This window comes from Candoia aspera, chromosome 1 (assembly GCF_035149785.1).
Source record: "Candoia aspera isolate rCanAsp1 chromosome 1, rCanAsp1.hap2, whole genome shotgun sequence".
In the NCBI taxonomy this organism is placed as follows: Eukaryota; Metazoa; Chordata; class Lepidosauria; order Squamata; family Boidae; genus Candoia; species Candoia aspera.
Window position 1 is genome coordinate 314,071,896 of NC_086153.1, and position 132,971 is coordinate 314,204,866.

Below are 132,971 nucleotides of genomic sequence, written 5' to 3' on the forward strand. Positions count from 1 at the left end.
TGTCCATCTTTCAGTTGGCACAAAACTATACTGGCATGAAATTTGCTGTCCCTGCTACTAATCCCTGTCCTACCTGTGTTGTTTTTGTTACGACTCACTGCCAAATAGTTATGTCCTGATGATGCATGTGCAGGATATATAAAGCAAAGCTGTTAGTTTAACTCACTGGTTTTGCAGTCTCACCCACTCCTGCCATCACCAGCTGGTAAGAAAACATCCAACAATCACTACAGCGATGTGGAAATAGGGTGGGGCCTGATGTCTCAGAGAAATGAAGGCTAATCCCAGGGTAGTTATCATGTTTGTGAAGGGGGCTGAGTCACATATGCATATATCTCATGAACATATCCCATGAGCTCCATATTTCAATAGCCACAGCAGCACAACCACTAAACTACTTCCTCTCTCGTGCTTCTATCATAATGCAGGAGGGGGGAAAAAATTTTTTTAGATATTAGATTGTGGCAGCAGTACAGAAAGCTCCTGATTTCTAGGATTTACTAGGAAGGGATTTTGTAGCAGGACTTGAAAATTGGGGCAGACATGGCTAAATCAGGACTGTTTGTAGGTATGTGATAAACCTACCAAGGTCTTTTTTTTTTCCATAGGACTTAAGATGTGAGCTCCCAGCAACCCTCAGCAATCTTAACTTGGGGCATTCATGTCAACGTTCTTCAAATGAATCAGACGTTCTTCTTCAAATGAATCAGGAAGTGGTGAAAAAGTTATCTACAGTAGATGGAAAACAGTGTTTTTCCAGGGGAGCTCCAGTACCACAGGGTTGGGCAATTCATGGCCTTCATGTTTCTTGCAGTCCCTAGACCATTTTTTGCAAATCCCAGAGTTCCCACCCCTGCACTGCAATACACTGATGAAATTTGTTACCAAACCACCAAATAGGAGTATGTTTCCACCAATTTTCAGTGGGAATTCAATTAAAGTAAGTCATATTGAACTTCCAGTAGGGAACCCCCCTGTAGTACCACAGCTTATATTCTTGGATTTGCTCCTTCTAACCACCAATGTGATTTTCTGGAATGGAACAGCTGGGTGTCTGTCTAAACATACATTGTCTTGTTGGCAGCTAAAAGTGCCTACGGATTTAGTGCCTCCCCATTCCATACTGTATTGCTAATCTTAACTTGGGGCATTCATGTCAACAGGTGCCTTCAAGAAAAAGAGGGATGTGGGGATATTGGTACAGCTGGAGCAAGTATTTATAGGCTTTGTGTTGTTTTTAAAGAGTAAGCTTCTAGATCATATCTCTGTTGATATATGTAACATAATCAGGGAAATCCCATTTTTTAATATATTCCATTGATACAGAATTTCCTGTGGAATCTTCTTCAAACCACAAATTTAAGACTAAAAATAAACATTATTAAAAGCTACATATGAAGTGAAACACTGCAAACATGTTGGTTTAAAAGTGTTCTCTCTTAAGCAAAATACTGATGTACTACTGGTGAATCAGCAACCACTGTGTCTGAGTATAGAGTACCCTTGATCATTTCCTGCCTTATTAGCACGCCACTGGACTTTTTGTCAAATTTATTTGCTAGCAAATGCTAAACATTTCAGAGCTGGAGCTGACTAGCACCAGCCATTTAATTTGTCTATTTGATCTTAATCAGACAAGATGAAATCCCACTGCACTGCATTATTATACAAGTCCCTGGAGATTGTTTGGCATCTACACACAGCTGTTTACAGCACCAAAATAGGTTCAGAGTTTGGTGGGCAAGTGCATCCATGTCCCATCAAGGATTTCGTTTGGATGTTGTCTAAGTTTCATTTCTTAATTAGGCTTTCTGGCTCTGTATATTCAGGAAGCAATGAGTTTGTTCTGAGCGCTGGCATGAAAGATGCTGACAAGAAGCTCAGGTTTAACAGATGCCCTCAGCAAAAGCTGCTTTTGGGGCAAAAGTACAGCAATGCCATCCAACCCAGCAGGCTGTCAAGACTGGGCTGCCCACTTTTTTTTCATAAAGTAAGTAATTGATGTTGTTTAAGCATAATGGAGATATCAGATCATTCTTACAGTTCTGGAGATTGTTTCAGCCTCCATTTCTACAGAGGCAGCCATTTTAGTCTGGGACAAGATTATATTTATGAACACAGGAAAAACAAAATAGTAGAACAAGCCAGGGAAAAGTTCTAGTATATCTTATGCCAGAGTTCCTTTTTAGGATTGCCAATATAAATGGGAGGGCAATCTTTATGATGGCTGTGAAATGCACATTTAAAAATGTATTTTTGGCCTCTAAAGGCTTAGACAGCACGGAGGTGGGGAGCCAGCCTGATTTTTTGTGTATGTGGGTGTACGTGCATGTATACATATACACAACTGCTGCTGATCTGCCACTTAATTTCAGCAATGTGATCTTGGGGAATTCCAAAGGCCTCAAAAAGGAGAAGTTGAAGGATTGCAGATTGCCTGCCCGTGATACACTGTCTGGCTGCAGGAATCAAACTTGTGCAAAAAAGTTGACTATCTTTTTCATAAATTCACTGGCTGAATCCTGTCTATTACTGTGGTAAATCTCACTGATGGCGATCATATGCAGCTTTTGTCCTAATTTCATCTCTCTCATAAGAGAAGGGAGAGAAAGGGAATGACAGAGAGAGAATTTGGAGTCCCTACCTATTTGTGGCTCTGGCTTCAGCCTCATCTACCAAATGGACCCCAGCTGGCCATACCTGAGAGAATGTGGCTCTTTAAAAAGGGGTCACATTCCTTTAAATATAAAATAAAAACCACATCCAATTCTATCCCAACAGGCCCTTAAGAATCTCTCCCCCCATCCCATCAATATGACTTCACTGTTTCACTAATTTGTCCACTGCAGCTTTTGGCCCCCTCAAAATAAAATGAAGTGTCCTCCTGGCTGCTAAAAGATATACGAAAGATACAGGAAAGTGGGGAGGAGAGCATAGAAAGGAAAATATTTACAGCAGTCATATGTGTCAGTCTTTTTGATACATTCCCTTGGTTATTCCAGGGACTGCCACCAGCTTCCCATTTCTCATGTTGGAGGTCTGTTTCTCTACATTTTTAATTGCTTTAATGTACAACTGTTGCAGTTTCTTCTTCTGAACCACCAATTACCAGATTGATCCAGACTCAACAGACACAAAGCACTGGAAACTTAGCAGTTGGTTGGGTTTTGTATCTCTTTTCAGTGGATGGATGAAGATTTTTATTTTACAAAAGGAAAGCTTACAGAGTTCAATCTGTCTTTTATCTTTTTTAGTTTCTGCTTTCTATTTCTGTCTTTACTTTTTCATAATCTTTTCTCCTTGTTTGATCCTGGCTGGGTTTCTTGATTCTTCTCTTCTTCTTCCAAATCTTTACTCCATTGGAGGGAAATGTCTTGAAGAACATTTACCTCATTCCAGTGTGAGGGAAGGAAATAAATGCCTCTCCCCCCCCCCCCCAGTTTTCCCAGCTACTGCCCCCTTTCCTGTTGCCTCTTCTCATCTCAGCAGCCAATCTTTTAATTTGCCTCTTTACTTTGACTCCTGGGCTTTGGCTTTGTTTATTCAGCCTATTCATTGTGAGGTCTGTAGCAGCAGAGCTCCTGGGCAGCCATCTTGTCTTCCCTCCTTCTCATCGCCTGGCCAAAGCTGATTTTTGATTGGCTGCTGCTGTTTGATTGGCATCTGGGTCATCCTGGGGGAGGGCCAATAGGGGACCCAAAGGAAGAAGCATTGGTGCTTTTAATGGGCTCAGCAAGTCTGTCCTTCCACAACAAAATGAGAAAGTACAGGTGGTCCTTGCTTAACAATGGTAATTGAGACCAGAATTTCCATCGCTAAGCAATGCAGTTGTAAAGTGGAATGTCACGTGATCACATCATTTAGTGACGGAAATCCCAGCAGTCCCTGTTGCCATAGTTAAGTGAGGATCATAGGTCATTAAGTGAGGCCCTCACATGACGATGACTTGTGACTTCCTGATGGCTTCCAACAACTTATGTCAATGGGGAAGCCAGCAGGAAGTTGCAAATCCGGTCACAACAAGCCTTTCCTTAGGTGGCTTGCAAGCAGGCCAGATGGCACTCACTCTGTGAGTACTACAGAGTGTGGGCAGGCGGGGGGGGGAGCAGCATGGCACAAGTGCAGCTGGGTGCTACGGCTGCCAGTTGCCATGATCACGATCACCTAACCACAGGGACACTGTGAAAGCCGCAACTTCAAGGACAATCATAAGTCCCCCTCATTCAGCACCATCATAACTTTGACTGGTTGCTGAACAAGTGGTCATAACCCGAGGGCTACCTATAAAAAGGAAACAGTAAACACATATACACACAAACAAACAGAAGAGAGAAAACACAACAGAAATGGGTTATATTACATATGAAGAATAATTCAGTCCAATTTATAAACCCATCATTAAACCCTGATCAGGCTGAATAATGTCGATTGGTCTTTCCATTATATGGATAGAGACCCACATATTAAACAGAAAGTAAATACATATCCTAAAAAACCAAAACCAAAATTTAGTACAGAGAACACAAAATTATCAATTATATATCATATATCATAGGCTTAATGTGCTAAATTCTAGCCACTGTTATATGCCAAATATCTAATAAAGCAGCACAATGGATCAAATTAAAAATGAGAGGAGATAAAGGACATTTTTGAAAATTCCAGAAGATATTTTGACAGATGAGGAAATAATACTATTTGTAATAATCCTAGGAAAGTACCACATGTTGATCCTGTACCCTATAAAAAGCCTTTTCCACATCTAATAAGAATAATCATTGCAGATTTCAATTTTTCAGAATGTATGTCAAGAATATCAATTAGTAGTGTAATATTATCTGATGCTTGGCATAGTTTTATAAAACCAGATTGTACTGGATGGATAATAAAAACAATTATCATCTATACTCTACATGCCATGGTTGCAGTCAATATTTTGACACCAACATTTTTCAGTGAAATTGGATGATAATTGTTGCACTGTCAACAGGAACCTTATCAGCTGTCAAAATCACAATTGTGCAAGCGTTATTATAGGAGGTTGGAAAAACTTTACAGTATTTAAAAAGGCATCATCTGGGACCTCCAATAATATTGGGACACAGAATTCTATAGATGTCTTTAGGACCACCACACCACTATCTCTGTTTTCATAGATTTAACTGCAGCTAAATAAGCAGTATGATCATACATAATTTTAGGAAGAGCTCGAACATATAAAAATGGATTAATTTCTTCCTCAGTTTACATTTGACTTAATTTTATAAAATAATAGACAAAACATTTAAAGGTTGATGATTTATTGAGTCAGAATTGTTATATATGCTGCCCTGTGCATTCTTAGTAGTAAAAATGACTACTACATTGTGACAAGTATTTCAGCTGAGAGGCAAGTAATTTCCCCAACTCTTTCCTTTTGTTTCCAATATCTTTGCTTATATGATTCAATGAATATTTGGTTTTATATGCATATGTGTTTTTTTAGCACATAAAAACTTAATATAACTCTCGTAAGCCATCTTGAATATTGGCTGAAAAATAAGAATTGTGGTAACATGACAAACACTCCTACCTTAGTCTGTACAGCCTTTTTTTCTATGGCTGAGCATCAAATGAGTGTCATTACTGATTCAGTCTCTAATGTGCAGGTGGCAGGGACTGTTTCCAAGAACATGCTTTAGTATTAGAGTATTCACTTTAAATATTCCTTTTTATTTCAATACGTGGCTGCATCTGGCTGATCTTGCCAGGGCTCAGAAACTAAGCAGAACCTGGTAAGTATTTGAATGGGAGATGACCAGGAAATATCAGGGACGTATCCCAGAAGACAAAAATGGCATAAATGTATAGATGTCAGAGGACTCAAGCTCAGATTAAAGGTTTTTATTTTCCTTTCTTCACTAGACTGAGCAGGTACAACAGACTGAGCAGGTACAACAGAAGTACATAATTTGAGGGCCTGTGGCTAATATTGCACCCGGAAAAGTTTTGCATGGGGCCTCCAGAAATCTTCCAAAATTTTTACTAATAATAATTTTTAATGTGAGGAGGAAACTATTAATGACATTTTCTAGAAAACAGTTGTATTTATAACACAGATGAATTTTAGGAGTGCGGCCATGGGCCACCATTCAAAGGCCAAGTTTGGCCCAGAAATAAATTGCAAAAATTATGCAATATTGGTGAATAGGATAACACAGCCATTACTTGGTTGCAGTATCTTTCCTCTCTTGACACAAAAGATGCGAGATTTCTCTAATTTGTGACAAATGAAATTCCACACCCTGATCTACCTTTTCAACATCTAGACCTGGAAACAGGCCCTAGTAGGTTCAGCCTTGAGAGTGCATTTTTAGAAATGGAAAATTTACATCACTATACTTTCAAGACTGGCTGTTTCTGTACCCACAACTCAAAAGATTTTAAAATCTTCCTTTATATTCAAGTGATGGCAAAAGAATCAAGATTGGGCTCTGACATGGTGTAGAGTATCAGGTACCGTCCACCTGCAAAGTTGTTTTAGTTTTTCTTGTCTTGAAAATTCTACATGGTATTTCAGTTTATTTTAAAAGCAACTGACCCTCCTGACTATGCATAATTCTTTAACAAATATATACTACTGTAATTGGGAAAATAGATTTGACTGAATTCTCCTATTCAGCCTGAAGATGTTATTCATGTGTTAGACTGTCTGACGTTTACACTAACTGGCTTTCAAGAGATCAAAGGAGACTCTGGAAAAGCAGCCCATCCTTCTCCCTAGACAGAGGCCAAGAGCCTGAATGTTTTTGTATTCAGGGTTTAAGTTATTATTAATCATCAGGTGGTGGCAGTGAATACCTCCAAACAGACAATAGAGTGACTTACAGCCTGTCCTATCTTGCAAGACTCAGGTTCCTGTTTGTCACAGACTCATTTATTCTAGTTGGCATTTTTAGTTGATGTGAGTTGTCTTCTTCTTCTTCTCCTCCCCCTCTTCATTATTGCTAATATTTTTATTATGAAATTTTATAACACGGACATTACTATTTATTCTCCTTAATTTCTGTGAGATTTAAAAGCTGATTTGAATTGTAGTTTAAAAAGAAAGTAACAAAATAAGAAATGAAAACACATTTTCCAACTGAAATTGAATCAAGTGCAGTAAGAAGGGTCTGACGAAACTTTTTTAATCCTAGCCAGGAAGGGGTCTTTTAAAAATCTTCACCATATTTGTAGGCAAAGAAATTGGGTAGATAATTTCTTAAAATTTTTTCAGAAGAGGCTACATCTTCCAGTTTCTCAAGGTCAGGACCCCCTGTAAGCAGTGGAAATATTTCAGCTTCTGGGGGGGAAAGGCTTCCTCATGTCTCCCCTTTATATTCAGCTGAACTGTGGGAAGATAGGGAGTCTGCTCAGTGACGTGGTATTCTCCTTCCTTGGGTGTATCGAAGCAGAGACTAAATTGCCACCTGGATGCTTTGATCTACTAGATTCCTGCACTAAGAAAGAGGTGAACTCAGTAGCCTAAATGGCCCTTTCCAACTCTGTGATTCTATGGCAGATGGAGAGGTAAGTGGACAATGTAAGAGGTAGATAGGAAGATACTTCTGTACTGGTTCTTCAAATTAGTAGTAGTAATACTAGTAGTTTTATTCATATAGTAACATAATCAATCAATGTAAAATAAGGAGCCTATAAACTAAAAAGTCCATGACATATAATTATATTAATCCCTAGACATTCAAAGTAAGAGTTAAGAATGGATGTATTGATTTAAAAGTGGTTTGTTCCTTGGGTTTCAAATCAGTGTATAAAAATACTGTAGTAGATGCTCCATATTCTACATAGCCATCTCATCTTCAATGGTCCCTCCTCTTGTCTAGGATATATGTATATAGTTTTGCCCCTTGTGATCCTTTAAACATGGAGATGTGATTGTTTATGAACAATTACAAGGAAAATAATTGGTGCAAGATAAGAGACAAAAGTCAGTATTTCTCTACCCAGGATATGGTGAGCCTACAGAAGGCCCACCACGAAACAGAACAAGGGATAGGTTGATATTTCTGCTTTGGAAGTTTGGCTGCTTATTAGGATGCCAACAATGTAATTTTAGCAGAGATGTTGTTGTTGTTTATTCGTTTAGTCGCTTCCGACTCTTCGTGACTTCATGGACCAGCAGAGATACATAATTAAAAAGTTTCATTTTCAGATTTATCTAGTATATAGGATGCTTTGGACTACATACTTGTATTAAATTATAGCTTTCGATTTCTTTCAGGAATGGTTTTTCCTCTGTTTCTCTTTTAACTGCATATATAATAATTGACTAAATCACTGCAGAAACACTTAAGGTGATATATTAAATTGTTGGCTCCACTTCTTCAATCAATCTTGCAATCTTAGGAAATACCAAATTTGTGGAAACAGGCAGTAATAGTGTCAATTTCAAGACAGGAAACAATCAGTTAAAGAATTACCATGGGATTATCTTCTTGTCAATCATGGGCAAGATATTTATGAAAGTAATCCAAAAAAGGCTTCAGAAGAGAACAGATCAAGAGTTTCTGTCAAGAGGATGCTGTGTACAAATATTTGTATTACAACAATCGCTCAAGGAACACACCAGATGTGGAAAGGAGCTCATCACTGTGTTCACTGAATTGCAGTGGCATTTGATAAGGCGCATCAGCCAACACTAAGGAAGGCACACACTGCAGAAGGTATGCCTACTAAAATAGTATGCTTCCTGCAGCAGCTATATGAGTGATCATGAAGTTCTGTTTGTGGTAATGGCAAAAAATACAAAGTTATACTGGTGTGAGGCAAAGCTGCATTGTATTTCCATTGCTGTTCAACATTGTGATTGATGCAGTCATACGGAAAATCCATGCCAGTTGGTGTGGTGTCAAATTTGGACAAGATGAATTCATCACAGATTCATGTTTGCCAATGACAGTGTGATCTTTGCAGACAGTGAAAAAAAAGCCTATGACATCCTACTCAGTATAGAAACTTCTGCTTATCCAGATGGCTTAACCATCAATACTGACAAGACCCAATTTAAGGGAGTTCAGCTTGAGCAAGTTGAATGATTTAAATATCTTGGCTCAATTGTCCAAGAACAGAAGATAGCTGCCACAGCCAATATCAGCAATTGAATCAGCCAGGCTGTCTCAGCCTGAAATGGTGCCTCTAAATATTGCTATCAAAATGTGCGTCAATCAATCATTAACACTGCTGATGCTGCTGTATAGTGCAGAATCTTGGAACCTGCTTCAGATGATTTGAAAAAGCTTGAAGTTTTCCAAATGCATTGCTTATGCCAAATATTAGGGATCTGAATCTATAACAAAATGCAAAATGAAACAAAGAATGGTGCTACAACCAATCTCTGGTAGTTAACAAAATTTAGAAGCATTGAACATATGCCTCATAAAAGTCCTGCTATTATAGCTATCATTATTAGATCTTTCAGTTTCAATCCAAAATTGAACTGTAAGCTTTTGTAAGCTCCCTAGAGACTTTTTAAAGTGTTAAATTCAAAACTGTGCAAGTGAAAGTTGGCTCATGTTTAAAACAAACAAACAAACAATGGCGTAAGAAAGGACACTTTAAAGGAATGCCCAAGAACATCAAAAGTTTTTGGAATCCTGCTTATAACATACTTTATTTATTATTGTAATTATTAATTTTGAAATCACATCATTTCAATAATACTGTTGTGTGTGTTTATATTTCCTTTTGTCAAATGTTTTAGAATAATGCAGAAGGGAAGGGAAAAAACATCCTTCCCATATTCTGCTGTCAATTCCATCAGGGGGAAAATTATATTATCAATTTCAGTTCACTATTGTGAGATTGTTCCTTATTGTTCCTCCTCTTCCTCCTTTTAGTGCAAAAAGAACTTAGGTTGCACATTTCATTGCTGCAGAAGAAGTTCCCTTCTGCTAATATGCAAGCCTATTAATTTGTACTTAAAACTCTTACACAGACTGAAATCATGTCTTTCTTCCTATCACTATGAATGGAGTCTTTGATTCCATAATTACCACACACAGGAAATACAGTGCTGGTGGAACAGTAACATGCCTGACTCAGAAGGCAGAGCATCCAAAGAGGGTGACTCGCCAAAGAGGACATGCTGTGATATGAATAGGAGACTGCTATAAAACAAGTCTGTTGTTTTTAAAACACGTTGGGCAAAATTAGTAGCATGACTTCATCACCTTCAAAAGAAAAATGCTAAGGAAAATGTAACCCGCTGCTCTTAACAGCATTTAATTTACACAGCTTGAGTATCCTGTACATAAGCTACGGGAAGTTAACAGACCAATATTAAACATCTTTAACTAAAATAATGATTTCAGTTTGAATGGAATTAGTGTATCCTAAATATTGGCAGGGCTGCTAACTAGTACTGCTATCAATAAGACACACTTTCAGCACAAACCTATATATCTATACCAAGAAATCAGACCCCCTATGAACAATCCAGGGAAATTGGATTAGTATTGCAGACAAACGGATTTACAATTTAGTCTTTTGCAGTACTTGTTTAGTTAGGAATAAGGTCCAGGTTAGCACTCATATAATTTCTATTCTTATTAATTCTTTTTCAGTACAGAAAAGGCAATTGGGACCTGTCTGATATGAACTATTTGTCTACCTTCTACAATATGATTTCTAAGGGAAGTACATGTAGTATTTCAAGAGTGCTGGTAACACAGATTTGTATGAAGCTATTCTATTTTATTTGTTATCCATTTTCCTCCACTTGGTGCTCTCCAAATGTGTAAGACCTCAGTTCCCACAATCTTCAACCAGCATAGCCTATAGCTAGGGAAGTCCCACAGATTTAGAAGGCACCAGCTTGGGGAAGGCTGTTTTATCTTTATCTTATGACTTCTAGGATGGGTTTTACCTTTTTCAGAGCAGCCACAGGTCAGTTTTAACTGTATTAGTCAGGGCAAACCCAAGGTCTGTTTCCTCTTTAGTCATTGCCTGCATTTATACATGCTTACACTGAATGGCAACTGTCATTTTAACACTTTGCATAATCAGGAACCTTGGCCATCTCACTGCCCAGCAAATCATTTTTGAACAAACTTATTTGGACTGTTTTCAATACTGATTCTTTCTATATCTCTCAAGTGGGAGAACTGTCCATTTACTCTGGTTTTCTGCTTCCTCTTCTATACACAATCACTGATCCGTATTACTCACTTATCCTGTATCTGCTGCTTGGAAGCCATTGTTGACTAATTTGTCAAATGGTTTTTCAAATGCCACACGATGTGTGCCACCTTCTGCTGTACCAATAACACCATCACAATTTTCTTTGCTGTAATTACAATGAAGGGAAGACAAAGAGATTTGTATCAGTTTATATTATGCTACATGACAACTTATATTAAGCTACATGACAGGCTCCTTAGATTTACACTTACACTGAAATAAAGGGGGGAACCAGTGAAAGAAATATTTTTAATACTACACAAATACACCAAATCAGTTATTTCATGCTACTTTGAGTACTGGAAATATAAGCATTCAGCAAATTTAACTGTATTCATTTAGGGTTTAATGTCAGGTTAACAAAAGCAAAGGTGACAGGTTATTAGTGGTCATGGTTCTTATCTTGCATACATTTAAGCTTTGCCAAAAAAAAAGTCTCAATCTTCACCTCCTACCATCTACACCACACCACTTACTATTGTCAACAATATGTATTTGCCAACTGAAGATAATTCTCCAAGCATCCGATGAAATGTGGTATCTAGTATATGAAACTTCATGTAATATAAATCAGTTAGCCTTTATGATGTATAATGGCCCCTTTTTGTTTCATTGCAACAGACAGCAATGCTTCTCTCTTCGCTTGCCTTTGTTACACACATTCTTGCTTGCACAGAACCAGCCATTGGCTGGGGTCATATTGTATTTCTCTTTGCCTCTGCAGTCATGGGCAAACTCACCACAGAGCAAGAAGGGAGAAGCAAATACCCAGCAACGGCAATATGGTAGAGATCCCTTCGGGAAAAAAACCAGAGCCCCACTCAGCAAAAGGACTAGTCGTGGCTTGACAGATTTTGAGATGAGTAAATGATTACAAATTACTTTAAGAGGACTTCCTTATAAGATAATTATCTTCTCTTGCTACTCAATTACAACTTTGAAAAGGGAAACAGAAATATTTTGTGATAAATGTTACTGAGGTAAAAGGAAGGGGGTAAACCATCCAACAATTCTTCATTTGGTTACTAAATGGACCCTCATTTCCACTTTTAGCTACAATTACAAATAAGCACATATTTGCTAAAAAAACCACAAAGTGAATGCTATATTGCTTGCTAAGACTGAATATGAATTCTTGACCTGAAATAGCTTAAGAGAAATGGAATATTGAATAGAATGGGAGAGAGAGTCGAACTCTGTGGCACTCTGCCATCAACTGGAACTGGCCCTGAAGGAACGAAAAGAACCACTGTAAAACAGTGTCCTCCATTCCCAACTCCTGGAGACGGTTTAGAAGGATACCATAGTCAACAGTACTGAAAGCTGCTGAGAGATAAGGAGCACAAGGATGGATGCACCATCTCCATCCCAGCTTCACCACAGGTTATATACAAGCACAACCATGGCTGTCTCTGTACTAAATCCCAGCCTGAAGCCTGACTGAAAGGGGTCTAGATAATCTGCTTCCTCCACATAATCCATTTCGTAATTTTTACTAACTAAGCAAACCCTATATCCATACACAAAGAGATTTTGTCAGATCTCTCATCAGACCTAAGCGTCTGGTGTTCCTTGTCTTAGAAAGTTTATTTTATTTGGTCCTGACTCTCCCAGATTTTAGGTTCTGAATTATGAAAGGGGGGGAAAAAACTCTTCATACCACACAGGATTTAATATATCTTTATCATCTTACTCCTTACCTTCCTTTGTTCCAAACTAAACTGCAGTAAGTTATGCTTTATGTTAATAATGATTTGTTGAACCAACCATAGCAGTTAAGATTGCATAGATTTCAAAGTACAGCAGCTCTGTTCATACTTCCTACAAACCTAAAATCAAGCACATAGCCTACTGCAAAGAGTTCAATTGATCTTTCACACTTCTTTTCACAGCAAGGCATTCAGGGACAGCAATTCATTCAATCAGTTTTATTAAAGGATGAAGGAACAACAGAGTTGCAATTGTGTGTGTGTGTGTTTATGTATATATGTGTATGTGTATGTATGTATATATATATATGTATATATACATACATACATACATACATACAGATACTTTACTAGATACTCTCAGACTGTGAAAACATTTGTTTCAGCTCAATCCTGCAACCTAAGCAGATGGGATATTGAGTAGTCAGCTCAATATCTCTACTAATAAGTACACATATTAAACTGGCAAACTATTAAAATGATACAAAAATGCAAACAGGGTGCTTGCTGGCACTACACAAATGACAATGCTGCAATTGCCACTATTATACAATGTAGGGGAAGAGGGGGAAAAGTGTCCTATATGCTAATTAACCTTAGTTTTAAATAGGTATTTCAGGCGCTAGAATCACCTACATATTTATACAAATGCATCCTTTGGTCCTTTTTAAAAAATTGCTGTATATGAAAGGCACAGTGAAATCAGAACCTACAACCAATAGCCAGAGAAGGCACTGTGTGAGGAATGATGTTTGGAACTGACTGCACTTCTAAAGCACATTTAATAAAGCTTTAGTGATAATTCACAATATGGGATTGAACAGAAAATTTTATATTCTATATTTTATATCACCTCTGCTTCTATTTCCCAATTTCTCAAAAGCAGTGTGAAGAGGATTTATGATCTTCAAATTTGCTGACCTCAAAACACAGAACAGTAGCTAGCAGTCACTACCTCCTGACTGCATGGACAGATGCTTGCCTTCCTAACCTGTCACTGGTATTAATTCATAGCTCCTCCAAGGACATTCCAGTATCTCTTTGATCCCATTCATCTGCTTTATCCATTCTCTTCCCATTCATCTATTTCCCTCAACCTTGACAAGCACATTAGTTTTTTCTAGACCTTTATCTGCTTCTATCACATGCCCAAGATATTTGAGTTTCTACTTGTTGAGGGGTCAATTTTTTCTAGGATAAATTAATTCCAGCCACCTTCTCTTCCAATTCTGTCATTTTATAATATAACCATTGTATAAATTAAATAAGGTATGCATCTTTGTCTCACTCCATTACCAACAGTTCTTACAGTAGCTTCTTTTTCACTGGTTTACTATATGCACATTCTCTTGAATCCCCCTTCCTTAGTACAGGTATTGTTTACCAATATTTTCCAGTCTCAAAGCCAGTCTTGTTCCCTATTTGTTGACACAGAGCTGTTAACACTTTAACTGCCTCTTCCTCCAGACCTTAGAATGGGCATTTTAGCTGTACTAGGTGTTCTCCTATTTGACAACCTTTCTATTGCTTATCATACCACACTTTCTACTAGTTTCAGTGCCTGAATATATTCTCTCTAGAAATGTTTCTGTCATTCTATAACCCTCATGGGAAAGGATGTTTCTATCTTATCAAAGAAATCTTATATTCTGATTATATGTTATCTAGGTCATATTTTAATGGCACAACCACTTCCTTATATTTTCTTAGTTTAACCCATATATTTGACATCACCCTTTAGGGTATGTTTCACAATTTGCACCTGCAAGTGTTCAAGCTGACTGAATTGCATCTTCTATTTCCTAGTCGATTCTGACAGTATCATCTAGTGATATCTGTGTAAAGAGTCTGTGTTTATGTTGCTTGAAGTGTGTTTGGCAAAAAAACAATTATCTTTACAAAACTCTATTGCTTTCTTTACATTGTTTATAGTTGATAAACTTTATAGTTACATCTATTATATAGTCTATAACTTTATAGTTACATCTCCATGGATTGTAGGCGCCTCCATTTCTCCAGTTTTTGCATTCCAATCACCAACAACTACATTATTTCCTCATGTTGCATCTAGCACTTCTTACAATATGCCGTAGAATTCCTCAGTATGCCATAGAATTCCTCATTCCACTACAGCAGGTATATACAATAGTGTATTTGTTTTCTAAATGCAATAAATGTGATCCTATTGCTTACTGCCAAACACATACTTCACAAAGTCTTTTCTGAATAACATTAATATTTCATTCTTTCATATGGGCTCATGCTTTCTGCAGATGGTAAGAACAATTACCATGATGGAAATATGCAAGAATCTGGCAAAGGGGGCTGAAACAAGATAATATTCAGAAGTGACTCAGGCAGACAACTCCCTGATTCATGCGACTATAAGAAGGGACAGAAGTACAGCACAATCAGACTTGCAAGATTCTATTATTACAGCCAGTCTCGATGAAGGTAGTTCTTCTTTTCCTATGGAGTTGATTTCTCGATGTGGGTTACCTAGTGCAGCTGCCAGTTCTGAATAGTCTACAGTATTACATAATCATTTAAGTTAAAGTGTCCTGTTTCAGTTTACCTAAATTATTTCTTCCTAAATTAACCATTTTAGCATGCTTTGCTTTTGCTTTGACTTTAATGTTTCCTTAGCTTAAAGGTAAAGGTAAAGGTTTCCCTTGACGTAAAGTCCAGTCGTGTCCGACTCTAGGGGGCGGTGCTCATCTCCGTTTCAAAGCCTTGGAGCCGGCGTTGTCCATAGGACACTTCCGGGTCATGTGGCCAGCATGACTCACGGAACGCCGTTACCTTCCCGCCGAAGCGGTACCAATTAATCTACTCACATTTGCATGTTTTCGAACTGCTTGGTGTGCAGAAGCTGGGACGAGCAACGGGAGCTCACCCTGCCGCGCGGTTTCGAACCGCCGACCTTCCGATCGACAGCTCAGCGGTTTAACCCGCAGCGCCACCGCGTCCCACTCTTCCTTAGCTTATGCTTCTCATATTCCATGTTCCTATTATGTGTCCTTGTAAAGAAAACAACTACTCTTTCAATATTGATATCCTGAGTTACCAGATTTCTTTGTGGTTCAGTATATTTTATTGCCTCCCGATCAATTTGTGGAGTTCTGTACTCTCTCCCAGCACTTAGAAGACTGCTTTCCTATTGGTAGATATGTCTCATCATCTGGCATCCAAACGCAAACCAAAAGTTACAGCCACTTTTATATAACATTCATGGCAAAGATATAGAAGTGATTTGTCATTGCCTTCTTGTGGTTTGACCTCAGACTTCCTTTTCATAGGTGGGATAGTTTCTTTCATGCTCAGGGTGTCATGCTGTATTTTTCCTCGAAAGACCAATTAAGCCAAGGAGCTGGGAAGCACAATTGATTTTCTGGGAAAGGGGAGACAGACCATTCCAGAAGCTCCAGAGAGCTACTGCATTTTAAAGAAAAGCTTCATATAACTGCAGTTTCAAATACTCTGCAATTGTGTCAGAAACAAATCAGGTCAGCTATTGAAACAGTTAAAATAGGATTGAACTGAAGTAGCTTTCAAAGTGGCAGAGGTCTTGTATGGAACTATCCTAGGAGTCATCAGAATCCACCTTTACATGAAAATATCAGAGTTAAGTTCAGAGTATACTTTATATATTTATAGGCTATTGTGAGTCTACTTTAATTTTCCTCCCAATAAATTGTCATGATTTCAAGCACTCCTGGTAAATTGCACTGAATTTCTCAGAGCTGGCGAAGCACTTCATACAATATGCAAAATACTTTTACAATAGGAAGTGAATGAGTTTATTTCTACAACTGAGAAAAACACATCTGCTATCTCCTTTGGTAGGTTCCGGAAGTCCTCAACAGTTCTCACCATAATATATCACTAGAATAATTTTTCTTTGCTGTTTTAGGGCCACAAGATATAGACTATTTTCTGATTCTATGTATGTTCTGTTGAAGAATGGGCAATTTGTGTTTTATTTGAAAATACATGCTCCCGAAGAGACAGAGCCTCTTCTAAGGGCTTGCTCCCTGAACAGTCTATATTGCTGATTGCAGACAGCTGCCTCTTAAGAGAAATAGTTGTCCAATGGCTTTCGATACCATCCACCATAGTATCCTTCTGGGGCGGCTCAGGGAGTTGGGGGTGGGTGGCATGGTTCTGCGCTGGTTCATTTCCTTCCTACAGGGCTGATCCCAATCGGTGGTGATAGGAGATATCTGACCCTTGACCCCTCTATTGGGGGGTGCCGCAGGGTTAGGTGCTTGCTCCTCTTCAACATCTACATGAAACCACTGGGTGAGATAATCCATCACCATGGGATGTGGTATCATCAATATGCTGATGGTAAAAGGTAAAGGTAAAGGTTTCCCTTGACGTAAAGTCCAGTCGAATCCGACTCTAGGGGGCGGTGCTCATCTCCGTTTCTAAGCCTTGGAGCCGGCGTTGTCCATAGGACACTTCCGGGTCATGTGGCCAGCATGACGACTCGGAACGCCGTTACCTTCCTGCCGAAGCGGTACCAATTCATCTACTCACATTTGCATGTTTTCGAACTGCTTGGTGAGCAGGAGCTGGGACGAGCAACGGGAGCTCACCCCGCCGCGCGGTTTCGAACCGCCGACCTTCCGATTGACAGCTCAGCGGTTTAACCCGCAGCGCCACCGCGTCCCTTATGCTGATGGTACCCAATTATATATCTCTGTCCTGGGTGGGGTAAGTGATGTTGTGACTGCCCTCTCTTGTTGCCTTAAGGCAGGGCCGCAACTGGGGGGGGGGCAAGCAGGGCATGTGCCCTGGGCACCGCGCTGGGGGGGGCCAAAATGGGCACATAATCCATGTTTGCCCCGGGTGACACAGAACCTAGTTGTGGCCCTTCCTGGAGGCTGTGGGGGTCTGGATGGGGAACAACAGGCTTCAACTGAACCCTGGTAAGATGGAGTGGCTGTGGGTTAATGGCTCCTCTGTATCCGGGAAATTGTCATCTTTAGTTCTGGATGGGGTTGCACTGTCCCAGACCCAGTGCGGAATCTGGGGGTCCTCCTGGACTCACAACTCCTGCTCAAAGAGCAGGTGGCAGTCGTGGCCAGGAGGGCCTTTGCGCAACTTCTTGTGCGCCAGTTATGCCCTTTTCTGGATCAGGAAGCCCTCCAGTCACTCATGCCCTGGTCATCTCCCATATTGACTATTGCAATGCTCTCTACATAGGGCTACCCTTGAAGAGTATCCAGAAGCTACAGCTGGTACAGAATGCAGCTGTGTGGGCAATTCTTGGTGCCCCAAGATCAGCACGTGGAACACCTTTGCTACGTGAGCTGCACTGGGCACCAGTTTGCTTCCAGGTCCAATTCAAGGTGTTGGTTATCACCTTTAAAGCCCTCCATGGCATGTGGCCAGGTTACCTGAGGGACCGTCTCATCCCCATTACATCAACCTGTTCCACCTGATCATGCAGAGGGCATGTTACAGACCCCATCTGTAAAAGAATTCCATCTGGCAGGGTCCAGGAGGCGGGCCTTCTCTGCAGTGGCTCCCACCCTTTGGAACATTCTGCCTATGGAGATGACGCAAGCCGCCTCTCTCCTGACCTTCCAGAAAACGTTGAAGACCTGGCTCTGCCACCCTGCTTGGGGAGGGGAGGGGAGTAGTTATTCCTGGGGATGGCTGGCGCCTTAGAGTGCCCCTCACATACATACAATGCTTTATTGCCATCTGGATTTTTATTTTATATGTTGTATTTATTTTATATATTATGTATGATGAATGTTTCTAACTTGTTTTAATTTTGTTGGTTCTATTGTAAACCCACCCCCGGAGTCCCTCTTCTGGGGGGAGATGGGCAATGGCAAAATTTGAAAAATAAATAAATAAATAAAACGTCAATTTAAATAATTCCAATGAAGTTGAATCCGCTGCTGTATTTCTGACAGCGATTTGTTAGGAAACAAAAGCTGCTGTTCTCACTCACTGCTTAGGAAAAAAATGTGCTTTTCCCACTCACGGGTACCGGGCTGCCCTTTCGAGCAGCGAAGACCAAGTTTGTTCTTATACAGATAATCTTTTCAGATACTAGAATTGCGGTACCTTTAAATCTCTCCTGAATATTCTCATATGCATGCTTAGCATGGCTAATTTTTTCACATTCGATTTGCTAAGCATTCGCAGAGCCACTTCTCTGGATACGCCCAAGTTCGGTTATAAAAGTGATCGAAACCTTAAGGGGAGCATAAATTGTGTTGGTGACTGCGGACACCTCAGGCTGCCAAAAGAGGAGCACGATCGCTTTCTTCCTCCCTCAATGTAGAAAGCTATCCTCCAACCTCCTCCCCACCCGGCCAAAACACCTTAGCAACAAGAGGCGAACCACGCACGCCTGCGCTTGCGCACTCGGCCTCCCCCTCCCCGCCGCCTGTCCCCGTGCAAGGGGTGGTCTCTTCCGGTTCATGTAGGAGCAAAGGAAGCCGGGCGGCCATCTTGGATCATCCGGGAGCAGCGGAGCTGCTGCTGCTGCTGCTGCTGCTGCTAGTTGAGGGAGCAAAGGGAACACGTTTGGGTCGGAGTGCGGGCAGAGGGTTCTCTTCTGTTCCACTCAGCGAGCTTCCAGGCTGTGGCGGAAGAGTCTTTCTCCTTGGGCCTGAGCCGGCCCCTTTGGGGTAGGGGTAGGCGGCGAAGGAGTTGGGAATTCTGCTGGAGAAGGAAGAGGAGGGGGTGCAATTAAACCATGGGAGCCGAGGCCCGGTGAAGCGATCCGCGTAGCGATAGAAACGCTGAGGGTCTCGGCCCGTGGCTCCTTGCTGCTTTCGCAGCCGACAGTGGATGCGCGGAAAGCTACTGTTGCTTACCCACTTCCTCAGCAGCTTGCTACTTGGGCTGTATTGCTGCAGCGCCCTGCACTCTCGCCTGCCGCTCCATCTCTCCCGCTCGCGAGTTTCTAGTCCGTTCCCCGCTTTCTCTTCCTCTTACGGTCCCGGACAATTTTTGGCCCATTTTTCTTTCGGTGCTCCATGAGAATCTTCTCTAATCTGACATCCCCACCTTCTAAGGACCGTAATCTGTCTATAGGATGATTCCTGAAGATTCCCAGGGGGATACGATGCTCCATTATCAGACTGGAATATAGATGAGACTGAGGGGTGGCGGTGGTGGAGGAAATAACTCAAATTTCTCTCCCCACACTCCCTTTTTCTTGATGGTGGCACTTGATAACCGCTATCATGCTGTAAAATCGCATTTTTTTGTAAATATATATATGTATTCAGAGGGAGGGAGGTGTTAGGAATTTTTTTTATATAATACATAGCTGGATTTTGCCATTGGAAACGGTGCTTCAGCTTAAGTGAATGAAAATGTCCACTAGAACTCCATTGCCCACGGTGAATGAACGGGACACTGAAAATGTGAGTGCACTTAAGGATTCTTCATTGGTGTAATGTATAGTTTCATAGTCACTGGATATCATTAATAATCGTTTAACCTCTGTCATACAGAGTGTATGTGATAATGCAGATCCTTAGGTTATTGAAAAATATATATTTTCCTTTGCTATTTTCAATGAAAACAATCAGTGTAAGCAATTGTGATAATACTGATACCATACAGAGAAATAGTTAACGTTCATTTAAAATATAGTTTGCTACTACTTGGGGAATTCTCTGCTGCAGTAACATTTGTTTTATGGAATCTGAAAATTTGATAATGGTTGTTTTTACAGGTTGTTTGTTGCAAAATGTCAACAGTAAGAAAGCTCTTATGAGGCCTGCCTGTAATAACCTTCCTTTTCTATTGTTTTTGGAATCCTGCTTTTTCTCTCATCTCTCACTCTTAAAAATACATGTTTTCAGAATACAGTGGAAAATTGAGAAATGAACATACACTTTTAGATGTAAAATATATTAATTACTAAAAAAGGGATCATGAATAAACATACTCTGAGTAAGAATGGGCCATTTGTTCTGACCAATAATGAACACTATTACCTAAATAGATATTTTTCATATCTAATTTGTATTTCCTTTAAGTAACCATTTAAGTTTGATGCTGATATTCACTTGGGTAATAAGAGAGTTAAGCTCCCCTTTTTGGGTAGTAGTTGAAGAGGAATTATCCATCCTTGAATAGTTTATTTGCTAATTTCATATATATTGAAAAAAACACTATTCTGTTCTGTTTTAGGTAAAATGTGTGATATTTTTAACAGTGCCAAACAGCTTAGATAAAGATGTCTGTGTTTTGTGGAAGTTTAAAATGAAAAGCAGACTGTGTTGAACACAAGCATTTGTCTTGGTCTGTCACTTTAAATAGATTATCAAAGAAATCATGTACTGTAGAAGAAACATATTAATAGATAGAGGTCTTAAGACATAAGAAATAAATGCTTCTTTTCTGCATTTGGTTTGATTGCAAGTTAATAGTAAACTGGAAGCTTGTTAGCTTCCAAGAAAGGAAAATGTTAAGTTCCATTAGAATTTTGAATGCAGTTAAGATAAATATAGCTGAATGTTTTGTAATGGATTCAGCTTATTAATCCAGTGTTATTAATTGAATGTGACTGATACAAGTTTAGATACAGAAGAGGAAAATACACTTAGAACAATTATTGCATTATCAAGGTTTTGTATTTATTCATTGTTGATAAAACTTCTTTGTTTACTTTAGCTCTTGAAACAACCTGCAGAATTGTATTCAGCAAAAGTTAAATGCAGTAATTCAGCTATAGAACATTTTGACTTCAGCTCAAACTCTCAAAGTTTCATTTTAGATAAAACTCTTCAGAATTGGATATTTCTGTAATTCATTGTCAGTCTGATAATTTAGTAGAATTATTCATCTATACTTTCTTTACACCATTTTATATATATTAGTGTTGTCTACATCAATCACTTAATGCATGTGTGAAGACTGACCTTATGCTCTACTCCAATATGATTATTCAAGTTCCAGACTATTTGAATTCCTAAATAGCTAATGAATGTATAATTGTTAGTCAAAAAGAACATAATTGAGTATTTATTGTCAGTCTGAAGTATGTGTGTACCTTGAGAACAAACATAGGGGTTAGCAAATTGGGGGCAAAGTTTCTGTGCTTCTTTGCTTCTGATCATTTTATCTGTAATTTTGTTATAGCCTGCATACTAAGCAATAAGCAAAACTGGCTTGTTGTATGAATCTGGTTAGTACCATTATAGCCTGTCTTTGATCAAACAGAAATAGAATACATAATTCTTCTGAACGGATTTTAAATTTCAGAATGTATATCTGTAATTTCAATTGTATTTCAATTGGCTTTTAAAAAATTCTTCATGTTGAAATGCTTCCTCATTGCAAATGTGATAATTGGTGGGGAAGTTTTAGGTGAAATAAATTTAAAATGAAGAGCACCTTATCAAATTGTTATGGATTCAGTACTTTGTTATTTAAAAGTTAGTCATTTCTGATGGTACAGAAGGTATGCAGTGGAGCCAGTGTGGCATTTTCCAAGATAGTATTCAGCAGCATCTACTAGAAAAGATAATGCTTATTACAGTTTCATTCTGGTTTCTAGAAAAATGCTGAATGAGCATTGTTCTTGCTTCTGCTTGTAGTGGGATACTGGTAAGTAATTTTTAAAGTGAAATTGTATATGTTAGTGCAGCAAATCATTTTTTCTTGCTAAAACTGCAGGCCATAATAATAATTTCGAAAAACGATGTCAGGTTTTGGAATTCTGAAATCAGATGGCTCATTCTGAATCTGTAATTTTTCACCTGACTTTCTGGAATTATTTCACTATACTTAAAAACCTAAGCTCTTGAGTATCTGTTTCTGGTTTCATTCACACATACTTTTGAGTACAGGATTTTTATTTGTGTTTTGTTGAACAAGCCTTTGTAGTCTGATTCAGAAATAACAAGCTATAATGAGTAGGTTTGCATATCATGTCAGGACTAAAATGATAACATAAGTGAATTTGGCTGTGATTGTGAGATTCTATATGTAGTACTCTAATGTAATGCTCATTCATATTCTAACAACACAGAATATGCTCATTCATATTTGCAATATTTTTTTCTACTTGCAACATCCACCGTTGGGGTGTAGAACAGTTCTCTCTGTGGCTTTCACATTTGATACTTTCCTTCCAAGCCACAGCTGTCAAACTTAGGGGGGGAAATTTATAGAGAACCTTTAATTTAATGGACAACCCCTCTCCCAGTTTAAAGCACTTTGGATGCTACTGGCAACATTTCCAACCAGACATCCTCATGAAATATTGGACATGACTGTTGTATCCAAAGTAGTCCAGACAAGGCATTCTTAAAAATGCCGAACCTCAATTAAATTTATTTAAATGTTGTTATTTGCATCATTATGACAACATACTTTAATATTTAATGGGCACTTGAGAAAGATGGAACCTCTCTACACAAATGGTCCATTAAATCAAAGTTTCGTTTTATTGGAGTGCATGGAAATAAGAATATTATGTGAAGCAAATTGAGTTTTCTTCATTAGGCAACGTTATTTTAGTTAGCAAAACATGCGTCCATATGCCCCATTGTCTTTGCACTGTTCCTAAAATAAATCTAATTTAGTTTAGGTTGAGAGCCAGCTTGGTGTGGTTAGGGCATCAGGCTAGAAACCAAGAAACTGAGTTCTATTCCTTCCTTAGGCATAAAGCCAGCTGGGTGACTTTGAGCCAGTCACACACTCTTAGGTAGAAGTAACTGGCAAACCACTTCCAAAAATGTTGCCAAGAAAACTACAGATAGTTGCCAGGAGTTGAAGGCACAAATTTCCTTTAGTTTATGTTACTGAGTTTCTTCAGGACTATATTATTGCAGTGGCTTGGGCCTGCTTTACCTAGTCTGATATTTCCAGATGTATTACACTGCAACTGCTATCAAGCCTACTTAGCACGGCTAATAGCTGTGCTGGTTGAACATAAGCAGAGTTGTAGTCGAAGACATCTAGGGAACTGCAGGTTGGGTAAAGTTGGGTTATGGTAACTTGGAAAGCATTATTCTAATAAGGCGTGCATTTGAATTACATTTTTCTAGGGACTGTGAAGTAACTACAGATCTTAATGATTAAAAGATCCATTTGTTGTGTAAAATAAAAGAAAAAATCAGAGTTTGCTATGGCCCCATAAAATTTGCCATAGATCAGTTACTGTACTTAAAGTGGATAAATCTCAAGTGATTTACCAGTATCACTTTTTTAATGTGTTTGTGCAGTATTCCAGTATGGTACATTTGCAGTGTACTCTTTCTCAGTAGTCTATGGGCTTCATAGTGAATTATGTTGTACTATTAGTTCGTAAATCAAACTGCCTGTGCTAAGTGACTTGTTTTAAATGAACCATTTATATAGCAACATATTTAGCAGTAGGGTTAGGACATTGCTATGGAATGTGAATCCAGTGTATTTGCTCATGCATCTTCATTTATGAATTTATAAACTGCTTCAATCAAGGCTACTCTATGCGTACAAAAGCAACAATCACAACCAATTCAATAATATATAATCATGTATCATTTATTTTCACAATGCAGTGTTAATGACTTTTTACTCGGAAGTAATTTCCACTGAGTTTATTAGAGATGGGAATTACTCTTACATAAGTGTGAATGTAGTTGTTGTGAGAATGAAAAACAAGAATAAGATATTTATCATCTTAAAATACTTAACAGCTGTACTCACATTATACAATATGAATATTGCAATATGCAGGTTTCACAGCATTTTGTTATCAGTGTTTTGGGTTTTTTTTTAAAGCAGTTAAATAATGGAATTCCATCATATATCTCTTTAGGCCTGACAGTTGACCTTTACATTCCTGAATTCCCAACTTAACATATCTCTAGGGAACTTTTGGGGCAAAAATTGATTTCTTAAAATAGCTTTTTATTGCATAATGAGATTAAAATCTAAAGAGGGATTTCCTAACACAAATCCCAGATCTTTCCCTGTTGGATGTTTTTCTGGTTTCATACATAATTGCTAACAATAGCTGTATAAGAATTGGCCTAGGTTGACAATTTTATTGATGAATCAGGCTTGCCTATGTCTTACTCTTAAGCTGCTATAGTTACATTTCAGTGCTGATGACAGTAAGAACTTACTTTGATCAGTGAACAAGCTTGGCATGATTGGGATAGTGTATCAGATTGTGAAACAAACAGCAATTTTGTTCTCAAAGTAAAAATGAAGCTGGAATGTTCTTCCATGCAAAATAGCTCATTTGTTTTAGTTTAATTTATTTTGTATAGGTGATCCACTTAGTTCCTAACTAACTCATTCTTTATTTTGTGATAAATCCAGTGCTACACTTTGCTTCCAAGTATACACATCATGGGAAATATGGTGCCCTTGGGTACAAGTATACCCATGGACACAATTCTTGGCATCTACCAAGTCTCATTTGTTGTTGTTTTTAATTGGAAAAATAAGATTGTGAAATTGGCATGCTGTCGAGCAGTGTGCCAGTGTTTAGTAATATTCTCATTTGGAACAGTGGCTGGCATCCTTTTCAAGCACTTGTGTCATTTTGTGAGATGGTGCAGTCATCCAAGTATGTAAAACTGAAAATAAAAATTACCAAAATTTCCCGAGATTTCAATGATGAGATCCTATAGGAGTGCTTGAGAGTTCTGCCATTTTTTATGTTACTATTGTTGTTATGGTGCAGGGCCTGCATACATGAGGAGTGTTGTAGAAATCTAGTAATTTTAAAAAGTGTGGCATCTGGCCACTGAATGTTTGCCTGCCTCCGTTTTAAAGACAAGAAATGCTTTCGAAAGGATACAGGTGGTCCTCGTTTAACAACCATTCGTTTAGTGATGGTTCAGACTTACAGTGGTGCTGAAAAAACTGACTTTATGACCAGTCCTCACACTTAGAACCATCGCAGCGTCCTCATGGTCATGTGATCATGATTTGGGCGCATGGCAACTGGTTTGCATTTATGACTGTTGCAGCATCCTGTGGTCACTTGATCACCATTTTCAACCTTCTCAGTTGGCTTCTGGCAAGCAGAATCAGTGATGAACCACATGATTCACTTAATGACCATGTGGTTCTCTTAACACCCGTGGTAATTCGCTTAGCAACCACTGCAAAAAAGGTTGTAAAATTGGGTTGGATTCACTTAATGATCGCTTCACTTAGCAACCAAAATTCTGGTCCCAATTGTAGTTGTTAAGCGAGGACTACTTCTACTGTGAGAAGACTGGTAACAGATAAAGGTTGCTGATGAATATTGGGAAAATGTGTTAAACTGTGGGTAGAAATAGAAATCATCATTCAAACTTCATGTTGTAAATAGGAATTTAGAAAACTTCGTGCTACATTCCTTAGTTTGTTATAAAAAGGATCTGTCATCCAGGAAAATTGGTTCATCACATATTTCTTACAGGTTTTCTTTTATGATTCAGAACTGGAATAATAAAAAAATAGATAAATTTTCATGAGTCATCATTGTATTTATGAAAAATGTGTTCTGTCACTTAATTTCAGTATTTAGGAGGAAAATAGATTAGAAACTGCTGCATATTCAGATAGATTCATTTTCTTTTTAAAATCTATATAATAAAACCAGGAATTATCCAAATTTTTAAAAACATTTTTGATGACCAAAGGTCAGAGTAGGAGAGTGGTAAAGTGATGGAATAAATTGGGCCAGGTTTTCCTTTGTGTTCAAAGTTACTTGGTGTCGCTAACAGACATCACTGAGTGATTATTATCTTCCTGGATATAATAAATAGCTTTTCTTTATATATAGTATAGCTAAGGAAAAATATCTAAATCAGTTTTAGTTACCTTTTCAATATTTGTGATTACAATAGAAGAGAATATCTGTAGCTCAGGGTTCAACTGTGGAGTCCTTGGTGCTCTCTGAGCTTGGTTGTTTGCTTGCAGACGTTTCGTTACCCAACTAGGTAACATCAGTGCTAGTGAGTTTGGGGTTTGCTCCCTGTTTATATACAGTAGCTTGCCCTGCAAGTGGGGGTGGGGGTGAGGTTTGCACTAGCACTGCTGATGTTACCTAGTTGGGTAATGAAATGTCTGCAGGCAAACAACCAAGCTCAGAGAGCACCAGGGACTCCACAGTACTTGTGATGCTGCAAGTTCTTTAAAAGATTCAGAAATATAGGGGGGGAACCCTATTGGACTCTCTGAGATTTACTTTTAAGTAGATTGTATACAGTTGCACTTTTAAGATAACTAGTGCAGTGAGTGATTATATGCTATTCTAAATAGTAGTAAGTTCTAAATAGCAGCTTGAGAAACTGGTAAAAATTGGTCAGCATTTGGTTTAAAGGGAGCAGTGAGAGCTGATGCAGATAACTGCAAACTTGGTGTTAATCTTACAGTTCTTTTGCAAAGAAGTTTCCCTCTTCATTTTAATTTACAGTTCTTGGGTTATGATGGTAATTGAGATTGCCATCGCTAAGCGATCCAGTCATAAAGTGCAACGTCACATGACTGCATCACTTAGCAACGGCAATCCCAGCAGTCTCCATTGCCATCGTTAACTGAATCCCACTGGTCATTAGGCAAGGACTCACCCTGATCCAGGCCATTCCTGGCTTGGTCCCTCCCAGCCTCAAGTCTCAGTAAGATAAGGGACTGCTTCCTCTTCACCTTGCCTATCTCCCCCACATCTCTGCTCTTTTGGCTGCCCTGCACAGTGACGCTCCTCGGTGGCACTGGGGCTGAAGTAGAGGCCCAGTGTCTTCAGCAGTCTCTGCCACCACCCCATGGCCTCTACTTTAGCTCCAGCACCCCCATCCCCACCAAGGAGTGCCACCTCAATCCCCATGCTGTGGCCAGCCACCCCAGCACCACAGTGCAAAGCCCCAGCCACCCCCACTGTCCTGTGCCCCATAGGCCCTGCCGCACCCAGCTGACCTCCGTCTTCCTTCCTCTGCTGACGAGGCGTGCCCAGCCTGGCCCTATGCAAGTCAACTGCTGGCCACACTAGGCCTTCTTCCTGAGGCTGCATGCGCTGTTCTCCAAATCATGTGTGCCATTCTTGCAATGCTTTGGAAGCCCTCAGAAGCTTTCCAAAGGCTTCCAATGAAGCATTGTGAGAATGGCATACACTATTTGGAGAATGGCATGTGTCCTCAAGAAGAAGGCCTGGTGTGTTTAGGCTAATATGTCATAGTGTGAATATGTGGATTTTTTTCTGTCCAGCAATTAATGATGGGTGTTTTTTTTATAACTGCTGTAAATTTGTAAAGATGGGTGAGCATTTATATATATTAATTGCTATAAAAATACAATACAGTTATGTTTTCTGCCCATTCTGTGATAAAGTATTTTTTCTTCCTTCAGCAGGTATAGAACCATAAGTGTCTAGCCTTTGATCTCTTAATATTTCTGTAGAATAGCCAGTAATTTATTGTGCCTGTTAATGAATATTGTCCTCTTTGACTTGTTGCTAATGTATCCTTATTGTAAATTCTTGAAATATGTTTAAATTGAAAGTAAAATACAAGTATCCCTTTAATAAAATTAAATTGCCCCTTTTGACAAGTTTATTTTTATTTATTTTTCTCTTTTCTTGCTTTTACCATGCCTATTTCTTAATGAAAAAGGATGCTGGAACATCTGTAGGGGAAAGCTTTTGTGAAAAGGTGGGTTATAATTTTTGTTCAAAAAGCAGGGTTATTTCTGTATTTTCCTCTGAATATATTAGTTACCAAATTTGTTTCTCTGTTCTTAGTTTGCTGATTTTATTCTAGATCTCCAGAAAATAAAACTGTATCCAGTTGCTAACGAGGAGGTAGTTTGTGAAATCACCAGTCCTTTCTATGAATACTTGGCAGACTTAGATGTTTTGAAATAGAATAGTGATATGAAATCTACAATTCTTATTTACCTAGGATTATGTAAATTTATCTAGAATTCTTTACTTAGGATTCTTACAAGGGGAGTTTGTCACCTTTTATCTGTGCTACTTACCCTTCCCCGTACATTGCTGGTTTCTCAACCTATGCTTGCTTTAAGCCAGACTCTGTATACATTTTCCTCTGAAAAAAATGAATATTAGAATATTACGTTTAACTTTAGTTTCTCTTCATATTTCCTGTCCTATGTCTTGACTTCAAAAGCCTTTGGATATGCAAAAAATATGTTGGTATGTTTGGAGAAAAATGTTGACTCACTTGAAAGTTAACATAGCATAGCGTGCTAAATTCAATATTTCTCAATTGGCTAAGAGATGAATCCTGGGCTATTTCACTGTGTTTGATATAGAGCACTGGAAGGAAAGGAGCACTGTCTTCTTTATGCAATGAAGGGTTCAAGGATAGCTTCTCCAGTAGTTTGTGATATGTTGATATTTGTAAATGGGTTTGAAAAATAAGAGAATTAAGCTTCAAGCACTGAATGAAAGTTGATTGTGTAGCAGTCATTATGTTAGGATGAGCAAATTTGAAGCTTGCAGGACCTTGTTTTTTTTAGTATAACCCTGAAGGCTGCCAGCTGGAGCCAGTTGCAGAATACGGATTCAGACATGCAACCACATAAATTAATAAATATGGTATTTTTGAGCATATATTCCAATCCAGAAATCAGAATTTAGTACCAGTATTAAGGTTGAAATAACCTTCATGAAAAAATTTACTCTTAGTTTACCCTGTCACCAGTGTTTTTCTAATCTAAAGCAATTAAATTTGGGGAGGGAGTATTCATTTAAGTATTGCTGTTATTAGATAATGAAGAGTACAGAACTTGGTCAAACTGTTGCAGAACATCCAGAGACATATCAGTAGATTTAAATCTACAATTCTTGCTTTTAGACTTATATACAGTATTGTTCATTATTTTGTAGAAAGAACAACAGCACTGAAATTGATGTTTAGATAAATTACTGGATCAAATTAGAAAATGATGGCTGAAAGAATATTGGAAAGATATTTGGGGGAAGTATAAGGACATATAGAATAGTATGAATAATTATAAAATATAGGATATTAATTGTAAAATATAAAGAAAATACAACGATGTAAATATAAGGAAGAATATGAAGAAATAATGAAACTGGAAGATGATTCTAAAGAGATGAAAACTCATATAGTACATATGGCTGTGTCACCTTATTATAATTCCAACCATAGGACCAAAAATGTAAAGTCCAGAAGTTTGCTTTGCATACTTACGGCCAGTTTATACATACAGATAAATTGTCTAATTTAGGTTCTTTAAAACGCTGGGAAAATATTTTGACCCTAAATGGATGCTTGTTATATGTCTAAAACAAATATTTCACTTGTACAATAAAAAGGTGTTCAAGACTATCAGCAGTAAAATTATAAACTATCAAATTATGATTAAAACACTAGAATAACTCCTTGAAAAAAGTAAACAGCCCCCCTTAAAATAGAACTTACTTTATCAGCTTGAAAGCAAAAAGTTATCTGAATAAATGTGCTTTATCCCGTCAACAGAAGGATAACATAAATGGAGCCTAGGCTTCCTTGGTGAGAGTAAAATAAAAATCACTTGACAAATAGTCAGCCATATAAATTTAATGAAGGAATGAATGAACAAAGCAATATTGATAAGTAATGAAAATTCCAAAATCCAACATCATACAAGACCTATATTGGGACCAGCTTAATGTACAAAACTGTGTGCAAGGTTTCAAGATTTTTAAATTTCTTCATTAGGTAAAATTTTATTTAAAAAATGGTTGCGAGGGAGAAGAGAGGACTTGACTTGCTTTTGAAAACATGAATTTTGCATAGCCAATCCTAAAAAATAGTAGAAAATGAGTCATAAATGTAATGGCTTAGTTTTGTCTGCAATTTAGTCAAACCAAAGGTTGGGCAGGTGGCTGTCATTTGGGGTTTTTTTTGGGGGGGGGAGACAGGACAGGATAGGACAAAAGTGCTACAGTTCTTACAGTCAGAGATTTTCAGTAATTATGCAGAAATGTTGGTTTAGCTTTACATCATACTATTATGTGAAATATGATGGAAACTTACAGAACCTCTCCAGGTTATTGCAGGAAATGCCTATATTTGAATTCTGATTTGAAGCATTCAGCAACAGTGTTTATTCAGTAAAAATGTCATTACATTATACAGCATTTAAAAGAAGACTTTAGAACTGTGGAGTCCTTGGTGCTCTGAGCCTTGTTGTTTTCTTGCAGACGTTTCATTGCCAGACTAGGCAACATCTTCAGTTTCACACCGAGAGAGAGAGCACCAAGGACTCCACAGTTCAACCCTGAGCTACAAATATTCTCTTCGATTGGTAAAACTTTAGAAGTCAAAGTATGGGACCATGTAATCCATCTTGTTCCTAATAGCTGCTGAAATTGTTCAATGGGCAGACTGCAAAAGTTGTGAAAGCTATGGTCAGAAATATTTTCTCCTTAAATATTGATGTTTTATTTGGCTATCATAGGTCATAGACATGAACTTCTTTATTTTAAAATCATCTAACTCATTAACTATCACCAGCTGTTAGCAAAAGCTGTGATAGTTCAACATTCTGCAAAGCAGTACTTTATCTTGTGCTTCCTAAGCCTATCAACTTAATTATGAGTTCTAGCCTATTGGACTATAGCGTATCTTAAATTTCTCTTTCTTTTATTATAGCATACCTCTCATGGTGAAGGACGACAGGAAATTTCCTCCCGAACTAGTCGGTCTGGGGCCCGCTGTAGGAATTCTATAGCTTCCTGTGCAGATGAGCAGCCTCATATTGGGAATTACAGACTCCTTAAAACAATTGGAAAGGGAAATTTTGCAAAAGTGAAACTGGCCAGACACATCCTTACTGGCAGAGAGGTAAAGTCTTATGCTAGTATTTTATTTTAGATTTTGCAGGTTGAAATTCCTAATATGATTATTTTTAGTAATTAAAATAATGTGAATTTTGCATATAATCATGTAAATTTAACAGGATGTTGTTTCTTGTCTCTGTAATCAATACTGAAAAAATATTTTAGACTAAAAAGTAGAATTAAACAGTTGATTAAATGTCGCTAAATTAAAATTCTTGTAAATTAAAGTTCTTGTAACTCCCAATAAATTGTATTTATTACAGGAAGCTAAAATATTTTTCTTTGCAGAAATAATTGGTTTGACACATAGATTTCTTTATTTCGTATATATTCTTGGCAATATTTTGGTACAACATCTTTAAATCTCCTTTCCGAATCTGCCATTAAAATGGATTTGGATTTTGTTGATCAGTTAAGAATGAAAGAGTACTTCTGCATTAGGACAAGGCCCAATAATCCAATATCCTCTTTTCTGTTTTGGCCAACTAGATGCTTTGGGAAGCCCCCCCAAAAGGATATAAAAATAGCAGCCCCCTCTGCAACTGTTTCCCAGCAGCTGTAGGATACTAGAGATTGCACATGTAGTGGACAACAAGATAGTAGCCACTATCCATTGGTAACCGTATCACCTGTGCACTTGTATAATCTTTTTGTAAAATCCTCTGTTGGTTCTATAGTCCAGCAGTAAATGGTGTAATCATTTTTCATAAACAGGTGACTCCAATTCATCATATTGGTTGCCCTTTTCAGCTTCTTTCTACAGCTGTAGAATATCTTGGTGCCCCAACCAGCTGTAATACATATACAAAGGTTGATACTTTAAGTTCATTTGTCTTCTTTCTTATCTCCACAAGACCAGTCTCTGGTGCCCAGGAATGTTTTCCTGAGCAGTCAATCTTATCTGTTCAGACTGGCTAGATACCTAAACTATATTACAGTATCCAAGCTGAGAAGGGCCTTCACTGGCTTGATTTAATGCTGTTCTTTCAGCCATTTTGGAAGGCTGATACAAAAAAATTCCATATGCTGCTCAACTATGTCCATATGATACAGCCACTGTAGAATCTATTGCCCACATTTTATTGTATTGCTTTTCTTATGCTGATATTAGAATCTGTTTTATTTCCCCTCACCTGGTAAAATTCCCAAGTCATTCTGATACTTTCTACATACAAATTCTGCTTTCCTATCAAAGGGATTATACCTCTCTGGATGTTGCCAAATTCTATTAGGCTGCCAGCAAGATAAGATTCAAGCTGACTAATCCCCATCCCTCAATATAGTGCAACTGTGGCTAACTTTTGAACAACACTGAATAAGTATACATAGATAGATGCCATTTCATTTCATTTCATTTCAACCTACCTCTGTCTTAGTTCTAGAGACACAGCTTACACTGGTTACAATACTAAAAATAATATTCTGTATTATTTCTTTAGCCTGTGTTTTATATTCAGCCCTCCTCTTTCACTGTTAACCAGTTTGTTAATTGTTTTATTCCATACTGGGTTTTGACCAAACCAAACTTTGACTGACTATCTCCACATGGAACTTGCTTTTTTCACAGCTGAATATTTCATTTTCATTAGGCTGTCTACTTCAAACTCAGGATCTTTTCCTGGTCAGTCTATACCAATAATGTCTGCTCAATATATGTGGGATTAGGATTTTTTGCCTTGACTTGAATCTCTTTGCACTTACTGATTTATTGATTGATTGATTGTTTATTAAATTTATGTCATCGCCCATCTCCCCCAGTGGGGAACTCTGGGTGGTTTACAATAAAATAACACTAAAAACATAGCCATCTATGTTTTTACCATTAAGATATAAATAAAATAAATGAAAAATCCAAGTGGAGAAGGAACACAATCACTAAGAGGTGCTATGGTGCTAGCCATCCCCAGGTAGAGCTATCGCTCTACCCTTCCTAAACAAGGTGGCAGAACTAGGTCTTCAGTTTCGTCCGGAAGTCCAAGAGCGAGGAAACCTGTCTCAACTCCAGAGGCAAGATATTCCAAAGGGTGGGCGCCACTGCAGAGAAAGCTTGCGTCCTGGACCCCGCTAGATGAAATTCCTTTACTGGTGGGGTTTGTAGCATGCCCTCCCTGCCTGACCGGATGGGGCAGGTCGATGTTATGGGGATACCCTGGTCCTATGCCATGTAGGGCTTTAAAGGTGATAACCAACACCTTGAATTGGACCCGGAAACAAATTGGTACCCAATGCAGCTCGCGTAACAGTGGTGTCACATGGGCTGATTTTACAGCACTGGTAACTGTCCGCACAGCCGCATTCTGGACCAGCTGAAGCTTCCAAATACTCTTTCAAGGGTAGCCCCATGTAGAGCACATTGCAATAGTCTATATGGGAGATGACAAGGGCATGAGTGACTGTTCAGAGGGCATCTCGGTCCAGGAATGGGCGTAGCTGGCGCACCACCCGAAGATGTGCAAAGGCCCTCCTGGCCACGACTGCCACCTTGTCTTCAAGCAGGAGTCGCGAGTCCAGGAGGACCCCCAGGTTCCACACTGGTTCTGAATGGGGCAGTGCCACCCCATCCAGAACCAAAGATGACAACTTCCTGGAATCCGAGGGGCCATCAATCCAGAGCCACTCTGTCTTACCAGGGTTCAGTTGAAGCCTGTTGTTCCCCATCCAGACCCCACAGCCCCCAGGCACTTGGAAAGGGTGGAAACCGCATCACTTACTTCACTCAGGATGGAGATATATAAACTGAGTGTCATCGGCGTATTGATGATACCTCATCCCATGGTGACGGATGATCTTACCCAGCGGTTTCATGTAGATGTTAAATAGGAGAGGAGAGAGTACCGAACCCTGCGGCACCCCACAGTGGAGGGTTCGAGGGCCAGATCTTTCCTATCACCACTGATTGGGAACGGCCCTGGAGGAAGGAGGTGAACCAGCGCAAAACTACACCGCCCACCCCCAAGCCCCTGAGCCGCCCCAAAAGGATACCATGGTCGATGGTATCGAAAGGTCTAGGAGAACCAGGATGGATGCACTCCCTCCATCCCGCTCCCACCAGAGATCATCCATAAGTGCAACCAATGCAGTCTCCGTCCCATAACCTGGCCTGAAACCTGACTGGAAGGGGTCTAGATAATCCATTTCCTCCAGAATTCTCTGGAGCTGCGACGCAACCACTTTCTCAACCACCTTTCCCAAAAAGGAGAGGTGGGAGACAGGACGAAAATTGCCCAGTATAGTAGGATCCAGGGATGGCTTCTTAAGGAGGGGGTATACCAGGGCCTCCTTAAAGGCAGCCGGAAATACCCCCTCCCTCAGAGATGCATTAACCATCACCTGGACCCAACCACAAGTCACTTCCCAGGCTGATTTTATCAGCCAGGAAGGGCATGGGTCAAGCTGACATGTGGTTGCATTCACAGTCCGGAGGATCCTGTACACTTCCTCAGGCCCAACAGGATCAAACCGTTCCCAGATAACAGGGTAAGTACATTCCCCTGGCATCTCCCCAGACTCCGCTTCATGCTTAGAGTCCAACTTAGAATGGATCTGAGCGATTTTATCCTGCAGATGCTGTGAAAACACTTCCAAATGGCCCTGTAAGTGGCTCCCTAGATCTACCTGACCCAGAAGAGATCAAGCGATCTTAAACAGGGCCATCGGGCAGCATTCTCCAGATGCAATAAGAGCAGAGAAATACTCATGTTTCGCCGCTCTTACTGCCACAAGGTAGGCCTTAATAGCGGCTCTAGCTGGTGTTTGGTCAGATTCAGTCTTCGTCTTCCTCCAACGACGCTCCAGACGTCTCAACCCTCTTCAAAACCCTCAGCTCCTCCATAAACCACAGGGAGTGACGGGTCGAACAAGGCAAGAGAGGTCGCACAGGCGCTATCCTGTCCAAGGCCCCGGCCTTATTCGAGGCTGTGGCTAGGACCTCCGCTTGACTGTGCAGCAGGCCCTCAGGAATAACCCCCAGCTCCCTCTGAAACCCTACTGGGTCCATCTTTCGCTGGGGGCAGACCAATCGAATGGGTCCTGCCTCCCTGCAGAGCGGGGTGGCACAATAGAATCTCAGGGTCACCAGGGCGTGGTCTGACCATGACAATGGGGACAGATCTAACTCTCCCCTCAGATCACATTGCCACTGCTCCGAGAAGAAAACCAGGTCTGGGGTATGACCACTGTCTCGAGTCGCGTCCCGAATAATCTGGGACAGGACCATAGTTGCCACGGTAGCCATGAACTCCCGAGCCGTCTCCAAGGCACATCCCAGGGACGGCAAATTGAAGTCCCCCAGAACCATAAGCCTGGGGAACTCCACTGCCAACCCCGAGACGGCCTCCAGCAGCTCGGGCAGGGAGGTTGCTACGCAGCAGGGAAGCTGGTACAGTAGCAACATGCCCAACTGTTCTCGGGATCCCAGCTTGAAAAACAGGGTCTCACAACCCGTCACTTGCAGAGCAGGGCCCCTGAAGGCCACTAAAGATTCTCTAATGACAACTGCCACCCCTCCTCCCCTCCCCTGGTGTCTCAGCTGGTGCCACACTTGAAACCCAGCCAGGCACATCTCGGAGAGGGCTACTCCCCCTCCTGAGCCCAGCCAGGTCTCGGTGATACACGCCAGGTCTGCCCCCTCCTCTGTGGTAATGCTGATTGATTGACTCATATCAGCAACTCAAACACAGAAGAAAAAAATGGAATTCATCATAATTTTGAGATCCACTGTGCTTTAACATTTTCTATAGTTAATTTTTTTCTATTTGTCCTGATGGATATCTAAAGAGGCTAGATCAGTGATGACTAACCTATGACACGCGTTCACCAATGCACGACAACTATTCTCCCTGTTTGAGTAACTGAAGAAATTGAACAAACAAAAGGCACTGCAACTCCCGCCACCCATCTTTTACCCCACCCATGTCTGCCTTTTTTCTGCCCAAAATTGGATTGTTTTTTTTTAAATAAATGAATATGTAAATAATTGTTTCTCTTTTGTTGGGGGGGGATATATCAGCAGAGTCAGGTTAATCATTTTCCAAATTTTTGACATACTGAGTCCAAAAGGTTTGCCATCACTGGGCTAGATGAAGGTCATGATTGCAAAGTATTCATAATGTTGAAGAAGTAGATAGATACATTTCTGCTTTCTAATTGTACCAGAACTTTAGATTCAGCAACTGTAAAGCACATAAATAACAGAAATGATGGTTGCCCTAAAATGTGGTGATTGTCAATAGCTCAGATGGTTATAAAGGTAGCATTAGAGAAATTTATGGAAAAAATTGTCATGGGTCAGTAACAACATTCCTTATTGTATTAGCTGTTTGTGAGCAATAGTAAGAAAGAGAGGTTGCATTTTAAGTCATGCTTCTGAATATTCCAAAGCTCCTGAGTAGTCACTTGGGAAAGTAGGATGCTGGACAAGGTAAACTCTTGGTCTGGTTCAGGAGATCACTTTCTGTGTACTAGGCAACACCTTGACTATTGGTACCAAACACCTGTCTGCACTGCAGAAGTTATATTGCAAATACTGATGGTGGTCTGTATTTAGGAAGGGAGTTTGAAGAAAGATTCTGTTATTGGTCATTGTCTGGTGAAAGATCAGAAAACAAGAAAAAATTGACAGTTCTTACAATAGTTGGTTTTTAATAGTAGAATCACCCAAGCAATTATAGGTTATTAGGTTGTATGTGTGTGTTTTAATTAATAAGTTGGCCAGATATCAGCCCCAAATTATTTAGAGCAACTCTCCTGTAAGTTCTTAGTTGTTTTAAAAAGGAAAGCCATTAGGAATATGATACCATAAACTGAGAAACTGAATAAAAGTTGTTATCTTTGAAAATGTTAGATGTCAGAGCCATCCAGTGAAGCTAATAGTAGGAGATTCAGAAGAGATTTTAAGAGTTGGTATTTTGCAAGGTGCGTGGTTAAACTGCAGTTTGCTCTCACAAGATTAGTGATAGCTTTTTCTTTCCCTTGGATAAATTCATGAAAGTGAAACTAAGACTATCAATAATTGCTGATCACAGTGGCTATTTATTGCAACTAGTATCATATGTCTAAATATTAGTTGTGAAAAAGTCTACTGTGCTTATGTCCTGCGTATATATTTCTTATAAGCATCTGTTTAGCCATGGTGACATTAAAATGCTAGATATGCCTTTGGTCTACTGTACTTGAGTAACAACCACTAAGTGTTCTTAGTTGAAAACATATACATACTAAGGAAAAATAATTTTGGCACATCTTATTTTATGGAGACAAAAATGATGGTAGGTACTTGTTTCGATGGCAGTCATTTTGTGAGAGTGCAAATTACATGTTTTTATAACATGTCCCCATTCCCTCCCCCCCCCCCCATTGGGGAGCTCTGCTCTAGTATATAGAACTGGCTTTGGCATCCTCTTCTGGCAAATCTTTCAGAAGAAGCTACACCGACAGAAGTAGGTAGACCCTGGGATAAAAGTGGGCAGGATCACCAAGAAGAGAGGGCTGAATTAAACTGTATTCTTGAAATTAATATCAGGGACATTAATAGTAACATCCATTCAGTGTTAGAAAATTCAGGACATAGCATCTATGTATTAATCCTCCTCTTTAGTGTAATAGAGAACAACTGTCAATTATTGCTGTTGTAGTTTTAATTGACAGTTGGCATTTATATTATTGGCTCACTTTTCTCTTCCTCTCATCCATAACAAGAAAAATATTTAGAAATGTATATAATTAACATTTAGAAGTTGGAATGCTTTTTAGTTTCACTCAGGAGATTTGGAAATTGTGTCTTGTCCCCTGTAAACTGCTTGATCCATCTTTTAACCACTGCAACCATACAGAAAACTGCCCAAACTTTTGCAACGTGTTGATCTGCTTTCCTTCACTATGGAAGGAAATAAGAAAGAGACAGAGAGAAAACTCTGTCTTTCAACCTTTTTAAATCTGCATCTGGAAAGCAGCTGGATGTGTTAGATGAACTTACGTTTGGTGCTTGTTTGTGTACATACATGCAGTGGGATCTCAGAAGTTACTTTCTCAGCCAAGCAAACACTGAGCATTTCTGAAACCAAATGGAGTAATAGTGCCTGTGTCAGGTGAATGGTACCTGTATCTGTGGGCATGTGAGTAGATCGGAAAGAAGGAGATGGGCGGTGATAAATTTGATTGATAAATAAATACCATCGACCATGGTATTCTTTTGGGATGGCTCAGGGAGTTGAGGGTGGGCGGCGTGGTTTTGCGCTGGTTCACCTCCTTCCTCCAGGGCCTATCCCAATCACTGTTGATAGGGGGTGAGAGATCCAGCCCGTGGCCCCTCTTTTGTGGGGTGCTTCAGGGTTTGGTATTCTCTCCGCTCCTTTTTAACATCTATATGAAACTGCTGGGCAAGATCATCTGCCACCATGGGGTGAGGTATCATCAATATGCGGATACTCAATTATACATACTCCATGGTATCAAAAGCCGCTGAGAGATCAAGGAGAGCCAGGGTGGATGCACTGCCTCCATCTCGCCCTCACCAGAGATCATCCATAAGCGCGACCACTGCTGTTTCCATCCGATATCTGGGCCTGAAACCTGACTGAAAACTGATTATTTGAAATTCTGCTTACATCTCCCATAAAACAGGATCTGTGATATGCATGAAAAGGGGCCTTCTCACTGGTTGCTCCCAGGCTTTAACACCATAGTTCAGGATGCTAGATCTAGTTCTCTCAGTGATGGCCCTCCACTACAAGCTAAGACTGATTTATTTCAGCGTATGTTTGGTTGATTTTACAGCAACTGGTTTTAATTTTTTTCCTGTATTTTTAAATATTTCTTATTTGGATTTTTTAAAATAATGGAATATGTTCACCACCTTCAACATTTTTTTTAATAGTAGAATATAAATATAACATATGTGTATGTATCAGTTTGTTTAGGTCCTGCTTGTAAATAATATTCAGTGTTAAACCAGAAACTCTTCAGAATTCATTTGTGGGAATTATTTTGGTGCTATGTATTATTTGTTCAGCTAATTCACATTTCCTTTTTAAGTACCAACAGTAAATACAGGATTCTAATAATCATCTGATATTAGACTTTCAAAATTTCAACTGTTGAATGAATTGATGGGATACAATCTGTGGTTTATTTTATATATGGATTCTTGATAATGAGTAATGGCTAACTTATTACAGATTCCTACTAGTTTAGCTTCACAGGTTTTAAAAACAATTTTTGAATTTTCATACAATCTCCAGATAAATTATTGCACATTCTAATACATACATTTTTTAACTGAAAACTCCCTTTAGATTGTGTGGGTTGTTTTCCTTTGTTCCCATCCAGTTTTGTCATCCTTGCCCTCTTTACTCTTCATTTTTGTCTCCTGTTATTTTCCTTGTCTCTAATGTTGTAAACAATTTATAAACTGCCCAGAATCGCTGGAAGTTGGGTGCCATATATATTTAATACATCATCATCATCACCTTTGTTTTGTGCACTGGTTGCTCAGTGGGTAATGTACTATTAACACTGAAATATTTCTGCTTTGTAGTATAGCTAAAGTTAACAAAAATCAAACATTAATTGCATTTTTTCCCTAGGTTGCAATAAAAATAATTGACAAAACTCAATTGAATCCAACTAGTCTACAAAAGGTAAGTTTATTAGATGTTCCGTCTTTTAGGTATACTACTTTGTTTAGAGTATTCTTTTCTGGCACTTTTGTCTTCCATTTTTTAAACATTGTGTATTATTTTAAGAACTGCATATTCAATAGTGATTTCATTGAATCATACTTATTTTCTCTTCCAATGGATAGAATGGAGGGGATCATATAGTTTAATAAAATTAGTCCCAATCTGACCTAGGAATTGTCACCAAAAAAATCTGAAATAAGTACTATTTCTATATTCTTATATCCATAACTGCAGCAGGAACTGAATAAGATCCCTTGAGTCTGCACTTTTGATTTATGGACAAAATTTATAAAACAACATCTTTACAGATCACTTTCTTAGGCTGGAACTACATAGATTGAAATTAGGGATCCAAATTGCTAACCAACTGGGAATTGGGGCAGTGGAGGAGACACAACCCATGCCTGTAATTTCTTATCACCCAGGAATGTTTCTTTGAGTTGTGTAGCAAATTTGTATCAGGAATCTTCTCTATAGAAAAGCAACTGGAGGAGTGGGAGATGTAGGGAGGAAGTGTAGGAAAGATTAAGCATTCAGTCTTTGCCCATTGTTTCCCAACGGAATATTCCTTGCTGCATTTTTAGGTTTCCAGCAATGAGCTGGATTTTGTGTTGAATATATATTTCCAGACTATGAATGATGCTATTATTTATTCAGTAAATTTTATAGTTGTTTGATGACTGTTTGAATGCTAATTCCTCATGGATTTTTTTTCTAAAAGCTCTGTTCTATCAGCAATGAAATGATAGTTTGGTAATGTTATCTCTGAGGCAGTGGCTGATTTAAAATAAAACCATTTGATTGCTCTGCCCCCTTTCTGTATTAAGAGTAGAATATAACAAAGGAAATGTTTGGAGTATCAACCTGAAACCTTGGTTACTTGAAACGCAGAAAGAGAAAAACATTACTGTGCAGATCATGCAGTTCTTAGGAATCAGTCTTCGCTTTTGGAATCTTCCTGACTGAAAATCCCAGCTATCAAATGAATATTTTGTTTACTTTATTAACAGCACGATGAAAATGTATTATTTTGGATTTGAAGAGATGAAAATAAATCAGCATGCAGTTCAGTTTCCCAATTAATAAATATACTGTAATGGGTATATTCAGTTTAGGACAATCTAGCTACATATTGAAATAGAATTTTATATATTACAGGAAAGAATAAAAAAGCACAATAATTTTCTTTCTTTTAACACTTAGGTTATCTTTAAAAATATCCAAATATCCAAAAATAGAGCAAGTGTTTTAACAGCAACATGCAAATAAATATGAATGCAATTTTTTTAAAAAACAACCTCTCTAACATATTCCCTATTTAATATGTGAAATCAAGTTATATCTTGGAGGGGAGACATAAGTACTGTTGAGTTATTACGAACTTTTATCTAATGGTAGTCATTTTGGTGACTAAAAATGTCTGCCAGTAGAATGGGGAGGTGATTTTTAGTGAAATTCTTATTCCTGCAGTGCAGTGCATATCTATGGAGTTGATGTGGACATGTATAATTGACTGCAGGGAGAAAAGAGAGGCCAAGAATATTCTGCATCCTTGTTTAGTTGGGGGAATTTTCCAACATTTGAGTGACTGTTATGAATATAATTTACAGTCTGTAACTCCTATAGACAGAATTCCCAATGTGGTGGCTAGGAGTACTAATATACCCAGGGGACTTGCCTTGCTGTCCACCATGCTTCTTGTCTCATCTGAATTTCTACATTTAAAAAAAAAACCTGGGAAGTTGGCATAATGGAAAGCAAATAACTATCATCCAGCATTTTTATTAGCAAGTATGCCTCATGGACTTAGGAAAGTTGAAAATAATAATAATGTGTTTTTGCTTTGTTGTAAGCATGTTCATTATTCCACAGAAAAGTTGAGGGTAAACTGCTGTAATATAGTATGTCTTGAGGGATGTGTCCTGAAGGAGTGGTAAATTTGTAAATTTGTGCTTTACTGATTTACAAAAATCACTTTACAGAATGATTTTATGTTCCTCATGGTAACCATTTTGTGAATGGCAAATTCTCTCCAGTAGCTAATTGGCACAGTATCCACAATTTATTCTCAAAATTCTAAGCATACCCTTAGCCTCCCAAAGTTGGGGACTTGGTTCTTGAAGACCTTATATATCTTAAGTATTGGCACTTAAGAAAATAATAGATTACTCTGCTAAAACCATCCAAGCTTAGCCTGAGGAATCCCTTAATTCTCGTAATAGGAGAAGAACTGTTTTAGTCTACAGTGGCAAAGAAATCAGGATTCTGATAGCATCTTTCCTGACTAACAAATTTTATTAAAAGGTGTAAGATTTCATGAGCTACAGCTCACTTCATCAAATGTGATGTAATTCTCTTTAGTCTTGGATAAAAAAGCTTTTCTAAATTAGTGTTCTTGTTGTTTAAAAGAAAAGGTATTTTGGTTAGAAGTATGTCCTAGAATTGTAGGGTATGGTACATTAAAATAAAGAACTATAAAGTTCAACCACTTTTAAACACCACTTTCACCAATTGGTGTGCTTTATTAAATAAATAAGTGGGGGAACAGAATTCAGTAGTAGGGGAGCCATGCCCTATTACTCATGGTACTGAAATATCAGTATGCTTGGGAATAATCAAATTAAAAAGTCCCTCAAATTCAATTTGACCTCTGGGGATGTCTTGTCCCAAGCCAAACATGCACAAATACATGAAAGAGGTGGTTGCAAGTTTTACTGGTAGTCTTTTAAAACAAGTGCAGGGGTAGCTTAAGCACAGACACACATGCACACACAAGTGGGAAAGAAGTTTCAGAAGTCAAGAAAGGTTGCCTTACTAGAGTCCCAAAGTTTCCATGTCCAAAGCAGCAGGCAAAAGAGTAGTCAGGGTCACAGCATCACAGAGGAGTTGTCAGCCAGTGTGGGATCCAAAGTCAGAGTCATGGGATTCAAAGTCAAGATTGAAGGAACACAGAGTCTGGATTAGTGATTGGTTTTTTCCAAAGGAGAGGCTTGGGTATGCTCCCCAACTAAGTAGAGACAGTGCTGGTGTTGCTCATTATGGGAGGGTGTGGGTCCTTTCTTGCAAGGAGCCTTGCAGAGTGCCTTTGCTCTGCTGCCTTCTCCATGCAGTGCGCCCTTGCACTGGGTGGAGGCAGCAGCTCAGACCCCTCATTTTCTGAGGCCAAAGGCAGGTGATCCTGTTGGTTACCAGATGGCCCACCTCAACTTACTGCAAGTCCTCAGGCAGCAGTATATCTGGTAACTCTGGAGTCTCCACATCTAAGTTTGCCATGATAGGGGACTAAAAATGTTCGTGTCATTTCTTTATCAACAATATGGAAGTAGTATGTCCTTCTCAGATTTTTTCTCTTCTGTCTGCTTTCTAGCCCAAGTGTTTCCTGGTGATCCCCCATCCAAGTACTAACCAGGTCTGACCCTGTTTATTTTTTTTCTGAGATCAGTCAAGATCAACTAATAAAATTTGTAGAAGTAATTAAAATTATTGCAGTTCTTCACACTCCCCTCCAAATATTTTTACTACAATTCCTGTTAAAACTACAGGTAGTCCTTGGTTAATGACTACTCGTTCAGCAACTGTTCAAAGTTATGACAACGTTGAACAAGTGGTCCTTGAAGTTCTGACAATTGCAGCATCCCCACAGTCACATGATCTTTATTTGGGCACTTGGCAACTGGCTTGCACTTACAATGATTGCAGTTTCCCACAGTCACGTGATTACCATTTGTGACCTTCCCTGTCGGCTTCCCACAAGCAAAATCAATGGCGAAGCTGGCAGGGAAGGTCACAAGTCACTCCCATAAGTTGCTCCCACCTGCAGCCCTCAACACCCCCTCACCTGCAGTCCATAGCACCTGCCCGGCTGCACTTGCAAGGCGCCACAGCACCCCCTCTCTGCCTGCCTGCACTCACACGGTGCCACAGCACTCCCTCTCCCCGCCCTCACTCCATAGCACTCGCCCACCCACCTGCCTGCTTGCGAGCCGCCCAGGACTTGCAACTTCCTGCTGACTTCTCCATTGATCTTGTTTGTTGGAAGCTGGCAGGGAGTTGCAAGTCACAGTCACATGAGGTCCTCGCTTAACAATCCACGATCCTTGCTTAACAATGGCAGTGGGGACTTCTGAGATTGCCATCACTAAGCGATACATTCACCTGACATTGTGTTTTGCGGCTTCACTTAGCGACAGCAGTTCTGGTCCCAATTGCCATCATAACCCAAGGACTACCTGTACTCAAAGAAGGCCCAAGCTTGCTTAGCAGCCATGGAATGTACAGTGGCAATGGAAAAGAAAAGATTAGCAACTGTTAGCACAGTCAATGGCCTTTGGAACAAGCACATACCTTATGATGGAAGATGTTCTTCATCTGGTTGCAGCTTATGTAGGCAGCTTGGGAAAACACATGTATGCTTCCCTGACTTCCAGGACAAAAAGAAGGTAGGATATACAGTGAGACTATTATATGGACAAAGATGGAAAACCCTGAAATACCCACAATGGAGAAGTGGATTGTGAAGATGGCAGGATTCACAAAAACGACAAAATTGACCTGTTTGATCAGGGATAACTCAATAAGTACTTTCACAAAAGACTGGAAACCTCTTAGGGACTTTTTGCTGGAAATGGAAAAAATTGAATTGGTGATTTATGGATTGCTGATTAAAAAGGGTTGAATATAGGAGGAAGGGAACCATGTAATGTGATCTTAGGAGAGAGAAGTTTGTAACTGCTGTAAAGAAAATCGAAAGTCACTTCTTTATGTATCTTTTCCTTTTTTTTCTTTATCTCTATTTCTTGCACTTTTTTTTCTTTCTCGTGATTCTTTATATATTTTCATGTTTATATTTTACATATGTAAAAATTCCTAATAAAAATTATATATATATACATATGTGTGTGTATGAAGGTAGGATATAAAGGTAAAGGTTTCCCTTGACATTAAGTCCTGTCATGTCTGACTCTAGGGGGTGGTGCTCATCTCCGTTTCAATGCCGAAGAGCCGGCGTTTGTCCGTAGACACTTCCATGGTCATGTGGCCGGCATGACTAAACGGAATGCCATTACCTGCCTGCTGAAGCAGTACCTATTGATCTACTCACATTTGCATGTTTTCGAACTGCTAGGTTGGCAGGAGCTGGGACTAGCAACGGGAGCTCACCCCATCACGTGGATTCAAACTGCTGACCGTCTGATCGGCAAGCTCAGCAGCTCAGCGGTTTAACCCGCAGCACCACCTTGTCCCTTCTAGGATATAAATATACTAAAATTAATGAATATATCCAGAATTTTATTAGGACCAGAATTTCTGGTTTTGGGGAAATAATAAATCAACTGGTTTCCTACTAGTCTTTGTTACATCATCTAAGTAAGCAGTATTGAATAAGGGAACTGTTACAGAGAGTCAGACCAGTTAGATGAGGAATGGAAGCTTTTCATTGACTGCTTCTATAATTGAATTTGATATACACAAATCTCAATGTATATTCTAAGCAAGATATGATATAATAAAAATATTGGTGAACATAGCACATTTTGTTGTTCTTCTATCTTTATGCTGCAGTATGTCTTCTTCCTTCCCAACACCTTTCCTGTTAAATATTTCTGTTAAGCTGTTGGCAAAATTACGAATGTTACTGTGTAACTGAGATAAACACTTGATTTTGACTCAGAACTGGACAGATTGCAGTCACCCATCAAACTGTAAAATTATTGTTAGAATGTTCTAGCTTTGGCACGTGGAGAACAAAAGCTATTTCTAATGTTCAGATTAAGAAAATCTGAAAGAAGCTTGAATGTTTTAGTGTTAAAAGTTTTTCTTCAAAGTATGCTTGCTTGTATTTGGAGGGAGGGAAAGCACTTATTTCTTTTACAGTTTTTTTTCTAGCATACTTGTAATTTTCCAGGCTCTTCAAATACGATTACAGCCTTAATATTCTTGCACGTGCTCTCACAGTTGCTTATTATGTAATATTAACTTTTTAATTTCCTTTTGTTCTAGCTGTTTAGGGAAGTAAGGATAATGAAGATTTTAAATCATCCCAATATAGGTAGAGTATGATTTAAATGTTCTTTCTGTATAGATCTGTTTATGCATTCAAGTATGTATTTTTAAAATATATGTGCAAATGTGTACGTATAGCATCTTGATCATTCACATCTATTTTTTTTAAGGAGCATCAGTCAGTCTCCCCTGCTGCATTCAATATCCTCCCATATTTCCAGTTTCACAAGCATGCAGCTATACTCAATTTAAAAGTCAAAAGTCCTGGTTAAACAGATTGATTACATGGTTATCTCTTGCATATGAAACATTTCTACTGTGTGGGCCTCTCCCTTACATAGTTGCTGCAAGGCAGAATTAATGGACTCATCATAATATCACCAATCATTCTACAGTATATTGTGAACAGATAGCACAAATAACATTGGCTCATTGTAACTCAAGTAGTTGCAGCATTCTGCAGGCAGTTTTCCAAGTCAGAAGCCTTCTGGGTGTGTATGAATACTTTCTATTGCCCACAATTTGTTCCCTTTCAGAGGAAGTAGTTGTACATATCCACTGCAGCTGATAATCCAGATTTCTTCTGGAGCATATTGAAGAAGAATATTAATTGCTGAGATATGGGAATGAGTGGGTTAGATACATCTTGAAAAGCTTTTCAGTTGGGCCCACCCATTTGAAGAGTCTGCTTTCTATGTTTGGTTCTGCCCTGGCTTTGTCTTTTGTGCAGCTGTCTCCTTACCTTGGGTACTGTTCTTTGTAAGTGCTCTAGCATGCTCTACATACATTAATTCTTTATGGAAAGGCTTGGGCTGCTCTCAGCAAACACTTAACGCAGCTTTGCTTCTGTCTTCCTCCACCTCCAAGCAAGCCCTCATTCACCTGGGTGACGTGTTGAGCTAACAGGAGAGGAAAAAGGCACAGGAAAAAAAGAGTGGGAACAATAGAGAATAAAGCAAGGAGGTGGATAGAAGATGACACTAGAGATCATTAGAGGAGAGATAGCAAGAAAATGTTTACAAGTGTTGCTGGGAAAAAGGAGGATGAAAGAAATGCAGAAAGGATTTGGGGGAAATAGGAATGGATGGCAAGAATATAGGCTTCCAGATCTGGACTGGAAAAAAAAACACAGATGGTCACTGAATGGCAGTAAATGTTTTTTTGCAGCTCAAAGCTAGTAGTCTTAATAAATGGAATGGTGCATACAGAAGAGTGTTTGCCTTTGGTCCCTTCTGCTGCTGCCATACAACTTCTGGAAAGTTATCCATGAAATAATTTGCCTGGTTGGAAAATTTTTCCCCAGTTTTTAGTAAATCATCTGCCCTTAAGATATTGGATCTGCTGCAGCTCTGCAGCATTCAGCAGAGTGTTGCACGTGCTGAATTTATAATCCAAGCAAACATTTATTTTCAAATGATCTTGAGTTATATCATCTTAATTGGTGCTTAAAAGTAAACACCAGTACTGAAATCAGTTAGATTTTACCGTATCTATTTCTTTGGCTTAGCATTTTTGTAGTTTGGATATTGAAGAGATAAAGAGGTAACTAGTTTGCAGCTGCTAGGAGACTACTATTCTTGGATTAAATTCTGAAGACTAGTCAACACTGATTAGATTACATTTATCTCAGGGGTTCTTTACTATTAAAAACCAGTTAGAAAAAAACTCTTTTTCTTCTTTTTTCTTTTAAATTAACTTCTTTTTTTTTTCTCAAGATGTATAATTATAATATTCTTTGGAGCTGCTATGTTAATGAACACTTTAGTTCAAAAAATACACTCATTAAGTAATAGCTGTGTTCATGTGATTCTAATTTGAGAAAAGCAAGGAATTAGATTATATATATTCTGAGATGTCATCTGAATATATGATTCAGCTGTTAATACTGATTTGAAGAATCATTTGAGAGGAATCATTTTGAATCTTGTGTGTCTCTAATCAGTATAGTTCATTGGCAATGTTTAGTTCTCAATTAGTACCAGATTTTATAATAATCATGTATGTAGGAAGACTTGTTCTTTAATAACATTATAAGTTCACCAAGAATTGAATAAATATTGTAATCTTAGCTTGAGACAAAAAAAACTTAACTAACCAAATGAAATACAGAGAGAAGATTATAATTATGAAAAATGGATATATTAATACTAGAAGTCCATTTGCCTTATTTCTATAAATTTCTTCCAGTAGCCATATGCTCATCTCTATTCAAATTAATCTATAAGTATCTATCACTTCACTATCTAAACATAGATAATATTCTAGCATGAATAATTAAATGATATTGTGTGCATACACAGTATGAGGAAGCTGAGCAATAATGTTTCTGTGGAGTCTTTGGTGCTCTCTGAGCCTTGTTGTTTTCTTGCAGACATTTCATTGCCAGACTAGGCTTCGCACTGAAGATGTTGCCTAGTCTGGCAATGAAACGTCTGCAAGAAAACAACTAGGCTCAGAGAGCACCAAGGACTCCACAGTTCAACCCTGAGCTACAAACATTTGCTTCGATTAATAATGTTTCTTCCTGGTTTACTTCAAGGCCATTTTGACTTCTTTCAGCTGATAGTAATATGCTCTTGAAGAAAAGGTTTCAGAAGCCATAACAGTTGCAGTTAGGATGAAAATTTAAACACTTTGGATATTCTTTTCATTCTTTATTTGCTTTATTTGCATGTTGTCCATTCCTGAAGAGTAACAATCTAGGTCAGCATCAAATAAAAAGCAACTTACTCAAAAACAGTAAATAACCCCCAAAGCTGACAACATGATTAACAAACCGAAAATATACGAAGTTATGTGCCCCACCAGTTTCCCACATTCATTCACAGTGCTTTCCTCCTGCATTGGATGGAACAACCACCTTAATTGCTCTCCTGAATCCCAGGAGGGAAGGAGCAGGCTGTCTCCATGGGGAGGGAATTCCAAAATGTGGTGGCAACTAAATATGCCAACTTCCAAGGTCCCATCAGAGGATGGTCTTGCATGGAAAGGACCTGGAGGAAGTTAACCTGGTATTTTTTTATTATTATTAATCTTTTTTTAAAAAAGAGAAAGAAGGAAAAAAGGAAGCCGGGAAAAAAGGAAGAAATAAATGCAAAGATATAATATCAGTTAAGTGGGCAAAGAAGTTGCAAAAGTTGTACAGTTAGCAGTCAGTATATCATTGATGGGAAATTAGCCATAGAAAACAAAATACATTGTTATTTTTAACAACAGTTAAGATTTTAAAGATCTTTTTGAATCTCTGAGCTGAATGCTAAAGTCTCTGATTTGTTATGTAAAGATACCATAAAAAAGAAAAAACAACAACTAAAAACATTATAGGTAAAGTTTTAGTTTCTAACTTCCCTTTTGTTTTACTTTGACTGATAAACAATATTTACAAATATTTACAGTTTTCATGTATTTCTGATTTCAGTTATTTGGTCAATTATTTTTCCCCTTAAAAACCATACCCGAAATCAGGTTTTCTCAACTAGAGTTCTGTGGAACCTTAGGGTTCTGTGAGAGGTCACTAGTGGTTCCCTAGGAGATTATGATTTATTAATTCAGGCAACTTCACATTAAAGAGGTGAGATATAGTATATACATATAACTGATGGCATCTCTAAATTGGTTCTCTTTCTCTCTCTTGTTGTTGTTGTTCCAGTTAAATTATTTGAAGTAATTGAGACTGAAAAAACACTCTACTTAATCATGGAATATGCAAGTGGAGGTAAGTTCAAACATAAGTTCAAAACAATTATCTAGCATCCATTTACATAAAATTAGATGTTTAAACAAAAAATTTCACCACTTTTGTTTCAGTGTAAATAAAAAGATGCTTAATTATTTTCAGTGATTAGTTTTCCTTCATTATTAAGTGAGGACTCTAAGTGAATCTTCTTTAATAGGACTCCAAAAAGATGTTTTGTGCTTTCAGAGGGCACTTGTACTTAATAATTTGTTTGCCCCTTTTATATTCATATTAATAAACTCCTTTTCCATCCAGTTGAGCAAATAAATAAACAATACAATTCTTGAAATGTATATTTTTCTCTGAATTCCTTTCAGGTGTCTTTGGTACTTTATATATTTCCTAAATAGTATTGGAAACTTAATTCCTAAAACATGTTAATTTGCAAATAAGTAACCATTTCTTTACACTGGTTTGTCCTTTGTACACAGTATATCAGTTGCAACTTTCTTTTTTATCTGTAGAGGAACTATCTTTAAAATATTTCATATGCAGACTGTTATGATTAGCTATCAAAATAGTGTTTGGGGTTAAGCCTGAGAATTGTCTGCAAACAAGATAATTTTATCTTCACTACTTCCTCTTTACTCTGCATTTTGGAAAGCAAAATGAAAGCTCAGTCACTAAGAGTTATAAAAGAGATCTGATTGTTCCTGGACAGAACAATTTATTTATGTTTAGCTGGTATAAGTACTCATATTGTAAGAAATGGTCGGACAGATTCTTCATTTATAAAGAATAGCTTCCTTCTACTCAGTGATAAAGAACACTGGTAAAGAACACTGATTCAGATTAAAGATTAACTGTGGGGGCAGTTTGTTTATATTCATATTCATTATAATTATAAAATAAATTTTAAATGTTTTCAAAGCATCTGATTTTAATAATTTAGGTACTTTATTTTAGATTTTAATATTTCGATACTTTATTATCAAATAATTAGATTTTAATAATTTGATACTTTATCTCAAGAGTCAAGGCTTACAGCTGTTTCTTACTTTTCTAGAAACTGTTAGCTTCCCCCAATCCTCAGTTACTACTTAAATAATTTTGTTTTTGTACATTTCATATTTAGCTATGTTTACTTAAGTATTTATTCTGAAAGTTACAAATGAAATAAATCCGGTCAGGATGCTCTTCATATGGGGCTTCAACTCCCATTTAATCCCTTATGGTTTTACTATGATTAGGAGATTGGTTAGTTAGTTCGCTATTTCAGTATTTTCCCTTAGTTTAGTCACGCTCTCAGTTTTTAATTTTCTTTCCTTATTAATTTTCTGGACAGTCCCAATATTTGTTATTATATCATCTTCTGGAAATGAGATGTTTGATTGCTCTGATTTCTTCATGCTGTTTGCCCTACAAGTAGAAAAGAGACATTTCAGTGATGGCTACAAGCCAAAAGCTATTCCAAACCTTCTTTTTCTAAATAAAAACATACACACACATTGTTTCATGTGATAGATATATTATTACATTCCAGGAACATGACAACTCCAGCAGCCAAATGGGAGGTGGGCCACTCTATATGGATGATGAACTGAATTCAGCTGAATGAATCAGTACTTGTACAGGCTTGATAACAAAGAATCTCCCTCCCTACCCCACAAAAAATACAATAGATTTATGTAGCATAAGCATTGGCAAGGAATCATGTAATAAGCGATACATGCACACAAATTTTTGCCCCTCTGTATAAGATCTTATTAACATCTAAATAAGGCAAAACTAATTGTTTTCTAGACCACTAGTTAGCTAAGTCCGAACAGTCAAATTGGAACTCTGATTTTCTACCAACTCCACTGATTTTCTGTTGTTTCTGGGTTCAGTATAAAGTGCAGTTGATGATTGTTAAAGCATTTAATGGTCTTAGGCTAGATAATCCAGGATCAGTCTCACTCCATTAACCTGCCAAGCATTGACAACAGCTTCAGAGACCTACTAGGGATAAAATGGACAGTACAAGAAGGCAACTATTTTATTGATGATGATTTATTGATGAGTGAAATTGCAATCACTTGGGGCCCAGCTTGCAGTTATGATGTCACAGCAAACCATGGTCATGTGATTGCAATTTCCAACATTCCCTGCCCACTTTGCACAAGAAAAATCATTGGGGAAGCTGGCAGGAAGTCACTTCTGCCCCTGACGCTTTTTTGCCTGCCCGTGCTCTGTAGCAGTGCCCCCTATGGCATCCACGCACCTACCCACACTCCGTATCACCTGCCTGTGGCACACACCCACTGGCCTGCTTGCCTGGCACTCCTGCCTCTACCCACTTAATGACCTGTGTGGTCCTGGGGTTACGATGGCAACCAGGACTGCCAGGATTGCCATTGCTAAGCAATGCAGTCACATGATGTTGTGCTTTATGACCCCATTGCTTAGCAATGGAAATTATGGTCCCAATTGTCGTCATGATCTGAGGACTACCTGTATGTCAAAGTACATCTGATTTTCTTTGTCACTCTAGTTGCCCTTCTATTTCATTCTCACTTTGGATAATACATATCTAAAATGTGTATGAAAGATTGAAAGCTAAAAGGTATGTATTATGTGATTACTGGTAGCGGAAGTAATATACATCCAGTTGCCTTACTATATCACTGCTGCAAAGAGAAAATAATGATGTACGAACAGATAAGAACAGGAAAAGATTAGAACAAACTCCAGTGGGGGATAACCAGTGATATCCCTGAGTTACCCCTGAGTTTTTCCTGACTTCAGTTCTCAACAGCAAATGAGCATGTTCTGGTATATGCTACTCATAACACAATATATTAACAAATTGTGAGTATTCTTTTTATTTTCCATATTATACAGTCAGTCAGTCACTGCCCATCTCCGACCGGAAGGACTCTGGGCAGTTTACAATATAAAACAAATCTTTTAAAATCTTTCTTGTACTCATGCCACTCTCTCAAGTACAGAAGCATAGTGACAGCAGTCTCTGCTGTTGGAAGTAATTTCTTACATTATTGGGGGGGTGGGGGGGCTTTAAAGGAATGCAGGGTATGTTATCCAGACGTTCTTTCCAATTTTTAAAAAATATGTGGGCTATATTTGTTATATGATGGGAAAGCGGTTCACATAATTTCCCCAACAGCCATCTGCAGGTCATTGCATGCAAAAGCTATCTCAGGAAAGCCAGAAGCTCTAAATACGGGACTATGCTGCAAAGTAGATGGTGGGAAATGAGGCACAGTCCATGCTTCCCTATGAAGAAAGACTTACCTTTTTTTTCCAGTTAGAAAAAAATGAAATATGATCATGGCTTACCAAATCATATGCAAAACTAAAAGTAGCGTAAAATTATGTGGTATAAAGAATAATAGTTTCTTTTTCTTCCTCTTGTTATTAAATTTAATTACGCAGTGACATTTATTGCAGGAGATTGAGGACAGGCAAAAGAATCTCCATGCAACGCATTGTTGAATTAGTGAATCTACTAATATAAATGAATCATCATTTTTATTTATTTATCAGATTTGTCACCCCCCCCCCATCTCCTCCCACCAGAGGGACTCTGGGTGGTTTACAACAAAATAGTCACAAAAACAATAAATATATAAAAATACAGTATAAAAGAGTTACATGTTGCTAATAAATAAAAATAAAAATTGATTTTGGAACAAATCAGATACAGTGTTGTTATTATTAGTCATCATTATCTTGCTTCACCAAGATTAAAAAGAACATGTTTTTGAATACCAATTCCAACATGGTTGAGAGGGTTAGTCTGTTCTGTTCCTGCTATCATTTCTTGTAGACATTTGTTTACATGTCTAAATAATTATACTCCATTTACCCTCCACAGAGTTCCAGACAGTTCACAGTAGTTGAAAATTAAAATTCATCTTAATTAATTAATTAATTAATTAGCTGATTAAAATTAATTAAAATTAGCTGTTGTTCTAAACATTAAAATATAAAACAGAAAAGTAATAGAAAAAAGAGTAACAATTTTAAAAATGTTTGATAAAATATAACATGAAATAATGATGGGCCACTTTTAGAAATATATAAGATTACAGATGGACAAATATTTCTATTTCTGTTTATTTGCAGTTATAAATTTATGGTCATAGTGAACAATAAGTTAACTACTATTTGAACACTAAGTGATCTATTTTTCTTTCATGTACCTTAATTATAGGGGAGGTATTTGATTATCTAGTTGCACATGGAAGAATGAAGGAAAAGGAGGCAAGAGCAAAATTTAGACAGGTATGAAGATGTTTTGATATAAAATATTTCAAGCTTTCCTCCAGTCGGTTATTGATCTCATCCTTAACATGGGTGATATTTGTTCATGATGGAAAATACTGATAAAATTGACTTCAACAGTGTGACTACAGTCCACCAATGTCGATACAGTACAGCATTATGGGAAGGTAACTCCTATGTAACTCAGTGTTTCTACAAGGAAGCCATTAAAGTAAGTGGAGCATATTCTTAATAGAAGAATCCAATCATAGAGCTGAAAGAGACTGTTTAGGCCATTAAGTCTAGTCTCTACTCTATGAAGGAATCTAAAAGCATTGACAATTTACCTCTGTCAGGCTTCTGCTTTAGTATGTTAAGTAAAGAGGAGTATTTGCTGTTATATGGAATGTTTCCATTATTCAAGGAGAATGTTATCTTCTATATCTTAAATTGACTGTTATGCCCTGTGGAATGAGAACAGGCTTGATTTCTTCTGTTTGACACGTTTTCAGTTATTTAAAGAATGCTGTCATATTCCCTCTTGTTTTCAGTCTAAACATCTCCGCTCTTTCAACGTCTCTTCATAGGACTCAGTTTCTAGTCCCTTGATAATTTGTTTTGATGTTCTCAGAACCTGTTCCAATTTGTCTAACTCCTTCTTAAAGTACAGTGCCCACAACTGGGCACAACATTTGAGGGGTGGTCTGGTTAACCTAGAAGGAAGTAGAACTATTGTGATTTCAATATGTTTTTGTTGCAGCTTAAAATTTCATTTGCTATTTTTGTAATAATCATATTGTTGGCTCATACTCAGTTTTCAACCAACTTGTTTTTGAAGACCCTTTTCACAAATGCTGTTATCATGCCAGATGTTCCTCATCCTATACTTGTACATTGATTTGTTTTTCCTAAGTGAAGAATTTTACTTTTGTCTCTGTTATATTCCATTTTGTTAATTTTAGCTTATTTGTGTAAGTTGTGAAGATTGTTTTGAATGTTTTTTTGTTGTATGGGATATTACTATTCCATCCAATTTTGTGTCATTTGCAGGTTTGATAATCATTTCCTTCACCTGCTTATTCAAATAATTAATAAAAATATTGAAGAGTAGAGAACCCAAAACAGTTCCTTGTGGCATTCCACATGATTACTCCCTCCAATTTGATGAGCTCTACCTGCACCCCACTCACTCCAGAGGTTATCCACAAATGTGACCAGTGGTATTTCAGTCCCATACCCCAGCCTAAAACCCAGCTGGAAAAGGTTCTGTGGAGCCTCCTCTTTCCCTCTTTTGAAGGTAGGGACATTTGCTCTCTACCTTCATCTAATACTTCATCAGCTGTCCAGGATTTCTCCAGCACAATTCATAGAGGTTCAGCCAGATTATCAGTAAGTTCCCTCAGTACTCATCTGGCCCTGGAGATTTAAACTTATTCAAAGTAAACATATTCCCTGACCATATTTCTTTCAACCCCATGCTTTAATCTTGCCCTTCATTCTGCTCTTTCAATTGCCTAGTGCAGCCTTTTTCAACTTTTTGACCCCGGAGGAACTCTTGAAATATTTTTCAGACCTCGGGTAACTGCTGCACATTCAGGCTCAAATATAGGCCAGAAGTTACAAAATTACTATGTTCGTTTCATGTATATATATATGCATTAACAGTATATACAGTATATATATTAACATTAACTAAAAGTAAAAAATGAAAAATGAAACTTACCTCTTTAATGTGAAGCTGCCTGAATTTGAAATATTTTTTTAAATAAATCATGATCTCCCAGGGAACCCCTAGAGACCTCTCGCAGAACCCTAGGGTTCCACGGAACCCTGGCTGAGAAACCCTGGCCTAGCGGAACACATCCTATCTTATTGAGGACGACTGAGCAAAAGTTGGAATTGAGTAATTCGTCTTTTCTTTTTTACATGACAGTATTTGGCAGTCTTGATTGTGCAGATGATATACTGACTTATTACTCTTCCTTTTATTTTTTGAATGAGCCCCTTTTATTGCTCTTAGCATCCTTTGCCAACCTCAGCTTACTCTGATATCAACTGCAATTGTGGACTATCTCTGTGTGCTCTTCCTTGGTGACACATCACTTGTTCCTCCACCTGTATGTGTCCTTTATATGTGCTGTTTTAAATTTCATATCTTCACTGAGCATTTTGTTGTACTCATATAGTTTCTTGTGCGGTCTTGCATATTTGCTTTCCTCATTAGAAGTGGTTGTCTAAAGCTTTATATTATAAATCCTTGTTTATGTTATTAAAAAGTTTTTATTTCCTGAAATCTACAATGAATTACTTCTGTATAATTATGTATCACCATTAGAATCTGCAAACAACTTTCTTAGTACCCAGGTTCCTATCTTCACTTCACTTTTTAAAAATATTTTTTTATTTTTAAAGATGGGGGTTAACATGCCATAGAGCAAAGGACTGGCCTTCATCATTAATTTTATTTCAAGAATGCATATGGGCACATTTGCATATGAATTCTTCAAAAATAACAGTAAGAAGACTTATAACAATAGCCAATGTACTATAATTTGAATAATTCTTACTAATTTTGGTGATACCTGTCCACAGTTAAATATATTTAGACCTTCAGCCTTTAGTACTCATAATATGTCTTGTATTGACTTTATAATTCCTCCTAGTTTTAAGCACAATTGCTAGAATGTATGACTGCAAATCTGTTTCTACAAACTATGTCAATTTTTATCACTGAACCTATTTTCTATCCAGATAGTATCTGCAGTGCAGTATTGCCACCAAAAGCATATTGTTCACAGAGATCTCAAGGTAAGAAGAGAACTATAAAGAATTTTGTGTGAAAATAGTTAGCATTTTTAGTCTATAATTTTTTTCATTCCTGCATTTAACTTAAACTTTAGTCTGAAAAAATAAAGGATTACATTCTATGACAAATATGAACTACTGCTTGGCATGTTAAGAGTAAAATACTTGCCTTATTAACCACAGTAGGCTGGCATTTTAATAAAGTTGAACGTATCGTTAGGGAGACAGATACAAAAAAGAACCTTAAATAGGGTTCTGTTGCACAAGTGCAAGATGATTGCAAAGGCAAAAGTAGAGCAACACTTCTAATTTCTCACTTTAAGCTTTACATAGCCTCACACTCTGTTTCTTATTCCATCATTCCTGTCTCTAGGAAAAGTTGTTCTTGCTCAACAGCTATATGGCCTATTTCCAGACTGTAACAGCAACAACATTCCAGCTGGTGCATCCTTTCATATCCTCATAATTTCATCTTTTGCATTTTCAGCACTTTTGCTTAATTTCCCATTCCTTTAGTTCTTCGTTTGTTGTTCTAAGATTTTAAACCTGTTTTCCTGGCTTTCCTTTCCTTCCTCAATGGCCACCTTCAAAAGTCTGTTTAACTGTTTTACTTTAATTTCTCATTGCAAAACTCCCCCACCCTCCCTTTCCTTTATTCCTCATTTCCAAACAATTTTAATTCAGAAAACCCTATTACCAGAACCAGTACAGGTTGAGCTATCTTAGGAGTTTTGTAAAATTTCATTATGAAACTTCTGCTTTCAGAAAAATCAGCTGTTTTTGCTAGGGTATCATAAGGATGAGTCTTTATTAAGCAGTAGCATATGATAGGATATATTTTACATTCTGTTTGTGTTTCCAATTACCAGATAATGTTCAGCTTTTTATCTGTTAAATCTTATTAAATGTTACATAAACTACATCTTGAAGGCCATCAGATAGAGGAAGCTATTTATTTTTTGTGCCAAGAATCCCCCCACAAGTCTTATCACATTATTTTTTCCTTTAGGCTGAAAATCTATTACTTGATGCAGACATGAACATTAAAATAGCCGATTTTGGTTTTAGTAACGAGTTTACAGTTGGAAATAAACTGGACACATTTTGTGGCAGCCCTCCCTATGCTGCTCCAGAGCTCTTCCAGGGCAAGAAATATGATGGGCCTGAAGTCGACGTTTGGAGCTTAGGTGTCATTCTTTATACTCTTGTGAGTGGATCGCTGCCTTTCGATGGGCAGAATCTAAAGGTATGTACCTAATTTATATTTAAAAGGTGAGGGAGGGGAGACATTTTTGTGTCATTTCACAGCTATATCAGCATATTGACTGCTTTCTGTAATATTCTCATCACTCTTGATTTAAGGAACTGAGGGAGAGAGTGCTAAGAGGAAAATACAGGATTCCTTTCTACATGTCAACAGACTGTGAAAACCTGCTAAAACGTTTCCTGGTGCTAAACCCAACTAAAAGAGGCACTCTTGAGGTAATAGCGTATTTGATAAACTTACTCTTATTTCAATGTAACACGTTTACTAGACTTAATTATTTTTACATTTATTTTTGCGTAGAATATATTCCTTGCTAGCTTTTATCTCCCAGATGTCCCAAGTTGTTTTTCATTATTTGAGAAACTCAAGTCTCATTGTTGCTGGCTGTACAAATGTTGAATAGTGTGCTAGAAAACCATGGTGCTGTGCAGTTTGACTGAAATCATTGTATTGTCAGTTATGAACTCTCTTCTTGGTGCTTTTAAGTTTGTGAATTTTGTAGAGGTGTTGTGTTCCACCTAAAGTGTTCTTTGCGAGTCTAAATCCAACTGAATGTCTTCATTATAGCAATCTAATACTGGCCAGTCATTAGATTTATTTTTGTACCAATGCACGACATAAATTGGAGCTTTGGCAACAATTGTATTGGGGCTTCTAATGTTAAATTGATATTTTAGAACACTTGTTTAAAACAGTTTAAAAATTGTTTAATGTTGCAGTACTGTAATCAAACATTAAACATTGTTTAATTTCCTCTAATATTTCTCTGTTAAGTATCTTAAGTTTGAATCCTACATGACTTTAGTTGAATCTTCTCAAAATAGTCCTTGTCCATTCTTAGAAGTTCTCTTTTGCTCTGTTTTTGCTGAGAGTGGAACATTAAATTAAACTAGAAATAAATAAAATTAAATCAAACTCATCCTTCCCTTATGAAAGAGAATTACTAAAGCACCCAGGCCACAAATCATTCAAAATGAAAATATGCTTCTTCAATTAAGGCTTCCAAATATGAAGTCTGGAAAAATGTTTTCCATACCTTTTTAGTGATTGTTTTGTTTGATACTGAACATTATATTTGTTTAATGTATTGTTTATCATGTATTTTATTGCTATTTTTATTAACTGCATTAAGATGTTTTGCCCTAATATTTAGATTTTGTTTTCTGGAAGAAATTAAAGCAAAAGTAATTTATATACCCATGTTGTGTCCATGTTAGCCTTTATAATCTCTTCTTCCTATGAAATCTCTTGTTGAAAACAAGCATCAAAGTGATTTATGAACATGATTTTAGTATCAGAGAAGAAATCTGTCTAAACCATTTGTTCCAATGATAGTCAGCAGGCTGTCTCTGAGAAGCCCACAAGCAGGACACTGCAGTCAAAATTATTCAATCCCCACTGCAAATCAGGTTGATTGTCAAAATGTACAGACTTTCAGCTGTTTGCAGTGAACAAATCAAACAAAAGCCATTGAAATGGCTCAACTCAACGAATGCTTCAAGTGGTGTCCCCAGAGTCAACTGAAAATGAAGCTTATAATGACTTCTCCAGTCTCAAAATTATTCAACCCCCTGAATAGAATCCGTCACAACAGCACACATGCAGTATGCAAAACAGGTGTTGTCTCAAGCACACCTGAGGCAACTAGTCAAGGGCTTCATTAGTTGCACCAGGTGTGCTTGAGCTGGAACACATGAAATACCAACTGCCTAGGGGTTTGTTGAGTGTCACGTTTGAATGCATGTTAGAAGTACATTATGGCTAAGTCAAAAGAATGGTCCAGAAAGGTAAGAGAGGAGGTCATCGTCCTTCACAAACAAGGAACAGGATACAAAAAGATAGCGAAGGCACTGAATATTCCTAGAGACACCGTTGGAAGCATATCTTGCAAGTTCAGAGTTAAAGGAACAGTGGTGACACTACCTGGACGGGGCAGAAAAAGGAAGCCGTCAATGACTGCAACCAGATTTCTGAGAAGGCAGGTGGAGAGAAAACCTCGGGTGGCTGCAGAAGTTATTTAATAAAGATCATTCTCTAAGAACCTGTCTGGTGCTTAGTCTGAACAGGACAGAGACAACATCATGCCGTCTGTAAGGAAGCTGAAGCTTGGGTGTCACTGGACCTTCCAACAGGACAATGATCCCAAGCATACCTCAAATTCCACTAAGGCTTGGATGCAGAAGTAGTCCTGGAAGATTCTACAGTGGCCATCACAGTCACCTGACTTGAACCCCATAGAAAATCTCTGGTGGGATTTGAAGAAGCAGCACGCAAACCCAAGAATATTACTAAACTGGAGGCCATTGCTCATGAGGAATGGGCTAAGATTCCTCAGGAATGCTGCCAGAAGCTGGTGTCTGGCTATGCATCTCGTTTGCAGCAGGTCATAACAGCAAAAGGGTGCTCTACTAAGTACTGAAGATGCTTGCCATGAAGGGGCTGAATAATTTTGAGACTGGAGAAGTCACTTGCATTTTCAGTTGACTTTGGGGACACCACTTGAAGCATTCATTGTGTTGAGCTATTTCAATGGCTTTTGTTTGATTTGTTCATTGCAAACAGCTGAAAGTCTGTACATTTTGACAATCACCTGATTTGCAATGGTGGTTGAATAATTTTGATTACAACTGTACCTGGGTTGCAAAAATCTGGAAAACACCCACTGCCATTAGTGGTTGTCGAGATTTTTGCAGCCCAGATATTATCCTTCATGTTAGTTATATTATGTGAAGGAATCTTAAGTACCGTGCTGGTAAATGTTTAACAACCGGCTCTGCTGGTTCTGCCACTGCGCTGCACTGATAGCAGCTGAATAGCTGATCTGCACGCTTGGCATAGTAGCTCAGGTCTTGCGAGCTGGTACAAGCTGGCTCTACCACACCACTGTACCATACTACCTCAGAATTAAGAAGAAAAATGTAACAAGCTAATTCCTCCACAAACCATCCTATTGGTAAGCTGTTGGTGAAAATAATGTCTGTTAGAATGTACCCTTGGATACAGCCTTTATTGTTTCATAGCAATGGAAAAATGTCATACATGAAGTGATACTTACAGTGAATCAGCAGGCTTTTTGAGATCCCTTGTGAGAGAAACGTCTGTACTCTTTTATACAGTCTCTTAAATGGCAAAAAGAGAAAAAGTTACAGATAGAAGATATTTAAGGAAAAGGACTACAGCATATCTGAAATTTAGCATTACAAGTGATTCCCTTTGATTGGAGCCAATCTCTTGACCTTATGTCTTTGCTACAGAATGATGGAGGGCATCATTAGTAACATGCCTCCCCCTTCTCTTTCTTCTGAATTGTGACCACAGAGATTATAGCCACTAAGGCTTGTCTGTTTTAGCAGCAAGCATCCCATCTCATTCCTAGGAAGAAGTCAGAGATTGTTTAAATGGTCCATATTTCTCCCTGTTTCCTTTGGGGGGGCCACATCTTCCTCTCTTTGGATCAAAGTGGATCTGTGTACCAGAAACATCCCACACTTTGCTTCCTTCCCCAGTAAGTGTCCGACAGAAGGTGATCCAGCAGTTACAGTCGTGGGGGGACGTGATGGGCTGCGATGGAAAGGCTAGGTCACAGAATCATGAAGTTTCAGTATAGGCTGAACTAGTTCGTAGTATATACCCTCTTTATCTATCATTCTAGCTTTCCATTGCTAGAATTTAAAATCTACATCTGGCGTGTTAGCGTGCAGAATAGCAAAGTAAGATCTGGGGGAAATGGTATTGCCACAGATTACAAATATATACTATTTATTTTGCTGTATGTAGGATGAAGGCAGTGTGAGTATTGGAAGAAAAGGCAAGTGCCAATGCTTATTCCTCAAATAAGGCAAGCTTACTTGCCTTCAATTACTTAAAGCATTAAGTTATGAGCTTTACTAGAGATTTTTGTTCCTGTTAGAATAATATAAAAACTGTCTTTGCAGCAAATAATGAAGGACAGATGGATCAATGCAGGACATGAGGATGATGAACTTAAACCTTTTGTGGAACCAGAACTAGACATCTCAGACCAGAAGAGAATAGGTAACCAATGGATGAGATAGGAGGCATGAATACTTAATCAAGTAAATTGTGTACATTGTAATATGAGATATTGCTTCCTTAAATGTGCAAATTTAGACAGGAGAAAGATCTTGGCCATGATAATATTTCTGTAAATTAAGTTAAATGTTCTGTTACAAAATTTCTAATTTATATAGTATGCCAATCAAACCTGGAAACTCCTTTTTTAGATATTATGGTTGGAATGGGATATTCTCAAGAAGAAATTCAGGAATCTCTCAGCAAAATGAAATACGATGAAATCACTGCTACATACTTACTATTGGGGAGGAAATCATCAGAGGTAAGTAAAATTTGCAAGGTAACATTGATTATTATAGGCTGAATATAATCATGAAGCATATTATTAATCCTTCTTAAAAATTTGTACTGTGTGTGTGTTCAGTATTGAGCAACACAAGTTAATTCCCATCTCAACTGTGCAGCAGTTTTTTTTTAAGTTGACACATTAATTTAAGGCTTGCAGCAACTCATTCCCATCATGGTAAACTATGGTGTAAGATATCTCAACCAGCTCATAGCCTTGGATATAAAAACAAATGATAGTTTGGCTTAACAAGCATCTTAATATACTTGAAGTAGTATATTTAAGAAAGAACCAATTTGGTGTAGTGGTTGAGGCATAAGGCTAGAAATGGAGATCGTGAGTTCTGGAACAGTAGTGCTTCTATTTAAGCAAGGTTACATTTTCTCACTGTGCTTCTGTTATTTTACATGCATCTATTTCCTTTTTATAAAAGGGGAGAGAAAGTAGGTGAGGCACCCCAAGCATTTTCAGTACTGATAAACTGAAGATGATGGTTATAGAAAGAAATTGCTAGAGTTATTTATTTATTTGTTTGTTTGTTTTATTCGATTTCTATAGCTGTCCATCTCAGCAAGTGACTCTGGGTGGCTTACAAGAATAAAACTATAAAACAGTTAAAACAATTACAATTAAAACGATTAAAATACAAAATGAATATACTTGGCTACCAAGTAAGCAATGTATGGATGTTAATATAATCAAGAAACGGGTCCATTAACACGCTTGGAGCTGATAGCCTGCTCTTACATTGGGTCTCTATGATTAAGGAAGATGCCCATGCAAGATGTCAGATGTACATCTTCATTTTAGTGATGCTGAAGTACTATAAGCACTAATTAATTATTCAGTGGCAGTTGCTAACTGATACTAAACATGCAATGGTAGGGGAAGCACTAGTGAATTTTATGTTCCCCTATAGCTCTTTGAAATTGAAATCTGTCTCTCTCTTTTTTTTTTTCCTAGTTTCTAATTGGAATTAGGGAAAAAGAAAATAACCACAGCAGCTCAAAATGTTGAACTGAATGATCATGTGCCATCAAGTCGTTGTGGACTTTTAGCAACCACATAGATAGATTTTCTCCTTGAACTGTCTCTAACCTGGTCTTTCAGGTCTTCCAATGGTGCACTCATCGTCACTGTAACTGAGTCCATCCACCTTGCTGGTGGTCATCCTGTTCTTTTCCTTTTACCTTCCCCAGCATTAGATCCTTCTCCAGAGAGCTAGGTCTTTGTCTAATAAATCCGAAGTAGATAATTTGAAGCTGGTCATTTGTGCCTCAAGTGAGAACTCTGGGTTGATTTGTTCAGTGATCCTTTGGTTTGATTTCTTGGCTCTCCACTGTATTCTCAGGGGTCTTCCCCAACACCAAAGTTCAAAAGCATCAATACTCTTCCTATCCTGCTTCTTCAGAGTCCAACTTTCACTTCCATAGAGTGTCACAGGGCATACCATGTTGGATGGCTTTGGAAGAAGCTTCTGATAATTCTGGGCTTTGTCAGTTTGAATTATTTTCAGCTGGATGCTTTATGGTAGGATACCTGAAGGCTGCATACAGCCTCCCAGCACACTGCAGTTGTGCAATCAGAATTTGGTGGCAAAATGCCCTAATTTTTGCAGTGGCTCCCCCCCCACCCCCCAGGTTTAAGGTAGGAATAGGAACAGGAAGCCTCTGGCAAGCAAAGCGCTTAACCCCCTTCTTGAACTTCCCAATCCCCTGACCAGTGGCCTAGGAAAAGCAGCAAAAATAGTAATTTTGGTCTGTTTTTTTTTTCCCCAGGAGGTGTTAAGGTTGGGAAAACTCTTGTTCCTGTTACTACCTTTAAAACTCTCCAAAACGATTGGAAATATTTTAGTTCTCCCTCTTCCAGTGACAGTACCACTACATTGAATGGTTTTCTGCAGCACTTCTAGAAGGTTGGGAGGCTGATTCATGCCCTTCTGACCCTGAAGTGGTACTGCCCCACCTTATGATAACAGCTGTTGCTTGTTTAACATTACTTGTAGAGTAGTGCAGAAGAAGGCAGTACATTACACATGCACAGTACTGACATTTATTTTTAACTAGTTGCAGAGGCCATGTACTTTAAGTATATTGTGTACCATTATGTAGTGTGCTATATATTTTATAATATAGTGAACAGTGTGCAGGGCAAATAACTTTGATAGACTGTTACAGCACCTGTTTAGAGACATCCTTTTACTAATAAAGTTTCAACCAGTTTTAGACAAATATATATGAAGCAATACTGCATATTCCTCTGTCACATTTGTTCTTCAATGCAAGAAAAATATAATCCAAATATGAAGAAACCAGAGAGTCAGCAAACCAATATATATTTGCGTTGGTGTGATGGGGTGTTTTGAGCCTGGTGGTTGTAGTGTGCCAGTTGAAATTTTTTGAGATAAAGGGAGCCTTTTTTTTTTTTAAGTAGACAGGCAATGTATAAAGCAAGGGGCGGTGATACACAGCTCTAAGAGTAGTGAGAAGAAAGTATGGAGTGATGGATGAAGAAGGAAGATCCTGGAGGATTGGAAGAAGGTATAAAGTATCTTCTAGTAGGTAGAAGATATAAAAGTTGGAGGACAGGCCTTGTCTGGAGACAATTTTTACCTAAATAACTGGGAAGGGGGCAGGCTGCAACTGTAGAATTGTGCTGTGCTGGAGGACAGTTAATGGAGTGAGCACCAACCGTACTCTGTGCATGGGTGTAGAAACATATGAGATTGCCAGTGATACACCTACTGGCTTCACTATTGCAGTCTCTGTAGCCCCTCTACTGCCTTTTTGTCTTTTCTTTTGTCTCTTGCATTGTTGGCTATAATCTTTGGCAGCGTATTTAGTTCTGGGTCTTTGCCATTCCCCACTTTTGCTGTAGTTTAACATTCTCCTGACAAGATTGGCAAGTCACCAGCTGAATATGTCCTTCTCATTTGTGAAATGTGGCCCATCTCTTGCTAGGAGTCCTTCATGCAGATAACACAACCCATGGTTAAGGAACTCAAAGCCTTCTTGGAAGGCTCATCTACTGTTGCTTATTTCCAGAATCTTGATCTCTCTTAAGCCATGGTCCTCAACTGATAAAGATTGACAAAAACACTCCCAGAGTGTTTCCCGTTCCTTCACCAGTTACTTGCTTACTTATCAAACTCCAGTTTCATGGTCTCTGAAGATGTGTTCAAGATCTCATGTTATTTTTCCTCTCATACTTCAATAGGCTGTTGTTGTTTATTTGTTCAGTCGCTTTCAACTCTTTGTGACTTCATGGACCAGCCCACGCCAGAGCTTCCTATCAGTCGCCACCAGCTCCCCCAAGGTCAAGTCCGTCACCTCTAGAATATCATCCATTCATCTTGCCCTTGGTCGGCCCCTCTTCCTTTTGCCCTACACTCTCCCTAGCATCAGCATCTTCTCCAGGGTGTCCTGTCTTCTCATTATGTGGCCAACGTATTTCGGTTTTGCCTTTAATATCATTCCCTCAAGTGAGCAGTCTGGCTTTATTTCCTGAGTATGGACTGGTTTGACCTTCTTGCAGTCCAAGGCACTCTCAGAATTTTCCTCCAACACCACAGTTCAAAAGCATCTATTTTCCTTCTCTCAGCCTTCCTTATGGTCCAGCTCTCGCAGCCATATGTTACTATGGGGAACACCACTGCTTTAACATGCAGACCTTTGTTGTCAGTGTGATGTCTCTGCTCTTAACTATTTTATTGAGATTTGTCATTGCTCTCCCCTCCAAAGAATGAAACATCTTCTGATTTCCTGGCTGCAGTCAGCATCTGCAGTAATCTTTGCACCTAGAAATACTAAAGTCTGTCACTGCCTCTACGTTTTCTCCCTCTATTTGCCAGTTCTCAATCAAGCTGGTTGCCATAATCTTGGTTTTTTGAGGTTTAACTGCAACTGATTTTGCACTTTCTTCTTTCACCTTTGTCATAAGGCTTCTCAGTTCCTCTTCACTTTCAGCCATCAAAGTGGTATCATCTGCATATCTGAGATTGTTAATGTTTCTTCCAGCGATTTTAACCCCAGCCTTGGATTCATCAAGCCCAGCACACCGCATGCTGTGTTCTGCATATAAGTTGAATAGGTAGGGTGAGAGTATACAACCCTGCCGAACTCCTTTCCCAATCTTAAACCAGTCTGTTGTTCCGTGGTCTGTTCTTACCGTTGCTACTTGGTCATTATACAGATTCCTCAGGAGGCAGACAAGATGATTTGGTATCCCCGTACCACCAAGAACTTGCCACAGTTTGTTATGGTCCACACAGTCAAAGGCTTCAATAGGAAAAGATAGTTATCAACAGGTTTGCATCTCAGGTGCCTGTCACTACATCCTGGATATGGGCAACTGGAAGATAACATACTTCCTCAATGTTGGATTAGGTCTGTGCACAAAAGCCTCTGTTCTTCTCAGTAGGGAGTCACCTACTATCACAATATACCTCTTCTTCCTCAAAGTGGTACTTGAGTGTCATCAATCCATGGGGGTGTCTTCTGCCTTGTTCTGTGAAGCCAGGGTTGGCATGGCTTGCTTAACTGGCTATGCATTTCTTCCACACTGAGATTGTGATACCAGTTCCTGAGTTCCATTGGCACTGAGTACCTCATGATCCTCTTGTTTCTGTAGGTCACATGTTTCCATTTGTCTTCCTCTTCATGTTTTGACATTCACTTCTGCTCTTCCTAAGGAGTTTCACCCGTCCTGTTCTGGAACTTTTCACCTTTTGCCTTCCAGCTGGTGTAATTTTGGTTCTCTTCAGGCAGGAGATCAATATGAAGCTTTCTTTACTATCTGTGTTGCTCTGGAGTAGATTGGAGTCTCCCGGGCACACTCTTCTACAAAACTCTCCATCTAGCTCCCTTATTAGTCTCCTGAAACTGCCCCAGCAAGCAAACATAGCTCCAATCAGCAGCAGCACAACAAGCAGTCAGTAGTGGTGAAGTTATCCATCTTTACCTCTTTGGTTTTGCCACTTCCTTTTTCCTCTTCCCTTTCCTCAGCAACACATAAAACATTCCTGTTTATTCACTAACAGTGGTATACACTCTGGGTTTAACCTTGGAGCAATTGATGTGATCTGGTGGTATCATCAGTCATTTGTCATGGCAGAATGCTTTTTAGTGACCTTGAGGTTTATTGACACCATAAACCTCTGCAAAGGAGAAGACTCTATTAGGATAGCTCACCTCAAGTGCCTTATGGATTTGACTGGCATTTGGAGAGTTTCCCATGATTGAATAGGCTGCTTTACCATACGCATAATCTATCTCTGGAATACTGAAGAGATAAATTCACTGTTTATTGGTGCCCCCAATTGGCCGCTCCCTATTAGTTGATCCAGGGAATCAGCACTGGTGGGAGAAAAGAAAGAAATGCAATCAAATACGAGCATGAGCTTTGGTTTTGGCCTAAACTGTGGCAGTAAGGGTGGTGAAGCATCAATATTTCTTTGGCCTTATTGCATCTATAGAATGTTGTATAGCTTTTTAAAGTGACCCACTGGTTGGGAATGATGGGCCAGAACTTCCAGTGGTTTCTGTTTACCTTTTGCTAATCTCTTTTCTGAACAGAATCATTCATACTCGCTCAGGTGCAGCTGAGCAGGGTCCCGTGAATTGATAGGAGTGGTGCCTTGTGATATCTTCTGTGATTAATTTGAGCTGGTGGATTCTGATGGAGCACACAGGGTTCTCCGGGATGAGCTCCACAACAAATGGCCTGAATTCCTTGCTTATTCAATCAGCCAGGGAGGGATGAAGGGCTACATTCAGGAAGTGGTGAATGCCTCTTTGAAAGAGGGGACAGTTCTACTGGCCTTGAAAAAGGAAATGAACCATCTCTTCTTGAAGGTGCCATCCCTTGATCTAGCCAATATGGACAACTTCTGCCCCATCTTCAGCCTTCCCTTTTTGGGGAAAGTGTTGAAGAAGGGCCCATCTAGAGGACCTTGGAAGGATAAATTAATCTCGTTCCTTTCAGTCAGTATTCAAAGCACAGCATGAGATGGACATTTCATTTGTCACTCTTGTGAATGATCTGTGGTGGACTTGAATAAAGAATGTGGGTCTTCTGGTGCCGCTGGGTAGTTTCATCTGTAGCATCTAGACCACCTACAATGGTGGGAATTGGAGGCATTGTTCTGCAGGGGTTTTGCTCCTTCCTAAGTGGGAAGTTCTAGTTGGGGGATCAAACCCTTAGCCACTTCACTATGGGATGTCCCAGAGCTCACCCCTCTTTCCCATTTTGTTTAAGATCTGTATGAAGCTGCTGGGAAAGGTCAGTATACAGTGAGGTATCATCAATATGCAGGTGATATTCAGATAGAGATACACACAGCCCACCACCACCCTATGCCCATCCCTGGGCAAACAGGAGATGTGATAGAGATCCTGACCCATCAAAAGCTTTAAGAGATTGGGTGGAAAGAAACAGGGTTAGATTTAATCTCGGTATTGGCATTTGATCCAAAAGTTGTCTGATAATAGAGTACCAATGGAATTATCCTAGAACTAGATGGTGTTGCACACACCTGAAAGAGAAGTTTGTAATCTGCTAAAGCAGTAAGAGGAAGCTGTGGAGAGGAGAAACCTTGCTCAGCTTTGTGGCCAGTCTTGGAATGGGATACAACAGCAGTGATCATTCATGTTGTTGTGACCTTTTTGTCTGGACTATTCTAATTCATTCCACCTGCAGCTGGTCTTGAAGTCTGTTTGGAAGCTACAGCTGATGCAAAATACAGCTGTCCACCTTCTGATGAGTGAAAACCATTATAGCTATTTAATACCTCTGTCATGAGAGCTGCATTGACTGTCAGTCCACTTCTGAGTGCAATTCCAGGTACTAGTTATTACCAATAAAGCCTTACATGGTTCGGTTCCTGGGTATCTCCAAGTAGAATCTGCCAGCCAATACAGACTGGCTAAAAGGTTATGTTTTAGGTCCCCGTCCTCTGGGAACTAAGAAGAATGAAAAACTAGCTTTTTCTGTTACAAACCCTCCCTAACAGACTGCCCCCAAAGTTAGGGTGTCTCCCTCCCTATTAAAATTTAGGAGGGCTATTAAGATACTGCTGTTCTGCAGAATCTGAGAGAGAGAGCTCTGTGGTTATATATATATATATGCATACTGTTTAGCTTGATTATGTTGGTATTATTTTGATTTTATTCTTTTGTGGCATTACTGTATTGTATTTAAGCCACCTAAAGCCTAGGTGTCAGCCCTTCAAGGTAGCCCAGACAAGAAACTGAAACAATGAGTACTAACACTACCTTTGTTGTAAGGATTCAGTAACAGGATCTTGCAAATCTGAAAGTACTTCTCCCCTCCCTTGCCTTTACTTTCTGGAGAGCTAGGCAGGGTCTCTTCTTTCTGTGGGCTTGGATATCTTTTGTTTGACCATTTTCTAGGCTGTGGCTCCTTTCTCCAGTCTCCCAAGGTTATTCACACAGCCTGTTACACTAGGATTGAGGGGGCATACAAACTCAAATGAGTAAATAAACAAATAAAATCTGTGGAGTCCTTGGTGCTCTCTGAGCCTTGTTGTTTTCTTGCAGATGTTTCATTGCCAGGCTAGGCAACATCTTCAGTGCAAAGAGGGAGTGGGCCTTGTTCTCAGTTTATATACCATGGCTTGCCCTGCTTGTGTTGGTAGGAGTGTTGTTCTCTCCTTGGGAGTTCTTTGATTGGGCTGTTGTTTGCTGCTTGGTTGATTGCCTGAGTTAATAGTTCCTTGATTAGGGTGTCTTGTGCTGTTTGATGGTTCATCTGGTGTTAATCCTAGTGTTGATTTTTGCATATGTGGGTGTTGATTGCTGGCAAGGGAGTGTACTGGTCTTTTAGCTTTTCTATTTTAGCTTTTCTGTTATTTCTGTGAAATAAAATCTGTCAATCAGTCATTCAGTCACTCAAGCTATGTGTATGAAGCCCTGTGCACTCAAGTGATCTCAGCTTTGTCTTGTAGCTTCTCTTTACGACTGGAATCTCCAGCTTTCTACCCATGGGCCTCAAGCTTATTTCTTGGTGCTTCACAGCTCCTTATTTGGTTTAAAGAGTTGCAGACAGGTGCTACACTCGGTCCTCCATGTGTTCTGAAACACCTTTTGGCTTTTGAATTCAAAGTGCTACAGAGCCTTAGCTTAGGTTATGGTCTTTTGCTTTTTCCCTGTGTGCAAAGTATCCTACCATCTAGTCAATTCTGTATTATTTAATGAGCCCTCAAGGGACACATGGACTGGGTTCACATATTATACTAAGCCATGAATTCTTTTAACTATGTTTGGTAGAATAACCTATAATGACTAGCTTCATACATCACACTAATCCAACCCCCCTTCCACCAGTGTATTATAGTTTAGCATGATATGTAAATTCAGCCACTAAGAATTAGACTTAGTTTTCTTTATATTCTTACTGTGTGTAGATCCATGTTTCTGATAAGCTAACCTTTGTCCTATCTATTTATATTTAGCTGGATGCTAGTGACTCAAGCTCTAGCAGCAACCTTTCTCTTGCTAAAGTCAGGCCAAGTAGTGATCTCAACAATAGCACTGGACAGTCTCCTCATCACAAAGTTCAAAGAAGTATATCTTCTAGCCAGAAGCAACGAAGGTACAGCGACCATGGTGAGTGACTTTGCATTGTCTCAGAACTCTTCTGTTGTAGGAAATCAACACATAAGTGTAGAGGTAGAGTCTCTGCCTCTAGAGAAAAAGAAAAGGTTGTGCCAAGAATGAACAGTTCAGCATATGGCTAATCAAGAAGGTTTGAATTTAACAGTGGAGGCCAGCTGTGTACTACAGCTGCTCGTTTGCAGATTCAGGTACTGTTCAAGACAACAGGCTGCAAATGTTGATGCCAAATAAATTCTGAGAGCTAATAATGGGGTATTTGATGAACTCCTATTCTATAATATATATTTGGGCACATGTATGTATATATTTGTGCCCAAATATCTTTTCATTATAGAATAGGAGTTTATCAGAGATGGTATATTGCAATATCCCTTGCTATTTCCATTATCCATAGTGCAATTTTAAAAATGTATTTTTATACTATATAGTTTTACTTAAAGCTTATCAATAAGAACAAATATTTATATTGAACAGCATGCTTAGCTAATGGATTAGTTTAGTGAGCACATACTTTTTCAAGATTTCTTGCCACAGAAGCCCTTTTCTTTTGGCCCCTCTGTGTGAGTGTTTATATGTATGCGTGCACATGTGTGCCTTTTGTTTTCTTTGGGAACTTCATGTTTACTCATACTCTCATTTCCTTTCTTCTGTGGGGAATCTCATTTATTTCACAAAGTTTCTAGTTATTGCAGAGCAACAACTCAACAAAATTTGCTTTGTATGATGTAATAAAGCAGACGTTACCTTATTTCACATGCGTTTGAAGGCTTAATCGCGAACTGAAAAAGATTACTCTTCTCTTACTCAGTTTCTAAAAGTTGTGTGAACAAAATTAAAAGCTCCAGCTTCTTACACCAGTACAGTTTATTACAAGGCAAAGAAACAGTTTGCATTTGAATTAATTTTCTAGAGGCTGTATACCTTCTGCCCAGATACCCACAACCTTAAAACATATTAGAAAAGCTGATAAATCTTAAATGGTTCAAATGCTGTGGTAAAGTATGTCTTGGTTTTGAGGTCATTGTGATTTTATTCCAAATGTGGCAACTTCATTTTGAAGAAGGGGGTCTTGAAATGTTTAAACTAAGAAAAGATTATGTTTATTTGGATTAGATGGGAAGGCACATGTTCTTTTGTTGCCAAAATTGTGTGTCTCTCTGAGGTTGAATTTTTAGAGAGTTATGAATTGTAATTCTGCAGGGAGATTTCTCTATGATTTGCACTTTCAGCTTCACCTTTTTGATTAAATTAGCAGACCTCGCAACAAAATACATATAAAGTGCAGATCAGATTATAGTAATCTCCATTACCAGCTGCATAAAAGCAAAATTATATTTAAGAGTATAAAATTTTAGCTTCGATCCTCATTGTTTTTAGAAATAAAATGGCTGCAGATTCTGCGACAAGTTCATTTGGAGCAGATAAAAAATCTGTAATAGTCATCCTGTATACAAAATGAGAAATGAATTACATCTCTGTTACACATTTTTTGTGTGATGTAGTTAAGGTGTTGTACTGGCATTGGAAGACCCAAGTTCTAATCCACTCTTAGCCACAAAAGTTCAGTAGGACATCACTTTCCCAGCCTACTTCAGAGGAGTGTTGTTGTGGAAAAAAGAGGGAACTATGTATGCTACTTTGAGCTCTTGAACAAAAGGAATGGTATAAATTTCATAAATAAATAAATTATTAAACTCTTTCTGGAGCTGTTGCTTATTTCAATTTCTGTGGGTTACTATTTTAATTTCTTCTTTTTCTCCAAAAGAGCTAATGTTCTTAGCTCCATAATCAGGTGTCTAAGAGTGAATTCCTATCTAACTTTAAAATACTAATGTCCTAAAACTAGTTTTGCTTGAAATTAACAAAAAACTTAGTCCATGTCTAATTGCAAAAGTGACTTTATTTTGTTGAATTTTGAAATTTTACATATTTAGGTTGCTAGATAATGCAAGATTAATTTTTATAGGCATATGATAAAAGCAGCAGTTAAAAACATTATATAATTTATATGGTAACATCCTCCTTTAGTTACATGCTGATCTAATGGAAGTAATGATAAGTACTACGATGAGAAACCAGAAATAATAAGTAAAGGCACAGTTTTAATACTATCAAACCCTGGATTTTATAGAGCCTGTGGCTGCCTCTAATCTCAGAGTATTGCATTAGTAGTTCTTCCTTTCATCTCTAGCTTATCTCCCCACTCAGTTTCAGAATCTGCTCTGAAATTTGGAAGAATGGAGCAGATTTGAGAGCATCTTGGATACTACAGAGGAAGAGGTTTGCAATACAAAAACAAGTAGAAAAAATGTGAAATAGCAACAGTATGCATTTGCCCCAAGATAAATTATGATGATGGTGAAAAAGAGAAACATAGTATATACATATATACACTCTGAAACTTACATAACTGCATATATTTATAAAGATCAGTTATACTTTATAGCTTTTTAGAAATGCTAAAACCATGTTTGTTTATTTGATTTATTACTTCAACTGCTCCATTTTTGAAGACTCCAGGTGACTTACAAATTATAAACATAAAACACAATATCCTAACATAAGAAGAAGACCTTAATGTGACACTATTCAGACAGCAAGATCTTCAAGCATGCCCAAATACACTGAAGAACTATGTTTACAAAAAGTATAATAGGGAAAAAATAGTCCAAATGTTCAGGGGGGCGGGCGGGGGGAGTAGACTATTCCCAAGGTAGAGGGCCATCACTGAGAAGGTGCCAGCATGGGGTCCTTGTAGATGGCATTCCTTCAGATCTGGGACCTTTAGCAAGTACTAGATCTTACTGAGTAGACAGATTTAACTTGGAGAAGACTTTTTATCTTGGAGAAGGCATGTATGGCTTTAAAAGTGACCACCAGCACCTTGAAATTGAATTTGACTGCATCCAGTGCAGGTCCTTCAGTAGTAGTGTGTGAATCTACATATTGCTATAACCACTCAGGGCACAACATGCTGAACCACCTTAAGGTTCCACGTGGTCTTCAGAGGCAGCCCCATGTAAAGCAAATTGCAATAGTTTAGTTGCGAGGTAATAAGGGCATGAGTGACCAAGAGCTTCCAGTTCCAGAAATGGCTGCAATTGATGTACAAATGATATTGTACAAAGGCTCTCTTGGCCACAGCTTTCAGCTGCTGTTCAACCAGAAGCTGTGAGTCCAGGAGAATCCCAAGATTGTGAGCCAGCTCCATCTTAAGGAGCACAACCCCATTGAGAGTCAAGGGTGGACTATCTCTGAAAGCAGTTATGACTCTACAGCCACTCCATCTTTACTATAAGCCTTTTCCTCCTGTCCAAATCTTTCAGGCACCAGATCAGTTCCTCCACTAAATCTCCTGCATGGCCCAGAGTGGAGATGCATAGTTGTGTATCATCAGCATATTAGGAGAATCACTATAAAACAATACCACCCACTCCCAACCCTTAGAGCCAGCCCAGAAGGACACTATAGCTGATAGTATGGAAAGCCACAAAAGATCAGGTTGCACTCCTCCTATGCTGGCACCAGTAGAGATCATCAACAAGGGTGACTAGTGAGGTTTCTGTCCAACAGCTAAGCCTGAAGCTTGACTGGAAAGGGTCGCACTAATCCATTTCATCCAGGAATTTCTGTAGCTGTAGTGCAACAACCTTCCCTAAAAAGGAAAAGTTGGAGACTGGTTGATAGTTGTCTAAAACAGGGATCAAGTGATGGCATCTTAAGGCAGGAGGCAACACCTCATTCAAGAATGTATGTTCTTAATTGAATTATCTTCATTCTTACAATAATTAGGACATGTTTCTAATTTTTAATACTTGGGTTTCAGAGAGCAATGCTGCACTAGTAGCAGAAGACAAAAGAATTGCCCTAGAGAGTGGGGAGTTAAGAAAAGGAGATGTATTGTTGGTAATGTCCCTCCTGTATTTCTTAGGTGTTAGGTTTTCATAGATACTTTGCAGTCATAATATGTCAGCTATTCTGTTTTGTTTTGTTTTTAAGCTGGTCCATCTATTCCTCCAGTAGTAGCATATCCCAAAAGAAGCCAGACTAGTACTGCCGACAGTGACCTCAAAGAAGAAGGGATTCCGTCAAGGAAGTCTAGCAGCAGTGCAGCTGGAGGAAAAGGAATTGCTCCTGCTAGCCCTATGCTTGGGAATGCAAGCAATCCAAATAAAGCTGATATTCCTGAGCGTAAAAGAAGTTCTGCTACACCTAATGTAAGTTGTGGATTTTCTTTAAATTATAAGAGTATCTTACTCTTCAATCAACCTTATGCTTTAGGAGCAGTTTGGGGCAAAACACATACTTTTTTTAAAGTTTATTAGTAAGAAACATGGGTACCTCAGGCCTTTTAAATCCTGTGCTATAATCATTATTCTATAAATTAGATTAGTTGCCTATTAATTCTGTGACTCTCACCATAGTTTGCGGGTCTGGATATGCTTGTGAGAGTCCGTTGGTTAGTTTGTTCCTTCTGTTACAGGGTTTTTAAATAAGGGGTTGAGACCCATCTTTTTAACCTGTACTTTTAAAATGCATTTCATGTTTCCTGGTGGTGTTATGGTTGTGGGGTTTTTTGGCATGGCGTTTTCATTTATTGTCTGTCTGTCTGTCCATCTTAGTGACTTTGTTAGAAAGGCTGTATAAAAATACTAAAAATAAATAGAATCCATTAAATCAACATGCTTTCTTCGGAGTTCCATATAGAACAGCCGTCTGTTACAATCCCTGATTTTATTCTTCCAAAGACTTATCTCTCCATCTTTGTCCAACTCTAAACTGTCTTTAGAATTTTCGTTTCAATCAGTAACACTGCTCAAATAATACAATAATACTAGATACTGAGGACTGTGTCAAGTTATTGTACCGCCCGCCGCCTTATCCATGCTTGCCATGGACTCATAGAATTACGGAGTTGGAAGAGACCATGGGGATTGTGTACTCCAACTTCTTAAAAACCTCCAGAGATGGAGAACTCAGGAAGTCCATAAATAGATTGTTTTATAGATCTTTCTGTCATGATAGTTTTTCCTTATTTAAACAAAATCTGTTTTTAAATTTATTGTTTATATAGCCGCCCATCTCATAAAAATGATTCTAGATAGATGCTTCCAATGTGCTATATTCCCTTGTCTCAACAATAATGTTAAAAAATCTCCCACAGTTAAACGGAAATTGTGGTTCTATAATCTATTAAAAATCCTACAGTATACTATATCTAGACATTTCATTAGCATATAGCTTAACCAGATCTTAGTGAAAACAGCCATTGCAAAACTATTTCATTTGTGACTTCAGAACTTGTCATAATTTCTTAAAAATTGAAGCAGATAAAGGGAATCATAATGGAATGGCTTGTTGCATTTCTGGTCCAATTCTTGATTAATTGCATTATTCAGAGGGAGAAACTTTCCAGTATTTATTGTTTCCTCTTAAGTCAAAATGGGTGCATGTTTTTCCTGACAGTAAGCCTTGACTCCCTTAAGCAGGGAGTTTCAGAAAAACACCTATTTCTGTTTGATTGACTATTCTAAAGCCTTGACTGTGTGGACCATAAGAAATTATGGCAAGTTCTTGGTGGTAGGGGGATACCAAATCATCTTGTCTGCCTCCTGAGGAATCTGTATAACAACCAACTAGCAACAGTAAGAACAGACCACGGAACAACAGACTGGTTTAAGATTGGGAAAGGAGTACGGCAGGGCTGTATACTCTCACCCTACCTATTCAACTTGTATGCAGAACACATCATGCGACGTGCTGGGCTTGAGGAATCCAAGGCTGAGGTTAAAATCACTGGAAGAGGGGCCGACCAAGGGCAAGATGGATGGATGATATTCTAGAGGTGACGGGCTCAACCTTGGGGGAGCTGGGGGTGGCGATGAACGACAGGAAGCTCTGGCGTGGGCTGGTGTCCTAACAGCCAGGAACGACGCTGAGACAAGGAATAGGTCTCTAGTGTTTATTACTGCTACATTAGACAGAAAATCCTAACAAACTGAAGAAGCGTGAGAAAAACCCAGACAGATAAACCCCAAAAGTTAAGGCGGGTCTGATCTGTGTCTCTTTGAATGGCTGCTTAACTCCTCAGTACTACGCATGCGTTTTCCCCCCTGGATAGGGGCCCCCTCCTGCTCACCATCAGTACTCATGACAGCTGGTCCATGAAGTCACAAAGAGTCGAAAGCAACTGAATGAATAAACAACAAAAAGCCTTGACTATTTGCTGCGTATCTCTTTTTTAAACAGTCTGATATCTGATAATTCCACACTTATTCATGGAAAACTGTTCACTGACTTGGACATATCTCCCCACTGTTTTTCTGGAAAGAGGCAAAGAAATTATTTAACTTTCATTTTTGTGCTATTGCCACCAAATGAAATATTTTAAATGGGCTTGTGGTTATTTTTTCTTTGTCTATATTTGTGTTTCTGTGTTTGTATCAATATTTCATCATGTATTGTCCAGAATTTCTACCTATACCTTTTCTGTTTTTACTTTCTTTAAATCAACTATTAATTAACTATGCTTTCTTTGCAGCTGTTACCAGTACCTGTTTTAATCTTAACTTGTTTTAATCTAAGTTACATATTAAACATGATCAGATGATTTTATACTAAGATTCTGCTATGAACCCTTCCATAGGAAATCAGTATAAATGTGCTTTTTCTTTTCTCTAGAGCAACACTACACCTGGAGCCATGACACGGCGAAATACTTACGTTTGTAGTGAACGAACAACTGCAGACAGACACTCGGTAATTCAAAATGGCAAGGAAAGCAGGTAAGGGTTTCTGAAAGGAGGCTTAGGTACCTATTTCAGGATTTCATTATTATTGAAAGCATATATGTAAACGGATGTTTTATAGTCAAGAAGGTAAACATGAAAAAGGCAAACAAAACAGGAATGTGCAAAATTCTGTGTCCTGGGCATGGAATGTTCTGGTGTTTCCTAGAGTGTTATGTTTTTTCTCCTGGAATGTGCCAGATTCTCCTGGAATGTGCCAGAATATTGTTGGGAACATCAGAATGTTTCATGCTTGGAATGAAGTTTTGCACAAAATTATTCAATAGCTGAATTACTTAATTTTCAAAGAGAATATTTATAGCTCAGGGTTGAACTGTGGAGTCCTTTGTGGTCTCTGAGCCTTGTTGTTTTCTTGTAGACATTTCATTGCCAGACTAGGCAACATCTTCAGTGCAAGTTCACACTGAAGGTGTTGCCTAGTCTGGCAATGAAATGTCTGTCAACAAGGCTCAGAGACCACAAAGGACTCCACAGTTACTTAATTTTGTGATTACATAGTTTGGTGTATCCTGATTTATCATCTTTGAAAATAAAATAACGTATCTTATTACTGTACATATGTTAAAAGAATTATTACTATGAGACAGTGAAATATTTATGTAAAAAAATGTCTGCCTCTGAAGAGTAAGGTGCATATTACACCCAACAATAAATTTATATTTGTTTTCAGTCTCTTCTGAACTTTCAAAACATACAAATAATTCTTTTCTATTGACACCTATGTGCATTCACATTCTATTATGTATCAATATATAATACTGGGATTTCTACACAACATGGCGGTTTTTTGCCTTAACAAATAATTGTTTTTTTGATCTCCACCTGATTTTAGAATTTAACTAAAATATTTTTAATAGGTATGTGATTGGCTCTTACATTCTAAAGTAAGGCAGAATGTAAATATGAGCAGAAAGTTATCCCCCCCGCTCTCCTAGCATCTTATCTAGAGGATCCTACATCTTACAACAGCATATTTTGGAGAGACTGCAGGAGGAGGAAGAGAGTGGGGAGGTCCTTTTATTTAACCTAACATCTCTTCCTGTAATGTTGTAATCCATCTTTAGCAGAAGTAGAATCTCCAAGACACTGTTTGCACATCTTTTGGGAATTTGTATGTGTATGTTTTTTTAAAGCAAAGAAAATAAATAAAAGGGTATGTATATATGTGTGTTTTTGGAAGGACAGAATAGATCCTTTTTTCCTAATATTTATTTGATTATGCAAAGAGGAAATAAATTGTGTTATTTTGCTGCACATTGATAGTAAGCCTGCTCAGTATTTAAAAGACTTTCAAATAACCTTCTTTTCTGCTGGCAATACCAGAAAAATCTGCTGCCTTTTAGCTATGTCCTGCTATCTAATATGGGCAAGAATGTGGCATATAAATAATAAAAATTAACAAATATGTAAGTGATTGATTGGAGAAGGCAGGTGTTAGTGTAAACCACTTAGATAAAATATGATCATGGATAGGAAGTCTTGCAATTTTTGCTCAAGAAGAATTCAGCAGGAATCCGAATTCCTTTATAGCCCTTTGTCTATTATATATGGTTCTTGATTAGTGTGCCGTTGATAGGGTGATCTTTGTTACTTTGGAATGTAAAGTATTAAAATACATTTAAAGTACCAATTCATTGGAAAGGATTTGAACTTTTAACAGCATTTCAAAGAAAAGATACTACTTAGCAGAGTATCCAAACTCAAAAACAGAAGAAAAGTAGAAAATAAATAAGAATGCAGAATTCATATGGACAGCTTGAATACAGACAGACAAATGCAGGAATGAGGGCGAGGTATATTGTTGGGATGATTGATAGTAGTGTAATTGTTAAAAAGATAAGTGGAAGAGGCATAAGGCATCAGCCAAAGGGAAGGGCCTGTGTAATGGTGGTACACAGCTAAGCAGAGTAAGGAGAAAGAAGTCATGGGAAGGTTGCTTAGCTAGTAGGGCATGTTGCACTGGAATAAAGTGCAGTGACGGCAATGGCAGTGCATGGCTAAGTGGAGGTAAAGAAAAGGAAGAAGCAGGAAAAAGAGGAGGAACAGGATCCCAGATCATGTGGAGGAGGAGGGAAGAGGAGGTGAGATGCAGAGCTTGGTCCTACTTGCCCTGTAAAAACCTTAACCCCAACTGAATGGTCTTGCCAGACTTCCAAGCCACAATGTGTGTGTTCTATGCATGAAAGAAAACACATTTTCATTGTTTGCACATTCCTAATACCAAACTATATTAGCCACTGTCCAGTTCAGGATAAAGAAGTAAAAGGGTTATGGCTGGCAAGTAAGTCAACCCCCCTTGTGGTCTGTTAAGCCTTGGTAAGTTTGATTATGAATGAACCTGTGGCCATAATGTAGGATATTTGGGGGGTGAGGGGCTTGCTTGCTTGCTTGCTTTTTGCAACTCAGTAGCTTGCATGTTTATCACTGGTTCATTGTATTCTTTCCACCTGTGACTGAATCCAGCTCTGACTGAAGAGCTGACTGAAATGCTCATATATGCAGCTCACCCCAATACATACCTGATATTTGGCTGTGACACTGTCAATATTGGCCTCTCTCTGCATGTGAAAACCGTTTTCCCTCCTGTAAAGAATGGCACAGATAACTACATGTGTCTATACTAAATGCTTTCATTCATATCAAACTAATTGGCATCCATTGTCTCTCCCCCCTCCCCAGTCCTTTTTACAATTGCCTTGTGGAATAATCCTTTCTTAATCAATATTTTAAGTATTCTTTATCCCTTTGGTACTGCCAAAAATCCTTTCAATCTTGCCTTGCATTATAATCAGCTTTGGGAATATACTAGAATTAACATTTTAAAGTGTTTTTAATATGTTTTTCTTCTACAAAAATACTTTGAAAATCAGAGTTTGTTTGTTTTTTGAAGAAGGAAGTTGCATTTAATACTTTTCTTCTTTGCATTCTGTTTTTAGTCTTAAAATCTATACAAAGCCTGTTTTTTCCTCTACAGATGGATTTTGAATTACCATTTTGCCTTTTAATATATTTTTATGTTGTAAAACTTAATATAACTATATACAGAAATAACGCTTCTCCTATATTATAATCTACAAATCTTTTTGTGCTATGGTATAGTAGTATATTATGCTGTTTGTAAACACAGCTTTGTAAACCACTGAGTTTATACAGTTGAAATGTTTAAGACCCCTGTGATTTTATTCCAGCACCATTCCTGATCAGAGGACACCAGTTGCTTCAACTCACAGTATCAGCAGTGCAACAACACCTGATCGTATCCGATTCCCAAGAGGAACCGCCAGTCGTAGTACTTTCCATGGTCAGCTTAGAGAAAGGCGCACTGCCACCTACAATGGACCCCCGGCATCACCTAGTTTATCTCATGAGGCAACACCACTCTCACAGACACGAAGCAGGGGCTCCACTAACTTGTTCAGTAAATTGACTTCAAAGCTGACTAGAAGGTATGTATTTTTTAAAGAATCACAAACTAAGTTATGATTACCACAGGAATTCTCAGAATTGAAGAATTACACCTATATACATGTTGCATTTTTATGTGTCAGTTACTTTATTCTGTAACTATTTTTAAAAGTTAAATATTGACCATAAAAGTATGCAAATTATATATCAAGTTCAGGAGCATTACTTTGTAATAGCTGCCTGCATTTTCTCTCAAACAGATGTTTCCCTAAACTGGATAATACAGTAGGTTCTCATCCTGCAAAGAGGGTTGTATTTGCTGAGCTAACCTCAAAAAACTGTTCAGTAGAAGTTTGCAGAAGCCAGTTAAAATGACCCATCTTTTAAAAAGTGTGAAATGTGGTGTAGAATATCTGCTGTAGAGCAAAGTATTTTAATGAATAGGAGTGTCGAAAATGTTCCATGCTTGGATCAGTTGGATTCGGGAGGTCCATGATTGAACTGAAATACGCACGTTTCAGATACTTTGGTCCATGCACAGAGGCAACAGTTGTTTAGAGCAGAAGTGTTTAGAGTGGAGAAGAAAAAGCAAAGAATACTGGTAGCTGAAGGGAGGTAGGAGAAAGTGCTAGGAAGATTGGCAGATGGCAGGCCAGGGGGATTTGCCAAGCTGGGATATTGATGTTGGCTCAAGGGAATGAATCCACTAGGACGATTAGGAGGCAGACAGGCATGGGAAATATGTTATGCCAAGTTTTAACTTAGGAAATTTTACCAACAGACCGTTGTTTCGGCCAGCTTTTCTGGAATGTTGCCTCTTTGCAGTTTATTTAGTAGTTTCACTTTATTGTGATTCAGCTCTGTAGCATATAACAAGAAAATGAAAAGCATTACTTATACAAACTTTTCTCAGAATGTGCCACATACCAGATAGAAAGAATTAGCTTTAGAGACCAAGTTAATGTTCAGTGCTTTAGACTTGTAGAGACAGAAGAAGGTGGACAATATAGGTGCTGTAGCCTCAAAATGAAAATCTGAGAATGTAACATTTCCAAACATAACATCTTTTATACCTTTTTGTCTACATTCACTTAAAGTTACAGTTGCAGATTTTGTAAGATATGTCAGGAACAGGATTGTTCTCATGGGCATTTATCTTTGCCTTGAACAATATGGATTACTGGGAGCTGCACATCTAAAACTCCCATGTTACAGAGATTCCAATATGCAACTAATTAAGCAAATGGGTAAGGTCCATTCCTCAGTTGTAGAAGATAAGTTTTGCAAGCAGAAGATACCAGGTTCTATCTTCAACATCTCTGTAAAGGGACTCAAAACCAGGAAAAGCACTGAAAATTTGGATGTTTGCAGTAGTTTATATATATTGATTAACTGAACTTCCTGGGTTTTTCATTGAATATCTCCAAACACTCGGCTCTTTTCTGTAAGAGAGTTTTACTGTACCACCATTGCTTAGATCACTTTAGTTATGCCTGCTTAGTGTTTAAACCACTCATGCAATATTAATCCTTTGTCTGTACTGCACACATTGTGTAGCCAATGCAAATCTTACGACTCATGAAAAAGGGGAGGCCCTGTGTAAAGAATCCTATCCCTCTGGTAGCAGGGAACTTGGACATGGAGTACTGTAACAAAATTTAGTGCCCTGTGGATGATGTTTTGGGCCACCTAGTTGGTTTCAATTCTTTCACTGAATACCAGAGATTTTATTTTTTAGAAGTCATTTTAGTCCAAAACAGGGATGTACAAAATTCAGGAATTTGGGAATGGAATGTTTCGTTCCTGAGCAGCGAATTGTTGTACATCCCTAGTCCAAAATGATCAAATACTTACAATGTGAGTTCCCATTGTATCTGAATTTTTCAAAGAATGTCTGTAAACAACCTGAAGTGTGCATGGTACTTGCCTATCTGTATAATATTTCAATCCATGTTTACACTCTTGAGTCATACATAAGTAGTTCTATAATTTACTGGCATACTTTGTAAGCAAAGTCCTTTTGATAGTTGGTCATATTTGTAGAAACTTGTTTATAATGTACATATATGTTGCAGTGTTCAGAGTTGATTCCTAAAACATGTACATTCAGAAAGTAGCACTTTTCATATCTTGTTACCAAAGATGTAATATGTGCATTATTTCTGCAAGTGATCAGAGCTATGTATACAGCTGACCGAACATTTAACTTTTACTCCAAAATGTAGTAATTTTATGCTTGGAATAATTCATACATATTTCCCCAAATTATCATTCTTTGTCTATGTATTTATATCCTACAACAATGTTGTTTAGGCATTTAAAGCATTAAAAAAAAGATGGGTGTTTATCTTATGTGAAATATTTGTGATTCTGTCCTTGGAAAATAGAAAAAAAGTAGTAGATTTAGGTCATGTAATGAGGAAATAAACTGGGAAAATACGTTCTTTTTTCCAAGTCCCCAGTGCTTTAAAATATGCTGGTTTAGATGTAGTTACTCACTTATAAGGAGAAGCAGACAGAAATGATTTGATCACCCCTCCTCTTTAAATCACCTGACCACTCCCAGTCCCCAGATATTTTTCTCAAGGTCAGGGAATGTAGAGAAAATTCACAGAAAATGGCAGAAACTGTTCCCACCCTACTTGTCAAAATTTTCTCCATCCAGCTTTTGGTGACCTTTTTCTTCTTCAATGCCTAGTGCGATCTTCTATTCCGGTAAAACATTGTTAAGGGAATCGGAGCATTTGTGGGTTGGTGAAGCAAGCCATCTTCCACCTGCCTCCTTCTGAGGGCTGATATCCGTTTTCATACTCTCTTCCAGAACATAAAGAACTAGAAATGTACATACTGTCTACAGTAATCCAAATGTATACATTGTCTTGATCTTTGGTCGATTATAAAATGCAGAAAGCAGAAGTGACATGAGATGATTCCCTGCTGTTCAGAAGAGGTGCTAGATCAATTATTGATAAGTACTAGGAGCACACAGAGAAGAAAAATGTTGAATTTCTTTTAACACAGGCCATCCATTTCAATAACTACTTTTAATTTGATTAATGAATTTGAACTGTTTCCATATTTCATTCAGCTAGTCTTACCATTCTGTGTCTCACACAATGAATAGATTTTCAGTTTATTTCATAATAACCCATTTGTTAATTATTATTTTGGCTTTAATTTCTTTTAGAAACATGTCATTCAGGTTTATCAAAAGGTAGGATTTTATTCATATATTCATATTTTTAAGAACCAGCTCTTGCAATTAACACTGAATTTGGCTTTCTAGCCTTAATTTTTCTTTTTTAAAAAATGAAACAACACTAAACCTTCTGCTGAGAACTAAATACTTTTCATGAACCCAAGAAAATAAAATAAAAACACCTCATATTAACTAATGATAATCCCTGTGGATCTTTGACACCTGAATAAATGAGATGCAAAGCATGCCTTCATGCGCTTTACTTACTTTAATAGTACCCAAAATAATTTTCTTTATACTAATACACTTAGCATGCTTATGATTGGAGAATTATGTTTGGTGATACTGATTTAAACGAGTAATACACAAGTAACAGGTAAGTAACTCAGTACTTGTTTTATCATTCACATTTTAGTTTCAGAACCTTGTAAATTTCTACTAATCATAATACATTTGGAAGCTATGTTTTAATTTGCACATAAATTATTAATATTGATAGTGACACTTCTAAGTAGCTCAAGGATTTTCAGAATGTGTATGTGTGTGTGTGTTGATTAAAAATGGAAGGTGGTGTATCTGCTGCTTACTTGATATTGATGAATATATTAATTAGAAAAGAAGGAGGAACGAAGACTACTGCTTCCTACTTCTCCCTTGTCAGTTTGCAGCCAGCAAGGGCATTAGAGCTTGTCAGAGCTTGTCTGAATGTTCTGCAAGTTTGAGAACTGGCCTTTGAAACTCATCTGCACAGTATCTCTTCATATGCTTTACTTTGAATTTTTCATATCATTCTTCTCACTGAGAGCTTCTCCACTTTCATATGGACTGCATTCAGTATTACATAAACAGAGTTTTCTTATGTAACAGGACTTGCCTTAGCTTTATTTCCCCTCTCCTGGATCTAGATAGTCACTCAATTCTTCTGAGCAGATTTGGGGGAAGAAGGGAGAATCTATTCTATTGGCAAATACTATTCAATAATAGTTAAGACTGATAGAGCTATTTTGCGTATAAAGTTGTCAGTTTGCAAGGGTTTGCATTGTCAGTCCTTGAGGTTTTGAGTTAAATAGATTGAATTTAGTTCTTTTCCCTGTAGGCCAGAATATATTGTAAGGGTTACATAATTGAAAGTTGTCATCACTGGGCATCACAGGAGTCACAGGCATTGCTCATTTCACACAAAGTGAATGCTCGAGTCCTTAGTAAGAACAATATTCTCCACTATTTTCAATTACATCCAAAGTCAACCTTAAGTGAAAGCATGTTTTCTGTTGCCTGTTTTTATTTTTCTATGAGAGCACCTAAGTTAATTAGGCCAATAGATTTTCTGAATACTCTGGAATGAAAGTATATGATCTTTGAGACATTTCATTTCAGTTTTTGAAGCAAATATACACAAATGTAATGTTGCATTCCTGCACATACAAAATGCTACTTCCTGTAAAATTAGTTAAGGCAGAACAATTTTAAATGCAATTATAATTTATTTTGAATTAAATTGTGTAGTCTTCCATATATTTCCTCAGTGGTGTCTGCATCATAACAGCCTTGTATGTCTTTTAATGTAGTTTTATACAGCTTCACCAATAGTAGCAAATGGAAGCACACTTGTTTTAAGTTGAAACTAATAAATTTTACTCCCTAGTTAATACAGCGTGAAACCAGTGACATACTTCAGTTTTGTTTGTTTATAACTTTCTAGCACTCTTTAAAAAAAAAAACCTTAGAGCAGTAACCCCCCAAAATAAAAATATAATAATCTATTAAAACATCTTTATTAAAAGAAGCAACAGAACAGCAGTAGAAACCATTTTAATGCTGAAGTCACTAAGAGAAGGCTATCTAAAAAGCACTTTTGTTTCTGTGTTAAGATACTTAAATTTTTAATTTAAGTATATTTTGCTTGTATTGTTGTCACAGCTTAATTGACAACATAAAGGCCATCTGGATTTTGTTGTTGTACACCAATTTTGCAATAATTATAAAATCCTATTGGGTCATTCTTATCATATGAGTTCACTGCTTAATTTCTAATGTTTAGCATATATCTTGCATTGCTGTATTAATAAATTTACAACCGTTACCAGTACGAGAGTCCTTACATAACACAGTGCCCAAAACAATGAATTATAGCCCAAGATTATATTTCTTATTTCTCTTTTACTATCTTCCAGTATAAGACACAATGGAAATTAATGGAAAAAGTTCCATCACTATTGTTACGTTATATTAGAGAGCAGTTCTTCTAATGTTATAATATTAATTAGCCTTTGAATTGTTCTATAGAATGCTATCAAATTTTATTGCTGTGCAGAATTAGACTTCAGGTAGAGTTTTAGATTACGAAGTAATAAAAAATCCTTGTAGATTTAATACACAGTGCACTGAACTGCAAAGAGAAATAAATGTAGTTTTCACAGATTTGTGAAATAACTCAGACTGTCACATCAATCAATTTTGTTTTCATCTATCAGCCAGCTAGCCTCCAGAGAGTATTATTTAGACTCTGCCTACTGTACAGTACATGTTTCCTGTCCAGGAATACATGTACAATTTCCCTGAATATGTTGAGCCAATCAAATACATTTTTATTGCTACTATATTTTATATTGAAGTTTAAGGTAAAACTTTCTGTATCAAGGTAACTAAAATTTCACACAAGGCTGTGACAACACTGCAGTCAGGGGTTTGGATAAGATCTTTGTAAAGACTTTGCATCGCCAGTGTGCTTTCAGTTCAGTATCTCATTCTGTACTAAAAATGATAGGTAGCTCTGAGTGAACAGTGTAAAGAAAGGACTTTTTCCCTGTTATTCTGTTACCTATTGATCCATCCATTGACAGTAATTTTGTCTGTAGGCAGAAATTTATTTTAAAGAGAGAAATTAAAAAACAGTGTTAATTAGAAAATATGGAAGGTTAGTTGAGATTCTTGTTTCACATCCAGTTCGTGCAAATTTTCTTTCCATCTCTTTCTGAAAGAATTGAGACAAACTGTCTTGCATTATTTCTGTTTCTTTAAAGGTTTATTGTTAACAGGTAAGGGAGAGGGATGCTAAGTAGATGAGATTACAGAGTAATAAAATTTCTACCTGAAAATGTGGATACTGTGAACAGCAATTATAAAATTGGATGTAAAATTAGACAATTTATGTATCAAAGAAATGCTTTTGAAATCTTGGGAAGAATAAAACAGAAATATAGGGTGGTGGTTATTAGCTTATTTTAAACTGAAATGAATTTTTATTGCTTTAATTTATTTTTCCTTCCTATCTAGCATCTTCTGCAAGTAGCTAAGTCTTTCAAGATCATCATGGTTACAATTCATTTCTAATCTTTCTAGAATAGCTCTAACAGCAAATACTTGAGGCTTCCCAATGTATTTTATATAGAAAAAGACATGCTTGGTGTCCTGAATTTACTGATCATTTCAGTGTTTAAACCCAACCAGTGAATTGCAACTAAATTGAATGAGATGTCACTGTGCAGTGTTCTGCCAACCTTATTTGTGCTAGTGTAAGATTTGTCTTCTCTTTCCTGCTTTCTTTGTGCTTCGGCATTGTTTTCATTGAGGCTCCCAACTGAATATGAGAGGAACGGGAGATATGAGGGCTCAAGGTGAGGGCAACGCTGTTTTTTTGCTTAAAATGTTAACTTAGATTAGTATGTCTCTTTCTTCCCTCCTCCAAAAGGTGTTAGGGTGGTGGTGGCGGTGGTGGTAGAGGCAGCATCATCATTAGCTTAACAAGTATCTGAAACCCAGAATGCCTCCTATCTGCAAAACTGTGATTAACTCATTCAGAGTACATGATTCTGACTTCTCATGCAAGTATAGACCTACTTCCACATCCCTAGAAATAGTCCAGGATCGTAGAATAAATCAGCTCTCAGAGATCCAGCAGATCGTTTGCTGTTAAAGAACATTTCCTGTTTAGCTTCAGATTGTCCTGTAAGGAACCTACTTCTATCGCCAGATAAAGAAGGACATATGTGCTGAAATTGCCAGTTCAGATCTTAGGATGGGAAAACATTCTTACATAGAAGCAGTTTCATGTGACTAGGAATTAATCACAGAAATGTCTGTAACAAGGGCTTTGTTTTGAATGAGGAGCCAATTATTTATTTATTTATTTATTTTATTCAAATTTTGCTACCACCCATCTCCCCCAAAAGAGGGACTCTGGGCAGTTTACAATAAAATTAAAACTATAATAACCATTAAAATCCTATAAAAATAAAACAATTTTTATACAATTTTTACAGAAACTCTTAGATTTTATTGACCTAAAAAACCCCAACCACCACCACCTCTGGGATTCTGTTAGAAAATACCACATACTGGGAAATTAAATGAAATGTAGTCGTTTTCTTGAATGCCAGTTTTATCTCTGAAACATCTGGCACAATTCTGATTCCATGCACAAAACTTAACAGTACCAGATAACGTTTTGGTTTTTTTTTAGAATTTAGGTGATTAATTCTTTTCAAAGGGACATGGCAATTAATTCACAGGATCAAGCAGCAGAAGAAATGAACTTCTAAAAATTCCTGTGATCTCATCTTCTCTTAGCTTATCCCTAAAGAGTAAGGGAATTGGGATGGGAAAGGAATGAGGACCAGTGGTAGGATGCATTTGTCATATAGAAGCAAATGTTTTTTCACCCAGAAGGCTGCAGTCCAACAAACAATAAGCAAAATCTTACAGCTGCTGGTGTAAGTTGAAGTAAACTGCAGCTATGATTTCAGTTCTAATTTACCTGTATACACAATATAACAGTTTTGGAATAAGTATGTTAAGTTTGCATTTTTCCTGGAACAAAACATAAATGGTAGTTTTCACCCATACTTACTAATACAAAACATGAAAAATTATAATCTTTATTTTTAAAGAAAATAAGACATTTTAAAACATATTTTCTTTAAAAATAAGGAAAATCTTTAAAGATCTGAAGTCTTGATCTTCTAGCAATTATAAAGGTTCAAGGAGTCCTTTCTAACAGGATTTTTGCACATGCTCTAGGTGCAGCACCAATTTATTGTGCTCTCCTCCTCCCTCAAAAGTCTTAATAGTGGGGGGCATGTAAATTGTTCCTTAAAAACCCCAATTCCCAATATTGTAAATGTGCTTCAATATAATCTATAAAATTTGACATAGGCAAGCCTGTGTGTTTGGTATCCTGTGAGGATGGAATATGACCAATAAGGGAGAAAGATTTGGACCAGAGAAGTCGCAGTAAAGTAGTGATATGCAACGCCATAGCACTCTTTCATTTGCAGCTCCCCCCCCCCCCACCCGGCATCTGCTTTCTGGAGGGGGTAACTGTGGCCCTCTTTAGCTTGAGCATTATAGGACTGTGTCTAATTCATGTGTTGCTAAACACTAACCTAAGCTTTTAATCATACTGGGAACAGTAGCAACTGATAGAAGAACCTTTTTAATAATGCATGCATCAAAAGACAATGGCTTTTACTAAAAGAGCAATTTCCAGGGAAATTGGTTCATCCGTGAATACTGAACCTTGATTTCATTTCAGTCGTAACGTGGCTGTTGATCAGAAGGATGACAACAAAGAAGCCAAACCCCGTTCACTACGATTTACTTGGAGCATGAAAACTACCAGTTCAATGGATCCTAATGATATGATGAGGGAAATTCGCAAGGTCCTGGATGCCAATAATTGTGACTATGAACAGAGGGAACGTTTCTTGCTTTTCTGTGTCCATGGGGATGGCCATGCAGAAAACCTCGTGCAATGGGAGATGGAGGTGTGTAAGCTACCCAGACTGTCCCTGAATGGAGTTCGCTTTAAACGGATATCGGGAACATCCATAGCTTTTAAAAACATTGCTTCCAAAATTGCCAATGAATTAAAGCTGTAATGAGAAGAGCGATCGAGTTTGTAAATTAAGTAGCAATTTCAAGTGGTTTTGTTTTGTTTTGTTCTGAGAACACCAATGGTAATGTATAGAATACTTAGGGCAATAACTTCTGCATCTTCTGGATCATGATATTAAAACAAACAGTTCAGACAAGCTGCTGAGCTGGGAGAGAAGTTGGACTTTTTTTATAAGTGCACTACAGCATTAAAGTTGCCTATGTAAAATATTCCCTTCTGCTTTATTTCCATTGCTCTGAGTCTTGGCGAACAATCTAAAACACACCATGTATACATTTGGATATTCCTCCTGTTGTGTGGATGTGTGAATGTACAGTATGTGTGTATAATTATAATATAAAAGTATTATATGTAAACAATTCATTTATAGCATCAGAGCTGTACCAGTACCTCTTTGGGGTTAATTTTGGTGCTAAAATTGGAAAGGCCAAGGTGAAAGCCCTCAAAAATACTAAATACTCAGTAAATGCAAGTTTCACAGTTCACTGTTGTTTTTAAGATTATGAAGGTTTGGGTTTATGGGTATGAACATTATTCCTGTGTTTTTAAAGAATAATTTTCATGACATAATTTAATTTTTTCCCCAAATCATTCATTTTTTCTTGCACCTATTTATTATTATTTAAGTCTGAAATCAATTTAAATTACTTAATTGTGATAATTAAAATTGTGGGGAAATGCTACAAATTTTCCTTTTTTTTCCTTTGCTAAGCAGGTTGAGCATTTTATCCTCATCTTGTTTTTTTTCTAGTACAGATTATAATTTTAAAAATTTACTTGAAAAGTTTGCTCTCAACTCCCATTCATTTCAGTGGAGCTGGTACAGAGAAAACTTCTTGATGAAATTGATAGAAATTTTGCATCTACCTTATAATAATTTATTCTGAAGCAAAAACATGTATTCAGACATTTCTAGTGTGACAGAAATTCCTGTGGCAAAATAACTGGGCCAGATCAGCAAAAAATAATCAAGAGCGAGAGAATTCTTGAATTCCAATAATTAAACTTTCTTGTAGGTGTTGTCCAATGACTGATACTATTGATCATAAACAAAACACTATCAGCATAGTTTGCAAAAGTGTAAAAGTGAGAAGGTACAACATGCCCAGTCAGGACTTATGTTTTAGATTGGTCGTCTCCAACTGGATGCTGTCCAGATTTTAACACTGGTTATGCAGGCTGGGAATTATGGGAATGGTAAAAAATTTCAGGGAGATTCAAGGATTGATCTCTAAATCTAATAGTGACTCAGTTTTGTCAGGTGCATTCAGTGGCCTAAACTTCCTTAAAGCCTTGCTGCTGGTCCAGTCTTCCTTTGTCATCAAGTGCATCCTATACAGAAAATTCTGCCCTTAGAGACAAAAAGCTGTTGAAAAGGGGGGGAGGGAAGATTGCCTGACAGCGACAAGATAGCTCACAATTTCCATTTGGAAATAGTTCTGTAAATCTGTACAGGTTTATATGCTTTCTTGCACAGCTTCATATCTAAAAATATTTTAGTCACATTGCTTTGGAGTTTAGACAGGGATTGTAAAAGGCTTAAATCTTGGCTGTTATGCTGAGTGCATAAATCCGATCCCTGTACCTTTATCTAAACTTCTGTTTTCTAAGCTTTTGACAGAGCTTCAGACATTCAGTGTAATTATGATGATTAAAACTCTTTAAGAAGGTTTGCTGATCCTCCATTGCAGGTGATACTAAGCAATATTTAGGGTGTATACAACTACATGAATTGGCTGTAATCATCTGCCTTTTTTCAAACTGTTATCTCCTCTACTGGTCCCTACTAAACTGGGTGTGATTTGTATAAATCAAATCATAAGATGATATAATCTTTTCTGCTGACTGTATCAATGCCTTATTAAAATTTGACAGGAGCTTAATTATCGTATATTAGATATATGGTCTGGCAAAGAACTTCATTTAGAATGCAGTGAGTTGAATTATAGTATTTTATTTCATTTGGATGCACCCATTTAAAGTTCAATCCAGAATGGTAATACAGAATACTGAATGTTTCAGACGTTTTTCATCTATGTGTAATTCTCCATGAAACCTTGTAAAGATGTTATATTAATCCTGCATTGCTGTAGTATAGCATAAAATGACTGACTTCTATTTTAAAAAAAGAACAGTATTCTGTATAGAGATATAATTACAACAATTGTTCAACAGTGGCTGTAACGAGTACTGATTCTCCATTTTGTCGAAGCAATAAACCACATTTCAGGGCAATTTAAAATTTCAGGTGAGTATCCATCTGTCCTGTTACCTTTCCTGTTTAAATCTTTTTAAGCTAACTGAATTTTTTAATGCATAAAAATTACCCATTTTTATATTGTTCTGAAGAGTCAGGCCAAAAGTAAAGAATAAAAAGGATGTTTCAAGATAATAAATATATACACTTAGAATTTGCAGACTTGCTGAATGAGATTTGACCATGTTCATAATTTCTGTGCTGAAGGTACTCTGCAATACAAACCTTCCAGTGATGCTATAGGTTTTCTAATAAATTTGTCACCTGCCATAACTTGTTTCTATTTGTCAGTGGCATATATTGCACTTACCTTAATTTTGAATTCATTGTAAAGGTTTAGGATTTCAAAACGATTAACTAAAGTTTCCGTTGTCTACTTCATAATTCATCCAATTCAGTAGCTACTGTTTATTCTACCAGTGGATGCATTGGGATGCTTGTCTTAGTAGTATGCATGCAGCCAGCTTTTATACATAGACACTGGAAAGGAACATACCTCCTGCCTGTTGTAAAGGCTGTCCTGTCACCCATTCTTAGAGTGGGTTTGCATTCTGTTTGCAAGTGCTATTATTGCCAGAAAAGCTCAAAATCTTGCTTCCACCACTATTAGAGTTTCTTTTTCTGGACCACCACCTTCCAACTGAATCCTAAAGTGTAGTGCAAATTTTAATAATGTCATTTCCAATTTGCTATTTGAGTATGTTGTCAATGCCCATATTTAGTTGATGCAGTACCTGATACTGCTCAGGATACATTATTTTGGTAAAGAATGAGATAATATTGCTTGAAACAAATATTATACTAACCCAATCATTTCTTACACTGTTTCTGCTTTAACTTTATAGTGTAGCTATGTAAGTATTGTTTCCTATAAAAGAATGAAAAGCTCTGAGGTATTCAGTCAGGAAACTAGTCTAGTATCCTATTTCGCACAGTGGTAAATCAGCTATATAAAGCCCAGTGTTAAGTGTTGGCATTCTGAGGTGCTGCCTCTGACAATTTAGGTTCCATTAGATGCTGTGGCTGTTGGAATATTCTGAACAGTATATTGAACATGTTGTCAATGTGCTTGTTTCTGATGCAATCATAGCTACTAGAATACAGAAATGAGCAACCCAATATCTTCCAGATGTTTAGAATTAAAATGCCCACCCCCCAGTGTTAATGCTAATGAAGGCTTATGCAAATGGTCTAAAACACCTGAAGACTTCCAGGTTGTCCCTAGGTATAATGTCTAAGTGAAAATAGGATTTTTCTTCTAAACGTCTACCTTGCAGTTCTAGGTTTCTTCTTCATAGTCAGTTTTGGATTTTACCTTCATGAATGGGTGCCCTTCAGTGATTTGGTTACCTCACTACTCATTTCCAGATGCAGGTGGAAGCTGGCTGCCTGGCTGGGTCCATTTACATGCAGAACTAGCGCATTTGCAATCAGTGGTCCAGGTCTCGCTGAACCCATGAATTAGGAAATTTTACATTTATGTTATAGCATTTACTTAACTGAGAGCCCGTTTGGTGTAGTGGTTAATGCATCAGGCTAGAAACCGGGAAACTCTGAGTTCTAGTCCTGCCTTAGGCACAAAGCCAGCTGGGTGACCTTGGGCCATTCACTTTCTCTCAGCCCTAGGAAGAAGGCAATGGCAAACCACTTCTGAAAAACTTGCCAAGAAAACTGCAAGGACTTGTCCAGGCAGTCTCTAAGAACTGGACATGAACAGATTGTGTGTTTTTTTAATCTACTTAAATTATTCAGTCTACATGTTCATTAGGCATGGCTTTCTTTGTAGAAGCCACTCCAATTCCTTTTCAGCAGGTCTTCTGTATTGTGCTTTTCCACCAGCTTATGTAGAACAGGCTGGAGTGCTTTGAGGACAGGATTTTTTTTTTTTTTTTTAAAGATCTATCTTTCATTAATATGCACAGATCTCCTGTGCCTGTGGATAACAGTATAACCCTATGCAACTTGATTCAGAAATAAATGTTACTGAATTCAGGGTAAATAGGATGCCCTTTTACAGAAGGGACAAGAACAAGTCCTTAAAATCCCAGCTATTGACCTGGAGGTACAGAGAGGATGTGCCCAAAATATATATCCAAATCAACCAATGGGGAAAGGACTGTTGAAGGGCTTTTGGAAGTATAACCTATCTGTTCATCTGAGCTTTTCAAGAAGGCCATCCGTTTGGAGAGATGATAGAGGGATCATTTTAAGAGTTCTTGTAATAGGGATAAACAAGGCAATGTAGTAGCTCTGGAGTTCATAGCTAACTGTACAGCACATCTAAACCAGGAAATTGTAATGACCGTGGTGGCCACATGATGTCTCTCATGTGCAGAAATAGAAAGAATACATTGCTGTATGTAGTTTCTGGTGCTGTCATCACTAGAGAGATCTGCTGAAAGAGGAGTGATGAAATTACAATGAATAACTGGAAATGCATAGTTAATTTGGTTTGTTGGCAGACCTGTTGGTTTATTTTTAAGACTTGTGGGCTTTTTTTTTCCCAGCAGAGCTCCAAGGCAGCATTTAAAAATAAATTAAAAAACAGAAAAATAAAACTCTCAAAAAATCCTAAATTTATATTTAAAATTAAATAAAAAACCCTCAAATATCAATAAGTGGTCCAGCTGTGTTACCATACAACTGAGTTAGAAGGGGTGCCACTACCAAGAAAACCTGAGGGTCATCTACAAGCAGCAGAACCTTCCTAACAGATGTCAAGCCACATGTTGGCTGTTAGTAAGATCAGTCCCCTTTTACATACATTGAGGGCTTTATAAACTTAAATCAACACCTTGAATGAGCCCAATAGCTCAGTAGAATCTCATGGAGCAATTTTTAGGATTGGTGTTAAGCAGTTGCATTTATGGGAACAGTAGTCCAGCGTATCTGGAAGGCATCAGGCTGTGGAAAGCCATTTCTATATTGTTTCAAGAACTCAACAAAAGCAAGTATGCTCAGTCTGAGCAGGACATCCTTCAAGTTCCAGTCTGGTGTTAGCCCTTGCAAAAGTCTGTACTATTAGGACTTAGGAACTGTAATTGCACAGGAAGTCAAAATAACTACACATAGACACACAAAATGTCAAGTGAGGGTTAGCAGAAAGACTGGCTTGATACTAAAACCACAAAGTCTGCCTTTAGTCACTTTCTTAAAATGGAATGCAGGAAGTAGAGCCTCACAAACAAAATGTTGTAGTGTATCTCCTTGACAGCTATGTATTTATCTGAGAGAGTGAGGAAAGAGTGCGACAAAAGGAAAAAAAGCTTCAACTTTTTTGCTCTGAATGTGGTGGTGGTGGTGGTGGTGATGAGATGAGAGAGAGAGAGATTGGGGATTTATAAATGCAGTCAATCTGCATGCAAGGAATTACAGCTCAAGGCTTTTGGCTACACTCACTTTGGCCTAACGGGATATCTAGGGAGCATTTGCTTTGCCACAGTGGAGAGGGAGGAACAAGTGATTTTATTGGGAATTAAAATTGATCTCAGCATTGCTGCTGCCTGGTAAGATTAACAATGGATTATATTGCAAGGCTCTGTAATTAACTCGTTTGTAGCATTGTCATCCAATCTGCCACTGAATATAATACTCCACTACCCTGCATTCTGTTCTCTCCACCTATCTTACACTTGCAGTGAAAGCAATCATTAGCATTGCAAGACTGTTTTATTCCTGCCATTTCAGTGCCAGCCCACAACCTGCAATGGAGAGGGGAAGTGTCTAAATTCCTCCAGTCACATCTGCACATAAACCATTCAAAGCTTGACTGTTGTATTCAGTGTATTCTCAAGCTTTCCTGCCCACTATTTGCTTTCAGATTTCCATTATCAGAATTATTTTTAAAATGTCCCTTGCTAAAAATAAGAGGATTTTTCTTCATTGCTGTTACCGTGGCAAAATCAGGTAAGTGCATACTGGAGCAGGGAGACTTTTGGTCTTTAACCATTAAAACCAGCACCTTGAATTGAGACCAGCAAATCACCAACAACCAATATGGATCTTTCAGCCTATAAGAGCCTAGCTGCTGCATTCTTACACCAACTCAAGCTTCCCAGTGTTCTCCAAGGGTAGCCCTGTCATCCACATATTGCAGTACCTTAAATACTGCACCAGTGTCCTTTTTGTGATGTCCACCTGAGAATCCAGGGACCACAGAGGAGCACAAAAGAGTCCCATGGAAAAGTCTGTCAGTCTGCTCAGCTTTTTAATGACTCTCCAAACAGTTCACAACTGAGTCAGTGTGTCAGCTGTCATCGCAACAGCAGGAAGAGGTGCCTAACAGAAATAATTTGCTTCTAAAAGCTAATGAAGTAGTCCTTAGATCCTTGTCCCTTGGGGAAAAAAAAGTCGGGGGCATCCTGGGCAAAAGCATCTGGTGAGAGGGTCATGTGAAAGCAAGAAATTCTGTTATATCCTGGCAAAGTCCTACTATATTAAAATGGTAATTGTCCCTCTTAGAAACAACCCCCCCCAGCCCCAACTGACTTTGATTGCAAAGTAATAAAGATAAGACAGCAGGGGGCCAGCTAAGCACTAGGAGATGTAAGAATTGTCCCTGTGCAAACAAAACATTTGTCTGAAATGGCTCTTTCTTGTCTAGTTCCCATAGAAACAAAGTTGCACCCTCTGGCTTCCCTGTTTCTTGCAGCTGATTAAAAAGTAAAAGTCTAGCTCCTGTTCACATGTTCCTGACAACCATGAGTCAGACCAATGAGAATCAGTTGACATTCCCAGTGCATCTGTTCGGTACCATTCCTGCTATTCAGTTGAATAGAAGATGCAGCCACACAATTGGGTGTGTGCTTGAAAATGCTGTCTGTTTTCTATTATGGAGCTAGTCAGCTACCAACTAAGGCCACATCTGATCAGGCAGCAGAATAGGAAGTCATAGATGGAAGCAAAGTCAAGTTTGGGCCAGTACACTGGGAAAGAAACCATGACCACAGGAGGGTTGCAACATCTGGTTCAGAAAGCAGAGGCTGATTTGCTGAAATGAGGCTAGCAAAGGATATACTCAAATGGAATCACTTTCTGAACAATAAAAGGGTTTGGAGGAAAGGACATCCATGGGGTGGGGGTGGGGGTGGGGATCAAAAACTCAAAGACAGTAACTGCAACAATGCAATTCCCACCTTTTGCACAGCCATGGCCACCATTTTGACTTTTTTGACAACCCCACTCTGGATGCTCCTGTCTGAAGGCAGGGTTGCTTCCTTGCTTTCTGCTTACCTGATAGCTGTTCATTTTCACACATTATTGCTCCATCTAAAACCTAGCGACGCATAAGGTTTTCTGTCAAGGCTTTTATTGAGCATCCTCCTGCCTTTTTCATGGAATTTTACAGGGAACTCAGAGGTCACCACCTGCTTGTCATCCTTTTTTTCCTCACTTCTGCTTTCCTTCTGATGAAAGATTAAAGTTGAGTGCCAGCATTGTGGCAGTATTTGCATCACTGCCTTAACAGAAATGATAGAGGTCGTAAAGGAAGAGCATTCATGCATTAAGACAAACCATGTTTCAATCATTATTGAAGGAGTGGTTATTTGCTGTCCCTGAACTTCTTGGAATCTCAGGAGCCCTCCCCCAACTGAGCCATCAAATTTCAGTTTACAGTCCTGAGGATGGGAAATGCATAAAAAGTTTTGAATGAGCCTAAAATAAATTCAGATAAACACTCTATTTTCCCCAAATAACATTCAGTCCCCATCCTTGTGTCACAAAACCACCCACTTTGTCTCATTGCTTTCCTAACTGTAGTTCTCAGTTCCAAAAAAAAATTCACAGTTCACAGTTCCATAATGAATAAACCACGGTAGCTGCAGGGGGAAAATCAAAGAAAGCTGCAACTGTACAATCGAAGCCCCACTCCTTTTATGCACAAGGAGTGTCAAAAGGGTCAGGGCTTTGCTGTCATGGCTGCCATTTTGACTTTTTTGACCCCCTACATGGATGTGCATTACCAGCTGGGTTCAGAGCAGAGACTTAACCAAAACCATACAGAACGTTGGTGTGCCCTTTGGTGCCCCCGCCTCATTTGCTATCAAATTTGGTGATGTGGGGAAACAGATTTAAATAAATTAGCATCTCTACTTGCTGACAAGAAAAGAAACACCCAATCGAGCTTTGTTTAATGCAATGTAGTTCATGCTAAATACCTTGATACATTTTTTTTGCAGCCTAGCCAAAAAAAAAAAAGTACAGCCTAGTACTTTTGAGTACTGTATGCCAAATGTCCCGTATCTCAGAAATGAAATTAAGATTCGTGTATATTCTGAAACTATAAGCTATGCAATAATATTTTTTTCATTCCAGACTAAACTTATTTCCAGGTTATTTTTATTCTGGGAAAATAGGTGATGTTTTTGTGAGCTTAATATTTGTTGTTTAATATTTGTTTCCTGAATATATCTATGTCTTTATATCTTCCATTCCTAGGGCTAGTCCATTCCTTCATTCTTAGTGGTCACTACATTCTGTTCAGTATTTAATGGTTCATAATTCTTCCTTGCTGCCTTCTGAAACTCAACTAATTTTTTTATAATAATTTTATTAAAGATTACATTGTACAGATAAAACTAATACAAGGTATGAAAAAGAAAAGAGGAAGGAAGGAAGGAAGGAAGGAAGGAAGGAAGGAAGGAAGGAAGGAAGGAAGGAAGGAAGGAAGGAAGGAACTTCCCCCTTTGTCCCAGCAAGTATAAACAACTTTAACTTGTCACCATCTCTTAAAATACAACAATCTCTTCATCCCATATTCCCACATTCTCTATAAACAAATCTTTAAAACCTCATCCTCCGTCCTAATCAGCAAAAGTCCATTAAGGGTTAGCAGAAATAACAAACTATCTATTATAAACTGGATCTAATAGACCCACTTGAATTCCTTCCTTTTATGTTTATATCTCATTTTCTATTGTTAAACAAATCCCCCAAACCTTATCCTTCAAATCTAGTCAGTAAAAATCCAATAAAAGTTACCAGAGATAACAACATAACTGTTTTAACCTTAATCAGATAAATTTAAAACACAACAAACTCTCATATAACTCTTAACTATAAACAGAACCTTAAAACATCATCATCCAGTCCTGGGCAGAAAAAAATCCATTAAAATTACCAGAAATAGCAATCTATCTATTTTAACCTTGATCAAATAAACCGACCATATATTTGTATCTGCTCCCAAAAATCTTAATCTTTAGTCCCTTCAAATAATGTCCAGACACTTGGTATTTTCTCTTTGTCTCTTCTCACAAAATCGCTGGCAACATTAACAAATCCCTTTTGTAAATCCAATATAGAAAAGTTATCCAAGACACTCTTCTGGTCTATTACTTGTACGTCCTTTTTAGTTACCAAAACATCGGCTGGTTTCATCTGTATATCCATTATTTCATCTTTTTCCATATCCTCCTTGTAGCCTGTCATTTTAAAGTCCACATTTGAGTCAATTTCAGTCTTGTCCAGTAAAACTTATTCCTCTTCTGTAACATCATTTAGTCTATCAGTGGACAGAGATCTTTAAAATTAACTTCTGAGTCCATAGTTCACAAATATCTCTCAGTGCATCCATTGTTAAAATATTTTGCTCCGTTCTGTAAAGATTGAGTTTAAGCATTCTTCCCTTTAATTATAATCTTTATTTCCTTCTGGTGCCCTCTAGTGTCCAACCTTCAAAGTCCCATCTTACCATATTGTTTTCTTCCGAATACAAAAACATTAATAGTTTCCCATGGGAAGGATTCTTATATTTAATTTCAGATCGACCCATAGTCTGTTTATAACTTTCTAAAATCACCACTCTAGTCACCCTTTTGCTGTTAATTCTGAAAAAAAAAAATTCTTAAAGGATTGAAGGAAACTTACCTAGTGAATGCCATGAAATTTGTTCTTCTGGAGGGTCTCAATATTTAAAGAGCAATAAATAATTAATTCCAAAGTAATTAAGAAATGAGGATCAGCCAAACCTTCTGTCCTTAAAGGCTACATTATGCCTATGGGCTTCCAGTGAGGGCATGTTGAACTGAAGACATCCCTGAAGAAGCAGGGACATTATGGCTGAAATCACTGGCCAGAGAAAGGAGAAACCATGAGAATCTGCCCAAGTGTGAGCGCTTCAAGGTAGTTCCAGACCAGGAAACCAAAATCATGAATACTAATAACGAATACTAATACCTTTATTATAAGTTTACAGTAACAGAACCTTGCAAGTCTGAATGCCCCTCTCCCTTCTCTGCCTTTATGTTCCAGAGAACTAGAGGGCCAGTTCTGATATGCTTACTCAAATTACATTCCTGCTTTGGACTCAGATTTCATTTATCAGATTGGCCCTGACCTTGCTGCCCAGGTTGTACTTAAGACATGGCTATTTGTCCAGGCAGGAAGATCAGGAACTTAGTAAGGCCTGGGTGTTTCCTATTATTTTAAGAGTTTATTCTCGGCTGCCATTTCTCTTTTTCTTTGATCATATGTTTATAGTCATTTATATTGCTTTAGGTTTAAATTCTGTTTGCCACTCAGAGTTGCTTTGGTGAGAGGGGCCATATAATCAGGGCTGAGGGAGGTTGCAGTTCAGTACCACTGGCAGGTCCATATGTTTCTCCAATCCTGTAGTATTGAATAGGTTGATTCTCTCCTTGACTACAAACCTGTTGTAGGACAAATGAGATTGTTGGTGCAAATGAGATTGTTGGTGCAACATAAGATGCTGGGTCCCATATTGGAAATCTTTCTCTGTGGGACAGTTTTGGAGAAAACTACTACAGAATTACTGAAGGACCATCTATTCCTTACCTTCTTGTTGTTGTTTATTCGTGTAGTCGCTTCCGACTCTTCGTGACTTCATGGACCAGCCCACGCCAGAGCTTCCTGTCGGTCGTCAACACCCCCAGCTCCCCCAGGGACGGGTCCGTCACCTCTAGAATATCATCCATCCATCTTGCCCTTGGTCGGCCCCTCTTCCTTTTGCCTTCCACTCTCCCTAGCATCAGCATCTTCTCCAGGGTGTCCTGTCTTCTCGTTATGTGGCCAAAGTATTTCAGTTTGTCTTTAATATCATTCCCTCAAGTGAGCAGTCTGGCTTTATTTCCTGGAGGATGGACTGGTTTGATCTTCTGGCAGTCCAAGGCACTCTCAGAATTTTCCTCCAACACCACAGTTCAAAAGCATCGATCTTCCTTCGCTCAGCCTTCCTTATGGTCCAGCTCTCGCAGCCATATGTTACTACAGGGAACACCATTGCTTTAACTATGCGGGCCTTTGTTGTCAGTCAGCATCTGCAGTAATCTTTGCACCTAGGAATACAAAGTCTTTCACTGCTTCTACATTTTCTCCCTCTATTTGCCAGTTATCAATCAAGCTGGTTGCCATAATCTTGGTTTTTTTGAGGTTTAGCTGCAAACCAGCTTTTGCACTTTCTTCTTTCACCTTCATCATAAGGCTCCTCAGTTCCTCTTCACTTTCAGCCATCAAAGTGGTATCATCTGCATATCTGAGATTGTTAATGTTTCTTCCAGCGATTTTAACTCCAGCCTTGGATTCCTCAAGCCCAGCATGTCGCATGATGTGTTCTGCATACAAGTTGAATAGGTAGGGTGAGAGTATACAGCCCTGCCATACTCCTTTCCCAATCTTAAACCAGTCCGTTGTTCCGTGGTCGGTTCTTACTGTTGCTACTTGGTCGTTATACAGATTCTTCAGGAGGCATACAAGATGACTTGGTATCCCCATACCACTAAGAACTTGCCACAATTTGTTATGGTCCACACAGTCAAAGGCTTTAGAATAGTCAATAAAATAGAAATAGATGTTTTTCTGAAACTCCCTGGCTTTTTCCATTATCCAGCGGATATTGGCAATTTGGTCTCTAGTTCCTCTGCCTTTTCTAAACCCAGCTTGTACATCTGGCAATTCTCGCTCCATGAACTGCTGAAGTCTACCTTGCAGGATCTTGAGCATTACCTTACTGGCATGTGAAATGAGTGCCACTGTTCGATAGTTTGAACATTCTTTAGTGTTTCCCTTTTTTGGTATGGGGATATAAGTTGATTTTTTCCAATCTGATGGCCATTCTTGTGTTTTCCAAATTTGCTGGCATATAGCATGCATTACCTTGACAGCATCATCTTGCAAGATTTTGAACAGTTCAGCTGGGATGCCATCATCTCCTGCTGCCTTGTTATTAGCAATGCTTCTTAAGGCCCACTCAACCTCACTCTTCAGGATGTCTGGCTCTAGCTCACTGACCACACCGTCAAAGCTATCCCTGATATTGTTATCCTTCCTATACAGGTCTTCTGTATATTCTTGCCACCTTTTCTTGATCTCTTCTGCTTCTGTTAGGTCCTTGCCATCTTTGTTTTTGATCATACCCATTTTTGCCTGGAATTTACCTCCAATGTTTCTAATTTTCTGGAAGAGGTCTCTTGTCCTTCCTATTCTATTGTCTTCTTCCACTTCCGCGCATTGCTTGTTTAAAAATAATTCCTTATCTCTTCTGGCTAACCTCTGGAATTTTGCATTTAATTGGGCATATCTTCCCCTATCACTGTTGCCTTTTGCTTTCCTTCTTTCTTGGGCTACTTCCAGTGTCTCAGCAGACAGCCATTTTGCCTTCTTGGTTTTCTCTTTCTTTGGGATGTATTTTGTTGCCGCCTCCTGAACAATGCTGCCAACTTCTGTCCAGAGTTCTTCCGGGACCCTATCTACTAAGTCCAGTCCCTTAAATCTATTCTTCACCTCCACTGCATATTCCTTAGGGATATTAGTGAGCTCATATCTAGCTGATCTGTGGGTCTTCCCTAATCTCTTTAGTCTGATCCTAAATTGTGCAAGAAGAAGTTCGTGATCTGAACTACAGTCAGCTCCAGGCCTTGTTTTTACTGACTGTATAGATGTCCGCCACCTTTGGCTGCAAAGGATGTAATCAATCTGATTTCGGTGTTGTCCATCTGGTGAAGTCCATGTATAAAGCCGTCTCTTAGGTTGTTGGAAGAGAGTGTTTGTTATGCAGAGTGAATTGTCTTGGCAAAATTCTATCAGCCTATGTCCTGCTTCGTTTTGTTCTCCCAGGCCATACTTACCTGTAATTCGAGGTGTCATTTGACTGCCCACCTTAGCATTCCAGTCTCCTGTGATGAAAATAACATCTCTTTTAGGCGTGTTGTCCAGTAGGTGCTGCAGATCCTCATAGAACTGCTCAACTTCAGCTTCTTCAGCTTCTTCAGCATTTGTGGTTGGGGCGTATATTTGGATCACTGTGATGTTAGATGGCTTGCCCTGAATTCGAATTGAGATCATTCTGTCGTTTTTTGGGTTATATCCAAGCACTGCTTTAGCCACTTTACTATTAATTATGAAGGCTACTCCATTTCTTCTGTGGTCCTCTTGTCCACAGTAGTAGATCTGGTGGTCATTTGATGTGAAGTGGCCCATTCCAGTCCATTTCAGTTCACTGACGCCCAGAACGTCTATCTTTAATCTTGACATCTCACCAATAACCACATCCAATTTGCCCTGGCTCATAGATCTTACATTCCAGGTTCCAATGGTGTGTTGATCCTTAGAACATTGGATTCACCGTTCACCACCAGCACCGTCGGCCGCTAGCTGTCCTTTCGGCTTTGAGCTAGCTGCATCATCACGTCTGGGGCTAGTTGAGCTCATCCTCTGTTCCTCCCCAGTAGCATTTTGACCATCTTCCGACCTGGGGGTCTCATCTTCCAATGGTATACCGACATATCTCTGGTTGTACTGATCCATTGAGTTTTCACGGCAAGAATACTGGGGTGGGTTGCCATTACCTTCCCCAAGGATTGCATTTAGTTTGACCTCTCTGTCATGACCTTCCCGTCTTGGGTGGCCCTTCACAGTTTAGCTCATGGCATCATTGAGGTGCTCAAGCTCCAGCACCACTACAAGGTAACGATCCTTTGCTGAAGCCTTACCTTCTTAGGAACCACTAAAAGTCAACATTTAGGCATTTTTCTTGATTTCATGCCCACGGTTTGGTACCTAAGGCACAACATTCTCTTGGATTAAAATAGGAATTTTTCATGAATCATATATATCTTCTTGATTGGCTCTTATGACAATAATCATTCCTCCAGTTAGCAGATGTGGAATTAAATTCCATTATTGTATTTCCATGCCTGAGTAACACGATTGCATCAGGATATCAGTGAGTGCATGTTCCCTCAAGATGGAGGGCAGATTTATCTAATGTCAAGATGATTCTATGAAACCTCCATGTTCAGAAGCAGTATATCACTTGATACAATAGGAGGCACCCATTGCCTTTAAGATGGATGTTTGGGCATCTGATTTGGCACTGCAGAAAACCAAATTCTGCTCTGAATCTAGTTTTCCCAATCTAGATGCCTTTCAGTTGTATGGACTTCAGCTCCCAGAATTCCCTGCAGATATGATAATGGAAGAGAATCCTTAGAGTTGAACTCCACACATCTGGAGGGAACACATGCTGGGAAAGATTGGTATTCTGTTATTAGGATTAGAGAGAGATGGTAAAAAAATTAATCATGATACAGCATTGTGTGATACCTTAACTTCTCAAGCACTTAAACTACACCATGACCAGCCGCAGAAGCATGTTAACCCATATGAAATCTGGGGCCAAGCTCCTGTGAAGAAAAATAAATCAAAATGATGAGGAAACAGGTGTAAAAATGTAAGCCAGATGGAATCTTCTCTAGGGTTTAAGTGGGTCAGGTAGAGGAGATATAAGGTCTGGACTGGTGCAGTTTTTAATTCTACTTCTCTGGAACTCAGAGCCATGGGTCTTTAGAGCCTCCCTTCTGATGCATTTGAGAAGCCCCTTCTGTTATGATTGAGATTATTTTCTTCCAAGAGACACCAAAGGGGGAAGAAAAAAAAATATTCCCGGGATGCTAACTATCAGCAATGATCAATTACATTCTTGAACCATGTTTGTTAGAAGTCAGTCCTGTGGCACTCATTAGGCATGAGTAAGAGACAGAAGATAGTGGGAAGAAAAATCCATCAGCCAGATACAGGTAAGGGTAAGTAGCATACCACATTGTTCATATAATCATTTAGTAAACTAGTTACATGAGTTTAAGCTAACGTGGTCCCTTTCTCAATTTACCAAATATGAATATTAGGGCCATGCAACATTTGGATTCTATCTCCAGAAAGTATTTTGGAAGATGTAGAAATGTGAACAAGCATGAACAGTAGGGTCACACTGCCCCAGACAGATCTAGTGTGTAACTTGGGGGTCCTCCTGGACTCATGACTCATTTATATTATTGTATTTATATTGTATTGTTTTTTTTACTGTAAACTGCCCAGAGTCCCTCCTTGAGGGGGAGATGGGGGGTGATAGATTTGCCAAACAGACTGCTTTAAGGTGATGCAGACAGGGGCTATTTCTCCTATTCCTTTCCCCCACCTCTATAACAGTGGATACCACTGAGGTAAAAGAATATTGGACAAATGTGTGGTATATATGGTGTCCAGCCCCACTGTGTGGTGGCAGGGAGAAGAAATAGGGGAAATAGTTAAGTAGTTATGTTATTAAAAGACCCACCTTTGGTAACTGCTTGAACCTGTTTAAAGGCCAAGAGACGGAGATGCCTGCCTTATAGGGGGAAAACTTGGGCTCAGATTCCCTCTATGGTAGAAATTTTCTGATTGGAAATAGAAGACCAGAGCAGCAACTCATGCAGAAATACCAGAGAAGTATTTGTGATTAGACCATCCTGCAGATTTCTTAAGATATACATGCTGACTGGGAAATTCTGAGAATTGAAGTCCATACATCTTAAAGTTGCCAAACACTGCTCTATTGCCATAGATGTTGGCCCACGCATGGCTGTCAGTTGCCTTAACACTTGGTTTGTGTTGCTTCCTAAAGTCTTCCTATAGCTACTGCAGCTTTAAGACAACTGTAGGATTGTAGATTTACCTACCTCATTATTCTTTTTTAACCAAATAACAAATCAAGATACTTGTCAGGCCAAATGATGTTTTATTTCAGTTTCTCAGTGATATTTCAGCCATCAAAAAAATAAACTCTAACACAGGTGGATGGAAGACTTTCTACAAATGTTACTAAGTGGGAAAATCTCTTTTGACTCCAGGATTTTGATTGGAGCATCATCTTTTTGTTTGTGTATAATTCATCCAATAAGTTAGGAAGAAGCATGAGGAGCTAGAACATTAAAGTGCTTTTCATTTCTGAGCTGGAATGAGATCATCAATACACTGGCCCTTTTCAAGGCATTTCTCCATTTCAATCAGCCGCTTTACTCCATCCACCACCATCTGCACCAGCTCTACTTCAGAGAACCCCAGACGGTCAGCATTGGAGATATCAAATACTCCTCCCACAGCTGCTGTGTCCACACCACCTAAGAACAAACCAAAACAGAAGTCAGGAACCAAAATTCAGATGTAGAAGTTTAAGGTAAGCTGCATGGTACAGTGAATATATTGTTAAACTAGGATCAGAATTCAAATTCAAATAATTACACTAAACACACACACACTTCTCAATCCAGCATGTTTGAACAATGCTACTTTACAAGCTTTTTGGCTAAATGAGGACTAAATCCAGGCTGCTTATCTTCCTGCTGTGGATGTGCCTCCTTTCAAATAGCTTCTAGTAAGGAAAACCAGTATCTAGCTCCTAAATTCCAAAAGTGAATTGTGCATGTCAGCTACCAGACACTGAGGGAGTCAAATCAGTCAGGCCATACCTCTGGCACTTCCAACATCAAGACTTAGAATAGACCTCTCCTCCATAGCAATAGACCACATTAGTCTTAGAAATTCAGCTTTTATCCGTTTTGAGCAGACTCTACTTGTCAGACAGGGTCACCCCTGCTGTGAGGCACAATGCAGAACTACAAATTGGGCCAAGTTCCTACTTCCTGGATACTCACAATCTACCATCAGCAGAGCTGTTTCACTGTGCCTAAAGTATTTGGATCCCCAGAGCAGCTTTGAGGTTCAGCCCCAAACAGCTGCCCTTTATGTACTGCTTGAATGGTTTCTCAGAATGATGGGCGTCATGAAGAAGCCATAGTGGCTGCCTGGACAGGCAGCCATCAAAGCTACCTCACAACATGGCCTAGGGCCCTGGGGGACTGCCTGTCTCCCATAGTACCTGCCCAGCTGATTTGATCTGGCTGGGGTAGCACACTCCAGATTCCTTCGATTAAACAATACCATCTATTGGGATCCCAGAAGCATGCCTGCTTTGTAGCAGCAGCTGACCTCTAGAATAAGGTCCCCCCTGAGATCTGGATGGCCACCACCCTACTGGTGTTTCAATGGGTCTTAAAGACCTGTCTCTTCTCCCAGGCCTTTGGCAAGAGTGAGTGAAGCCCTTTAGATTCTTTTTTTTTTTCCCTTCCAGTCTGGTTCTGTCATTTTGCTATCTTTTATTTCTTATTGTTGCTTTTGACTGTTTTTAAGTTTTATTTTACTTGTAAGCCACCCAGAGTCATTGGGAGGCATACAACCCAGAGAGAGAGACAGACATGCAGATCCTGTTCAGAATGATGCCTAAGTAGTGTATGGACATTAATGCTGCTGCTGCTGTGGAAGGCATAAGGATCATCTTCCTGTCTCAAGTGGGGGTTCTGCCCCTTGGGCCCAGAGAGCAAATCTCCTTGGGCTGCCATACTACCAGATATGTTGGGGCTACAGAACTCCCAGAATTCCTGGCCAGCATGTCAAAAGTCTTTTTGTAAAGAGCTGCCCAATGTCTGCTGGGACTTCAGAGTTGAGGGCTATCAGGATGAGATTCTAGGACAATCTGTGCTTAATAGTCAGTATCTTGGCTCTGCTGAGTAAGGTATCAATATGGCATTTGCCAACTAAAGGAGCAGAAATGTTTCTTAAATACAGTACAGAGGTATGACATTTTTCAGATCAGAGATGTCACCCAAAGCCAAATTCTCATTGTTAGGGGGAAAAAACCAGATTATACCAACTCAGAGTGATGCTGAGGACTTGTATTTAACTGCTTCTACATTAAAAAAAATCCCTGCATATAGAAAGCTACATTGGAGAATTTTTAAAAAAAATTCTGCATCAAATACTCATTGTTGGCACTAAGACCTTCCCCTAGCCCTGTTTGTTTAGACTGCTTTTGGTTGCATTTTTAAATGCCTCTCAGAAGTTGTTTGATTGTATGTTTATCATTCCCCATTAGTCCTGGACAGAACGGTTCACTGATTCAAGCAAATAAAACAAGCACCACCCACACTTCCTCTTCTCACCTGTGCCACGTTTCTGCAGCCTCAGCCTCTTGAGGATATCTCCAAATTTCTCATGCTTGCTAAGGTTCAGCAATTTAACATGAACTCCTGCCCGAAGACCTGTGCCAAGGTTGGATGGGCAGGTCAAGATGTATCCCAGATGGGAATTCCACATAAATCCATAGTTTTTGGATTTAAAGAGCGTTTCAAGCTAGAGAGAAATATAGACTATTATAAAGAGCTCCTTCCTTTCACAAGCTGAAAAACTGTAAACCTTTCAAGGTTAGCAACACACCTTGAAGATATCTACAAATCCCAAAGTTAAATAATAAAATAGAGCCATCGCATTTTGTGAGACTTTATGTTCTTGTATGAGATCAGACAAGACTCCAGGTAAGAATACTTGAATCTTTGGCACCGTCATGCAAGAATACGTGGCTCAGCAGTGAGATTCTTATTATATGAAAGGACTGCTCGATGAAGTTGTTGACCCCCTGCTTTATAGTATTAAGGTAGTTTAGTTCTTTCAATTCACAAACATGTTCAGTGGAAGAAGAGATAAAGCTCACACTGTAGGAGCAAGACATGCAGCAAAGCTCTACATGAAAAGTAGCCTTCCCACTCTACATTTCTGCTTCGGGTAGAGCAGCAGTTTGATGAAGAGCAATACTATTAGCATAGGGTGGCACAAATCAAGGTCTCTGCGTTATTCGAAGACCCGAGATCTTTGGTGCTATGTGCTGAGTCAATTCAAAGATTGCTACCAAAATGTAATTCCTTTAATATGCCAGAAGTGGAATTTATTAATATTTGGGAAGTAATTATATCACTTTGTTTATCTATTTAAATAATCAAATGTACTATTTCCCCGGTCTGTCCATTTGCCAAAATGCAGTTCCCAATATACCACTGGAAAGTAAGCAGAGTTCCCCCCTGCCCCCCCCAAAAAGCAGGAACCATATAAAGCTTGTTTTATTCCTAATAGGATATGGCTAATATACTTTCATCTTAAATGAATGCAAGATGGAATCTTGATTCTTTATAAACTACATTTCACTGATTACTATTTCTTTGTTTAGAAACATGTTACCATGTTAGGCATCATAATCTGTCCAGAGAATTTAAGAAGTTACCATGTAGATTACAAAAAACTAAACGAACTTCTCCCTCCAGCCTCAACTATGAAGGCAGACCCAGCATGTATGCCTTCCCTAGACACTATATAGCTTGAAGTATTAGAAAAGGCAGTGGCCAAACATCATTATGAGCTATGCTGGTTCTGCAGACATGCCCTCTCAGCTCCTGGAAAGTCATTTCTGAGGTTGCATGCAACTACCTACTAGTATAAGACAGGCAACTGAGTTAGAGGAGAATGGCTATGTGTGCAAGTCTTCCAACATTTCTGATTCTAAGGGGATACATACATTATAAGTCACTATTATTTGATCTATCTCTTTAATAAACAAGGAAGGTGGGTATTCAAAGAAGTCTCCACAGGCAGGCAGGATCTCCATTCTTACGTTCAAGCTCACTGTACCACCGCTCTGCCTAAATGGATAGTTTAAAGCCATATCAACAATACATGCTACTATGTTTTAGAGTCTATACTTAAATCAACACTTTGAGCTGGATATTGTAGAGAAGACTGCACTAACTCAGATCCCCGGGCAAAGTCCATGTGCCTCCATTAGCAATTATATTTACCTGGGTTAGCCCAGAACAGAAGCGAGTGAAAACCTCTTTCATATTTCCACCTTTTTGCATGGAAATAACTCTAAGGTGATCTTCCTCATTGATCCACACAAGGAAAGTCTTCTTGTCATTATGCCTAAGAAGACATAAGCTAGTAAGTTCCACATTCCTTTATCCCAAGCACAGATCAAACATACATCAGTACATGCCAAAAGCCTTCAAACGATCTTCCATAGTTCCTGGTTGAGCTCATACAGTTACTCTGCTGTAGCCCTATAGATTAACAAAACTATACCGAGCACTTTCGAGCTTGTAACTTTAGATGGGAAGTCTATTTTCATTACAATTATAGCATTTGTCCAGAAATGGGTATACCAACAGTGAAGAATGTTGCATTGCCCAGTTAATAGTTTGGTGTCAACCAATTCTTTCATCAGAATTTAAAACCAAGTGTTTGCCCACATCAGGAGTTAATGAATACATACAATGAATGAAGGTATAGGTTAGTTGTGAGTGAAAGGGCTGAAATCTAAGTATGATATTGTGTTATCTATGTTGATACAGGTGTGCATGAAAGTAGGAATCCATAGTTTGATGATAGTTGCATGTTATGTTCCAATGAATGGAGACCATGGAAAAACCAGGCATGAATTTTGGAAACTTCTGTCATATTCTGAATTGATAGATCCAGGGAGAAAGAATATCCTGCTAGGTGACATGAATGGGTAGGAAAATGCATATAAGAGAATGACTGTTGCAGAACATGAGGATGAGAGACATGTGTAATGGATAGCGAGAACAAAAGATAATTGCAAATGTAATCAAAGAGCAAGGTAAGGTTAAAATTAAAAGAGGATCAAAATAACAGGACCAAGAATCAATAGATGCTGAATAATATGAATTGAATACAACAATGGGTGACCAATATGAAAGAGATACTTTGAGGTGGTTTGGTCATACAGAGTATGAATGAAGATTGAATTGAAAAACAAATGTATGAAGAAAGAATGAACAGGTTAAGGTGAAGGAGAAGACCGAGAAAGTCATGGCTGGATGGAGTAGATGAGCTCCTGAAAAAGAGAAAGGTGAGAAGTTTAAAGAACAAAAGGAAATATGTAAAGTAGTGCAGTGTGAAAGCAAGGATCATTTTACAAGGACAGAAAGTCAAGGAGAGAAATAGTTAATGATGTTATGTTAGCATAAGCTAGCTTTAATTATGTTTCCTTATCTCATGTCTTTTACTTCTTTGCCTAGCTCTAGTGTGATGAGTATGCATTAGTTTGAACTGCTAGGATTCATTTTTATTTTTTTTAAAAAAACCATACTTTTTCCTGTCAAAACTACCCCTCTGGTGCCTTTTACAGAACCCCACTGATTGCTTTTTCTTGCTTTTAATTTTTTAAAAATAAGTAACCTAAATTTAAAAACTGATTAGACAAACTAAGTAGCCCTAAGGATTCTGTCAATTTCATCAGAAAAAGTGGGCAGGAGAGAGGATCACAGCATTAATTCTACAGAACTAAGGTATCAGGTGACATAAGCTGCATCTTAAGTTAAGAGAGCTTGTCACTCTACTGTATGCCACTTCCAACAAGTCTCTAATTTATTAAGTTATACATGTTGCTGATCAAGTCACTGCCCAGGTTCACATAAAAATGTAATCCGTGATATTGTAAAGCATGCTTTACTGAATAAGCCACAACTGGATGGCTATAAGAATTTATAAATCACAATATCAGGGTTAACTGAATGGCTCAATAGTAAAGATACAACTTCTCCTGGCAATACTCACCAGATCCCCCTCCCATCAGGCCAGTCACGTGCCATTCCGGAAGCCAAGAGCAAAGGGGAAACAGGTTTATCAAAAAGGAAGTGATCGTCGATGAGCTGTTGCTGTTCAGCTTCTGTCATATTCTTCAGAGCATAGTACTTCCCGCTGAAGTCCCCTTCCAGGCTGGCCAAAGCTGAAGGAAGGACAGGGAGGCTTGTCACATTGGGGTTGTTGATAGGATGCAACCACGTACCTATTCTGGCTTACCATTCATTAATGCCAAGACAGCAAAAAGTGTAGCTTCAGCCAGGCAACTTCAGGGCATGCTCACTTTTAACAATTCTCTAGTAGAGCAAGGAGCTGACTGTTTTCCAGAGTCATGAGGAAGGAATGGGAGGAAGAATGCACCCTTCGCTCAAGGTACCTGCTTTTTTAGCCGCCCCATTAATTAACATGCAGTTGTTGGATACTCATAGTGGTGTTTTCTCTTCAGGAACGTGTTCCAGCAGGGGTATTGGCAAAGTATGGTCAAGTGGAAGATGGTGGCTGCAACAGTGTGATTAAAGCTCTACACACAACACACTTAAAAAATAGGTGGAGCTTTGATTACATTGTGGACACCATCTTGTGTTTTTTTTTGACCACATCCTGCCAACACCCCTGTCCAAACAAATGGAGGAAAGGTGCCAAGGTGACCCTTATGTGAGCAGACACAAGGGAAACAATTACTACAGTCCAATTTTCTGCTACAGGTGAGACTTTTCAAAGGTGCATTGAGCTACAAGCATAGTCCCCCATTGGGGGAGATGGGCAGGGATATAAATTTAATTTAGTAATAGTACAGCTTTCTAGCTGACACAAAGGAGTTTAATATGAAACACCCTTCAGATAGTTCAATCATACTCAACAAGCATCTTATTAAACAAAGTTAATGCAAAAAGGTAAAGGTAACTCTACCCCATTTTACACATAATTTTTCTTTTTGATTATCAGATCATCATTGGGACTGAGCCCAATTCTACTTGTTTGGGGCTCTGTACACAGGAAGCAATGCTGAATTTTACCTTCCACAGAAAGTTTTTCAATTGCACGTCTCTCTCCTCTGCTACAGTGTGGGGGCAGACAGAAGCCACGAATGCTCCTACCAGTTCGGACACGTGAACTAATAACATACTTGGGGTCCAAATCATCACCCCCCTACAAAAGCAAAGAGCTTTATCAGAGTAGTAAGAGATCCAATAGCAAATTCCACCTAGACTTAATGAAAGCAAATCCATAGTTATTTTATATATTTTATATTTAAATACAAGCCATATTAAGTTTTTAGTTCTGCACTTAATTAAAAGGGTTGGCTATACAAATCCCAGCCAATACCCAGTTCCCAGCTGCCTCCACTTCAACAACCTTTTATTACAGACAGCCTTGCTGATATATTTTTAAATAGTACCATTCCATAATTTTCCTAGCAGATGTTTTAAGCAAGGCCAGTACTTATTCTGAATGAAGCATTTTAAACCAACCTCCTGTAGATAAAGGAAGTGTGAAATATTGTTATGGAGAGAAAAGCCCGTTTTGGGGGGCCATCTTCACACCAGAGATGGAATACTGGCAATCAAGAGCTTACTTTATGGCCAAATTGGGCCATTCTTCTGCTGCATGGGCTTGTTCCTGTGGCAGCCTTGAAGCTTTCCTCTTTTGAGTTTCAATTTCCTCAAAAGCTTCATCACTATCGGCCCTTTCCCTATCCTTGAACCAAAGTCTAATACATTAGGAGGGCACCTGAAGAAAATCAGTGCAACAATTCAATAATCTGTCCATCATAAAGGTAACTTTCTCCCACTGATATAAAGTTCAGATCACTAGCCAAGGCCAGTTGTTTTTTCATAGTGACGGGCATAGTGATAGGATACTCTTCAATCCTGCTTTCCATGATGGAAGCGACTGATCCATCTCCGCTTCATGAAGGACTGAACAAGACAATTTCTTACGTTGTTTATTGCCCAAATGATTCTATATGAATGTTCAGAGTACCGATGAACATTCTCTCCTGCAGAATAAGATCTTTTGGCACATGGGAATCAAACCTAATAGCAAGGCCTAAGCAAATCTTGAAACATACCTATGCAAGTGCTATTTCAACTCTTTATCAACAGGAATCTTAAGATTTTCAGACTAGCTATTTAGATTGCAACCTTCATAAATGTCACCCAGTAAACATCTTCCATTATTATACAAATAATTCTAGGTCAAGGAAACTACCAATGGCTAGTTTTCAACATGCCTACTAGGTGTGCACAAAAAAGTACAGAATCAAAAGAACAAGTTAGCAATCTATTGATAAATATTTGCTTCTTTTAAAAGACTTCTCTACCTTCAAGTTATCAGAATTCAAGTCAGTCTTGTGTTGATCCGTAGGTTTGTAGCCTCCATGTCGATCCTCAATAACTGGGTCAAAGAGTTCATGAAATGTGACATACGAGTCCTCATCACCAGCTACACATCCCACTGTCTTAATGTAGGGATGGCCTACAGGAATAAGCCAGAAGAGCTTTGGTTTGGATAATGCTCCAGTTCCATTCTAGCAATTTGCATTTCCACTCAGACACACTAGATTTTGCATGTCATTAGCTTTATAAAGAAATTTTTGATACACTGTGCATCCTCCATTCAGTAGACTTTGTAGTTTGCCTATAAGTTTGTATGAATGTAGCATAATGGGCATATCAGCACATTTAAAAACATAGTATATATTAAAGGTAAAGCTGTTTTGAATACTCGGTTTACACTGAATGCTTCAAAATTAGGCAAACCCAAAACCTTAGTTTCAGTGAATTTGTGTATTTTATTTTACAAAAATACATAGAACTATATATTTTCTTTGTAGGTATCAAACATTCTCTACACAGGCAGACCAAATTCCACAATCAGTACACATTATTCAAACTGAAAAGAGGGTTTTGTTTTTGTTTTTTTGGTAGAATCCATTCTGCAATATATACTTTTGCAAAATAGAATCACAGGAAAGGAAGCACCAACATAGGGTGAAGGCGACACCATTTTCTCACCCGAGAAAGCTTATTCAGACTTAAATTCTGAGCTTTCGGTAGGGCTAACTTCTCTAACCTGCCAACCCTCAGGTGTGCAAAACACCATAACTCTAATCCGCACAGCCAATGGCTACTGATGGACATTGTAAAGTAATCTGTCTGGAGGGACCAGGATGAGGAAGATTGTAATCAATGTCTGAAAATTGTCAATTTCATTATAAACCAGATGCTGCTCTGGCAATGCCATCTCTTAATGGACTAATTTCTGCCAGAACTTCAGAAAGGTTACCTAGAACTTATATGTTGAATGTTCAGAAATCACTAAAATGGAATGCAATCATTATCACATAGAGGCTAAACACCTCTGAAGACATTCTCATTTTCATCAGAGGTCACTTATCAAATTACAGCTCATCAGTCACTGATGCCCACAGACCTTTGTAACATCACTAAAAGGGTATCAGGTTTTGTATCCAGTCCACAACAATGGCTACCAAGGTATCTCCATAAAACTTGCAAGCAGGATGTCAAGACTGTAACTGTCTGAAATATCAAGATAGTTGACCATGGAGGCTCTATTTATCACTATTGTTTTCATTAACAGATATTCAGAAGTCTATTTCTAGAAGTAGAAATAGCAGCCATCGTGACAATTAGCCAGAGAGAGTTCCTTATCTTTTAATTCAACCCCCTTGTTAATTGTTAAGAGAAGTTAATGGTCTTCTCTTCGCCCCATCTGACAACAGTTCTGAAGGGCTGTTTCCAAGGTATAATTGGAATGAAAAGCAGCTCTAAAAAGCTCCATCATATACAGTTAACCTCAACTAACAACCATTTCATCTAAACCAGGCTTCTTGTTTCAGCCATTTTGCATTTCCATAGCCACAGCTGATTCCACACCTGAGCAAAGGCTGTGGCTGCATCAGCTGGTTCATGAGCCTCAGGCTTTGCCAGGATTATCAACCCCAGTCCGAATGACATCATACAAGGAGAAGCCACTTCGAATTATTGTCTCGCAATTTCTAGTTCAAACTCAGGGTCAGAACCTCAGCCACACTGTTCTTGGGGGCACTCAGCTCTGGATATTCCTCATTGGGAGGCAGTTTAATATTGCTAAAGAGTAACAAAACATTGCTGTAATATCCCACCACCAAGATCTGCTCCTACTTCATTTGCCAAAGAAGAGCCATATTTTAATCAGTGATTCATTTTTAAGAACCGCAGTTTTAAGACATATTCATTTAGAGCTAGGGCTTCCTGGGAGCGGAGCGGAGTTCATTTCTCATTCAACAGCATTAATATTTAGCAGGGGGGGCAGGAACTGGCAATGCAGGTACTTGGCAACAGGAATCAACAGGTTTGTATTTCTCAGTGAATAAAGTCACCCGAGATGCAATCAAGGTTTTGCATGAATATCCCATAAGATTTTCAATAAGCTATACTTTTGAGATTGCAAGGAGATTTTCACAGACAGCATTTTCAAAGCAGCACAGCACTTCCTTGTTAAATGGATGAGGAACAGATACAAATTTTAAAAAGCAGCCATTTTCCTTTACCTGGGTTGTCCACCCCTGTCTGAATAGCATCATCCACGGTAAATCCACTAGAAGTCTGTTTACCCCTCAACTTTTTATATAACTCCAAGGTCAGCACTGAAGCCATATGATTGTTATGGGCACTCAGATCTGGATACTCATTCTCTGCAGAGTACTTCATCTTGGAAAGATTATGACTGTTGGAGAATGGCATAGTTGGCCTGTCTGCAAGGGGCTAAGAGAAGAAAAAGGAGAGAGGAGAAAACATTATCTTGCTTCTTGTAGGATGTTAACTTAGCTGTCACTTGCAAAGAAAAAGCCTGGTCAGGAGCAAGGTCACCTTGCAGTCTCTGCCTTACCTGCTCAATTCAACACTTGGTCTGCAGAGCACCTGCAATTATGGAGGGCTGCCAGGTCCTTGGCAAATATTACTCAACTCCTCCCCATCCAGGTGGCATGGCAGGCTAGGCCATGGGTAGAAAGCCAGCACTAAGAGACTTGCCCAAGGTCAAGGTGTTGTATCTGTAGCTGCAGCACCAGGAATAGGAAGCGAGTCACCTAACTTCCTCTAAGGAGTGCCTCCCTTCCCTTGGTCCCAGAGGGTCACCTTCACCTCAAGGCAGCAGACATTTTGCAGCAAGATAGAAAGGAATTGCCAAGCTGAGTTCCCTTCCTGTGGTTTTAGCCACGGTTGCTCCCACGGTTCGTTTGCAAAGCCACCCCCGGCTGACAAGAGAGCAGAGAACTGCAAAACAAGCCGAAGGAGTCAGCCAGCCCTAAATTCTAACCTTCCACTCAGGGCGCAGTGCCGCCTGCTCCGCGCCCCAGGCATCTCTCTCGCTCTCTCTGTCGCAAGAGAAGAGAAGCCGGTTAGGGATGCGCGTTGCTGGGCACAAACAACCGCAGAAGGAAAGGCCCGCGGCTGCAATCTGCCTACGACTCTGTCCGCTCTCCAGGAGGCACTTTGGAAGGAGCAGGTGGCGGCTGCGGCTGGGAAACGCACGGACAGTGGGTGGGTGGGAGGCTCTGACTGGATCGAAAAGGGCGCTGGCTGCGGTGCTTCGCAGCCGACCGGAGCCCACGCTTCCCGGGGAGAGCGTGCGCGTCAACTCAACCCGCTCTCTTTCTGGCTTGCTCAAGTCTCGATCCGGCGAGGGGAGCCGCGAAGGACTGCTTGCAAGGGCAGCCTCGCTTTAGCGGGTGAGCTGCAGTGCGCGACAGCTCCGGCACGGCTGGATCTGGAAGAAAATGGCCATGAAGCGGCGCAGAGCTGGGACGCCCGGCTTGCCGCGACCGCCTTCCCTCTGTGGCCCCCTTCTCTCCGGGTGGGGGGCCACCGCCCTCTCTTACACTATTTGCTTTGTAAGGGCAATGAGTAGCAGGCTTCCCTCCTTCCGTGCACTGGAAGGACGTTTTCTTTCCTCTTCTCTAGACACCTCAACCTAAGGCGAAGCAGCAACTCAAAAATGAAACGGGCCCATCATTATATAACAAACTAAGATGAATGTAAGCAATTGCTCTGCGAAATACCAATTACTCTAGATGTAGGGGGCCCGAGCCGTCTAAGCCTCACGCCCACAGCAAAGGGAGTCAGGTTTTAAGGAGGGTAAAACCCGAGGAGTAAGACGGAAGGGTATGTGCAGCCCGCGCTCTCGCTGGACACGTCCATAGCCTGGACGTGGCGATTCCCTCTGTCGGTCCAGAAGGAAGCTACAGTCGTTGCCGCGCGAGACCGAACCCGGGTCCCCCTTCCTCTCGCCAGGGCGAGGTGCTTGCTTAAAGAAATGCGAGCTCGCACAGGAAAAGAAACTGATATTTCGTGCCGTAAAATGCCCGCTCGGTTTTAACTCCGAAAAGCAGAAGACGACACTGCCGAGCCGGGCGTCCAGCTCGCCACCCTGGCGAGTGCAAGTGCTATTCCGAAGCCAAAGGGCTGCCCAGCACAGCTTGCCCCGCGCACTTACCGAGAGTTTCAGAGGAACTGCGAAAGGAAAGCGCTTCTAGCCTCTTACAAGCTCCGCCAGAAAGACCTGCCTGAAATGAAGCCTTTCCCTCCACCTTCCCATCCCTTTTATAGACACCCCAAGCCGGCTGCTTATTGGCTGGTATTTATATTCCATTCATTCCATTGGAGACTTGCTTCCAGGGAGGGGGGAAGATCTCTCGGCTTGGTCGGTATCTAGCTCTGCGCCCCAGTTTGTTGCCGGGCTTCCCGCATAGACGCGCGGACCGGGGGATGAAGCCTCAGACAGCAACAAAAGGCTTCGAACAAAGGGGAGTCATTTGAAGGATTAACTGGGGAAGTACGAAGGATGCCGTCGCCGGCCCCTCGCCGAAAGGGAATGCAATGCGAAATGCTCTGGAATCGGGAAACCTCTGCCGATGCAATTCTCCCGAATAAAGCTCCACAAACGTGTTTTATTCATCAGGATGAATTGAGGCCTGTCAGATCGATGCGTACCTGTTTGAGCCAAGGTGCTGTTTTGTTTTCAGTTCGCTGCTCTTTCTTCAGCAGCGTCCATGAGAATGAATGCAAGAGTAGCAGTTAAAATGGACAGAAATACAACTAAGGGCTTTAGAGCAGGGTTCCTCAACCTTGGCAACTCTAAGCTGTGTGGACTTCAACTTCCAGAATTCCCTAGCCAGCAAAGCTTGAAGTCCACACAGCTTAGAGTTGCCATGGTTGAGGAACCCTGCTTTAGAGACTTGGTGCTTGGTTGACTGTAAATTCTCTGCGACTGGATTTACACAGCTACCATTCATTGCTAAACTACAATAAGCTGGATTTTCACCACACATTAAACAACCAAGAAACTACTATAGCTTCAGGTTTTCAACAGGGTTGTTCTGTACTGTATTACAGCAACTGCCAACAGATAAGGCAGACTTATCTGCTACTCAGCAGATACACTGAGACTGCAGGTTCCCAGCCCATGTGGCCCTCCGGAAGTCTAAATACTGTGACCTTAAAGTAGAAGATCCCAAACAGCCATTCTAAATTGAGTTCTGTCTGGTATTTGTGGACCAACTCTAAGAACATTTCATATTTGATTGAAGAGAAAGGCTTAATACCAAATGAAATAAATATACTTAGGAGTAAATGAGGTTAATTCCAGTGGGATGAATCCCACCATGGGTCTAAGACATTTTATGTCTACAAAGATTGGTCTTTCTCAAGGGTAGGATTGAACCTGTGCCCATCCAGATTTGAAGCACAATTCAGTGCAACGTCTGGAAGGCCATGGGGCCTTCACCCCTGAATCTAATTCAGTGGACTCTTGAATTTATTTCTAAAGACAGTTTGAAAGACTTGGCCTTACAAGAGCAGAATTTTTACATTCTCTTCCTGCTTAGGAGGTTTATGTATAGAGGTGGCTGGATGCAAATGAGAAAGAGAGCTTTTCAACAGGTGCAGCTGTAAAGTCCTTTGGCAACTAATTTTTAACAGGCTCCAGATTGCCTGGGGCAGTAAGGGGGCACCACTGATGCTCTGTCACCTCCGCAGCAAGAGAGGCAGACAAAACATTCTTTTAACTCTTTATATGCTGTGTGAAAAGCAGTCAAGTCTTGTTATTCCTAATGGAATTTCCTTTGCAGTTTTCACTACAGAAGAGAAATCCAGCCCCTTTGCCCTTGTCTGAACTCTGCTCAAAGCATTCAAAGGTTTTTGTTCTTGTTGGTTTTCCTACTTCCATGTGAAATCAATTACATCTGGGGGAAAAAAGTAGTTCAACAAATGGCTAAACAAGATCTTTTCTAGTCTAAATTTAAAATTAATTTAAATGTTAAATTACATAGTTTATTGTACATAGTTATTATTGCAGGTAGCAGGTATAGTGGTTGGGGAGAGGGCTTTTTTTTAATATTACACCTACTTTAATCCTAAAGGGAAAGTATCAGTTTATAACCACTTCAGAATTCAACTCGCTTATCATACTGCATGAGAAAACAGTGGGTCACAGATATTTCATTGTCATTGGTTCTACTTTATTTAAGACATTTATATCTAGCCTTTTTGAAAAGTTCAAGACAGTTAACTAATGTAATATATAGAAATATACAGATAAAACTTTCAAAATAGAAAAACAGATTCACACAGCACTAAACCATTGACCAAATTTATGCAACATGCTAAACCATAGACAGACTTTTAGTGGCCAAGAGCCACACTTAACATTTCTACTTTTGTTGAGAGCCACAGAGTGGCTGGGATTAAGTTCCCGGTGGAGTCTGAGGATTTACTTCTGCCTTTTTCTTAAACCATGATACTGTTGGCAGAGTGCTAGGAAAGCATTTGGCCCAGGCGAGATCAGAAAAGTCACACACCAGGCATTTCTATAAAAATAATTTTATTTACAGAAAACAAACATATTTAAAGGCTGTTTGCTGAGAGGAGAGATTTCTCTCAGTTGCATACTCTCTGCAAGCCTACACAGAAGGGAAACTGAAACTAAAACAAGTCCAGGTAAGTTCTTCCCCCTAGGCAAAGCAACCATTAACACATGAAAAGGGGACAATTAAATTCAACCTCTTCACCCTTAGTTACCATAGTAACCTTAATCTGTAGTAGAAAACATATTAACAGATACAGTCTCTGTTTCCCAGCTGAAAATGATGGGAAACTGTGGGGTTGGGGGGGAAGGGCTCTATAAAATGGGAGGTCATGAGACATTAATTATCTATCCTGTATAAAGACAAAACCAAACAAATTTTATTACGGCTCAGGTCAATGTGTGTGAACTGGGCCACAGACAAGACCCAGTAAGTTTGCAAGTCTAAGCTAAGGTAATTGAGAGGAAGTATTATGGCTTGTATATAAAATTTTGATTGTAAACTGCCCAGAGTCCCTTTTTCGGGGGAAATTTGAAATATAAATAAATAAATATCTTACCAACACAATTTTCTGTGTTATACTAAATCATAACCTAACCCCTTGACTGAGTCTGAGTAATACACTAAAGTGAAATTTAGCTGGATAATTTTGGTTCAGTGTGTCATGGGAACATTGTCCATAGGACACACTTCAGAATTATTATGTGTACAATTCAGTTGTGATATAACCTCTTAGAACATCTTTATTTAAAATATGAAAAAGAAAATCAGAAACCAGAATGATAACAGCATAAGAAAAGAGCAGAAACAGCTTAATAGCCATTCAGCAAAATCATGGTAGAATCAAAAGGGAGATAATTAATACAAGCCAGCAAAAGTATTATTCCAGTCAGCTTTTAACTTTTTGTTTTAAGTATAACTGAAGTTCTAATTCAGCTTCTTTTGATTTAGAGCTTTAAAATGTTGTTGTAACGTCATGTTACTTGGTGCTGGCTTTCTATGTTATGTAAATTGCTGTGGGGACCTTGCTAGGGCTGAAAAGCAGTGTGAAATACTTTAATAAATCATAATAGATCAGGCTGTCTCAGAGCTGAAAACTCCACGCGATGGGTTGTAGCCTCTGAAAAAAGAGAGCAATCAAAGTGCATTATGGGACTCTTGGGACCAGGACCTTCAACAACAGTACGAGAGGCAGGAATTATCATACTACTGTGTTTCCCTTCACGATGCGAACAGCTTCACCTCCTAATTCCTCCAGATGATGCCACTGTTAAAGCAAAGCTACTGAGGCATTTGAAAAAAATACAGACCGGTTTTGAAGAGTGGAAAGAACTTAATCAAACCCTTAGATTTTTTTTCTAAGCAAGGGTTGATCCAAAGCAAAAGAAAATAAAGGAGCCTGCATCCCACAGAGATTAGAGTTGTGGATACCTGTTTGTTTTATGAAATGTCTTCAATAATAAAACAGGAATAACACTCCCTTCAGATATTGCATAGATATTCTTTCCAACACATAGATATCTACATACCCACATTGGATGACATTTAAACAGGCAGGGGAATCCATGGGGGTGTCAAATAAGTCAAGATGGTGGCTGCAATCACACAATCAAAGCCCTGCCCCATTTTTGGGTGCATCATTTGTAGTTGTGGCTGCCATGTTGACTTTTTTGCCCCTCTGCAATCAAGTCATGAAAACAAAAAGTGGAAGATTGGAGGTAAAGGGCAGGTGGAGTGTGAGACTCACCCATGCAAAGTAAAAATTAATACAAAGACTCCTTGAGACTAGACAGATTCTTAGGAACTATATGGGCACAGCCTTGTGGGGTTTTTTTTAATAATACAGAAATAGTTTGCCTTCTGGATTTTTTTAAACTTCTCAGTGTAGCCTATATCCTGGGTATTACCTAGTGGTCTCCCATCCAAATTCTTACCTGCTCCACTCTTACACTTTTGGGTGGGGCAGGGCAGGAAATGAGCCAATAATGGCAAAGTACCCTCAACTACTTCAGCAAAGGATCGTTACCTTGTCATGCTGCTGGAGCTTGAGCACCTCAATGATGCCATGAGCTAAACCGTGAAGGGCCACCCAAGACGGGAAGGTCATGACAGAGAGGTCAGACTAAATGCGATCCCTGGGGAAGGTAATGGCAACCCACCCCAGTATTCTTGCCGTGAAAACTAAATGGATCAGTACAACCAGAGATATGTCGGTATACCATCGGCTGATGAGACCCCCAGGTCGGAAGATGGTCAAAATGCTACTGGGGAGGAACAGAGGATGAGCTCAACTAGCCCCAGACGTGATGACGCAGCTAGCTCAAAGCCGAAAGGACGGCTAGCGGCCGACGGTGCTGGTGGTGAACGGTGAATCCGATGTTCTAAGGATCAACACACCATTGGAACCTGGAATGTAAGATCTATGAGCCAGGGCAAATTGGATGTGGTTATTGGTGAGATGTCAAGATTAAAGATAGACATTCTGGGCGTCAGTGAACTGAAATGGACTGGAATGGGCCACTTCACATCAAATGACCACCAGATCTACTACTGTGGACAAGAGGACCACAGACGAAATGGAGTAGCCTTCATAATTAATAGTAAAGTGGCTAAAGCAGTGCTCGGATACAATCCAAAAAACGATAGAATGATCTCAATTCGAATTCAGGGCAAGCCATCTAACATCACAGTGATCCAAATATATGCCCCAACCACAGATGCTGAAGAAGCTGAAGTAGAGCAGTTCTATGAGGATTTGCAGCACCTACTGGACAACATGCCTAAAAGAGATGTTATTTTCATCACGGGAGACTGGAATGCTAAGGTGGGCAGTCAAATGACACCTGGAATTACAGGTAAGCATGGCCTGGGAGAACAAAACGAAGCAGGCCATAGGCTGATAGAATTTTGCCAAGACAACTCACTCTGCGTAACAAACACTCTCTTCCAACAACCTAAGAGATGGCTTTATACATGGACTTCACCAGATGGACAACACCGAAATCAGATTGACTACATCCTTTGCAGCCAAAGGTGGCGGACATCTATACAGTTGGTAAAAACAAGACCTGGAGCTGACTATAGTTCCGATCACGAACGTCTTCTTGCACAATTTAGGATCAGACTAAAGAGATTAGGGAAGACCCACAGATCAGCTAGATATGAGCTCACTAATATCCCTAAGAAATATGCAGTGGAGGTGAAGAATAGATTTAAGGGACTGGACTTAGTAGATGGGGTCCCGGAAGAACTATGGACAGAAGTTCACAACATTGTTCAGGAGGCGGCAACAAAATACATCCCAAAGAAAGAGAAAACTAAGAAGGCAAAATGGCTGTCTGCTGAGACACTAGAAGTAGCCCAAGAAAGAAGGAAAGCAAAAGGCAACAGTGATAGGGGGAGATATGCCCAATTAAATGCAAAATTCCAGAGGTTAGCCAAAAGAGATACTGGTTTAAGATTGGGAAAGGAGTACAGCAGGGCTGTATACTCTCACCCTACCTATTCAACTTGTATGCAGAACACATCATGCAATGTGCTGGGCTTGAGGAATCCAAGGCTGGATTTAAAATCGCTGGAGGAAACATTAACAATCTCAGATATGCAGATGATACCACTCTGATGGCTGAAAGTGAAGAGGAACTGAGGAGCCTTATGATGAAGGTGAAAGAAGAAAGTGCAAAAGCTGGCTTGCAGCTAAACCTCAAAAAAACCAAGATTATGGCAACCAGCTTGATCGAGAACTGGCAAATAGAGGGAGAAAATGTAGAAGCAGTGAAAGACTTTGTATTTCTAGGTGCGAAGATTACTGCAGATGCTGACTGCAGTCAGGAAATCAGAAGATGCTTAATCCTTGGGAGAAGAGCTATGACAAATCTCGATAAAACAGTTAAGAGCAGAGACATCACACTGACAACAAAGGTCCGCATAGTTAAAGCAATGGTGTTCCCCGTAGTAACATATGGCTGCGAGAGCTGGACCATAAGGAAGGCTGAGAGAAGGAAGATGGATGCTTTGGAACTGTGGTGTTGGAGGAAAATTCTGAGAGTGCCTTGGACTGCCAGAAGATCAAACCAGTCCATCCTCCAGGAAATAAAGCCAGACTGCTCACTTGAGGGAATATTAAAGGCAAAACTGAAATACGTTGGCCACATAATGAGAAGACAGGACACCTTGGAGAAGATGCTGATGCTAGGGAGAGTGGAGGGCAAAAGGAAGAGGGGCCGACCAAGGGCAAGGTGGATGGATGATATTCTAGAGGTGATGGACTCGTCCCTGGGGGAGCTGGGGGTGTTGACGACTGACAGGAAGCTCTGGTGTGGGCTGGTCCATGAAGTCACGAAGAGTCAGAAGCGACTAAACGAATAAACAACAACAAAAACCTCAATTATCTGGAGAAATCATTAACACATTTTTTTAATTAAGTTGTTGGGTTTAAACCAGAGAGTTCAAGTTTTTGTTCATCCATGAAATTAATTGGCTTCCCATTGACTAGTCATTGTACTTCTCAGCCTAACCCACCTCACAGGGTTTCTGTGGGAATATAATTGGGGTATGGAGGGAAGGGGAGGAAACACTCCTACTATATTATAATAGTATGGTACAAGGGATGCTATATCTGATCAAACCTCCCATCCATACAACTCTTAGGTTTGTGTTATACCACATGCTGAGTCAAAATGTGGCTTGCTTGTTTGTGGCACAACATACTGAATGTTTTATTAATAATAATATTGAATGTACCCAGACAACTGCCCTTTGATTTAGCAAAGTTTAGCTTACAGACTGATCTCACAATCCACTAAGTTATAGGTACTTTGGGCTCTGGAGTTTGCAACTAAATTTCCCTTTGATATGAGCAAAAGAAAATCACAGTGAACAAAATGTGGATCACAGCAATCTGCAAAGTATTCCTTAGTAGTTGCATCTATGGAATGATACTGTAAATTGATCTTGATCAGTGAATAAAGGACCAGGGATTTAACCCAAAATATTTACCTTGTTCTGAGTCTTGGGTACTAATACAAATCTAAAAGGGAACAATGTTTCTGCAACTTGAGCAGGACAGATGCTGAAATTCCAACTATTAAAGGCTCAGAAGGCCTGTCTATATCGCTGCTGGCAGAAGACACTAGTGAAAAGGCCATTGACTCCCAGGAAAAGTCAGCTGGTGCTGTGACCAATGACAGGTGGTGCTTAAAGGGTGTGCATCTGGCTGGATTTTAAGGATGTTGAAGATCCATATGTCTCTCATTGTGCTACCTCAACTATAGGTTGCTTCCATTGGATCATGGGACCTGTAGATTTTCCTCCAATATTATGCTCTGCCTGTATACTTGTAAATAAAATATAACAAAACCACCATCAGCCTGTACAGCTCTTTTATCAAAAAGAAATTAAATCTCATAACACTATCCCTAGTACTTATTCAGGGTACTATGAAGTGAACATATGAATTTGCAATTTTTAGTTTGTGAACCCTCAGTTTGGTGTAGCTTCTGAACTGGCTTGTTGACACTCAAGAGCAGTGTTTCTCAGTCTTGGCTGGGGAATCCTGGCAGTTGAAGTCCACCCATCTTAAACTCGCCAAGGTTGAGAAACACTGCTCTAGAAAAAGCTTATCCAGAAGAACACATAATGTGCAGCTTCATTTATTTAAATAGGATAATAAACTAATAAAAGCTTGTAGAACTAGTTCTTTGTCCAAGATGTAGACCAGGATATGGCATTATATTTGTCAACAACTCAAATTAATCATTTCTAATTAATCATTTGAGTGGCATCTAATCTTACTCAAAAGGGCAAGCTGACTGATGAGATTGCAGCTATGGACACAGCCAAGTCTTCTGCAGAATCAGGGCCAACAGCTTTAGCCAAGGAGCTCCCTGAGTGACCTTGGGTACTCTCTCTAATAATTGCCTAAACAATCTGGATCTGCACAACATGTCAAAGATCCACTATACACAGCCACATTATAGTCAATGTGTTATGTGAATCCAGAAAATAGGATTTACTTGATTAAACTGTGACTCTATTAGCTATGGGTAAGTATATCACGGGAACACAGCATATGAGAAGTATATATGCATGCACGCACACACACACACATGCACATCAGAACTGGTCTCTGCTAAATTAGGAGTCCAACGTGATGGGCATACTAAGATGAAAAGCAGAGAATACCAGCTGAATACTCAACAGTTTCTATCCATAATTAACATAAAACCGCTGCTATGAAAAAAGGACAGAATGAGTATTCTACACATCTGAATGTAAGTAATGTTGAATTAAAGTGGCTCCTTTCTTATTCAAGCAGCAGACAGAAATGCCAGAGGTGAAGCATCATCCATGAATGCCTCCCCAGGCTGGAAAAAGTTTATACATTGTTTTTCAGTCCATGATAGAGCAGCTAAGCTACAGACTGTCCTCCATTAAAAAAAAAAAGCTAAGTCACTCTTCTCTTAACTAACTGCATCCAAGAATTTTAAGGTTTGTAAAAAATACAGACCAAGCTGCAGATTTTTCCCACAACTTTTCTTCCATCAAAGGAAGAAACACAAATAGACCCTGCCTCATTAGTGTAACTCCAGCCAAGATAATTCCCTTTAATTCCAGCCTTAAAGGCCTCATTTTATCTTAAATTATGTTCATTTTATACTAAAGTGAAGCATTGTGCCCTGGACCTCTCCTTTTCTGTTATTTGTTTTACCATAAATTCCTAATGCCTCCAGCCAGTTACAGCTCAATGTCCTCTCTAATGCAACTCAAAACACTTTCTTTCTTTTACTAGTGATTGTTTTTTAAAGCAATGTGTCCTCTGTCCTTAACATGCAATAAATAAATAAATAAATCATACCACTTACTCCATGCAAAAAATTCTTCAGCTTAATTTCTGGCTGTGAAGTTATTTTTAAAGCTTCAGGGCCTAGTATGTGAGGGATACTCATTATTATAGTTCTAAGCAGTAGCAATTTTGTGTTTGAAATAGTGAAATGTACCTCTTCAGGTAGGCTGCTGTCCAAGGGCGATCGCTACCAGCCTTATGCCCTTAGATTGCCTTTTCTTCACCATGTAGCCACAGTAAGAATTACAAAGTACTCACAAAGGTTTGATTGTGTATGTCCATCCCCTTAACATACACAACCAGGACGGTTTACAACAAAAAATAATCGTAACACTTTGGTTTACGTGCCCTCCCCCAAAAAGCATACTCACTGAAAAAAATGAAATAATGTTAATTAAAACTAGAAAGCAGTGTACAAACAAATTACTTAAAAGTCATATCAGGTGTTAAAAGCCTTGGAAAAAGGAAAAAAAAAAGCCTGGGGCAAAAAGACACAGGTTAGGTTCACACAACCTGCTAGGTAAACTCAGCCCAGTGTTTGCTAAACTGTGGCTGAGTGTTTTGTAATAACCCAGGCAGTGTGGTTAGTTTATGGTTTGGTATGCTGTATGAACTCAGGTAATTGGACGGAGTGGTTTAGTAACCATGGATCAGTAAACCACGGATCAGCAAACACAGTTGATGGCAAGCAAAATTCCCAGGAAGAGAGTCCTGCACATGGCACTTTCTGAGCTCCAGGACTCACTACTCACCTGATTCACACGTCGTTAGGCAGCATTGACTGAACCATGATTTATTAAATCATCTGCAGCTGATAGGAGTCACAAAAGGCCAGCTCAAAGCAAACTAACCATACTGTAACTTACTGTGAAGTGAGACTCTGAACAGAAATGAGGAACTGAAACCAGTCTGGCCACATCCTTCTTCACCAGAAAAATCATTTTTCTTTGTTCAAATGGAAACATGTCATCCAAATACAGCTTCAAAGAAAGCAGGCAGTGGCTGTGTTTGCATAACACATTTACTTACCACAGTTGACTCAAAAACGGTGGACTTGATGGCTGTGTTCACCACAGAGTCAACTCATCCTCCTAAAGCCCTCTCTAATAGCAGAGTTGCCATCTTTTTTCTATTCAGATTGCTAGAGGGGAAAATATATAATCTTCCTGTTCCCTTAGGATATAAATGCCTGGGAAAAATTGAAAGGACAGAGAGGATCCTCAAATGGAAAAATACTGTGTTAAGAAAGCTATAGCAATTGTTTAAATTCTAGCCTTCTACCCTGCTCCATAAAACACAAAGAAAAAAAGTAAGATGCCTGGAGGAAAAAATAAAAAAGGAGGCAAGCTTTCAGCTGTTAGAATTTGGGCAGTCAATTACCAGCAAGTAAAAGTGATGTCCCATTTAAAGTCTGCCTTACAGCTATTAAATGCAGCACCCCTTAGATCTAATTTTTGGCATAGCGTCCGTGCACCAGCATTTTATGTATATAAAGCTTTAGCTGCAATCCAGTGTTCAGTTAAGTAATTTTAGAGCCTGGATATAATAATTTGATACTAGCACTTTTTAGATAGCAAAGTTTATTGGTTGGGCCATGTTGCTCATATTGCCCAATGGGGACACAACTCTGTGCCCAGAGTAATGTTCTAATGGCACCCTTGTGGATGCAAACTGGCAACTTGGCAATGTCCCTCAGATCATGAACAGGTACAAGGATCTGCCTGCTTTCTCTTACATCAGCCCATCCCAGTTTTCCCTGTAGATTAATTACCACTGTTGTTCTTGGCTTCAAGCACAGTGTGATGTTGACCACTATATTTGGGGTGTTTGCTGAGAAACGACACTTCCACCGTCTTGCCATCTCTGCAGTTTGTAAGCAAGAGCTCTGGAGGAAAAGGTAGCATTACATACTACCATGGTTGAGTTTTTGGAGTTACATAGCAGAGAGGCCCAAATCATAGAGCAAAAAGCAAATACAGAGGCTTTGTAAGTAATTGCTGCAGAGATTTCCAGGATGTAGCTCAAGGAAGCAGCAGAGGAGAATTCACCCTAGGGCCATGCTAGGTGCTTCCCCAGTGGCTTAATTAAAATGATACAAAGTCTTATGGGAAAAGAAACTTACAGTTCTGAAATGTTGCAAGAGAATCTAACAGCCTATCCAATATTGCCACTGAATTTTAATGGATTTAGGACATGTCTCTGCACAGAACAGAATGCCACAACTGCAGGGACACAAACCCAACACATTTAATTATGTCACATGAATGCACAATGTTGCCCTACAGATGCTGATGAACTAGAGTTACCAGCATCCCTCATTATTACCCATGCTGGCTGGAATTGTTAGAAGCTGTAGTTCAGTTATGCCAGGTGGGCCGCATATGTTATGCAATCATGCTAAAGTTATACAGTATTTCTGAGACCGAGAAATATGATGAAATTCTGTGCACAAAAATAACATCACTTACAGTTGAACATTTTCCTTATACTTGTCAAATTGCAAATGTTAATATAACTAACCTTAAAAAGAACTATTAACAAGGCTCCTCCTTTGGAAGTCAACCTTTTATCAACTTTCTTCTGTGCATTTAAGTTATTTAGTAGGTGCATTTTGTAGGTGGAACTTTAGTAATTTAGCAAGTGGAGCTTTTTCTGGTAGAGAGGGAAAAGCAACAGGAGAAGCATCTGATTCAAATCCGCATGTCAGGATGCTGTGAAATCACAGAGATAGATCTAATTTAAACAATACCCACATGGTGACAAGCATTGCCAACTTTTCCATTAACTCCTGACTTGATATGCAAAAATGAAAAAAAAAATCAGAAAATGTCATTATCACATAAACGTTGCAGAACAAAGAAGGTCTACCACTGTGCTACAAAAACAAATGAAAACTTGCCAAACCTATTAGTACCCTAGATCTGATACCTTATACCAGTGTTCCTCAGCCTTGGCAACTTGAAGATGGGTGGACTTCAACTCCCCAAATCCCACAGCCAGCATGCTGGCCGGGGAATTCTGGGAGTTGAAGTCCACCCATCTTCAAGTTGCCAAGGCTTAGGATCACTGCCTTATACTCTGGAATAAGTTGCTAAACTCTTGCTTCTTAAGGTTCCCTGTTCCTTAAGAGAGATACGATGAGCAATAATTTAGTGGCAAGCATGCAATTTTTGTCATGGCAATTCCATTCTACAGATAAGGATCAAATTTCTGTTGATGAAGCTGTTAAATCCAACCTGGGAAATGGAGGAATTACTAACCATTACATTACATATACTATATTGTAGTATAATAATATAGCACATACCTAAATTAAATAGGTAAGATTTAGTTCCCAGGCTGCCAACCTCCCTATTTGTAAGCTAAATTCTGCCTGAAACCAGTGAAAGCTGTGCATGATGCAATCAGGTAGGAATGTAGTATCTGAAGATGCAAAACCTATTATGAGCTTTTTGTCAGATGCTTTCTTTTATTATAAGCATATTAAAGCCTCTTGTGAGAAAAATGTATGTTGTAATTTGACCTGAATGCTTGGATTTTTTTTTAAAAAGGGGTTCACTGTCAGTGGTTCTTGGCCTCTGTTATTTTGTCAATAAAATGCAATGGTTATAAAGATGGAAGCAAACAGGTATTTTTCCCATAGATAATAGTAAAGCAATCAGAGGACAGAGAAAGATTAATCTACATATTCTACATAAATCAGATGGCAGGAATCAGTTTTCAGAAGGATAAAGACTGATTTATGGCTTCATTCCCAACAACAAAATCCTTTTTTTAGAAAACACAAAGTATGTGCAGAGTCTTTGCACTGAATTGCTGGGTTAACTAAGAGTTATTCTTCAAAATATTTCCCAACCCTCATGCCAGGAGTCAGTGAAGAGCTTCCCCTAAGAGGCTGAAAACACACAGAGCAACATTATAGAAGCAAAGTAATGATTTGTATTGACAAAGCTACTCTTATGTTTGTCCTGCTTAATTCTGTTTACACTATGTGTAAACTTGCTCTGTGAAGAGCATTTTACATTGCTATTTCTTGGCAAACTCCATACACTAATAAAAAAGAATTCACTACCATATAAAGTATACATCAGAGTCACGCCCGCCCCTTTCTTCTTTCTGGAGCTTGTTTGGCTTGTTCCTCAATCATGACTCTGGGCTGCAGCCCTACGCTCATTGCTAGGGAGCTGGGACACAGTAATAGGGAAGCTCAGACTGAAATTCTATACATGCTAACCTGGCATGATATCCCCATGAACTCAGTGACCGCCCCACATACAAAAGAATCAAAGGTATCATTAATGAATTCACTGCATGGCTGTAGGAAATCCACTCACTCTTAATTTCAGTCCTCATCTCAGCAACACAGAGGGCAATACAGAGGAGGCCTTACTGGGGTGTTGTGAGAGTTACATCTAAGCAATGCACTTTGAAAACTTAAAATTTTATCCAGATTTACAGTAATAATATTAGACAGCACGTTCCATTGAAGAAAGTAGGGCTTGCTTTCAAGGA

General features: G+C 38.9%; 2 protein-coding genes across 5 annotated transcripts; one reads left to right on the top strand and one right to left on the bottom strand.

The window, feature by feature from the left end:
- Positions 1-19,398: 19,398 nt before the first annotated feature.
- On the top strand, positions 19,399-93,261 carry MARK3 (microtubule affinity regulating kinase 3). Of its 4 annotated transcripts, XM_063290395.1 has the most exons (18): positions 19,399-20,329; positions 31,526-31,717; positions 40,296-40,349; positions 46,392-46,440; positions 50,044-50,109; positions 54,287-54,357; positions 57,088-57,144; positions 58,151-58,387; positions 58,504-58,623; positions 62,344-62,443; positions 62,653-62,765; positions 71,260-71,413; positions 75,422-75,639; positions 78,104-78,207; positions 81,420-81,677; positions 84,824-84,850; positions 88,408-88,452; positions 90,369-93,261. In XM_063290395.1, the coding sequence occupies exons 1-18, from the start codon at positions 20,273-20,275 to the stop codon at positions 90,712-90,714; spliced, it is 2,268 nt and encodes a 755-aa protein (XP_063146465.1). In that variant the 5' UTR covers positions 19,399-20,272; the 3' UTR covers positions 90,715-93,261. The 4 variants fall into 4 exon arrangements, with proteins under 4 accessions (XP_063146465.1, XP_063146467.1, XP_063146466.1 ...); XM_063290397.1 differs by lacking the exon at positions 88,408-88,452; XM_063290396.1 differs by lacking the exon at positions 84,824-84,850.
- A 13,718-nt stretch (positions 93,262-106,979) lies between these two features.
- CKB (creatine kinase B) lies at positions 106,980-119,356 on the bottom strand. The gene is made up of 8 exons (XM_063290372.1): positions 119,248-119,356; positions 117,305-117,518; positions 115,073-115,227; positions 113,766-113,898; positions 112,723-112,894; positions 110,943-111,066; positions 109,260-109,449; positions 106,980-107,381 (listed from the first exon to the last, which is right to left on the bottom strand). The coding sequence occupies exons 2-8, from the start codon at positions 117,495-117,497 to the stop codon at positions 107,203-107,205; spliced, it is 1,146 nt and encodes a 381-aa protein (XP_063146442.1). The 5' UTR covers positions 117,498-117,518; positions 119,248-119,356; the 3' UTR covers positions 106,980-107,202.
- Positions 119,357-132,971: the final 13,615 nt, after the last annotated feature.

Bases quoted from the DNA above. Each gene is read 5' to 3' on its own strand.
- MARK3 (XM_063290395.1), top strand. From the start codon at position 20,273: ATGAAAATGTCCACTAGAACTCCATTGCCCACGGTGAATGAACGGGAC. The intron at 54,358-57,087 runs GTATGAAGATGT...TTTTCTATCCAG, and splicing joins CAAGAGCAAAATTTAGACAG to ATAGTATCTGCAGTGCAGTA. The intron at 62,444-62,652 runs GTAACCAATGGA...CTCCTTTTTTAG, and splicing joins CTCAGACCAGAAGAGAATAG to ATATTATGGTTGGAATGGGA.
- CKB (XM_063290372.1), bottom strand. From the start codon at position 117,497: ATGCCATTCTCCAACAGTCATAATCTTTCCAAGATGAAGTACTCTGCA. The intron at 115,228-117,304 runs GTAAAGGAAAAT...TTATTCCTGTAG, and splicing joins GACAGGGGTGGACAACCCAG to GCCATCCCTACATTAAGACA. The intron at 113,899-115,072 runs GTAGAGAAGTCT...TTGCTTTTGTAG, and splicing joins TGAATTCTGATAACTTGAAG to GGGGGTGATGATTTGGACCC.